This window comes from Cuculus canorus, chromosome 1, assembly GCF_017976375.1.
Source record: "Cuculus canorus isolate bCucCan1 chromosome 1, bCucCan1.pri, whole genome shotgun sequence".
NCBI classification, from domain to species: domain Eukaryota; kingdom Metazoa; phylum Chordata; class Aves; order Cuculiformes; family Cuculidae; genus Cuculus; species Cuculus canorus.
The window spans coordinates 66,494,349-66,622,736 of record NC_071401.1 but is presented as its reverse complement, the minus strand read 5'-3'; the positions used below and the strand labels follow the sequence as shown (position 1 = coordinate 66,622,736).

Genomic DNA, 128,388 nt, shown 5'->3' with positions numbered 1-128,388 from the left:
ATATTTATGTGCGAGGCAGTCAGAGAAAGATCAGTGATATCTGTAGGGGAAATCATCAAACTGCTGTGGATGAAAAACTTGACTTTTTCATAACAGAAGATGAAAATGGTTGTGATATTATTCTTATTTTCTTGCTGGTATATTGGTTTTTTGGAACTGACATTTCAAAATTTTTCCTGCAGCCATTAGTCCTGAAAACTCATGGGGTTTTTTTGTCCTGTATGAATAGAAACTACTCTTTGAAAGCCTGGAAAATATAACAAATATTTCTGAGCTTCCTTTCTTCATTGGTACTTTTTCTAATTTTTCTATCTACATATATGGATAGAACACAAACATTAGGAGTGGAAAACCAGATTACCTTATCTTTATATTTTGTTTGTTTTTTAGGTAGGACAATTACATTCATTGCTTTGCCAAACCATTGTTTAATGGAACTTAAGAACCTTAAAATTAGAGTGTAAGGTAACATGAGTAATATTCTAAACCAGTTAAGAGGACTGGAGATCTATTGAGCTAAATTTCCTAATTTATTTCCTCTTGAGAATCTGTCTCGATGTTAATCACAAGTGAAACTCCTTTTTGTTTTCTGCTTTGGTTTCATAGGTGTGAAATTTCTGAAGTTAGTATCAGTTCTTGTTTACTTCCAGTGCTCCCTTCCTCCTGGAAAAATTCGAGCTTCTACTACCTTTCAAACATAAGACATGAGGCATGGATTGGAGAAAACTATGCCAGCCTCTGGTTTTCATAGTTTTCTCTCTTTGGCAGTGCAGATTGCAGACACACCAGTAGCGAACTTTTGGTCAGGAGCAGATACTGAAACTGTACATCAACCCTGACTTTTTTTGTACCGTTCTTGTGGGAGCAAGTTAGGAAAAAAAGAAGCATCTGTCAAGAATAGCCACGATAAGCTGGGCGGGCACAGGTACTGGTTATCTGAAGCATCACTTTTACACATGCAAACACAAGTCGAAACATTAAACGTCTGTTCAGTGCTTTTCCATCAGTAACTTATTCCTCCAGATACAAAATTATCATAAAAGAAGCTTGAAGCTAAACTGCTTTTTTTGCTGGCATGTATATCAGATATTAATTTAGATTCATTAGTCGTTACTTTGTCCAATACAGTTTGTTCTTTGCTGTACTGTACTATCAGTAGTGATAAAAGGTGAAAATAATGAGTTATGCATAAATGCCATAGTAAAGGGCTCTTATTTTTTAAGCTATCTTCGAGTAAAACCTATAGACCTCTAGCTAGTTTTATTCATGCCTTTCTTTAAGGGTAAATTTCTCATCCTAGAACCTTGCACTGAGAAGGAAAACAATATATAAATGAAAGCCAGTTGCTCAAAAATATTCAGCTTCAATATTACATGATGATGAGTATTGATAATACTTGCAATTGTGCACAGTGTCTTCCAGGTGCTATGTGCACACAAAGCACAAACAGTTCAGAGGTAGGGTATCCTGAGAATTATGTGAGTTTTAAAACCCCATATGAAAGATGGAGAAACTTACACAAAGCAAATGAACTGTGTGTGCATGTGATATGGGAAAAGTGCCAGGAACTGAAAAAGAGACCCTGGTTCCTTGATCCCAAATCTGCCTTTACCTACCACAGGTTTTCAGATGACCAAAGTCTACAGAAAGCTACAAATGAACAGGCTGAAACTCTTCCTCCAGCTCTCACCACAAAAAAAGGAACAATCTAAACCAAAATCACATTGTTTGTGCCTTGCTTCAAGCCAAGTATCAGGATCCACTGTTTACAAACACTCAGTGCCCTGGAAGACTTCATAATTTTTTTTGCCACATTTAACTTAAGTCTATAATATAAAAAAAAGTCATTCCGTCACTCATCTTTCCCTAGTAAATTTACTGTTGTTCCTTTCAAAAATTTACATTTGCTCTGCATATTTTTCTTAGGTACAAAAACTGGGTAGCATTGAAGGAGCTTGTAAGAAGTGAATATGCTACAGTGAACATACTTTTTCCTTGGCATCTGGAATAGAAATTCTTGGAAGTTACTTATCCTCCATTTTGTCCTGGTGAGGAAGGGAGGCTGTGGTTGTTTAGCACAGATGTTAGACCTAGCACGAACTCCTTCAGCTTTCTTTGCCTCTATTTTCTCACTTGTATGGTAGGGATAAAGATACTCAGGGCTAAACTGTACACAGATGCATCACTTCATCCGAGTTGCCAGATTTGGCACAGGAACCACAGGCGTCCTTTGATCCCTGGATCAGCAGGTGGAGGCCAGCGAGCACCCATGGGGCACCTTTCCAGCAGCTGGACTGCATCCTGGGGGCTGGACTTGCTGGGGATCTGCACAAGACATCCAGTGGTGCAAATCAATTGAACTTATGTGGATGACTACCTTGCACTGATCTGATGAACAGCTTAAACTCCACTGACTCCAGCAAGAGCTCAGACACCTACCCCAAATGCAGAGCCCTTCATGGTGAATATCTAGAAGCAGCTTACTGAGTCTAAAGTGAAATTCCACTATACTCATCCTTTAAGCAATCTTTGCATCTGTGAAAAAGCATTTTTTCAAAGCTAGACATTATGACTGCTTTAGATTTGAGATGAATCTTCTTTTCTTCCTCAAAAATTAAGCTATTTCTGCACTCACACTTATAAAGGTAGTATGTGGCTTTTTTAACTGTGTCTCACTGTGTACAAGTCCTACATTCTGTTTATTTCTAAAGCACTCTGTCTCAAGTGAATTTGGCTCAATCTGCTGTAATGGGTTTAGCAATAGAAAATTGCAAGGCTCAGGTTACTGCTGGCTCAAATGGACCCTTTGGCTTGAATTCATCTTAATGATAAATATCGCAAAATATTTCTCCATTATTTTCATAAGTATGCAAATATAGATTCAAATGAAAGTGATGACTGCTGAAAAATTTGTTAATCAAGCCTTAACAATTTGAGGAAGCTCTTTCAGGAGCTTTTTTCTTATTTTTCCCTAATGCAAAAATGCCTGATACTGATTTACCAAGAGCTGCAGAGCAGATATAACAATCAGTGCCAAGACCAGATTTAGATGTCTGGTTCCTAGGTAATGAAAAGAAAGATAGATGTAGTGACAAAGTGCAAAATTTCATTGCAAACAAGCTTGCATTAATTAGATTAAGTTCCAAAGCTCAAAACAACTCTCATTATTATCGTTATTGTTATTATTATTATTGTTTTGTGGTTTTCTTTCCTCAGCCTCTTACTGTGTGTAAGTTTTCTTGTACCAGTCTCTGATGGATAAACTAAAACTCTGCAAGATTAGAGCATTAATTCTTCTGCTTATATACTGGAAAAAGTATGCTTTCACCAAAGAGGAAAAGAGCTGCAGTGACCTCTGTTGATGAAATTAAGCAATGTAATTAAAGAGCCAAAAAGGAAAGGGGATACATTCACATCATCTTTTGGGGTTAAACAGTACCAAAAGCAAACTGTGCAAAGAGGGAGTGGCTTTTAGGTTGCATATGAAAACAAGTATTTCCCAACACCCACTGAAGTCAGAATCCTTGTCAGCATAGTTCCCTTTTAAAAATTATTTGTAGATATTTTGCAATTTGTTCCTTTTTTAGTGTGTGATTAAAAACCATTGGCATGAAGAGAGAGGACTTCACACACTAGGGGAGATGTGGGTTTTTTTCAAGTGCTGTACTGCATTCCAGAACTTTATATTACCAAAGGAAAACATCATGCCTGTATATATTACGTGATCTGAATTTAGTGACCAGTTCCCTGTGCCAGCCTGACACACGGTATTCTTGAAGTTTTGAGGCAAAGAAGCTTTCCAGTTGGCAAGCTGCCTGTGCCGGAGAGAAGTATCTAGGAACTGTCATGCCTTTATGACCAAGAATTTGGAACATGTCTCTATGGGCTAGTTCTGATCCAGGAAAATGATTAAACACATAAATACCCACAAGGATATGGACCTTAATGCTTAACTTCAAGGCTAGGAGTAGTCACAGTAAAGCCAAGCATTTAAGGATTGATCCTGTATGATTAAAGTTATTGAAATCAATAAGAGAACTTCCATTAAGAGCTAAGTAGCTTGTAGATGTTGGGGTATTACGCCCTTATTTTTCTCAGAATTGTGCCTTTGCCAAGGACTGCTCAGTATAACAGAGGTGTAATTGAGAGTCAGGGCTTCATCCTGTTAAGAGTTATTTTACATTTCTGAGCTGTCCAGTAAGCAGTTGGTACCCACACTGGCTTTTCCAGGAGTCCTAGAAACATAGAATGGTTTGGGTTGGAAGGGACCTTAAAGATCATCTGGCTCCAACCCTACTGCAATGGGCAGGAACACTTTCCACTAGTTTAGGTGGCTCAAAGCTTCATCCAGCCTGGTCTTGAACACTTTCAGGGATGGGGCTTCCATGACTTCTCCAGGCAACCTGTTCCAGTGCCTCACCAGCCTCACAGAAAAAAAATTCTTCCTAATATCTATTCTAAATTATCCTCTTTCAGCTTAAAACCATTACCCTCTGTCCTATTACTACACCCCAGCAATACATATTGGTAACTTTTTCCTTCTACATCTTGGGCTGTGGCAGGTCTGACCATGATTACAAAGCTGGGAGTTTTCCTATTTCAGGTATTTTAATTTGTTAAGGCCTTCGCCAGACCCTGAGAAGTTTAATTTTCAGTATACTTTCAGAACCACTGTTCTCCCTCTGTGAAGTGTCCTTCTCACACAAGACAAACGGATATTGGTAATGACACTTTAATAGTTTCTACTATGTTATCTTCATTCAGACTCTATAGAGAATAATTTCTGCAAGTGTAAGGTGGGGAAAAAGTCAAGGTCATTCTAGTTTTAGTAAAAAATATGAAAAGCTTTAGATAAAGCAATATCTTTTTTTATATAGATAAAATCAGAAAATTAAACAATAGAGCAGTGCATTATAATATCATTAACTGGATATTAGAGGTGTGATTGCTCTGCCAGTCTTAGAACATCAAGATACACAACATGTAAAGTATTAAAATCAATTCTAATTTGCATATGTTATAGGTGCCATAAATGTTATAACATCTTGTACAAATTTCACAATAAAGCCAAATATTACAGCTACGTGTTTGAGAACTTCATGCTGTCAAGCATAAAGGAAGTATCGATCTATCCTCCATATATATTTAATGATCCTGGCAAAGTTCTTCACTGACTTCTGGAAAATTAAGTCAGGTTTTTTTCACACTGCATGAGTCTGACAAATTTTTGTAGAAAGTGGTCAGGATGGGAAGTACAGCTGAGTGGTAGATTGGATAAAATATTTCTTTGCCTCGACGTATTTATCATCCTACAAAGACCCCTACATGTTAAAGGACTCCAATTACCCACATACTCACTCTTCCAAATAAACCCCAAGGAAAGGCTCTATTCCTGGGACAGTTTATGCATTCAGTAAATTAATGCTATGGTAGAATAACACATAGAACCATTCTGTGTAAACAATAATTATTTTCTGCCAAACTTATTTTGTGATAGGACAATTATTTTTTATTAGGTTGCCTGATATAATTCTAAAAAGAACATTTGTAGTATTTTATATAGCTACTGCTTTTTACACTGAAGTGTGAAATCACCTGTGCTCTGATATCTGTGCTAAAGCTGAGCCCCAGTACCATGTGTTTCAGCTTTGCTACCTCAAGTGTGGTTTGGGAAGTAGATTGTGACTCAAAAGGAATCAAAATACTTTTTGGCCATTTTTACACTCTGCATTCTTATTCCTGAGCATTCAGGTTTTATAGTTCTTTTTTCAGTTTAATCTTACAGTGCATTTATGAACAAGTTCCTGAGTGGTTATTTATGTATCAGTTTTCAGAGTCAGCTCTCTTGGCTTATCTTATAGAAAAGAAAGGAAAAAGTCAGCAGTCATCTTTTTTTACATCTGGAAAAGTATCTTTTTTCATACAATTATAACTGTTTGACAGGAATTTGCTCAAAGTTAAAGAATATCTTTGGATGGAGATTAAAAATGGAAAATTACATCTTCAGAGATGTACTTTTCTTTAAATTACTAGTATGTGAAAACTGTTTTGGAACTTTAATTGCTGCTACAGAGTTACTACAAAATAAACTTCACAATAAACCCTGGCCGATCCTTATCTATAACCAAAAATCTCCACACTGGTAAGAGTATAATATAGGGTGAAAATCATATTTGGATTTGGATTTTTTTTTCAACTGAGTTCAACGAGGCAGGATTTCTTCTTTCAGACAGCCCCAAACCTCTCTTCTGTGTATGTGGAGATTATCTGGATCCTGCAATAATTGCTGGTTGGGTCAACTGCATGATTTTTTACAGTGAGGGAACTTACATTTTTTCTGGTTTTGGCATCACACAGAAGCAGTTGGGCATGATCTCTCAGGGTAAACTGGACAATCCAAACCCAGAGTTTGAGTGACCTCCTGAGTCAGAAGCCAACTTCTCTGCTCCATGCCAGCTCTGAACCCTAACAATTATGCCTGTTTCCCAAAACCGCATCTGAACTTTCCTTTCTTTTGACTATTGTGATTTTGGCACTTTGCATCTCCCTGCTCATCCTGTTTTAGCATGCTGCAGGTGGGATAAACCTGAAGCTCAGCCCCAGGAGAGAAGGCTTCATCAAAAACTCCCAGAGTAGCAACCACCACGAAGCTGATAGGTAAAATCCTTTCTAATCACAGAATTCTTGAATGACTGAGAAGGGACTTCTGGAGGTCATCCAGTTCATACCCTCATCTATGGCTTATTTCCCCTGTTCTCAGTAGTCACTCAGAACACATGCGTAGCTACGAGCCTCTTAGCAATAGCCAAAACTCATATTCCATCCCAGCACTGTAAGAGAAAGTCATGAAAAGAGGTACATGCAGTGAACAGTGAGGGAGGAGGCACCTTACTCAACTTGGCCCATGATTTTAATAGAAGCAGCAGAGCAAATGAGGGGTTGGGATCCACCACATCTGGCTTCAGATGTGTGCATCAGCCTGTCAAGCCTGGGTTTCTTTCATGCTCAACTGCAGGAGTCAGCATTTACAGGCAGTGATTGATTGCCCTTTTGAAGTGCCTGCTGCTTTCCAGGAGCCCTAAATACAGCGCAGGGTGACAAGCTGGGATATAGATGCCATTGCTAAAGGACAGATTAAAATCTAAAATTAAATTATGACTGAGGAGTTGAAGGAGTTTTACTGAGTTCTGATCTTTATATGAGCAGCATCTATACACGTTTTATGTGATGCTAAGGCTGAACTTGTGAGCAGTTGTTAAAAACATACTCATATTTTTATTGTAATTCTGTAGCAAGATTCTTGCAAGTGCTCTAAGAAAACCTATTTCTGGAACAAGAACACCTGTATCATGAGCCCTGTGCCGATGTTCATTTAAACAGCCCTGCAATTTTGCCCAAAGAACATATCTGCCCACATGTGTCTTGTCCTGAGCTGGTCTAGGGGTCCCTATGCCAGGGCTGGACTACATATGTAGGATCAAAAATTCGTTAATCCCCTGCTGCTGGACTTAATGCAGCTTCAAGTGTCAAGACAGTTGAAGAGGAAAGAAGACCTACAAGAGGAAACACAGGTCAGACTGATTTCTCTTTTCTCTCTGGGGTTTTTCAGATATCTAACTGCTCTGGTTTGCTTCAAACACTGTGGGTTGGTTTTTACTGCCACTACAGGATTGCCACCAGCATGCTGGTCTAGCTGAGATGAGGACCAAACTGCTTATCTGACAAACTTACTTCACCACAAGCCACGCAGAGGTTGATTGCACACGACAGATATGCAGTCTCTGTTCCTCTCCTTAGAAATGTCATTGTTATTTTCCTGGCGTTTTCCAAGGCACCTACAAAAGAAAAGTGGATTTACTTATCTCTGTGTATCAAGAGATGATAACTCCTTTCACCAATTCTTTTAGAAATTTTGCTAATTCTATTTTTTGGCAGTGCATTCCTCCCTCAGGAAATGTAGATGATGTGTCATGCAGGAGGAGGAGTTAAAGAATACCAGTAGTTAATGACTGTGAACATAATTGCTCTACCTTTTTTTTCCGTGATGTAATGTTCCAAGAAAGATTGTTGCACAAGAAAGCAATCAGGAGCAGGTTAAAATACAAGGTAATGGATATAATCTTCTCAATAAAGTAATGCTATCCTGACATGGCTTCTGTGAGTAGATGTTCTTGTTGTACACACTGGAAGGCACTTTAACCATTCCCCCATACTTTCCTGCTATACTTATTAAAATGGTGTTCTTGAGGTCTTTTTGTTTGCTTGTTGTTTTTTTCCCTGTGCAGGCTTTTCTCTGATTAAAAGGTATGCTCACATTTTGATCCCCATATGTAATTGTGGGATCAAATCTTACTGCTTTTTTTTATAACTTGTAAATACTAGGGATTAAGTTGGGGAACTCTGACATTTAGGTCTCCATGACTAGTTGAAAAGATTTAAAAATACAGGAGCAGATTATAGGTGCAATATTTGCAATCATGAAGAAAGGGAGAAAAAAAAAAATGTAGAACTGCTGATCAGAGCTAATTGCATGAAGTATACATAAAATATTAATAAAATTATACGCATACATGTGTACATGCACTTGTGTGCAAATGGATAAAGACATCTATTTTTTATATAAATATATATATAAAGGCAAAGAGGCTGTTTGTTAAACCAGATTTAATGCAGAAGCAGTAAATTTGCTCTTTATCGAACTCTTACCACTCTAGTATAATCAGACCCAGAATATAGGTAGTGGATATGGGAGTCTAAGTGATACTGATGATGAGCAAAGGATTGTGACAACAGATATTAATCAGATCTTTCCAGTAATATGTTACATATGTCTTACATTTCAAAAGTTTATCAAATGCTGTCAAAGTTATCTGAAATCATTTCAGTGATACAAAGATTATTCACCATCTTTCTTACGATGCCAATGTGGCCACTTTCTTTCTATGGTAACCAGGAACTATTAGTTTATTAACAAAAGTTTACACTCCTCTGGGAAGTTTCACTGAAGTGTCTGCTTTCCATTCCTCAAATTTCCTGTACCCATCTTCCCAACTTAAAATACCATTAAAAAACTTTGAGAGGTTTTATAATATTATTAATTAAACCTATTAATTTTAATTTTTTTGTTTTGAAAACTGATGAAAATACTGCACATCTTTCTTTACACTCTTTTGAAGGGTTAAATGAGGCATGAGGTTCAACCATATCATCTCTGAGATGAAGAGAAAGCTCTTTCTATAAAACAAAGGATTTTGATGCTTGGCTGCAACTTGCTGTAACCACTGCAACATTGAATATTTTAGGCTGAGGCTCTGTTAACCCCACGTACTAATGCTATTCAGCTTAGGAAGTGCTAAAAAACAAACTGTAGGTTAAGGACGGTTTCGTGTGCAGCTGAACATCGTACCCTTTATGTCTGGAGCAGAGAGGTAAAGTTTAACAGCTGTAGTCCTTTTGAGTCTCTGTTTATGGCGCCCGCAGGGACCTTCAAACCGAAGGATACTTTTAACTCTCACAGCCTCACTGACTATGCTGTCACAAACACACTTTATCTTCAGGCAGCAATGTGGAGGGTGGACTTTCTTATAATATTTCTTCTTGAATGAATGATTTTCATTAATTTCTTACCTGATTGTTCTGTGCTTACTATCCCAAGGATAGGATTATGTGAAGAGGCAAGGAAGGTTTATTTTTACACGTGACTTTTGAACAATAATGATCTGGAATGATTTTTATGGAAAGCAAGGTATATTGAACATTCTGCATACAATTTAAAGTCAAACTTTTCCACCAAGTCAAGTGGAAAACCAATGTTCACTGACAGCTGTCTATTAGTCATAAAGCCAAGCAGCTGATATCAACAGTTAAAGATTCTGCAGACATTTCTTAACCTTCTGCAATGAAAATGCAGTGACATAGGAGATACAAGCAATGGCTAATTAACTTCAGTGAGTAGGCTAGTAAACAAATAAAGAAAACTGGGGAGAGATAAGCAAAACATCAAATCAAGCCACTTAAAAGAAGTAAGTGTGCATCAACTCCTGAAATGTGCATTTCTGAATTCTAAAAAGTTATACACAGTATATAGAAAATATCACTGCTCTAGGTTTCTTCCTTTTCTAGATAATATATGCTCACTATTTAAACCCTGCATGCACAGTATTAGTATGCAGGCAGTTAATTTTTTTGGCTGACCACTGCAGCAATTCACAAACTACCTTTTAGCACAACTGAAACTGCAAAACATCTTCTTTGTATTGAGGCTGTTTCTGCTTCAGCAGTCAGGAACACTTCCCTGGCTTCAGAGGGATATGTATATTGCATCACTCACGAGACAGAGTCAGCTTTGAGGATTGTGGAGGATATAAGGTGCTTTTTATGCTATTGCTGAAGTATAGTTCTTTTTGGCCCATCAGCTCTGACTGATCAAACACACTGTGCGTGTATTGGTATTTCTCAGGTGGATTCTTGGCATAAAGGGGAGAGACAGGAGGTTGCCAGAAACAAAGGGGCAGGTGAGAAAGGGGCCATGGGTCAACAGCTCCCTATACTGCCCACGTATCATAGCAATTCCAGCTACTGGTTATAAACTGACCTGCCTTACTGACTACAGGATGATGTTCTGAAAGGCATTTGAGTAGAAAGACATTTACAGACACCTCCTGAAGATCTGAATCCTCTTAGAGAATTCCTTATTAAGGACCTAAATCTAACCTGCTATGCTTATACAAACCAGGTTGTATCAGCGAAAGGGGAAGCAGACTTCAGGCTGTGCTTACGAAGAAGCACACAGAAGAAAGATACTGGGCCAGAGGAACTGATCATGGTAGGAGATTCAAGACAGAGCACAGCCTGGACACATTTTTTGCTTGCTTCAGAACTGCTTGAAAAACATTGTAACACTTACATATAAATGAAATTTTCTTCACTAAAAAAACCCAAATCCTCAGCGTTTTTGAAAGCTATATTTGTTCAATGTGCCTGTGTTATTAATCTGCTGACAAAGAGAAAATAGGAAATGTAGCTTAGCAGAAAGCCTCTCAGGACTCTAGTACTGTTTCAGCCTTAGTCTGGGCCTTGGCAAACAGAGGTTACACCTCTATGATTTAAAGCCTGCCAGAGTTGTAAATATAGGTAGTAGCACTAAAGGAATCCTTTCAGTCACCAAATCCAACCCTTGAACCCGTGGGAAAGCGTTTCAAAATATGTTTATAAACCTATCAAATTCTGCTTTCAAAGGAAAATTCTTGTCAGTTATGATGCCATTGTAAGGCTGAAACTGGAGGCATTCTTTTAGTCATTAACTTTTTCCCCTCAAAGTTAAACATTTAAATTAGTATTTCTGTATTCATGGCAGTGACAGGTGCTAGGTTGCAGTACAGTGGCTACTTTTGACAGCCAGTGTCAGGGGACAGCCTCAAAAATCATTCAATGACTAAGTGTCCTGCTGCAGTATAAGCTAAAGAGGGAATTTACAGTTTAAACTTTAAACGTATTGCTTAGCTATTAAACAACAAGTTTGTTTGAATCCTTAAGAGATGGAGACCAGTCTGTCATTTCCGGCTCTGGGCTTCCAGCAAATGTGTCCAATAATGTCATTTTCCAGTGACATTTGGATCACCTAGAACACAAGTAATGAAAGAAAGGAAAAATAGCACAAACCCCTTCCAAGCAGCTCATCTCAATTTTGTCTGTCTTATAAACAGAAGAAGGGCACTTTACTTTTAAGTAATGGCAAAACTTAACTTCATGGGTTATTAGTTTTCTTGGGTTATGTGTCCCTCCCAGGGCTTCCTGGCTGATCCTGCCAGAGATGCTTACTTGCGGTGGGCAGAAGTGCCTGTGCACACACCAGCTGGCCAGGGAAGCCCTTAGGAGAAGTCTTCAGGAGTGTGTTCACAGAGGTGCTATTACTCTGGTACCCAGATTAGCTCTGTCTTTGGGGAAGTGGTTGTCCGTAACCTGCAGAAGCTGCAGCACATTGCTCCCTCAGGGCTTCACGCTGTGGCTCGTGCTGCAGGGTGGCAGCCTCTACATGCAGCCGCAGGGCACTCCAAGAAAAGAGTGTTTATCACTGAATTCAGGGCTGGCCATCTCTGCTCTGCATCACAAATGCACGTGCAGCTTCACTGCTGCTCCATCCATGGGGCTGCTTTTGAAGATTAAAAAAATAGTGATGCTCCTTCCTTCATGTTCTGTGCCCTTAGCCGTGTAGCCCTGTCACTCCACAAATTCTGGAAACTTAGGCGGATGCCAGTACCTGTGCCCTTTCTCAACCCTTTCCAATTTAAAAACCTAGTTACGCAGACACAACAGTTAACATTGTAAGGGCCTTAAAGTGGTTTACCAAAGTTCAGACTGGCACAAATAAATTGCTGCCATTAAAGTGCCCAAATGAGGGAGGTATAATGCCTCTGGTAGATCTGATTTATGGCAATGGTTGCTAAGCAGCCCTGGAAAAGGCCATGGAAAAACACATCCTCAATGGACGACTGATTTCATATAATAAATCACTTGATAGCTGAGATATTCTTTCACTAATTAATGGATTTAGAGACAGAGTTACATGGTCAAGGCCCTGATGACATAGCCCTCAAAAAGAATCCAGCCTCTAATGGGAGAAAGATTTTGAGAAATGTTTTCTTCATGATTCACACAGGTGAGTGATGAACTCCCCTCACTAAGAAAACAGCCCTTTGTCAAGCATTTTTGTATTTTATAATCCTTAAATCTCCACTGAAGCTATTTCTTAATAAGTAAAAGAGATCTATGTCACCTCTTTGGTGTTTGTTCTCCCTTAACTCTTTGAATATCTGTGCTGCCTGTGCCACAGGTACAGGTTTTCCCTGCATTATTGTGATTCCCATGGTGCTGCAGATGTCAAGAACAACCGCCTTTTTACCAGAGTTGACCCCAAAGCTTTGGTTTTTGTTCTGATGGAAATACTAGAAATTTTAACAGATTTATTTGAGTATCACACTAATGTATTTCTGCAAGATAATCTGTATTTATGTCTCCTGCACTATACTTTTCGGGAAAATTGGAGAAAATCTTTCTGTCTTTTTTAGAGAAATGGCTAGAAAGAAAGGTGAAATTCATGCTTTTCTTCTGAACCAGGAACACAAATTTTACAATACTGCTATCTGGTCTGTGTTAGAGAAAATTTAAGAAGGACACAACCTAAAAGCTTCTCTACATAGAGTTAACTTCCATAAAAATAAAATAACAGCAGTAGAATATAATATGTTTTTAATCTGCTAAGATATCCATCAAAGTTAAACAGCAATGAAAATGATAGACAAATATTTATTAATGTATTAATAATTTTTCTCCTGACCATTTTTAATTTTTGATCATATTTACTAGAGAACACTTATAACATAGCTCACAGGAGATCCAACTATTGAAGTAGTCACAATAACATTTTCCAGAATGCTTCCTCGATTTCAAGAGAGGTCAGAAAATTAACTACGAAGATATGATTTCATAATTTTTAGGGAATCCCTAAAAATGGAGCTAAATTTATGATACAGCAGAGATTCTCATTTGTTCAAATCGGCATTTCCTTTTCCATTGCGGAAACAGAGTTTTAACAATAGCAATAATAATAGAACTTTTGCCACTATATAGATAAAGCTGGATTAATATTAACAGATGACGTATGCCCTGTAACTCAAAGCTGTGCCTACAACAAAGTCCCAACGCCTACTAGAGCAAAAGTAAAACTGTCATAACACTCATATGAGCCATTTGAGGTATCGCAAACCTGTGTGGTGAGCCTACCAATGCCTCTCTTCCCAAACAGCTCACTGTGAGTAGCCTGAGCAGTTCCTTGCTCTCGTAGAAATTTCCAGTAATAATCAATGAATGGATAAAAGGGTAAACAGTTATGTGATTTACCATCTTGATGTATAAAACAGCATTCACTTTGTCACGTGATATGCTTTTAGCAACGTCTCTGGTAAAACAGACAATGCTTGTGAGCAGAATCAAAAAGATGAAAGCACACCCGTGTGCAGACGGCATGGCACAGCACAGGCAAGGAGGCATTGGTGGAGCATTGCGAGAAGGTCCTCTAGGGATCAGTTGCAAACAGGCAAGTGTGACACACATGCTTACTGTTTGTGCTATCATTTAAATGGTGCGGAGTGACCCGACAGAAAATTGTTCTGAAGTGGGAGCAGATGCATTGAGCTGTCAGGGGCAGAGCCATGACGAGACACTGTGGCACCGGGGACACACCTTCACATCGCCTCTGCTGCTCTCCCTGGCTCAGGGTACCCTCCCTCCCTTCCTCTCCCCGAGCAGCTTTGAGACTCAGGAATATTTTTCACCATGTGTTGATGTCCCCGGCCATGCTCTTAGGAGGAGCTGCTTATTGTGCAGATACCAGCAGGGCTGGGCATAGTGCAGGCCGTGGTGGAGGAGAGTGAAGTTGTTTCCATGGTCTGATACAGACTGAGTGAAGCAGAGATACTGGGAATATCATAGCCTACTCTGAAATCTCGACAAATCTTTACTAGGATTTAAAGTCATTCCACCACTGGTGAAGCCCTTCAGCATCTGTGGGACCAGGTGCACAGGGATGGTAGCACTGAAAAGCAAATCTGACACAATCTTCAGAAGACCTTCAGCACCTTATACTGTACTGAGCTTCACTTCATGTATTTTAATGGGCTCCAATGTCAAACATGGTCTACTTCCCTGCTGTATCGTGCTATCCCATAAAGACAATTCTAATCCAGATATTTGGTATTCTTGTCTACACAATCCATCCATAAAATAGATTGCTTTGGTGTAACAATAAACAGCATCAACTCTAGTGATTTCTTTTCAATCTTGTTTTCTTTGCTCTGCCAGTTTTGGGAGTCTGTGTCAATGTATTATTTCAGTTTTTACTACTGACATGTAAGTCACCAGTCTCAGGATCAATGAATTCTTTTCCTTGTTTTATTTTTTCCCATCTCTCAGCTTCTCATTTTCATAATATCATAAATAAAAAAAAAAATCAGCCTACTACCCAGACCCACAGCAGTGTCAGAGCCAGAAAGATTTTTGTTGTGTGTGCCCTTTTATATTTGGAGAGGAGGAAAGTAAATTGACAAATAACGGAAAATGTGGATGGTGCCCCGAGTAAGGGTCCATATTCCTGTGTTGGGGAGAAACTTTGTGACTGTAAAGGCATGACCTGAATACCAAAGCATTGCTCTGTCTCTGCCAGTCTGCATCAGACAGGCTCTGTCATCCATCACTGCTCGTAAAGGGCAGCAATGAAGAACATTTTCCATGAGAAGGGACCTTCCTCTACCTTTGAATGGTTCAGCACTTTCCCGTACAAAGGCTTCTTTTCCTATCTTGTGCAAACTGAAAATTCCCAGCCCGTTATTCACGATATCCAAACACCTGCAGGGTTATCACACGGTGGTCCAGTTCCTTGCTCTGCAGTGTATTTCTGCTGGACCATGGACTTGGAGATGAATCCCAGTATAGACAGGGATTATAAGGTGATATTAGAGAAAAGGGTCAGCTGAAGAGTATTTAAACAACTGTATTTTCAACAGCCTTGGCCAGCTTGCTCTTGCCAATGCCTTTCATTGACATTATTGAAGCTCATTCTCAGTGCAGTGCAATATCCTGAAGGCACAGGTCAGATAACTAGAGACAATCTGTAACACTGCTCTTCAGAGAGCAGGTATTGATGCTTTCATAATCATATTTTTAAGAAAGGTTTTCTTCACCTGCAGGAAAGGTCATAAAGTGAGACATGCAATTACAATTACAGATTGCATGATTTTAGATAGAAATAAATTAATGATTTACAGTCTAATTTGCATGCGAGAGAGAATGCTATCTTCTTCACGTGAGGGTTAGAATTCTCTTATTACGGACGGTCTTTGTACAGGGACCATGAGACAAAACAGCACTTTCTTTTTGATTTGTTTTTCTTTTTTGCATACAAAGGAAATGTCCTTAGGATTGGCAATATTTATCTGTTGCTCATATTTCCAAGAAACTAATATAACAAGTACAAGGGCCTATGAAAATATCACATGCAGCTAGAGGGTTAGATGGTGTATATACTATTGAGGAATTCAAGAGTGTTATGGTTGATTTCTAAATAAAATAAAGGAAAATCTTTTACCAGTGTCGTGGTTTGAAATCTGTATTAAAACCATAAGCATAGTGTCCTGTTTTCGGGTTGTGGGTATAAAGGACAGCTACAGATACTCAGCTACTTGGTTCCAACCTTTAACTCTCTACAGAAACAATAGCCGCTGGTTACTTTTTGGCATTTCGGGAAAAAAAGGCCTTTTACTACATGCTTTAGTTTCATCTGAAGCCATGAAAGACATGCTTTGCTACAAAGGCATGCCGGGCTCTGCGCTTTGGAATACTGTCTTACTCTTAAGTGGTAAAGTCATGAGCACATCATGGCTGAGATTCCATTCTTTCAGGAAATGCTAAAGTTAGCGCTCAGCAGTATCTGATGGAATCAGATCCCAGCGTCTGCAGGAACAGGATTTTGCCAATCACATGTTCAATATAGGCAATAAATGAGATCCAACACAAAAAAAAAAGAGACTATGCTTGTAACTCTTTTTGTTTAACAAATTAAGAAAATCAACTACGATCACCTTAAAAATAGTTTCCTTCTGAGCTGACACAGCTGCATACAGTGCTGTCAACATTCAAAGTAATTCCACTGATGATCATTTTCTGAAAGGCTGTTTGAGGATCTCTGACCTTTCAGCTTTCACATATTCTATTGACACAAAAACCTCAAGACTAATCCTACAGCTCAGACCCAAGAGTAGCTTGGGAACCCAGTGACTTACAGGCACAGTCTTGATTCTTTTTTTGTGTCGGATCTTGTACGTATGAACCTAACTACATATGTATACAGAATATGTGCTTTTAGTTCTCTAAATAAACTGAATTTAACTTCTAATCAATGGGAACAGAATGTTGCCATTCATATATTGGGTAGAAGCACCTTTCCTGTATTTGGTCATGGGAACATATCTATATGTACATACACGTATGTATATGCACATATAAAATTACTCTAGATGTATATACACACATATACATACATGCATCTATAACTATATATAGATTCAGACATACACATCTAAATATATGCATGCTTACATATATAAGACATTTTTTGTAGATGTACTTATATCTAAATTACTCTAAATTCTCTAGTATATAGAGAATGTGAGTAAGTCTACGTATGTATAGGCATGTACATATCCATATGTCTACAGAGCATGTTAATTTTCTAAATTAGTTTAAATAGAACCGTAGAATCATAGAATCATAGAATCATCGAATAGTTTGGGTTGGAAGGGACCTTAAAGATCACCCAGTTCCAACCTCCCTGCCATGGGCAGGGACATCCCACTAGACCAGGCTGCCCAAGGCCCCATCCAACCTGGCCTTGAACACCTCCAGGGATGGGGCATCCACAACTTCCCTGGGCAACCTGTGCCAGTGCCTCACCACTGTCATTGTGAGGAATTTCTTCCTTATGTCTAGTCTAAATCTGCCCCTCTCCAGCTTATACCCATTGTCCCTAGTGCTATCACCACAAGCATTTGTAAACCGTCCCTCCCCAGCTTTCTTGTAGCCCCTTCAGGCACTGGAAGGTCGCTATAAGATCTACCCAGAGCCTTCTCCAGGCTGGACAAGCCCAACTCTCTCAGCCTGTCCTAGTATGGGACGCGCTCCAGTCCTCCGATCATCCTTGTAGCCCTCCTCTGGACCTGTTCCAACACCTCCATATCCTTCTTCTGTTGAGGATTCCAGAACTGGACACAGTACTCCAGATGAGGTCTCACAAGAGGGGGACAGGGGGCAGAATCGCCTCCTTTGACCTGCTGGCCACGTTTCTTTTGATACAGCCCAGGACACAGTTGGCCTTCCAACAGATGCCTGTGCATTGCATGACTACATATGATTCTCTTTTAAAGTAATTTTGAGCTAAAAGAACACGCCCGGGCTGTGTCTATAGCTCTGCAGAACCGTTCATTCCGGGATGCCCCCGGGGGTAGGAGCTGATGCTCGGCTGCCTGCGCACCCCATCGTACCTATTACCGTGCACCTGGCTGCGGCGGGGATGCGGTCCCGCCCGGCCTCTCCCGCTGCTCCCGACCCCCCCGGGGGCGGCGTGACTATGTACCATCTTTTCCCCGCGGCGGGTGTCCCCGGGGGCGGTGCGGGGGGCTATAGTCCGTCTTTGCCCCGCGGCGGGTGTCCCCGGGGGCGGTGCGGGGGACTATAACCCATCTTTTCCCCGCGGCGGGTGTCCCCGGGGGCGGTGCGGGGGGCTATAGTCCGTCTTTTCCCCACGGTGGGTGTCCCCGGGGGCAGTGCGGGGGGCTATAGCCCGTCTTTGCCCCGCGGCGGGTGTCCCCGGGGGCGGTACGAGGGGCTATAGCCCGTCTTTGCCCCGCGGCGGGTGTCCCCGGGGGCGGTGCGGGGGCAGCGGGGCGCCGCCGGCCCGGGACTCGCCCAGGAGGCGGAGCCGCGGCAGGTGCCCCGGCGGCGGGATGGTGGCGGCGGCCGGAGCGGGGCCGTAGGGGCAGCGGCGGGACGGGAACGGGGACGGCATGGGCGGCACGCAGCTGCTGCTGCCGGCGGCGCTGGGGCTGGCGGTGCTGGCGGCCGCGGCGGCGGAGGCGAGGGCCACCTCGGAGGCGCAGCTGCCCGGCGCCTCGGCGATGGGCACGGGCGCCCCGCCGAGCCCCAGCGGCACAGCCTTCGAGGAGACGCGGCTGCACGTCTTCACTCTGGACTACCCCCACGTGCAAATCCCCTTCGAGATCACCCTCTGGATCTTGCTGGCCTCCCTCGCCAAGATCGGTGAGCGGGGCGACCCTCCCTCCTTCCCTTCCCTCCCTCCTTCCCTCCCTCCGCAGCCCGGGCGCGGGGGCGGCTGATGCTCCGTAGCGGGATGCCCTTTGCCTGGCAGGAGATGGAGCTTTCTGGGTTAGGGAAGGTGCGGAGGAGGAAAAAAGAGAGAGAGATCACCTCCAGCCCTCTCCAACCCCGGGCTATGAGGACTGTAAAGCCCGGAGTTCACTCAATGCGCGGCTGACTTTTTCCTTGTGCGCCCTCCTGTCATTTGAGCACTACCTTCCTTTCCTTAAAATAACGCCGGGTATGATGACAGATTCAAAACAGAACACCGGATCGATGGAAAGCAAGCATTTATGAAGGCAGAGTAAGCCTGTACTTTCCCACCGTTCACTTATGTCCCTGGAAAGATAAAAAAGACGGCACGGAATGAGCAAGAAAGGCCACCTCTTCCCTCATGTGGAAAATATTTGTACTGCATAGTTCGTAATGTTTTGTGCAGCTTATATATATATATATATATATATATATATATATGATGATTTTAATTAGCTAAGTTCCAAACAGCAGAATGAGTACACTATGATTATAATCTAAAGAATATCAGATAAAGGTGTACTAGAGAGCCATTTAAAAATCACTAAACTTCTGCAAATGAGGAACTTTGTATCTTCTCTACTAGAGGATATTCTTAATGTTAAGGAATACAGCTGTAGGAACAACAATAACAAAAAAGGTTTACTCATACTCCAGTTGTTTGATTCGAAAGTCTGATTTTGCAGCTCAGACTCCCATAAAAACTGTCATTGTACTCGTTCTGATAAAACACTTTGTAAAACTTTGACTACTGCTTGTGACATTTAAATAGACTATGTCACTTTCTGGTTAGTGATCAGGTAATTAGGATCCTGCAAGACCAAAAAATTGTACTCATCTGCTGCTGTGGTTAGCGTTGTATTTGGAGGCCTGATCCTCTACCCAAGCAACTTGGTATGGCTGCATTACTTCCTGCTGAAATATGGTATGTTGCATCCATTAAGAATCCATGCATCTTGATGCGTTGAAGATGAATGGTTAGTCTTGGGTACATGTTTAGGTGTTTGCAGAAACAGGACAGAGTTAAAATATGATACATGCAAGTATTTCATGGACCGTAATAGGCAGAAAATACAGATTTTGGTAAAGAAATTATTTTGGCCGGTTGAATATTGTGTATTTGCTCTGGCTTCTGAGTTTAGATACAGCGAGAACTCTTGAATACACTAAGACCCGTGAGGAAAGTTCTGTTTTATTAAAGATTACAGGGAAGCCATTTGAAAGATGTAAACACACATACATACACAAGAATAAAGAATTTCTGTAGGACTGTGTTTTCTGACTATCATGATGTTTTGCTAGTGCATAGGCATCTACAAAGTAAAAAAAAGGAAAAAAAAGCCTAATTTTCCAACCTAACTGCAGTACAGTAAACAAGGATATAGTGTAGATGAGGAAAAGTGCATATAGTTTTTAAATCCCTTCAGTTATACCAAATGAAAGCTACTGTGGCTAATCTAGGGCATTACCTCTGATGTTATAAGTGTGCATGCGCTATGCAATGAGGGCTGGATCCAGGAGAGGCCCTAGGTGTGGCAGTGCTCAGCTTCACCACACCTATCTGCAGGCGCCCTGACTCTGGGATTGGAATTAGGAACATCCAGTTCTTGCTCCTGGAGCTCCTTCTGTGCTTCTTTATCCAGCTACTGCATCAGGTAAATCTTCCCAGCGCAGACTCTCATCACTCCTAATTCACAACCACACAGCATTGATTTTTCTCTCACTCGTGCCTTATATTATATTGAAGATAGGCCAGATGGGCAATTCTCTAACCACTGCCATAGAGAAATGTTGGCTCTGCCACATCCATGTTAATAAGAGCAGGCCACGTGTCTCAGTTAAAATGGTTGGAGAGAGGTTTTCCAGCCTGTCTCACTGCCTGCAGTCCAGCGAGCAAGAGGAGGTTCTCCATTGCATTCCTCTCCCCAGCGATTCCTGATGAGCAGCACACAGGCATCTCACTCCTGTCATGCCAGGCAGCATGAAATCCGCGTCAAGACTCACGCACTGCCCAGGAAACTTGGGTGCTTAATCTGGCATCACAAATTCCTTTCTGGGGCTAGGCACTGAATGCTTATGCTTGGCACTGCCGAGCAGCAAACCTTTATGAATGGAGCCCTAAGGTCTTTTCAGCTGCAAGAACCTCAGAAGATAGGGTTGCATTTAATAACAGTTCTGATGATGTCTGAAGGATCCCAAAGACAACTCTGTTGCAGCACTTGCTTATCACTTGACAAGTCTATCTGAACAAATTTCAGCTGTTTTTGCAGTGCAGTTTTACTGGAGCTGAAATATTCCAGTATTTGCTAATTTTTACAAGGGTTTTCCCTGAGTGGTTTCTCAGATCCTGACTGTGATAGTGGCATTGTAGGCTAGGTTCAGAGGGAGCAAGAAAGATGGAGTGAGAAAGGAAAATCTGACGTTGTCAGACAGAACGTGAACATTTTGATAAGGTATGTTTTCATGAAGACATTAGAAACACAGTGCTTTTTCTTCCAGCTCAGAACCAGGGTGCATTTTGAAATCTAAGAAAATGCATTGAATGGATTTGTTATTTTCTGGCTACATCTACTTATTTATTATCTTGTGTGGTGATACCATACAGGAGGTATGTTACTAACATGCTGATGGACCCTTAGAGTATGTTAGGTGCACTCATAGTATGCTGCAGTTTTTAGGCAGTGAGAGTAGTCCACTAGTATACTCTCAATTTTGCTTATTTCTTATGCTAATAAACCTACAAAATGTTGACTAACTGACCCAGGTTCCCATTCCTTCTACATTTAGTCACAAATGCACCATTAGAAGTGTTTCTTCTGGGAAAGGAGCTCATATCCTTCCAACACTTCTCTCCTGAAAAAGGCTTAAGCTGTTCAGAGGGCCCTTGGAAAGCTCCTGTATAATCAGAAGTATGCAGTGGCATTTAGAGCATCAGAGTGCATTGCGTTTCACTCAAGAAATAAGAAACCAGGACTATAAGCTCTTTTAGCTTGAAGAATACTGAACTTGCACTTCGAGCAAGTATCCTAATGCCCAATGACCTGAGGGTAAACATCTTCTGTGCTGTTGAAACTGCACAGTCTCGAGCCCAAGAAAAGAGTCAGAGGAGGAGAAAGCAGCTGTGGTTAAGCATAGAAGTCTGAGTACTCATGTACTGCAGGTAATCTACTCCCAGGGTGCTCTTTACTAGGTAGCTGTGGATCCATCAGCGCAGGGGAGATATCCCTTATCCTGGAGGGCACCTGCACCTGACTTGATGTGCACTGTATTATACATCGTAGCTCTCTTCCCTTAAATGGGGAACCATAGCAGGCCCCTGATCACCTTTGAACGTATTTCATCAAGACAGTCAGAATTCTAGAGGCTTTGATGCTGTTCACACGGATAAAAACCACATTTAACTTAATGGGAGCCTTTCCTTTACCTTTAAGGATGAGGCATAATCTCAAAAGTTCTGAGAGATATGAATTTTCCAAAGACAGAATTGTAAAGAAGAAAAGAAAAAGATTTTTATTTTATAGTCACAATAGACATTTCAATGACATTGCATTACAATAGGTTAGGATGTTTTTGTTTTCATTAAAAGCTGCATTTACAAAAATTCCCTCTGCTTCAATTTTTATTGAGTAAATGATTTAAGATACTTTTGAAAGGCTTTTAAAAACTTTTCTTTTAGCAAAACCTACTTACTCAGGGGAAGCTTCAATCACTGTGTTGGAAATTTTGGCATCCTGCCATTGCAGAAACTAAGCTGAACCATAAAATGTTTATGTAGAAATGGCTTAAAAGTGAAGAGCCCAGTCTCCAAGCACAAGTTCTTGTGTTTCCGGGGTCATTACCTGTTCTGCCAATATAGGATATTAGTGATTCCTGTTTCAAATAATGACAGTGAATTTGGCAGTCCTTCTAACAAGCCACATAGGCTGTTTCTAAATATTAAAAAACCACTCTGTATCCATCCAGAAAGAAAAAAAAAATGCAGCTTCAGCTGTTTACTTTTAAAAAGAGCTTTAATGGTTGTAGAATACGTAAGTAAAAAATGGGTAGGTGAAAACAACTCTCCTCTTAGCCCTTCTTAATCAACTGTATTTTCCTAATGATGATCTCAGGCTTTCTTTTAACTGGAAAAAAATCTGTGATGAAAGGACAATTAACAACATAGGTGCCACAAGATACAGAAATAGAGAAACTTGATGTTAACAGTACCACGCTTACACTAGTTTAACTGTTTCGACTACAGGTGTGATTTTTACTGAAATAGTTTTACTGAAATAGACGCCCGTTATTACCACACCCAGTGTTTCCATGCAGTTCTCATTTAAAATAATTTAAATGCTTTTTAGTTAGGCAGGAATTGTAGGATCTTGTGGGTGTGGATAGTTTTCTATATAATTATGTGGTCCAAATATAGATAAGGAGGAGCCTGGAAAAGATTGGCATCACCAAGACCTGGAATGTGACCTTGGTGCATAAGGTTGATTGTTCCATTAGATTGGGCAGAGTAAGTTCCTTCAGTATTTTCCCATTCATTAGCAAAATCAGCCTTAAAACAGTCAACTCCTAAAAGTCACGAGAATTTTTAAATCAAAACTGCATGGCTTGGAGAGTTTCAGTAGGCTAAGGAACATTCAACCATTAAGTTCTCAATGAGAAACCTTTTTTTTACTCATTTTTTCAGTACTTTGCACAGATTTTTACAGGAGACTCCTGACACTGCTACAATTCATATGATACAGAAGAATGAGCATCATAATACAAGCTACAATTTATTGTAACTTTATGGAAAACGTGTTGGTTATTGTGAAATTAATATGGAGGCTCTGCTAAAGTTAGAAAAATAATGTGTTTGTAAACACTTCTTCATGGTCATTGAGGAAGTGACCACAGGTGAATGAGTGCAGGTCTCATGAGATAGTTCACATTCCTGGCTTCGAGACTCTAAAATTCAGACATCTAAACCCCTACATGAATGTACTAATTAATCTCCTTTGTGAAGCTGTGCATGAAGAAAGGGGTGGTTAGTGAGTCTAGGTGTAATTTGCTCTAGAAGAGTGTTTGGATTGCGTTTCTGGGGGATTCCGTGTTACAAAACTTACATACTTTCACAGATGGAATCCTTGTACACAGTTTCCTAGCTGTTATCTGGAAAGCCTAGCTATTAAATTGATTCTCCACCAAATTAACTGAATTAACTACCCTAGCTGACAGTATTGCCTTGACCTTTGTGGTAGTCCAGTTCAGTCTTTGCAATAAAAATGAAAATGCCTTGCAATTGCTCTTTGCTAAGATAATAGAATCCAAAATAATCTTTTGGATTCTGTGCAAATAACCGTTTCATTTTCTTGTGTTTGAATTTCCTTTGAAGGCTTTCATCTTTATCACAAGTTGCCCTCGATAGTACCTGAAAGCTGTCTCCTTATTCTGGTTGGATTGCTTCTTGGTGGCATTATTTTTGGAGCAGATGAGAAGTCCCCACCTGTAATGAACAGTGATGTTTTTTTCTTGTATCTTTTACCACCCATTGTACTCGATGCTGGATATTTTATGCCAACTCGTCTTTTCTTTGAGAACTTTGGTACCATATTCTGGTATGCAGTGGTGGGCACGCTCTGGAATGCCATCGGCATTGGAATTTCACTTTATGGAATTTGCCAGATCAGTGCATTTGGTTTGACTGATATCACATTGCTGCAGAATTTGCTCTTTGGCAGCCTCATTTCAGCTGTGGATCCTGTGGCAGTGCTAGCTGTTTTTGAAAACATTCATGTCAATGAGCAGCTTTACATCCTGGTGTTTGGAGAGTCTTTGCTGAATGATGCTATAACTGTGGTAAGTTACTTGATAAATGATTAGTTGATAAAAATGATAATTGACTGTTTGCATGTCATTGTTATCTCTCGTATCTGGTTATTAGAGTTTGTTAAAAGACGGAAGTCAATGAGTGCTAACATGTTTATGTAATTCTCTAAACTTCAGATTTAGAAACTACAGTAGTCATTACACCAGAGCGATGTGTAATGGTAGCATATTTGTTTTAGGGATTTTACTACCTGTTTTCTTTAGTTTCCATATCTTTTAATAGTTACTTCTGTAATCTGAAACCGGAGGTTTTCCTCGTCTTCAGAAATGTTGTTGGATAGCAGAGAGAAAAGCACCAGTATGGTGTGTCCCAGCATGTGCACAGGGAGAATGGGCAAGTATTGAGCTTCCACAGGCACAGGACCCAGTTGATTCTGGCCTTTTACATGTACCCATCCAGCTGGCACTGCATCGAGACCATCCGTATATTTCTCCCAGGCTATGGATGAGATAGGACAGCCACCTGGAGGCAGTAATTTCTAATCATTAACTAGCTGAACTGGGTTTGTGGTGCAGACCTGAGTACAGCATTCTGCAAATTCCACTAACATCCTCAATGCCCCTTGTTTGTACTTGATGATACTGTGTCTGGGATGTTACTCCCATTTATCCATGCCTTAATTGAAATCCTGCCCATGCCAACAATGTCCTAGCATGCTTCTGTTTTGTGAGACATGGAGGTCCAATTTTTCATGTGCCAGAAAGATCCGTAAGATTAATGAACTGGGTCTGCACCTTCCTTGTCTCTGTCATTGGCTTCTTATTCCTGTCCCTTTCTATGCCAAATTGTCCTTTGGTTTTCCCCTTTTCTAGGACTATGCCTCACCTGCTTAACACATGTGTATCTCATTATTTCATTTGAGCTTTGGTAGTGGTAATTTCTTGTGTGTCCATGGGAGTACTAGGTTTTGGTTGTTTTTTTTACTTATGCTTCATGCTTTACCTGATTCTGTTGCTACACAGTCGGCTGAATCACATCCTCTCTTGCAGGTTTTCCTTAAAGCCTAGTTTTTCTGATTAGCTTACAGCTGAAACTGCCTGCCATCACTCAACTGGTATTTAAGCCAGTCTTGAGAATAATTGAATGTAAATACTGAATTTCAAAAGGCTTAGCAGTTCAGCTATGTCTGTATCTCTCTCTGTGCACTCTTAATGGCTGCTTATCCAGTGGAATTCTTTTCATGCAAATTTTTCTGAAGGGAAAAGATCTTTTTTTATGTTAATGTAAAGCTTTTATTTTTTTTTTTTAGTATTTTTTTTCCAAACAAAACCACTTTTTCCAATCACAAGATCAATCACCTTTCCACTGAAGCAGCAGTTAATCCAGCAAGATTTTCTTAGGAAACACTGCATCCTGATGATCGGCGTATTCGTGCGTGTCATTGCCCAATGGCAAATTACTCCAAAACACCATTTTTATAGACACTGGCATGGCAATTTAATAATCATGTTGCATGGCTTTCCTGTAGGCATGATTATTGCCTTCTTTGGAGGCGTTCCTTTCTCATGGCATACTTGCATACTTGCCCAGATACCCTACTGCAGAGAGGAGATACTCTGAGTAGTCTGCAGGGCCAGCCCAGCATGCACTTAGATCATACATATATTCATGAGAGAGTGAAAGGAATTTAGAGTACCTTCGGCCTTAATTCCCAGCTATCGCTTAAAGGTAGCACTTGGCAGGAGATCAAGTGGTTTCCACATGCTAAGCTTTGGCCTGCTAATGGTTCCTTTTTATGATTTTGCACACCTAAAATCATGTGATTATACTTAAAACACTCCCCCATGGGATGCCCTTAAAGGACCTTGCGTCCCCTGCCCATAGCGGTGCTGCTGGACCGGTCCTCGCTGTGGTGCTGCCAGGGTTACACAGTTAACCAGCCAAAGGAGATGATGTTTGGTAAATAGTATCTCTTCCTCTGCTCTTGGGAAGGGTTCAGCCCCTTCCAGCTTTCATCTGGTGTAGCCCTTGAGTCCTACCTGCTCTAGTAGGTGCCTCCAGTGAAATGCAGGAACAAAATAGGAGGGGAACTGAAGGCAGGGTGGTCATCCACAGAAGCTGTCTAATTCCTATGGTCACTGCAGTATCAAACCCACAAGGGTTACACAGATGGGCAGTTGCAGATCAGCATGGCTTTGGTAAATATGCTTTCTAGATACTTTAAGCCCTTCTTCCTGCTATCCCACTTGCAGTGCCTGGCTGCTCCTAATAAAAGCTTTCCTTAGAATAGCAGTGTCATTATGCTTTCTCTTTTCAGAAAACATGCTGCCACACCTTCCTTTTAGATACATAGCAATACAAGTGCTCAGGAACCTCAGCTCTGCTGTGTTCCCTACACCATCTTTCATGCCTGGTAGTTTTTTTGTGATGTGCCTGTGCATTTGGATGATCCTTTTCCTCCACTGACAGACTTTTAGATCTTGAATTTGTCTGAGGATAGTGTTTGCCAGTTGGCTTCTTGTTCAGAGCTAGCTCTTTAACAAAAGACTCGGTCTGTGATAAGTGGCACGTTGATATTAAATGGCAAGATCACAGTTGTAGTAGAGTATTAGCAGTTCAAACTGCAATTCTTAAAGTCACAAAGAAGGAGCCAGTGTCATTATAATAATATTATTCCAATGTTAGAAAACATTACAGCAGTGTCCTGTATTCTGCCTCTACTGCAAACATTATTTTAAAGTGTTTTGAAATAATTTCAAAATTAAAAACTAATAGAGTGAGAACCGATGAAAATAAGCAATTAGTGTCTAGGAAGAGCACAGATCCTCTTGAGACAAGCTTAAAAAGTGATTGGTGACTAATGTTTCTTGGTGTAGGCTTCAGCTAAAGTTCAGTTAAAGGATATTGAGTAAATGCAAATCTTGAACTTGAAAAAAAAACTTGTTGCCTTATCAAGCACATTACAAAATGTGACCAGAGTTGACGTTGTTTAACTCACCTGAAGGCTTAGAGAGAGCTGTAAAACTGAACTGCTGCAGAGTAAAAGGGAAGTGAACCTGATTTAGATCTCATTTACACAGTGTAAATAAAGAACAACAGGAATAAGATTAAAATCATGTTCATGACATTCCATAGTCTTAGCTGCTGCTTCTACCACAGCGATCTGGTTTTGATCTGAGGTGCTTTTATGCTTCCAAATAACATATGACAACAGACTTGATATTTATGGGAATGTCTGCATGTAGAAACAATTGGCTCCATTCTGTTTGTAGGGTGAATGTTTTGCTGTGAGGATTAGGTGATGTTGTGGAAAGACTTGCTTGAGTAGATCAAAATCATATGCTTCTTTATAAGAAGCTGTCAGTGGCCTTACTTTTGAGACTTGCCATGTATATATTTATATAGTTACTTTTTAAGACATTTAAAAGGCTATTTACAATTCCATTTAAAGGAAATAACCGTCTTCCCTAATACAAAGGAGTATTCTGCTGTGTCAAATTCTGTAAATGTCTTGAAGAAGAACACAACTCTGGGGTAGTCCCAAGTTTCAACAAGTGACACAAGAGAATTCTTCTCCTTGCAGATAACACAAATGAACAGTATTTGTTCTTCAGTCTATGGTTCCAGGAGACTCCTTGGAGTCTGTGGACTGAGAGGTCCTTGTAAAGGGACCAACAGAGGAACGCCTGTTGTCAGTAAGCGTAATTTAGTATACTTCTCTTAATGCAAATCCATAAGGTCCACAAACCAAAACAGGATGAAAAACGGTGGAGTTTACGTAATTAATTTTTGATCCCGCACATAACATAGTAACAAGGAACAGGACAAAAGAGCTGGGAATCTGCCTAAGAGCAACGAGATGAAGGTGTTTGACCAGGTGAAAAAGGACAGTCCTCTCAAGAAATGGACCAATCCTGGTGGCATCATTCTTGTCAAATAAATAGTCCATGCCTCTGCTCTTTGTAATGAAAATTGAAAATTACTGGTGACCAAGCTAGGTTTGATTTAACCTTCTTTTTTTCCATGCTTGCTCTGGAGTATATGTTTTCTTTTTTTTTTTTTTTTTTTTTCCCCCTGTTCTTTCCTTTCACTTACCCTGAAGGACCCAAAATAGATCATGTCTTTGCATTAGTCTAGAGAGATAACTTTGACCTCTCTAAGACCTATCAAACTTTGGCCAAGAAGAGCTGTATAACTTTCTTTCTGTCATGTGAGAGAAAACAAGACTGTGAACATGACAAATGCCTCCCAATTGCAATTAAAACACTTACATTGGTGGCACAATGCAAGTATTTATAAAACATTGTTCTCTCAAATATTTCTGATAGAGAAACCTGTTTGGTTTACTAAGAAGTCCAGAAAGAAATAGAATGATTCCTGCAAACTGTCCAAGGAAACTAGTCAGGTGTTTATTATGACCAAGGTGACTTAGCCAGTGAACCCACTTTCACTTCTGGCTTAGATCCTCTTTGTGACAGGATTAGATGCCTATAACAAAGCTTAGATCTGTACAAGGGGACTGTGTAGCCATCACAGTATCACATGGCTGGAAGCATGCATGTAGCACCATGTAATGCCCAAATCTCCCAAGTAAGTCTGCAAATGGAAAGACCCTTTAAGGTTTCCTTAAGAGTAACTGATTCCATTGTTGTCTGTTTTGTAGTAACTAAAATACTGGATATTAGAGAAATATGAAGGTTACAACGTTCTATTTCCTGTGTAGATCAAAAAGACTCTCTAGTTAAGAAAATGTGGTAATCCCATTGACCCAGTTTATTTAGGAGGATGGTTATAATCTGTTTGAAAATTAAACTGGACAAATAGATGGTAATATGTCTTTTAATGTGAAATAAATCCAAATCTCTAGAAATTATCTAAAGGCTGAGATATCTTTAAACCATTGGATTTGTAATAGTTAATATATCAGAGAAAGAGCACTCCATGCATGCAACATTTCTTGTACTCCTTGGGGTGGTCAGTGTCCATCCCCCTCCCCTTCCCGTACCAGATGGCTTTATGGCCTGACTCAGTACTGCATCTCTTGATGTCTTTTGTAGATCAAACACATTTGAAAATGACCTATTTTTTCACTGATTATGAAACTGTATGTTTTGCCTCCTCCTTTTTTATTTCTTTGATTCTGAGGAAAATCTGAAATGGCCATTGGGGTAAAATTAGAAACTCTGCAAATAAATGCATTTAAAGAAAGATTAGACAGATATATGATCCTGGCCTGCAGAATGACATGCCCTGTTTGCAAAAGTAGGAATAATGATATTTACCTTTCTTTGTATATCTCCCTGATATTTATGGATGACAAGTGGCATGCTGGAGGTAAACAGCAGTGTATCTCAAAAGTGAATTCAAGGGAGATAGAGAAAATCAAAATTCAGCAGTGAAGCAGAGGAACATAGTTACATTGAGGGAAATTAAAAAGAGTTCAGAAACATAATATGCTTTCTTTTTCTCATAGGTCCTGTACAATTTGTTCAAGTCTTTCTGCCAGATGCGCACGATTAAGGTTATTGACATATTCGCTGGGATTGCTAACTTCTTTATAGTGGGGATCGGTGGAGTATTGATTGGAATCCTTTTGGGATTTATAGCAGCCTTTACCACCCGTTTCACCCATAAAATCCGAGTGATTGAGCCACTCTTTGTCTTCCTGTACAGTTACCTGTCATACATAACAGCTGAAATGTTTCATCTCTCGGGCATCATGGCGTAAGTACCACAAACTTCAGTAAAATACCACCCAAATAAGAATGTCAAAGGAAATTGCAGAGAAGACCAGATTTTGAAAACTTTGTGATATGGCATCATTCCATTGTGCATGGCAGCGATGCTGGCCTGAGGATTTCCGGCCTCTCCCCTCTGCTTCCTTCCATCCCATTCTCTTGGCTTGCCACCACACCAGCTGTGTCACTAAAACTGTTCATGGCATCACACCATAAACCATATATTTGAAATGTTCCAAGTTATAAATAATCCCTTTTATTTCCAGTGGGGTTATTTTTAACTCAGATCAGTTTGGTGACCTCTGTCCTCATGTCACCCTACAATTAGTCATAAGGGCATGACTGAGGGTGGCCCAGAGTGATTAGGGGACAGTGGTGGCCGGGAGGGAGTGGTAGATGGGAGCTTCATGAGCTGGCTTCACTTCTGATGCCAATATATTGTGAAACTACATCTTCACTTAGTCATGTGAACAGCCAGTAAGTACCACTCTGTGAAGACAATGCATATATCATTAAGGCAAACTCCTTCTGGATTACAAAGCAGAGTAAGGACTGGGTGAATGTAAAATTTGCAGAATCTAGTCCTATGTTGATATAACCCTTTAGTTTAGTATCTTGATACATGTGCCTGTGTGTTATAATGCTTATATTATGCATGAAATAATATTATTCTTCCCACTTCTAACAGATGAAAATGTTTTCACTCCTGATTTTTCAGTCCTAGGTTTTAGTAAGGAGTGAGTGCAGCCTTTTGCTTGATGCTGTTTATACTGTAACAATCTCAGCTTTAGAAAGAGTCTTTATGACATTTGATATATTTAAACAGTTTGCTTTAGTTCCAAGTAATATTTTTAAAGGCCGACCTTCTTTAATGACTTTGTGCTGTTCTGGTGAATGACAAATGTAAGTCATTCAAGCATTAGGAGCATAGCGTTTTATGAAAGTTCAGACGTTACTTGTGGGTATCATTAATACTTGGTAGTACCTCATCTGATGATTATCTTTTAGGAAAGTGAAGACAGGCTTGATATCATAGCCATGCCAATATAAGGTTTTCTGGGGCTGGAAGCAATTTACGTGGAAACTTACAGCTGATGATTTCAGCAGTATAAAAATAGAAATATGCCATGAAACAGGAGGGGTATGCACTTTAATGTAAGTAAAGAGCTAAAGATTGTATGGGTTTCTTTCTCTGATATGAGCCTAAATAAAGTAACATATGCATCCACTTTGACCGAGTTCATAAATGTCCTATCTCTTTCCCTAGCTTCTATTCATAGCATTTGTGTGGTTTCTAGTTTCCTCCACTTCTGAAGATGAGTGTCCTTGATATCCTATGATCAAATTCTTAAAGGGCTTCTAAATCAAAAACGTGTGGCTAAACTGTACATGGAAAAAAATCCTAGCAGCATGCATGGAAGTACTGATTTTGACATGCTGCGTCCAGGGTACGATACAAAGGGCATGGCACGTCTGCTGGTGCATCAGTGAACCCACTGCATGCCAGTGCCTGTGACTAACACATCAGTGCATTGCATAGCACTCACAACCTGTTCCTTTTAATTTGCCCAGAAGCCGGTGCAAAATGGTAGAGGAAACACAAAGTATTTTTTTCTTTCCCACAGCACAACAGAAAATAAGTTATCTTTAAAATGCCCTATATCTTTTTTTTTTTTTTATGCTAAACCTATTTTGTAACAGCAAAGCGAGCTGGATACATCAGTAACACTCTTGGGTAGCAGGAAGGGCTGCCTCAGTTGTCCTGAGATAATGTGTGTTCCCTCCCTGGAGTGCTGCTGAGGGCCTTACGGCTCCTGTAATCTCCACAAACCTTTGGAGTAAATCTACCCCGCACCTTCCACATTTTATTAGGCTTTGAACTGCAGACAGTATTTTTCTCTGTGCCGCAGTGCAACATGCACCGGTGTTGACTTCCCTGTCGTTTTCTGTGGCAAATGACTCATGGCATGATTGCTGTAGGACGTCAAAGTCTGCCCTCCTTCAGGCATGTAGTTGGACCAAATGACCGTGGGGTGTCCCTTACAACCTGAGTTGTTTATTCATTATGTGATTCTGTGGCCATTTATAGTTTAGCCTATAGGGGATAATTTCCTGATCTCCCTTGTTTCACCTGTATATATATATATAAATCTGTTACACTACTGATTACCGCTTTCTTCATAACAAAATTCCTAAAGATACTCAGCGAGACCTTGTGGTTACACACTGTACCACAATGTAGGTGGAGGGCATCAGCGGGAAAGTACAGTGTTATCAAATAAATACATACACAGAGTGCCTCATTTCTGTGCAACTAGGAATTCACTGGCAGTGGAATAGAGGGAAATGAAAGGTGCTTGTCCTTCTCTTAATAAATCTATGTACTTGTTCAAGGGACAAATGATTCTTGAAGCATCTGTGTGTAACCCTGGCACTGGCTTCCTGGGCTGAAACAGCAAAGGGTGTGAACCATGTTCCTGTGAGCTGTAGTAAGAAAGCTTTTTTTCAGAAGGAGAGGAAAGAGCTTCTACTGTAATTAGAGCTGGGCTTGAATCAGGGTCACAGGTGTAAAACATACACAGGTGTGAATCTGAGCTTTATTTGCTTGGTTCCATTTCTAATTATAATGCTGCATTTTTTTGCTCACTAATTTCACATAAGGGCTGTGAAGCAGCAAAACTCTTAATATATGGTGGGGGTTTTAGTTTGTTGGGGGTTTTTGTTTGGTTTTTTTTTTTTGCAACAGTGAATTAGTAAGCTGAAAGGAACATTGAAACTACTGTAAATTTAGTAGGTCAAGGAAACTTGAGGATTGAACCCAATGGCTTAGTTTATTGCAGTCATGACAGAAACTGTACTGTTTGTACAGGAGGGCTTTTATTCTTCAGAAGCACAGAAGGTTGCAAGTTAATTGCAATTAACTGTTTTTTCCCTCCACTTCTTGACCAAAGCAACTACCTCAGGTCACAGAATTGGAAGGTAGTATTAATGTATGTGGATTAAAAAAAAAAAGTAAAATAAAACACGTCTGAGCTTTTGCTTTATGGTGGCAGTAAAAATTTAGTTTGGAAGAACATACTAATAATATAATTGTGTACATAAAATCTTGCATATTTAAAGAATTTGAATTTATATTAATTTCTAACACTTTACTGCCATTTTGTTTTCAAATTAAAGAGACTTCAATAGGGTTTTTTTCCATTGTAAATAGGTACTCTGAAGAGACACCAGATTTATAAAGCGATCAGTGATTACCTGTGGAATGTTTCTTACCTGAAGAATAACAAATAATGTACAGTACTATTTGTTATATTGATGAACCAATTCATCAATTAGTTGACACAGATTGAATTAATGCAAAATAATACTAAAAATAATATTATAAGACTGTCATCCCTTTAAATTCTAATGGTTAAGCATGGTAGGTGTTTTAAGTTACAGCTTGCAAAGCTCCTGATTAATCTGATGACAGATTCTTATCAGGCATCTATTTGCTGTGTCTCCACTACCTCAGGACCCAAAAACAAGCCATGTCCAGAGCATGCTTCCTTCCTCCCCAAGCTGCAGAGCTTTCCTAAATGACTATAATAATGAAAACTATTTATTTTTAAAAGGTAATAAATAGTACTGAATGTTTTGTTGTGTCTTCGATGCAGACCTGACAGCTCTAATGCTTTGAGTGTTAAGCTGCAGCTTTGAAACTCTGAAATGACCGTGTGTCTTGAAATGGCTGTTTTGCAGCCTGCCCACTGTGTTCTTTCTATATTGCATTAACTGCCCCTGCACTTGCCAGCTCCACGGTGTGTGCAGTCACCTGAAGGTAGCTGAGATGCATCGAACTTATTATATTTGTGCAGATAAGCAGCGTATGCACAGGAGAGCTGTTGTGACTCATGACAAAACGTGGGATATTTGTGGGTCTGTCAGTGCAGCCTGTGGCTTGTGAAGAGCTGAAAGTGAGAAGTGAAAGTGTTAAGCAGATTTGAGACCCTTCTTCACCTACACTTTTGAGGTTGATCACTAGAACTATGTGTCAACTGAAGAACCTGGGAATGTTTGACAGCTTCTGAGCTTGGGTGTATGACCTGGCCAAGTCATCGCTATTTGTCAGGAGAAAATCCATGCATGGTCCAGGTCCTCTCCTGCTTTCTTCCTGAGATATGCAGGCACGTATATTTCTGGGATCTATGGTGTTATCTATGACATCCCTAGTGTGGGCAACTGTAATATCAGAACAAGGAGTAGAGCTGGAATAGCATTGTCAGTCCATCAATATTGTGAAAAATGCAGGACTTCTGTTGTCCCAATCACATACTCAAACTAGAAACGTTAGGTGAACCACTGAGTGTTGTAGGGAGGAAACTTGCATGCTTATGAAATCCACATCATTTTTTCCACAGTGGATCCCACATAACCATGATAAGCTCTGCTTCCCCAACAGTGAGCTACTCAGGCCACAGAGGTTCTTTCTATTCAAGACCATGGTGAAATCAGCTGACAGTGAGGAGACAGCTGACAATTATGTCAGTACTAAATGCAGTTGGAGGTCCGGGATAGTTTTCGTTCAGGTTTCCTTCTTAGTCTTGGAGTTTGCTTAGGATTGGAGGTAGTTTTGCATGGCAATGAACATTTTATTTCGTGCTGACTAGATCTGCTTCTCTATCACTAACTGTATGTGGATAAAAATGCAGGGTGAAGGCTAGGTTGAGTGCATTGTTTGGCTAGCAAACACTCTTCACCTGTGTTGGTAAGCTTCTACCTGCCCCATCGGATTTCATCTGTTCCCACACAAGATACTCTTCCCTGGGTTTTATTCACCCTGATCTGCCTGCAGGGGCTGTGCTGCTTGACTGAGTTCAGTGAAGTGCACTGTGCCCTCTTCCAATGTCCATGTGTCCTTCCAGATTCATCCCTCAGAAGTAATACTGCCCAGTCAGTTTGGGAGTATGGATGTGTTGGTGTAGAGAGATCTACAGCTATGTTTCAGATCTTGGCCGTTGTTCTCTAAAGTAGACCATGCTGGCTTCACTTAAGAGAAGGAAACTTCTGGACAAAAGTAACTTTTATTAATTAGGAGAAACATGTTCAGAGTCTGCCAGTGACTACAGCCTCACCTGTTGCTACGGACAACCTCCTGCCAAATACAAAGAAAGCTTACTATGCAAAGGTCCATTTGAAGTTGCTGCTGCTTCTGAGATTCCTATTTCTGTTTTGCAAAAAAAAATTTGATCCCTTCTTTTAGAGGAAAGAACCTAGATGTGTGTTCATAACGTTAGTGAGCTTTTTCTAAGATTTCCTTCAATCTTCCCTTCCAATTACACTCACGTTCAGGGACGTTTGAGTTGTTCAGAGATGGGGCTTTTGTCTTAGAGGAAAGACATGCTCAGCAGAAGACTTTCTGCAGTGGGATCTCCATGAGACATGGGAGAATCTTCTTCAGCTTTTTTCAAAGAGGTGCTGGCAAACCTACCGTCCTCCTCCATGAAAGCGAACAGTGTGGACATTTCAGTAGGAAGAGACATACCCTATGTTGGCAAATAGTTATAAACTGAAAACCTGTTGGAACTGGGATAAATAACTGTAGGACAAGTCCTCATGGGCTATGTTCAGAAAGGCAACATAAATACACATCTCTTTCTGTTTAAGTTTAGTGTTTGTGGTTTGGCTGAGAACCCATACACAGATGTGTACAATGTTTTCAACTGAGAAAGCAGAGAAAGACCTTTTTTTTGCCCTAAATTACAGAACCAGCAGCAACAGCTATTTCACAATGCATGTTACCTTAGCTGCCCGCCCTGATAATTATTAGGCAATTCAGACTATGCTTCCCTACACTGAAGCACTACTTTGAGGTTATCCTCCAGCCAGGGCTGCTAACTATCCTTAAACCTGCTCACTTTATAGCTGAGTGGATCTCTGCCGTCCCTACACCACGGGCAACTGTACTGAGCAAGTCATGTACAACCAGTAATGTCATTCTTTTCTCTTCCTGCTGATTAAGAAACTCTATTTACTGACACAGGCTGAGAGCATGGACACTTAAGCATACTCACAGTAAGCCCTGTCTTTTCTCTTATCTATCAGCTGAGATGCCCGTTTCAGTCAGGGGCAGAAGTCCCTGGTGACTGGAAGAAGGGTAACAATGTGCCAATTTTTAGAAAGTGTAGAAAAGACAATTCTGGGAACTACCGACCTGCCAGCCTCACCTCTGTGCCTGGGAAGATCGTGGAACAGATCCTCCTAGAAGCTATGCTAAAGCACATGGAGGACAGGGAGGTGATTGATGGCAGCCAGCATGGCTTCACCAGGGGCGAGTCCTGTATGACCAACTTAGTGGCTTTCTATGATAGGGTAACCACAGCAGTGGACACGGGTAAACCAAAGGACGTAATCTATCTGAACTTCTGTAAAGCGTTTGACATGGTCCCTTCCAACATCCTTCTCTCTAAATTGGAGAGATATGGATTTGATGGGTGGACAGTTCAATGGATGAGAAACTGGTTGGATGGTTGTATTCAGAGAGTACTGGTCAATGTCTCGATGTCCAGATGGAGTTCCATGACAAGCGGTGTCCCTCAGGGGTCTGTACAGGGACCAGTGCTGTTTAATATCGTCATCAATTATATAGACAGCAAGATTGAATGCACCTTCAGCAAGTTTGCAGATGACACCAAGTTGAGTGGTGCAGTGGCCACACCAGAAGAACAGGATGTCATCCAGAGGGACCTGGACAGACTGGAGAAGTGGGCCTGTGAGAACCTCATGAGGTTCAACAAGGCTAAGTGCAAGGTCCTACACCTGGGTTGGGGCAATCCCCAATTTCAATACAGGATGGGGGATGATGTGTTTGAGAGCAGCTCTGCAGAGAAGGGACCCCAGGGTGCTGATTGATGAGAAGCTTGACATGAGCCAGCAATGAGTGCTCGCAGCCCACAAGGCCAACCGTGCCCTGGGCTGCATCAAAAGAAGCGTGGCCAGCAGGGCGAGGGAAGTGACTCTGCCCCTCTATTCCTCTCTTGTGAGACCCCACCTGTAGTATTGTGCCCAGTTCTGGAATCCTCAACATAAGAAGGATATGGAGCTGTTGGAACTGGTCCAGAAAAGGGCTACAAAGATGATCAGAGGGCTGGAGCACCTTCCATGTGAGGACAGGCTGAGAGAGTTGGGCTTGTTCAGCCTGGAGAAGAGAAGTCTCTGAGGAGATCTTATAGCGACCTTCCAGCACCTGAAGGGGCCCTACAGGAAGGCTGGGGAGGAACTGTTTACAAATGTTTGTAGTGATAGGACGAGGGGCAATGGGTATCAACTGGAGAGGGGCAGTTCTAGACTAGACAAAAGAAAGAATTTCTTCACTATGGGAGCAAGGAGGCACTGGCACAGGTTGCCCAGGGAAGCTGTGGCTGCCCCGTCCCTGGAGGTGTTCAAGGCCAGGTTGGATGGGGCCTTGGGCAGCCTGATCTAGTGAGATTTCTCTGCCCATGGCAGGGGGGCTGGAACTAGGTGATCTTTAAGGTCCCTTTCAACTCAAACTATTCTATGAGTCTGTGATTCTATGATTCTGTGATTCATTTGTAGATGCTTAAAATGTGCAACAGCATCAGCATTACTTCTGATAGTGTTTTTCTTCTGCTCAGCCATATGCACAGGCAAAGCAAGCAGTGGTCTCGAGTGGTGGAGCATGACAAATTGTCTGTAGCTTTGCTGCTTAGTTTGCCTGGAAAGAGGAGTTGGCTGCTGTTGCTGCCATCAAAGAGGGAAATGATTTGGTGGGAAAACTGGTAGTGAGAAGGGAGGGAAGCCCTACCCCAGGACATGCAGTTGCCATCCTGTCTAATGTCTCTTAGTGGCAATAGAAGCAGCAATCTGTTTTCCAGGGCTGCTTCTGCCTTTGCTCGGCCCTGGCTCTTTCAAAACACATTGTTTCAGTGACCCCTGCACAGATCACAAGGATTTAGCATGTGACAAATCTCTATACATACTGATGTATTCTCAGGAAACTCTCTGCTGTGGAAAAAAAAATATCATGCCCAAAAGTGTAGGTTCACCAAATCTATAAATTTGAGATTGGTTATGGAATAAGTTAGGCTTTGTATTTTAAAGAGTACTGTGGAAAAGTAAGTAGTGTGCTGTAGAAATTAGAGAAACTGAAAAAAAAAATCAAGCCAATGAAATACAGGATAATGTTTGCCTTTCAGGATTACAGCTTGTGCCATGACCATGAATAAATACGTGGAGGAAAATGTTTCCCAAAAATCCTATACAACAATAAAGTATTTCATGAAGATGCTGAGTAGTGTCAGTGAGACCTTAATCTTCATCTTCATGGGAGTGTCTACAGTTGGGAAGAACCATGAGTGGAACTGGGCCTTCGTTAGCTTCACCCTCCTTTTCTGTTTAATCTGGAGGGCACTGGGTAAGTAAGTCTCAGACTATGTGTTGCTATTCTTTGCAAGTGAATCTTTTTACTTTTTCGTAAGTAGAAAATTCCAAAATTTAGACAGAGTACCATCAGCTTGCAGAATGGTCATAATATTTGTAATAGTTGTAATAGTTGTAATAGTTGTAATATTTGTAATTGGATCTGCTTCCACCTTGCCCAAAAATGGAACCTAAAAATCAGTTTGTTCCTGATCCTGCCCATCTAAAGTCAGAGGCAGTCTGATTGTTAATCAGAATACATATATTTAATTAAAAAAAAATTGCAAATAAGCACTTTTTACTTAAAAGAATTAGCAGTTGGACAATAATTGAACAGATTGTGGTTGTTTTTTGTTTTCAATTTTGTTTACTAGTTTTGAGATTTTCCCAGTCATTGACATAAATAACATCAAAACAGGAAATGCTGTAATTGAAATGTTGTTCAGGTATATATTGTGAAGAAAAAAAATTCTATAAGAAACTGCCTGATCGCTCCTGAGTTTGCAGTACTAGCTCTATTCTTTTACTTTGAGACATAAGCATATAGGTCTTACAGTTTCCTGTGTAATGATTTGGAACCTTTGTGCATAGAGGAGGCTCATGCTCTGGTCTGCTTCTGCACCCCTACTTCCAGCTCCCAAGTCTCCCTCCAGTGCAGAATTCTGGACTGTTTTCCCTCCTACACCTGCATCCCCCCCATTAATAACTTATGCTGAAAAACAGTCAAGCAGCCTGACTGCCCCCAGCTCCCAGCTCACATACTTGCCTTTATACCTTTATTCCAGTCCACTGCGTCCCTGGAGCCTTTGCCTTCTGTGCACCAGCATGCATTGGCATCTTCTCACTCACAAGTCTTGCATCCTTCCTGTCCATGCAAACAAAATGAAGTGAATGAATAGGAGTTTGCAGGATTCAAAGCACAGATTGATGGAGGTGACAAGCTGAAGTGCTCAAAAGCACCTCGAATCCTAATAAAAAGAAAATTAGAAGTCTTTGTCTATATTGATACAAAGGATTATTGCCGTTCTGGAGGTGCAGAGTCTAGCAGATAGCTGTCTTGCGGAGATTAATTAGTGGCTTCAGGTCCTGAATCCAGCTGACCGGAGGTGGTTAGCTCACTAAATGTGTTAGCTCACTAAAGGATGACGCTCTTTATGCATTCTACATTTTGTTTTCAAGCTGTTAAATAACATTTCATTTCTTCAATAATTCACAAATAAGAAGCAAATAGAAGTGTTTTAAAACACATATTAGCACTTGTGGGGGATTTCTGTGTAAGTTTAATTTCCCTTGTTTCCCCTCCTCCCTGTATTTCTGGTTTTTGTTTTGTTTTGTTTTTTTTTCCCTCAGGTGTTTTTGTTCTGACTCAGATCATTAACGTGTTCCGGACAATTCCTCTCACTTTTAAGGACCAATTTATTATTTCCTATGGAGGCCTCCGAGGAGCTATTTGTTTTTCACTTGTATTTCTGCTTCCTCCTGCTGTGTTCCCCAGGAAGAAATTGTTCATCACTGCTGTTATCGTGGTGATATTTTTCACTGTTTTCATTCAGGTATTGCCTTTCCTCTCCTGGACTTTTTCTTTCTCAGATAGGTTGTAAATAAGCAGTGGGTAGAAAACCAAATGTCCTAACTTACTGGAAGGAACTGAAGGTACTTTCCATGATCATAGTGTGAAAAAAAAATGCTATGCGGACCGCAGACGGGTAGCAAAAGTATGCCAGATATTAAGTACTTATGCTAACATACAAGTAGCATTGAGTGTTTAAGACCTAGTGAGGCTGGAGTAGAGATAAAAGGTAATCTGAGTGCAGCCCCAATACTAATTCCTTGTCAAAATTTTTAAAGTTGTGCATTTTTTCAGGAGTTTGGTGCTGGATACAGTGCACAGCAAACCTGGGGTGAAAGACAAGGAGGGCACTGAGAGATGGACTGGAGTGTATGAGCCTGAGTGTTAGTCAGTGACGCAGCAAAGGAATTGGACATCCATCCAAAAGCACCAGTTGTACCAAAGAATGTGGAGAATTTGTGGTGTCAACCTGGCCATGGAGGCCTGGTCAGAGTGACCAAGAGAAGGAGGTGACTGAAATCAGTAAAATTTAGAAGAGGTTAAGCAACTCAAATAAACATATGGGGATAGTCATTATCCGGAATGATGAGAGAGATGTGAGAGGCTGGTACATGGAAGTTCAGGTCTGTGGAAAAGAGAGGTTTTTTTTCACCTGCCATGGAGAAAGGTGTCATGGGAAGTAGCAAGTATCTGGAGGTCCATTAGTTGACCTTAGCAGGTAAGCTGCGAAACCTAATTTTGAAAGGTGGAATAATTTAAAAAGTGGACATAAATTAAGTGTGTTATGAAATGCAACATCATTTACCAAAGGGGAACTTAGTATCATTCTTTGATAGGGCAATTTATTTTCTAGAGTAGTCTCACCTAACCGGACTATTGTAAAATCTTGGGGGAGGGCGGGAGTCGTACATGGGAGATTGTTAGCTTAACTACTCATTAAACTGAGGTTTAGATTAACATTAGGATGACTGTAAAGTGAATGAAGAAGGAGATGACAGTTTCCCCTGTAAAGGGAAATAGAAGCATGTGGTTTTTTAGGTCAGAAAGAATCTCTAGGGCTCTCTATTCCAACCCCATGCCCAAAGCAGGGCTACCTTCAAGGCTGCATCATGTTGCTGAGGACCATGTCAGTTTGAGTTCTGAATAACTCTGTGGATCGAGATTCCCTAGCCTCTCTGGGCACCTGCTACAGCATTTGATCACCCTGGTCAGAAATTAGGCTGACAAGATGCTATTAATGGAATTCCTCAGGAATGATTCCTGGGGATGGTTTTATTTAATATTCTTATTAAAGAATATTAAATGACCATGACTCACAAATGTAGGAGTTTTTGTTACTCGTGTTTCTTGATGACAGGTTTTGGAAGGTGTTCTCAGGGTGATGGTAAGGTGGAGTATCCCGTAGAAAGAAGAGAATAACTGAGGGACAATATGATAGAAACAGAATGAAATTTAACAGTGAAAAGTGCAAATATATTCTAGGATTCCCTTACTAGGCATTTCTTTTATGAATTGAGAACTTTTCATTTGGAAAAAAATTGAAAAGGAAGAAGGCATGGGTGCACTAGTTGATAATGGGGTGGAGTTTAAGCCACCAATGCAGTGGGGGACAGAAGAAAGGCAAATCTGATCTTAAGACATACTAAGACATGTATTTTCATCAGAGAATAATGACATGTTCTAGAAGTGATTGATAATCCTGTTGTATGAAAGGACACTAAGATGCCTTGGGCTTAGCAAAATGAAGGAGAAGAGGGAATATAATTACTGTTTATATCAGGGAGTCAACACCAGTGAAGGAGGAACACCATTTAAACTAAAAAGACTAACACTGGCACAAGAACAAAGGGGTACAAAGTGACCATGATGAAATGAAGAACCAGCTTTCTAATTATCAGAACAATGAGGTTCAGGATGAGCGTTCCAGTGTGAGCAATGGGGCAAAGAAACCTAACTACTTTTAAGATAAAACTTTCCTTTATAAATATGTGACCTGGTTGTCTGGAATAGTAGGAACTGATGTCAACACCATGAGAGATTCATTCCTCTCCCCTGTGCCAGTGTGCCTATACAACTAAACAAATTATCTTAATTCTTCCACAAATAATTGTTCAAATCCATTATATAATTCTGGGGTAGCCAGCACTTTTTGTTCTTTCTCTGAGAATAGTCAGGCAAGGACACATATTTACAAAAAGTCTCAGTGTCACAGGTCTCGAATAGCAATCTGAATGCTAGTGTTGATACATCTTTGAGTACCTCTTTTGTAAGTAATCATTGAAAAAGAGGATTTTATATGTTAACTTTGGAATGATGTGGGATCTGTTTATTAATTCCGAAAACATGTGAGGATTTTTCTAGTACATACCAGAACTGAAAAATGAGTACTATGAACGGAGTAAGCGATCTGTTCCTGATGGTCTTTGCCAGATTGTCCCTCTTGGAACTCTTAGCTGTAGAGAGCCCCTTCTTTCCGTCTGTTGCATTAGTGGAATCTGTGTGCTGACAAGGACTTCATAACTAATTGCAACACCTGCTAATCACAAGAATGATTTCACTGTTATAATTATTGTGTTAGACTGGATTTTGGGGTTAGGAAGGTGAAGGGGTATTCAGAGCTAAAAAGATATCCACAGCTATTTTCAATGTTCTGTCAGAGATGGAAAAGACCAAAAGGTTTTGTTTTGTCTTTTTGTTTATGGAAAAAAACCCAGAACTATTTCCCTTTTTTATTTTTTCTTTTTCTTCACAGGGAATAACAATTCGCCCACTGGTGGAGTTTCTTGATGTCAAGAGGTCAAATAAAAAGCAGCCTGCTGTTAGTGAAGAAATTTATAACAGGGTATGTTGTAGCTTCAGTGTTATAGATGAAACCCTCATACAGATGAAATTCCTAGTGGCTTTCTGTAAGACAAAGATTCAGCATACAGTATTACAAGAGAGAGACACACCCTTTTAGATTTCTTTTGGATAGCTCTTATAAGAACAATAACTGTAGAGCTTATATTTAACCTTTGGCAATTATCAAAGTTAATATTGTTACATACCCTTATTTTGTAATCTTGACTTTCTTAATTGTTCACCTCTTGAGGTAAATTAACTTTCTGTATTTTGTTTCATCTATGAGCAACGTGTTATTTTAGGACTTGGATACATGAGGAAAGCAATTTAATTACATTACATTGCATTTGTATTAGTCTAATTAAACAAATGCAAACTCCTCCTAAACACACTCTTAAACTTATTAACTCTGACATCATCACATTTGCATTTGGTATGTGTGTGACTCCAATTATTGCAGTTTATTAGCCATTTGTATTCTTGAATGGACTTCTTGCAGCATTGGATTTGTGGCAGGTGGTTTGAAATTCCAAAAATGAAGAATAGTAAGGGCCATATTCAGCAAAACAGTCTAGGCATCTAAAAGTCCGTCCTTTTAGAGCTTATTGTTTGGACATACCTACCAGGTTTTCCTGATGAATTTGAAAGACCCCTACTACGATACTTGAATTGAGAGCAAATGAGCTGCCTCTGGGGATAAACTGAGATCTTAGTTGAACTGAGTCTTTCCTAAATCATAATAAACTGAGGAACAGTGTGTATCTACTATTAGGGGCTCAGGATTCTTTGTGGGGAGGCTAGAGCACAATTCCCTAAGACAGTAGCTCAGAATTTGGTTCTGGGTATCTCAGCTCTGTCCTGTGTATCCTGAGGGGGCAGTGCTGATGTGGGGAGGTGCTGCCCACTCAGTCTCTCTTCTTTGCAAAGTCATACCTTGTTCACTGTCAGGCCTGGGGAAGCCGCTGAAGAAGGCCCAGGCTTAGCACTAAGTGGTTAGGGAACTTTAAAGAAATGAAAATATGGGAAGAAGAAGTTACCTCTAGATTCAGGCAGGACCTGAGCAAGACCGACACAGTGGAAATTAGCAACTAACTTCTGTTTTGGAGCTGTAAGCTATGGAAGCTTGAGGGGGAGAAAACATAATCCAGCTCTGCATTTGGTTAGACTATATTTAGTTAAACTGAAGAATTGTCCTGAATTCTGACTAGACTTTTCTGTTTTGAAGTGAGTTAGAAACTAATATATCTCAAGGCGAGCCAAGTGGTGTTTCTAAGCTTATGTAATGAACCAACATTTCCCCTTTAGTTCTTTGACCATGTGAAGACTGGAATTGAAGATGTATGTGGACACTGGGGTCACAACTTTTGGAGAGATAAGTAAGAATGGCTTTTAAATTTCTTTGTTATACAGGAGAGGCTGAACTGGCTCAGCAGCAAGAAATAAAAGTTGTTGGGTATTGTACTGCATTCTCAGCATTTTATTCTTGAAAATAGATGTTTGTTTTTAGAACTTGTGGGTTACAAAGGGAAAGCAGCACAATGTCTCTTAACTAAACCACAAGCAAGTAGAGCAAAATTTCCAGCTGGGAAGAAACATAAACCTCTGATCCCAGGGTAAAGAATTGTACCTTCTGAGGGTGCATGTCATCTCCATGTTTCTGGCTGTTTCAGAGCATTTACTGTATGTTTGCTAAACCTTTCATTGCACACAGCTTTCCTCCTGCAAATCATACATCTCAGTGGTGTTAAGTGAGGAGTTAGTTCCCTATTTGATAGGAAATATACAAAAGCTTTTGGGCTTTCTCTAGAAAGATCAAGGCACTAGCCGTCATGAAATACTTCAGAGATCCCAATGGCAGGTAGTTCCACAGTTCTTGATGCTATTGTTTAAGACTTGGTGTCACTTAAGAAGATTACCATTGGCAATACTTGAATAATTCATGTTTTCAGTGTAGCTGCTGAATCTTCATCATCATGGTTTGGATCTAACTCCCTTTTCTCAGAAGCACCCAAATCCTCTAGATCAAAAGCACAGGTATTGCTTGCCCACTTCTAGTCACTGCAATAATTTAGCCCTAGGAGAGAGGGCCAGGAAGAGCCCTCTCCAAATGACTTGAGAGCATGACAGTGAGGATACTGTCCTGACAGATGTATGACATGGGTACAACTTTCCTTTATTCAGCCTGGTTCTCCTCCGGTTTGTGTGAGGCCTTTAATTAACAGATTAAGGAGCAAAGAAGAGTCCCACCTCTTTGTGACCTTCAGAAACATTTTTGACCCAAATTCAAGAATAATTTCAGAATGGCCAAAGGGCAAAATAGTTTCTGATAAACAAAATCACCCCAGCTATAATCAATATTTTTTTACTAAGCATTCAAGAAAGTTGCAGTTGCTTTGGAGGAAGGGAGAACCTCCAAGGTTTTACAAAGGAAGGCTAAAATTTCAAAGAAAAAGCAACCAGTGTGAATGTAGACCTTTTCTTTGTTATTATAGTAAATATTTAATGTTCTTTTTATTGGTATGAAAATGAAGAATTAAAAATAATATTGTTTAATAACATGGAATACCTTAAACTTAAAAGCTGCTGCTAGGGAAACTGTCTTATTAACAAAAACATAGATGAAGTCTGCCTATCTGAAGCAAAGATGAACTTGACCCTTTATTATGTTACTCAGCAGTAGGTTATTAATATGAACAGACACATTCCCAGGGAACAAACTCCTTCACAATTGCATTAGCTACAGTATATTGGCACTTCTTAACGATACATGGTAAAAATTAACTGGTTGGGTTGGTTTGTCTCACACACAGGTTTAAAAAGTTTGACAATAAATACCTGCGAAGACTTCTAATCCGGGAGAACCAGCCCAAATCCAGCATTGTTTCTTTATACAAGAAGCTGGAAATCAAACATGCCATTGAGATGGCAGAGAGCGGAATGATAAGCAAGGTGCCATCAGCGGCATCTCTCAGGTGGGCAAGCGGTGCCAGTGTGGCCAAGCATTTCGTCTGGGTTAATTTATTTCACAGCCCAGTCTGTAGGCGGGATAATCACTTTTACTTGGAACGCTTTGTGTCCAAATGTCACCTGAACAGTAAGTGAACACAAACCAAGAGCATTTTGCCTGCAGCTCACACAGGAAACAGTGAGCTGTGCTTGTCTGGGAGCATGTAATTTTACAAGAGTAGCTGTTCACGGGAATATTGATTTGACATGTAGGATGGTTCTGGATTTGAACCAGTGCCTGCCCATCTGCTGTGAACAGCTATGGGGGAAGGCTGACGGGCATTTTGAAAAGTGCTTTAATCAAATTTACAATTTAATGTAATTTATATCAAATTTTGGAGATTGGGTTTCGAGCCTTACCACTGAGTCAAATGAGATCAAGGTTTCATTCCTCCCCGTTCCTCTGTTGTTTCGAAAATTTGTTTCTAACTCTAACAATCTACTTCCCAATCACAAAAAAAAAACATTCTTCTCTCTCTTTCCTCTATTTTCCTTTTTTATCCTGCTACAGTGAATATCATGAAGGAAAGATAAAGCCGCTTTCTCCTACTGAAATGGAAAACATGCGGGAAATATTGACAAAGAATCTCTACCAAATACGACATCGAGTAAGGATGAAGTTTTGCATACTTAAATATCCCACTAGTCATCTCCGAATATACTGTTTACCTTCCTAATGTCTTTGGGCTAGTACATCTGTTATACTGTAGCATGATAATGAATGCTGCTATTTACTTTTATTGTCTATGAATCCATATCCTGTCATACGTGCAGCAACACATTCATACTCTTTTATGTAAATAGCTTACTTTATCTTACACTATTAATAAAATCTAATTTTTTTGTCATATTACCTGCAATATGCTTACACTATTTAAAAAGTATCATAGGTGCAAGTTCAACCCAACACTGTCCACTTTTATCAGTATTTTGTTCACTTCATTATATGGGATTAGATTTCCCCTTTGCCTCCAGTGATGAAGTTGTTTGCATTAAAAGAAGAGGTGATGAGCTGGAAAAACAGTGAAATAAAAGCAAAAGGACATTTCACATTTACCCTCCTGTGGCAAAGTGGTTTGAATGCCTGAGCCCTTGGAAAACATTCAAAAAGTTGAGCAAGCTTTAGCTTGCTGGAGGTTAAAATTACTTCCCCCTAAGCGACTCATTTTATCACTTTCAAATGTGCATCCTCTATTGACATATTGAATGATCTGGTACAACGTGGTGGTAAACACTCTATTAAGCCAGCTTTTACCAATTTCTCTTTCATTATAAATATCAGAAGGTTAAAAACAAACAAACAAACAAAACAGGTGCTTATGAAGCAGGTGACTGAAAAAATGCTGACGTAATTACTCTTTTTGATCTTAATTATCTGCAATATGATTTTATTTACAAGGATTTACGATGGTTATTAAAATATTAAAGCAAAAAGCCTGTTTTGCTCTATGCGTATACTGGAACGTGTTTGACATTATGCTTTTCAGAATGTGACCACTGCTTTTGTGTTTCAGACGATGTCATATAACCGACATAGCCTGGCTGCAGATGCAAGTGAAAAGCAAGCCAAAGAAATTCTGATCCGTCGCCGGCACAGCCTTAGGGAGAGCCTGAGGAAAACGAACAGCCTGTCAAGAGAAAGACCGGTACTTGCATTTTGTTTGTTTTACAGAAAGCTGTTCTTTGTAGCTAAATGTCATGCAGAAAAAGACCCTTCTGAAATGTGGAAAAAAAAAATGAATCCTGAAGACACTGCACATGCAATGTCACACACCTTGACTTGCACGCATGGGCCCCTTGATTTGTGTTGACCCTTTCAGCAAAGCTTCAGTCTTGCAGAATGTGATTTGGGAGTGTGATTTGCTTCCATAATTTTATCTCAGAGGAGCTGGGCAGGCTCTGTTCACAGTGTACTTCTAAAAGATGGTCAGTATTCTCTATTGGTATTTTGATGAAGCATGAATGACCAAGGTCGAAAATGTCTTTGAGACGAACTATTTACTGTATTCTCCAAAATATGGGAAAAAGGACTTATAATCAAGTCAGAGTGAACTCTTTATTTGAAAAATGTTGTGGACTCTTTGGTATTCATGAAATGCAGTCAGGATTTCAGGTTTTGACACAGAACAGGAAAACCTGCTCTGCCAACAAGAAATGCTGTGACATAATAGTATTTAGCTTTCTGAGGCGATCCCGCAATACCTTCAGTGTAAACTTCAGACCATGTTTGAAAGGAGCATACTGATTCTGCAGTAAAGCTTATTAAAGATTATGCAGATCGTTTTCCCATTTTAGGTATCAGGGAAATTAACCATCCTATAAACGTGTATTTTCATGTTTCAGGAAAACCTAGTGAGTGTTGTCTTCGTTGATACAGTTGTCTGCCAGCAGCTGAGGCTGGAATGTTGACTCCAATAAGTGCTATGTCTCATTTGTGATAATTAACAGGGCTATTGTGGTGTTAATTGTGACAATAAGTCTGTTCCTGAATGTTTTTTTTTTCCCTCTCAACCACAGTTACATATGTTGTCTTTCTCATATAGATAAATTATCTACTAGGTGGAATAATGAAGAGATTCTGTGAGACTGAGACAGTTTGGGCACAGGGAGAGAAACAGGGTGTCTGACAGCTTTTTTAAATGCACAGTCTGCAACTGTAGAAGTAGTAATGCCTCGATAAGTCCACCACAGAGGGAAGCATAGTGGTCCTGAGCAACACAACAATATGTGAAGAGGAAAAATCCCTCATGGATAATAGATTTCCTTTCCATTGATTGTGAAACAACGAATGGTACAAGCAGGGGAGAGCTAGTAGACTATAGAGGTTTTAAAACATTTTTGTAACAAATGTAAGAAAGGATGCCCTTGAGAAATCTTTTAATTTCAAAAAAAAGCAACCTGGAAAGTACCTCTTATGTTCCAGGAAGTATGAGGTGTGCTCTGTACCCAGGACCTTTAGAGCTTAGCCTTGGGAAACAAGGATTTTACATCCTGAACTGGTAAATGATCACGCTGGTGCCTAACTTCTCCATCAATTTCGGTGTGACTAGTCAACTGTATAAAGTCATTTATATGCATAAAGTGCTTGCAGGATCAGAATACAGATTAGTTCTTGTGCCTGAGTTTCAGCTGCAACCTACTTTTTGCAGTTCACTAATAAAAAGTTCCACACTTCAGATGCTTGAAGTGATGCCATGTTTGCAGTGTGTGCCTTCCTTATGAAAACCTGTACAGGTAAGGTTTTTAGAAAGCCTGCATTTATTAACTTTGATCTCAGAGAGCATATCACTAGGCTTGTCTTTGATTAAGCTGCTTGAGACTACTCACTCTTTACCTTAGTTAGCATAGACCTCAAACAGCAAACAGCGTTGAGTATGTAGTAAAAGGTCACGTATTAGCTAATCCTAAACTACTCTCTAGCCCTTTAGCTACTTAAACTCATTGAAGCCTCAGCCGTGTGTCTTAACATACATTATGCAGGTACTTCAGATTACACTAACTTATCTTATATTGCTTTGCGTAGGCTGCTGCAAATACAAAAAGATTTCTTTCACTTCCTAAAAACACTAAACTCCCAGAAAAACTACGAGTGAGAAATAAAACATCTTCCAGAGGTAATAATTTTTTTTCCTGCTCTCTCTTACTGTGCTGTGCTCTTTTTACCTACGTAGAAGGAAATTTTGTCCAGGGATGACGTAGAGAAATCAGCATATTAACTTCCAAGTAAATATTGTTTTATGTTCACATAAAGCTTTTATTCTAGAGTTAATAACTTCACAGCATATTTTGAGGTGTTGAATATTTAGAAGGGGTCTCAAAATATTAAAAGCCATGGGTCCTAAAGCAGGTATTTGAGTGCAGAGAAATGCCCCAGCAAGCAGAGTCTTGTGGGATTTTTTCAGTTTGAATGCTGTAGTGGCGTAGTCCTGACAGCACATCTCCTCATGATCAAGCAGCAGCCTGAAACACTTATTCACCATAAACACTGCCATGCTTATTCTCCTTGTCTTTATTTCATAATGTCCAGATCTCTCTCTTGCATTATGACCCTATATGGTTTCTTTTGTCACTGAGATCAGGGCAGAGGGAACTGCCATGAGAACCAGCCCAGAGAGGAGAATGAGGACATGAGCTCTGGTTTATAGTTCTCATGCAGAACTTCTCAAAATCATATGATTTACAATCAAAATGTCTTTTTTTTTTTCCTTATCCTGCCTAAAATCAAGAACACTTTATACTGGAGTTCTTGAATTCTAACAGAAAAAAAAAATCTGGTGGAAGATAACCATTTGATGTGAAAATATTGCCCAATTCTATACATTACTTTTGATTGTTGCTAGTCGCATTACCATGCTTATACCATGCTCAGGAACATCTCCTGTAATGACAAACAACCATCAATATATCATGCTGGGAGGATTAAATCTCTGCATAGTCACTAAAGTGTCCTGATCCCTGCACTAATTAGTTTCCCACTCTTCCAAAGTAATTTAGCAACAGACCATGTTTTTGTCTGGTAATAATTACATCTTTGCTCTCCTGAATGTAGGATGCCTTTTATTTTGTAGTTGTTTCTGCAGAGGTCACCTACTGTCATCAACAATTAAAGAGGAAATGTGCCTCCAGATTATTCAATTGTCAAAAAATATATTATCTGACATATTTAGGGGAAAGAAAGCCTGCAAACACAGTCTGATGAAGACCTTCCTTGATATATACTTATCTGGGTGAATGGATAATTTTGTGGTGATATATTTTGTTGACCCCTTCCTCAATTTTTTAAAAGAAATAACATACAGGCTACTAAAGGAAGTTGTTCTTATGACATTTGCACAATACGCATTTCTTTGCTTTAATGTATTTAAAACGTCATATCCGAGTTATGTCTAAGAACAAATCCGAGGCATTCATAAATGATTATTATATTTATAAATAATTAATTTATTCAAATGACTGAAGTTTGCAATTTTTTATGAAAATGTTAATCAATTTAAAATAAATTGAAGATATACAAGTTTCCAGCTTGGTTTACTTGGTAGTGAACGTTTAAGGGTATTCCCTGAATGATTATGTCAGCTTTCACTTGACCATTTTTTACCCTGCTGTGAGTGAGTGAGTGAGTGAGTGAGTGAGTGAGTGAGTGAGTGAGTGAAGGAGTCTGCAGCACTTGCAGATTTTCCCTGTGGATTTTCTTTGGTATCATACATTCAGGAGTATTAAGGACAGGATGTTTCCTCCCAGCTGCACGGTGACCTTGAGAGATCCTTTGCTCAGTGAAGTATTCTCGTTCCTTTTTGCAAAGTCAAGTTTTTAGACCCTCTGTACATGTCATGCTTTGGGAATTCCTCCTAGATTGGATTTCATGGGATGTGTGGATGAGAAATCTCATTTTTGTGTCCTGCTTGGACGTAAGTGGATACTGGACTCCAAGTACCCCAGAGAGAGACAGTTTTTTTTCCACGCCCAGAGCCAGAACTGGGAAATTGTCAACTCAAACAAGGGGGTACTTGGTGATCAAGGAATGGCAGAGTGAGCACTTTCTAAAAATAATGGTTTTGAGGGGAGGGATATTTGTAAGTAAAATCCACCATCTGTCCTGTCAGAGTTAACTGTCTATTACTGGGTCAGAAAGCACTGAATTTAGGAAAGATGGGGAAATTTTTCTTCTATGGTTGCTAGTGATCATTGTGCTGCTATTTAAATATTCCTGAAATGGTAATATTCTGCACCTAAAATTTTAATTTTGTTTTCAATTAACAGTGGGTGACAGCAGCGACTCTGAGATGGATGCTGCTACCACAGTGCTCAACCTAAGACCAAGAGCAGGGAAAATCTTGAGAGAGCAGAGACTGAGACAGCAGAGACCACTACCTGAGTTTAGGGTGGAGTGGAAGAATGAAGTTGATGGGAGCCAGGATGGACGAGGAGAGCAGCTGGAGCCGACCATCTTGCCTCAGCCACCCATTGGGTTCAGGCAGCCACTGCTGACGAGACCAAGATTTGGCACTTTGAGCAGGGAAGATTTGACTGCAGACCATGGGTCAGCAAGACCTATGCCACCACCACGGTTAGTTAGGCAGGCCTCGCAAGGGGAAAGGCAGAGGAATAAGCCTGAGAACCAGCCGTACTGAACATAACAATAAGAGAACTATTGCTAATATACCATAGATGCATTGAATTAGGATTCTAAACTATCTGATCAGACTATGGGATCCATTTAAAAAAAAAACAAAAAACAAACAACCAAGCCTCAACATGGGTCTAACCACTTCCATTTGAGTAAAGTCAATGCCATTAACTAAGTGAATGGAATACTGGAGGAAACTGCAAAGTTGAAGACATGAAAAAAAAAAAAGAAGAAGTCTTTTATAAATAACTTATGGCAATGCTTTATTTACATTATTTCCACTCTTAAGATAGGATGGAAATGTGCCTTATCATATCATCTCTTGTGGAACAGTCATGCAGGTTCAATACCAAGTTCTGCATTGAAAATCATTGTTGACAGTCCAATGATGAATGGGTTCTTGGAAAAATTTTGTATCATTTCAGATTTTATTTATAATCAAAGAATATTTGTTTTAACCAGAGCTTTAATATGAATAACACTGAAAATTGCACAATGCACCTATCATATAGACTTTCTAAGAAGAATAAATATAATTCTTGAAGTCCAGTTTATTTGAAGAGCTGTGATGCAGAAAAAGAGGAAGAAGAGAAGGAACAAGCTGGAGGACCAGAATTGCAAATACAGCTTATAGAAAGGAGTTGCAATAGAAACAAGACCTGAATAGCTTGAATTTTTGCTTTCTGAATTTTTTGGCAATACGTTACCTTTGAAAGGTACTGAGGATCACCAAAGGAAATCTGAGTTACCCTGACTTTCACTAATGCCAACAGGATCTGAAAGCACCTAGCAAGACACCAGAAGCCCTAAAAAAGAGAAAACTTCAAGTGGATAAATAAGACTCTTATTCAAAATTGCTTTTTGCACCTTAGTTTCTTGGTGGCCGAGCAAACACAGCAGTAGAATAGTTGCAGATCATTGCACGTAGACAAAGCTAGCAATCTCCTGTTTGAGTCAGGGACCACTGAGACTCAAGCAAGCTCGTACACTCATGCCTGTGACCCTGGTCAACTTGTTTTACTTTGTTTCTTTATCTGTAAAAGGAGAAAGATAATCTTTTCTTTGTCTGAGCTATGCACTCCCAGTAACAAAAATGTTCCATCTGATTTGTTTGTACAGAAAAGCACAGCGGGGCCCTGGAATCAGATGAAATCACTGTGCACCTTAATAACACCCATAAGAAACACGGACTTCTTCATCCAAGCATAAATGTCTGCCATTTGAGTGCATATGGGAAGGGAGGGTGCATTAAAATAAATGATACTTAACTGTAGCTCTCAGGAATTTGCACTTTCTGTCCCACTTAATCTGTTTTAAGTTTTGAGCTTGCTTTAGCACAGAGATACATTTCAGCACAATGCAGAAATCATTTTCATTCTACATGTAACAAGATTGATAACTTTCATTGAAGAATGTACACTGTGAAATCATAACTTTTCATTTTCTTTAGCACATTGCTAAATCTGTGGGCAATAAGATCATTTTTTATTTAAGCTTGTTTTGAAAGAACTATTAAAAATCAGAATTTCCTTTTAAAATCACAGGGTAGCTTTCTTTCAAAGGTTTGTGGATGGGGTTGATAAATTAGTTTTATAAATGCAGATTTAAGACTTGCTTCTGACAGCTTTTCAAAAATATTTATTTCATGCATGTATTTGAAATATCAGACTTCCCTAAACTCTTTTATAGGCACAGGTCTTTTAGTCTTTTTCCTCAGTTCCAGTTATGGAAGTTTCTGCTGTGTGTCAAATGCAAAGTCTAAGCTGCAGAGAGACGGCTATGTGAACCCTAGAAATCTCAGTCAAGTGTTCATGGTTATTCTCAACAAATGATTTTTGTGAAGGCAATACTTAGCTATCCTTTACTGATCATCTCATGTTTGGAAACAAAACTGGGTTCAAACACATCCAGCAGCTTTATAAACAAATTTGAATTTGTCTTTCAACAGGAAAATATGTTTCATCAGTAAAACTGTCAGCAAGTACCCTGTCACTGCCTTATTGGGATAATATTTGAATAAGAAAGAAGCCTTGAGTTTGGATTCCAGTTTTCAGAACAGGTCCTCCTTCCTGATCAGACTGTTTAGATGAGGTGTTTTATATCAGGCCCATCTGAAATCTGACCAAATAAATAAATGTGAAATGTTGCACATCAGTATTTAGTTTACTCCCTGTGGAGCTTTCTCATTCATGTGCTGGTAATGACCAAGACATTGGCTTGTATCTGGGGGAAACTGCCTTTTTTTTTCTTTCAAATGGTTACCATTTTTTATGGCACAATTTTAAATAATGAATGGACGTTTCAGGAACCTTACTGCTTTGTCGGTTGTCCATTAATACAGTGCATGCTCTGATCATTGGCACTTAAACTGGGTGCCCCATAGTATAAACACATCAATTTGTATGTTGTTTTTACAAAATATGGTCTTAAGCTCTTGGTGCTTCAAAACACGCTAGCACATTGTTACCTTTCCAAAGCACTTTGAGATCCACAGAATACAAGCATCAAGGCAGATCTCCAGCATGATTACACTGTGAAGCAGAATCAAAAATCTCCTGGGACTCTGGTGTCCTTGCAATCCCTCTCTCCCTTCTTCACTTCTGCTCCTCCCACCCTTTTGCAGGCTTTTTTAGTCTACTGCTAGGTCAGACCCTCATCTCCTCTGGGAGCTGCTTTCTTGGGTGTTCTTTACAGTAGCAATGCCAGCAGCAGGGGAAAAAGGCTATGTCCCAAGTAGCCCTCCCCATTCAAGTCTTGCTCTGGTTGGGGTCAGAGGTTTACATTTTCCTATTTCCCCCTCCCCCGCAAAGGAAAACCAGGCTCAATAGCACTTTCTGGTCTTTCTGAAAGGTCCATCTAAATTTAGCTTGCAGACGAGATTTTTCCTCATGTTGTATCAAAGAAAGTTTGTCTGCCAGAGAACTAAATGCCCAATAAATCTGTCCTTGAGCACCATCTGATGGGGAAAGTCGTGTATTGACTGGGAAGATTTTTTGTTCGCTTTTTCAGGAAACCACATCTTCAGCAGCGACTGGGAAACTCACCAAACCCACACATCTTTTGTTTCCAGATAGACTCCCCAGTACTCTCGATAGTATTGGCATTTTACTGCTTCAGTGAGGAAGCACAATGCCCAGTTGTCTGGTTTTAGGGACAGTAGGAAAATATACATATTACACTCTGAATTAGGGCTTTCTGAATATTTCGTTCCTCCTTCAGCTGCCAAGAGACTTACAAATTGGAAGTAAATAGGATAAGAGAAGGTAGGCAAAGCAAAGGCTAGAGAGCAGATAGACATACAGTCATCTGTTTTAAGCAGATATTTGAAAGACAAAACAAGAATAATTTGCCATAAGAGGCAAAATTTTAAGGGCTGTCATACTTGGTACTAAAATATGCAAGTACCATTGAAACCACAGGTGTTCAACAAAAGAAAAGCATGCTGCATAACAATTTAGAAACTTAAGAATATACTTCCTGCTGAAGCCACATAGAAAATCATATGGAGAAACAAAGTTTAAAGTCTGGCCAAAACAACATGCATGGTGTTACAAGTAGTAACTTGGCGTCTCTGGGAGCAAACACACAGCACCCTGCCCCATTTTTTCAAGAGATGCCAAGTCCACCTTTCCCAAACACCAGCAACTTCCTAAGGATGACACTGCAAGAAATGTTTCAGCTGGTCACCATTTGTAAAATTGTCTAAGTTCTGCCAACACTCCCGCCAGCTCCTGAGGAAAAGACAAAGGATTTTGAAATTAGCCGAAGGAATGCTTTTTGTACAAGAGGTCTGCTCCTATAAAAATATGCTTGTGAAGATACTTAAAAAATGGCATCTGTAATATATTGGAGGCTCAGGCCAGAAAACACAGTGGAAAGGATGTCAGATACAAGCCTGAGAAACTGTGTCAGGACACAGTTGAGAGAGAAGTCATGGACTATCTGATTCAGGTGCTATTTACATCTGGAAGATATAGGAGAACTAACAGTCTTTTTTTTTATTCTCTCATTTTAGTAGATCATGATATAATACACTTTCTAGATAAACCTGAAGCTGTGCTTGACGCTGTCAGTTATGTGAATGACTGTGCGTAAACTGTCTTACAATTTTGAAGTGAAAGAGTTTCATCTCCCTCTTGGCCTGTTTATTAGATGGTCAGCTAAATGAGAAGCTACCTAAAAAATGCCTGTTAGCTTAATTGTCCTCTGAACAATTGAAGGAACCTTAGCATTTGGGAGTTATACAAAGGTGGGGCTAAAAATTGTCTTTCTTGGATACTGTGCTGAGCCACTTGAGAATCTTCTCCATCCGAAGAATTCTTCTTGCAGATGGTAGGCAGATCTTCTAATAGGATAACACAATGGCAGGTTGCGTTAGCATTGTTTCTTGCCCAAGAAGGCAAACACTGATGCAGTTCCCATAACAGCACTGACATGCTTTGGAAGCCTTTTTATCCTGTCAGATTTGACAGATTATGAGAGACTAAAATTGCAATGGGGAAAATAACACTTATACAGACTTCTCTGGTTAAGTCTCAATGTTTTATGATCTGATGATTTGCAAGTTATAACAGCACCCTAATCAACACAGGTTTTGTTTCAAAACATAATTATTTTCCTTTTTGTGGCAAAGTAATTTTAAATATCCAAGTTTACTTCATTTACTTTTCATATCTAAAACCACCTATTTATTACAAATTTGACAGAATGGAAGAACAGTTCCTATCATCCAGCATAAAAAAAAACCCTCAAAAATATATTTTTGAAGGTAAGAGAGGATTAAAAATAACTAGAAATCTCCTTCTAAGTTAACACAATTGTTTTTCAAGACTCCCCTTTCTCCCCTTTCAGAGAAGATCTACAAACTTTCATTTTTATGAGAAGGAATTCTGAGCTCCGTTCACTATCACGATTCTCAAGGTTCAGGCTCTAATATACTCCCTTAGAAGATTCACAATCAGCTCTTTGTAAATGAGCCTTCAAAATTAGAGCAATAACAGCAGAGTTGAGTCTTGGGTTTTCAAATCCCAAAGTGCCAAGCTATAAAGCATCATTTACCCAGGGGTACTGCACAGCACCCATAACCAAATGGGGGCTGCAGCACCTGAACATACCCACAGAGGTTCCCATCAGCTAGTATGCAATGACACTACAGACTGCTTGAAGTAATGAGCAAGCCAGTTCATAAGCAATGCCTGTCCTATTTTATTGCTGCATTACCTGCTCAATAATCAACCTGTTCTCAGAAAATGAGAATGGTATTGACCTCTGTGATGACACTGCAGTGAATAATTCAAAGAGAATGAAACAGGACGAGAAAATGAAACCTTCAGAACTGATATGTTTTTAAAGGATCTTTTCAAGTAAGTGCAGCAGACAGAATTTTCATGGGCCTCATCATTTAAAAGCAACAAAACCAGTACATATCATATGCTGCCAGCTGCTTTACAGAAATAAATTACTACATTACATAACTTCTTCAACATCAGCTGATCATAAAGGTCAGAAAAGTAGCCACTGCTAAAAAAGTGCAAATTTCAAAACATAAAGAGCAAAAAAACCCACAATGCAAAATTAAAGTAACAGCAAGCAAGAGAAAAATTTTAGTTTGCAGTTATTTGCAGGTACAATTTTTCTTGGTCCATATTCAGATCTCTGTTTTCTTAGTCTTCAGATACCACAATAGGATTCAAGAAACTGCTGAGTAATTCTGTAGACTATAGCCAAAGATAGCTGCAACTGCTCCTCCCTCAAGGTAAAAACAGGGAGTCACATCTCCAGGGATGTCATTTACTCATCCCTCTCTGAAACTGCACAGTTATGGCAACTACGAGACAACACAGGGGATCCACACAGGGTTTCCAGGCAATGTAATAGTAGCTTAAAGTATTCTATCTCAAAACTGGAGGTTCTCTATTTTCTTTTATTTCTTCTTTTTCATTCAGTGTGAAGCCACTTCTTGGCTGAATCCTTGGCTCCTGTGCCTTCTGTTTGAAAAGCAGGCAGATTCAAATGATCATTAGAAGGAACAGCTTGAAGAAAAAAAGAAAACACCTTCACTTCATAGTGACTTAAACACCTCTATTTCATGCCACAGCAGAGGAAGAGACAAAAAACCACAGCAACAAAGTAACAGATGTGGAATGTCACTTCATTTTATTTCTATGCCTTAAAAAAAAAAAAAGTGCAACTTTTCCATAACTGAGGCATTACAAAGAAATGTTTCTGCAGCACTTTAGAAGTTATTTTGGCCTACAAGTAAAAAACTTTTCTTCTGTAATATCAGTTGCAACATGTCCCTGAGACCACAGCCTTCCACAGAATCCTCAATTTAACTATTTAATTTCATTTTTATTTAGCCTTTTATGGAGAACTACTTTTCAAAATAAAAATATTTGCCAATTGTGGAAAGCACTTTCTTCACTTATGTATACACAAAACCAGTGAAGTTTTGAAGTCTTTATAAGCAATATTCAGGCTGCTGTATATGTCAGTACAAACTGAATTCTATGGTGTTTAGACTTCAGCTTTAACCGGTGCAGCAACTTAGAAGGGTAAATCTTGTTAGCTCATAACCAACAAGTATAGGAAAATTTACTAAATCTTTCATACATATTAGTTTTTTATGTTTTTTTCCTACCCTCTTCCTTCACCCCTTGCTATAGCTGCAAAACGTAAGTACCTGACTCACAGAAGGGTAAGTTTAGATTTAAAAAAAAAAAATAATGGAAAGAAAGAAAACAGAAAATTTAGGGCAAGAATGTTTCAGGGCATCAAGCAAGACAAGAGGTGGTAAGGCACTTGAAAATGCATCAAGTACCTAGGGTGAAATGACACCCAGACTATTATAATAAGGAACTCTGAGAATATGCACTGAAATCATAGCAGTAGTAAGACACACACTTATTATGTCAACATACAGAACAACTCAGAGTTCAATACATATTGCCATGGTGCTGCCACTGGAATCGTTGAGGTTTTAACAAGCATTTAAATGATAGCAAGCACTGGAAAAGGTAAAGAAGACAATAAAAATAACAAAATGCAAAACACTATCTATAACTCTTCTGAATAGAGCAACACTATTTGCAAGGATATGTTCAACGAGATAACTAAATTGCTTTTTAATCAAAAAAAGTCCAATTATTTTATGTACTTGACTTTGTACTTTCATCAGATAATACTAGGAAAAGCATATAGGATGTTATCTGTGCAAAATACATTTTTCTTATGTTTCAAATGAAATACAAACAGTGGTCACTGGCAAGTAATATGACCTTGAACAGTAATTAGCACAGTAGAGTGCTACAATTCTCAGTCCAGCTGAGTAACCTCTCCTTATGAGTTAAACAGTGAAGATAAATGTAGACTAAAATACCAACAAACAGGTTTTTTCACTGAAATGTCACTTATGCCTCCAGAGATGAGAGGGAATGCATTAATCCATATCCGTGAACTATTGCTAGTTGCTCCAGGAACACCTTTAACAGTCATTCAAAAGAATTAAGAAACAAATTTATTCTTAAAATGAAGGTAGAAACGTTGCACAGGAAATATTAACAATTTATGACAAAGTTGCTCAGTAGAGGTTATTACTAAAAGGAAACAACCAGTTCAAGTTTCAATAAAGCTTACATTCAGTCTCCGTTTCAGTCTGAATGACCCCGTATTATTTTAAAATTGTCCATTTTAAGCCTTCTTAATACATGAAGTTAGCATATACCAAATTCTGTTACCTGGGTAAGACCAGGAATCAGCAGAGGTCAGACAGCTGCCTCAAGATGTCTAATCATGCCGTGCAGCAAGTTTTGTAGACCAAGTATGCTTAACAAAATCCCATAAGCAAACACTCTGTTAATGAAGCCACTGTCACAGCAGTCAAATGGCAGCAGACCACAGCATAAGAAATTCAGGTTAACAAGCTACATTGCAAATTCTCCTTCTGATTAAATAATACAAAAATCACCTCTGATTAAATAAGAATAATTTTCTGTCTTTTATCAATCTATCAATCTAAATACCATTTCAAATGTGAGATGCAAGAAGGATTTGTGTATTTCATGTGAATTTTTTTTTCCCCTCCAAGAAGGTTAAAAATTCATTAAAAAATCTCAGCCAGTACAATATGGCAACACCTGTCCCTGTCATGGATGTTTTAGCGGTACCAGTTAGAGTAACATTTGTTGAGAGTTAACATCCTTGCAGCAGAAATATTTGTATGTACCAATACTTTCTTCCAAGTGAACATAATTTGCGCTCTTAAAAGATCCTGTTACTGTAGGATCTTGTACACCTGTAAAAGTCTGACAGGTGCAGGCAGGTTGATTCACTTTCCCTCTCCTGTAAGATACACCCATGCAATCCATATTTGCAGCTATTCATTTTTTAACTTAACATTTCCATGGCTACAGTATTTTTGTTTGTTTCCATTCATTATCAGAATAGCTACTAAAGCTAGTCCAACCCCTAGACCTGGAGGGCCACAAGGACTGAACTCCTGAGCAATTCCAGAAAGGAGTGGGGCAATGATACGTCCCACTGATGTCACAGACTGTCCAACACCTAGGAGGGTACCACTGGCCTCATTCCCACCAATGGTCAATTCAAGATCAATGATACAAGTACGACCTATAGTAGTTGAAAAAGCTAAGAACGTAGAAGACAAAATGACCATCCATATGCTCAGCGCCGACGCATACAGGAAAATCAAGGTGCAGGTAAGAGTGCTGGAGTGCAACAAAATTCTGTAAGTATTGTGCTGATAGAGTCTCGTTATTGGTCCGAGCAGACAACCAGCCAGGACTCCAAGTGCACTACTATAGCTCAATAGGTATCCAGCAAACAGGGGTTTCACTCCAAATCTCTCCTCCAAGGCCAGACTAAAATTACTGTAGTACAGCAGTATAGCAACAGACATCAGCAACCGCACTAGAAATATATCCCACAGATTGGAGCATGCAATTTCTTTAATCCTTTTCAGTACTGTTGTAACTTGGATCCACGGAGACCGGAAAAGACTATCACTTGCCATAGCTCCATTAGATCCTGATTTCAACTGCAGGTCATTATCTGCTTTTGCTGAGAAACTGCCTGTTCTTTTGTTGCCTTGTTGATGTTCCCTACTGCCAGCGTTTTCTTCACTCCAGGGTAACATCCAGACAAGACCTATATAGATCAAGAAATTAGTTGATTTTATTCAATTGCGTTAACTTTACATGGAAAACATTAGTCTGACTGTGAGTCTACTTAGTGTAAATCACAGATGTGTAGATCAAAATTCAAAAAAAAGGACTTTAACAATCATTTCACTTTAAAAAACTACAAAGATTAAATCTAGTGTTATTCACAGTATCATTTCAATTCTAAATGAAGTGAATGCAAGGAATGAAAACACTGAGGTGACACATTCACAAATGTAAAAGCTAAAGCCAAAATTCTGATTTTTAGTCTTCGTCTTTGGGCATATTAAAAAATCCCATTCCTGTGTCTGAATGTGATAAATATAAGATTATCTGTTTCAAAATTCTTGACCTTCCACACAGGTTCAAATTCAAAGGATTTTATCAGTATACAGAACATGTATGCCTTAAATGATAAGCACATCATAAACTGAAGGTATTACAAATAGCATAAAAACACAAAAGCGATGAATGAAGGGACTTAAGACACAAAATATGAAGTAAAACTTACCAGCATTCAGAAGGAAGATAGAGGCACAGATGAATGACGTGTGATAAAAGCCATCTTCCAACTCTGCAAGGTAGCCACCAACAACAGGCCCCAGAATGAAACCCACACCTGAGGCTGCATTGAAGCGCCCCATTACTAAAGGGCGGTCTCTCTCAGAAACCAAGTCAGAAAGGAGGGCTTTAGAGATGGAGAGAGTGTGTTTGAAAATACCTACAACATAATATAAACAAAATAATAAACCTGCTCAGTCCAAAAGATTAAGAATGGCAAAAGCTATCTGAAATGTCAACAGTCAAAATCTGTATGATTGATACTTTTAAGATTCCATTAACCACTAATTTTTCAGTGCTCGAGCCATGCAGCATGTTGGGCCATGACCATCATCCTGGCCGCTTAAGGATTTAGACTTTGGAATCAAAATTATTCAGGCATCTGTGTCAAAGGACTGCTCCTGCAGCCCTGCTGAAAAAAGTGGTAACTAAGCTGAGTGCTGAAGCGCACCAAGAATAAAATACCCACTATAATAGGAACTTGTGGGTGGGTAACAGTGGAGTAGGAATGGCTTGTCTTTTTACGAACATAGGTCTGTACCAGCTTTGCTGAGTATGAAAATTTCCAGGATTGTAACACACAACTCATATGGGAAACTGGTGGGTGGCAAAAGAAGAGCACAAAAGGGTAAGGATACTGCAGGAATAATACTAATACATTCTTTTATGTATTACCAGGGTAATGCTGTCACAGTCACATGCTATTAGTATTACCTCTATTGAGTAATCAAGTATCAACCACACAACTCATTGGCAAATTGGCTTTAAATTAAGAAACAATATTAACAGTTCCTAAATCACAGAATCACTAGGTTGGGAAAGACCTTCAGGATCATGGAGTCCAACCATTTCTATCAACCACTAAACCATGTCCCTGAGCATCTCATCCACCTGTCTTTTAAATACCTCCAGGGATGGTGACTCAACCACCTCCCTGGGCAGCCTCTGCCAGTGCCCGATGACCCTTTCTGTGAAAAGTTTTCTTCTGATGTCCAGCATGAACCTCCCCTGGTGGAGCTTGAGACCATTCCCCCTTACCTCGACCCCTGTCACTTCGGAGAAGAGGCCAGTTCCCTCCTCTCCACAACCTCCTTCCAGGTAGTTGTAGAGAGCAATAAGGTCTCCCCTCAGCCTCCTCTTCTCAAGGCTAAACAACCCCAGCTCTCAGCTGCTCCTCATAAGACTTGTTCTCCAAGTCTCTCCCCTCACCAGCTTTGTTGCTCTTCTCTGGACATGCTCCAGAGCCTCAACATCATTCTTGTGGTGAGGGGCCCAGAACTGAACACAGGATTCGAGATGCGGCATCACCAGTTCCGAGTACAGGGGCAGAATAGCCTCCCTGGCCCTGCTGGTCACGCTGTTTCTGATACAAGCCAAGATGCCATTGGCCTTCTTGACCACGTGGGCACACCGCCCAGCTGGGGCAAATCAAAAGTATGGGCCATAAAAATGCCCTTTAGTAGATGTGTTCATAGTAATAGCAACGTTTATTGTATCAGAAAATATGCAAGAAGTGTTCAGCTATTTTGAGAACTCCGATGTGAACCCTGACACAAACTTAGCTTCAGTGCTACAAACATACATGCTTTTGCACAACATAAATATTACTTTGAAGCAGTGACCTAAACTTTCAGCCAAATTTTGTAGTATCGCTTAGAGGCATATTTTCAGCATGAAAACAAACAAAACCATGCATATCATTCCATTTTCCACTGCAAGTGCAGGTGAAGATTTCCAGCAGTGACCTGGCATACTGTTACAACTAATATTACAATAATCTCTTTCAAGGAATCACTGCACTCCTGTTCTCATAAAATTCAGCTACGCAAGATAGTATAAAAGTTGTGACAGCTGTTGAGTGCATATTTAAAATTATTCTCAGAAAAAAAGTCACAAGAATGTTTGATTTGAAGAGATTTTTCCATTGCCAAGGTTCAGCTGGTGATGCTGGGTGATGATGCTATGTAGCAATCCACATAGCATGACTTTTCTAGCAGTAATTCTCAAACTGAGATGACAGGGAATTTAAACTGCAAAATGGCAAGTGTTTACTCACCTACAGGGACTCTAGAAATGGCAAACAGGAACACGGTGGTGGATGTTCCAAGAAGGAAGTAACCCAGCGCGCTGAGGAGAATACAAGCAAGCAGGGAATACCGTCTTCCTACTATATCACTCCAGCAGCCCTTTCAGAAAGTGGAAAATTGAGATTAGCTTTCTGTAACATTTAACTATGTGCAGTGAACAACCAGTATTTCCAAATTAAATTGAGAAGAGAGATCAAAGCACTGACAATGAAAGCTTAATAAGTTTATTACACAACATTCCTAACTACTCAAACTCTGGAAGTCACAAGCTGAGTTCTGCCCTGCTGGCAGTGCACCTGCTGAAACTACGATTCCATTTAATGTTACGCATAGAGGTTTTTTAAAAAATAATTTCTCTCAAAAATAAATTCCTGCAAAAACCACCAAGAAATATTACCACCAGGGGCCCTCCAAAAATGTTATCACAACCACAATATATGTTTGTATCAATGGCCACTACGTACTCGACACTTGCTGAGCATCCTAAAAGGAATGATCTTGGCTACGAGGAGTTTGTCATCTGAGCACAGAGAAGCAGGAAGTAGTTATGAGAGGGGCAAGCAGCAAACTTGTATGCAGCTTGTTTATAAATCAGCCTGATTCCAAACAGGAAGTAGGTTTCTAAGAAGTTAGGCAATAGTCTTGCAGTTCAAAGAAAATGCCACAAGACTATAGAACCAAAATATCCCAAGTGGCCTGCATAACAAACCCTGAAACAATTTTTTCATGTGACACTCAAAATCTACTCTCTTGAAAGCTAGGAGGTACCAGGGTAATTAATTAAAGGTGTTCCTGGCTAATTATAGGGATCTAAGGTATTGACAGGTAAAGCATTCATTCAGGTTTAATCTTTGGACTCTTTCCTAGATTAGGATGTAAAACATCAAAAGCTAACAGAAAATAGAACCAAACAAACTCCAAACATGCAATCTATGAATTCAGGCCACATGACGTATTAGAAAGCACTGCTCACTAAGCAGGGAAAGCAAACTCTAGCTAACAGGCTTATAAAGCACTGACCTTTGAGACTGCTTTTTGGACAGGCTACTACATTGAAGGAACCTGCTTTACTAGCACCAACACTGAAGAGGACCCTGTGTGACTGCAACGTGCTTTGTAATGTACATGACCCCAAATCTGGATTCTAGTTTTTGTCCAAAGACTGTATTCTGTTTAGTTCTTAAAAACTTGGCAATTCCCTATAAACAAAACAATCAATTTCCATGCAAACTAAAAACTGAATTCTCCAACCAAAAATGCTTATACGAACACTATGAACATTTTCTAAATGTCAAGAAACACTATTATTAACCTCATCTTTTTTATTCTTAAAATCCATTGGAATACCAACATAGTCAGGAACACAATGTTAGAACTCACCACAAATGTGCTGGAAAATAGTTGCATTACACCATAAAGAGATCCTAAAACAAACAGGTAAAAAAGCAGTGTTAAATATTAAACCTATTGTTTTTCAAAATGAAAACCGCATGAAGCTTTAAATGAGAGAAATTCTGGGAATAATTTACTAAAAGAATAGGAATAGGGAGCAGGAGAAATCAGGAGTAGGGTTTAGCACACAACCCAGGAAACAGTTTCAGGGATGACGAAAATCAAATTGTGAAAACCTGTAAAACTACGTAATGAAGAAGGATGTTGCGTTGTATCGTGTAATAAAAAACAGGCCTTGGCATTTACAATTGCTTTCCCAGAATCAGGACAGTATTTCATTACTGGGAGGCACTACTTACTTTCCACGTGGCACCTCAACCTACTACAAGGCACCACAGAAGCCCTGAAGAACTCCCAGACCCTACTCTTCCATTTTGGAGGCTAAGAGTTTAGCAGCAGTTAGTGACAGAAAAGAAGCAAAGAGAAACCTCTGCCAGCTTCTTTCATTTATAAGAATACGCCTCAAACTTCAATTTATTTCAAAGTTAAAAATCAAAGCAGTCTGTTGAAATGGAAACATTTTTGATGAATTGCTGCTTGAAATACTACTCGGTCAACTCAGAGCAGAACCAGAATTATTTAATGAAAAGTGCTACATTTCATTCAAAATAAAAAGCAAGGTAATAAAAAACTGAATAGAGCCCATGTCAACCACATGTAGCTCTAAGAAATTATACTTGTACCATCACAAACCATGAACAGGACCATCAAAATATGAGAACTTTAGAACCACAGGACTTATTTTACCACTTCATTTTTTTACAAGTCCAAACCTTCAGAATTTACTTGTAAACACTCTTTAAAGATGATAAATATTTTGACAAAAGACAGCTGCCAGGAATTTAATCAAACTGGGAGCGATCATAGGCATTGGAAAGCTCAGGAGAACCAGCTGCAGAATTACTGTTCGCAAAGTCTGTAAGTAACAACAAAAATAAAAGTAATACCTCTGGCTCCCATAGATGCTGAGCTGTGAATTCTTGGATGCTGGAAAAGCAGCTGTACAAGTACTACTGCAAGATTTCTTTGTTCTTTCCAAGGATGCTCTTTTCCAAGCACCTGCTTCTGGCTACTGTCAGAATGCCAGGCTGGACAGATCTTAGGTCTGACACAGGATGGCTGCCTTTACAGTTTTACTTGGAATTTGGCATTACCTTTTATTACACTACTAGCAAGGAAAAATTACATTACAATGCCAAATTTGCAGTAAGGCTCATTCTAGTTCACATTGTCTTATTCTTTATGGTACATCAGTCGAGTACTGCAACTCACCTATTATTCCGGCAACTGTATGACTTGCTCCTAGAGATTTGATATGAAGGTTCATTAAAGGAACAACCATGCTCACACCAAATAAATCCTGAAAAGAAGATATAAAAAGTTTTAAAAACTGATCACTTCTACAAAGATGGTGGCAATCTGGCTTAGTAATGATCAATATTTTTTAAAATGTTACATTATTTCCATAGCCACATAAGATTAAAAGAATTTTTTTCATGACCAATGTGGTATGTTGTAAACCCTACAATGCATTCTGTATGCATAAAGTTACAAAAATATGTAAACTGAAAGATAAAGGATTACCTCACAGAGAAGTTAAAACTACAAAAACACTGATTTTCTCTCTCCATACAATCATTCCAAAGATATATATTTAAACATTAAATATTCCTTTAATGTATATTAAACTTTATCTGTTTAACAAGACAAGTACTCAGTACTAGCATTTTAAATGCAAACTGGTCTGCAATTTCAATCACCTAAAAATACTTCTTACCTGTGCGAAGAGAGTATATTTGGAAAATCTAGAGTATTTTAACTCTTAAATATAATTAGGAAGAAAACACGGTAAATGTAAACCTACTTACAGGTAAACGTAGGGAAAAGACAAAAACATGAAAAAAAAAAGGAAAAGGCAAAGCATAAGTGAAAAACTTTTTGTAATAGGAGGGCAAAGGACACTTCCTTCTTACTTTTTATCTTTTGTTAAGATAACTGCAGTGACCCAGTAGTTCTTTCAGTGTATGCTCCTGGCACGGCATACAGTGTCCTATATCAAAGCAGACCCTTACAGAAGAGCTCTGTTGGAGCAAGATCACCTTTTATCAGTGACTATATGAACTGAACTGGACTAGCCATAATCGGTATGCCCAAAGCCAGAATAACTGTAACAACGTGGATCACTAAGTAAATTCTCACAGTCTGTCATTAAATATATTTTAATAGCCGAAATTGAGACTTATAAGGTTAGAGCCATTATTAAACACATTAGCAGGAGCAATCAGACCACTTGACTTACGAACACCTTCAGTAACACAGTCCTAGGGCTCAGTAAGGTATTCCAAGCACTCCATGCAAAATCATGGAAAAATAGAATAAACCAGTTGGAAGGGACCTTAGGAAGTCTCTAGCCTCGTTTTCTGCTCACAGTAGGGCTCGCTCTGCAGCCAGATCTAATACCTCAAGGCTTTATGTGGTCCAGTCTCGGAAATGTCTAAAGATGAAAACTGCACAACCTCTCTGGCAACTTGTCCTATTTCTTGGCTGTCCTCACGGTGACTTTCTGTCTCTCTCTTGCCAGGTACCATGTTGAAAAGCCTGTCTCCAGCTTCTTCTTTACCTATTTGCAGGCAGTGGAAAGGCGTATGCCTGGCTCCACTCAGCCTCTTCTCACCCTGCCAGTCGTCCTAGTGGCCCTCCAGGGAACTCACTCTGATCTCAAAACAGTACTTTTAAATGCAGCCTTATAAATGCTTAGTGAAGGATGAACAGTCTTCCTTGTTCATATAGCTCATGACATTGCTGACTACCTCTACTCCCCGGCACACTTCTGGTTAATGTTCAGCTTGCTCCCCACCAGGCCTTACTAGCAGAGCTGCTTCCCAGCCCACATACTTGGAAGGAGTCTTCCTTCTGCAGTGCTTGGAAGTACAACTTGCTGAGTTTCATAAGGCTCTCGTCAGTTCATCCATCCAGCCTGTCCAGGGCCCCCTAAACCACACTCCTTATTTAGGTGTCATCTGCAAACCTGAAGAAAGGTTCAATGACAATTACAATATCTCACAATATTCTACACTCTCTGAAAGGTCTGATTTCTGCATGTACTCCAGCTTGGTGTCAGCAACATGGTACAGAGTTGCAGAAACATGGTGTTGAAAAGTAAAGTAGGAAGAAAAGCTTATTCTAACATATTTTTCCCTAAAATATTAACTCCAGGATGGAAACCTATGAGACTGTTTCTACTGCCTAACGGTTGGTAAGAGAATCCACATCTGTATTTCACAGTGCAAATCTGTACTCATTTTGTATTCATTTTCCAAGATATTCCTTTTAATTTTAAATTAATTGAATGATACTTTCCCTGAGGCTCAGGAATCACTGAAGAATACAATCCTTCAAACCTTCTTTAAAGTCTATGTGCTGTTATTTCAATAAGAGGTGCTTTTTTTTCTGGAAAAAGAATGGGTTTCGTGGTTTCATTTTGGGGGTGGTGGTGCCAGTTCACACTGGTATTTCAAGAAAAGAAGGAACAGCTTGCTGATAAGGCAAGCCTTAGCTTTAAGGGTGCTGCTCGATTCCATTTCATTCACAGAATAAAGCCCAAACGCTTGACTGTTTGCACCGATAAAACAATGCAGCCGCTACAAACCACTATTGCTGCAAACATTTTGACTCCCAGAAAGCAGCTGAAGCGATGTACCACCCCAAAACCCAGCAGTTTTACCTGGAGACACTGCGGGAGCCCAATACGAGCAAGGACACGGGGATATGCACTAGGCAGAGGCGGGGGGTGGGAACAGAGAGGGCTGGGGCCGGGTGCCTACCCGATCATAGAATCATAGAATGGTCTGGGTTGGAAGTGATCATTCAGTTCCAACCACCCCCTTACATGGGCAGGGACATCCCACTAGATCAGGCTGCCCAAGGCCCCATCCAACCTGGCCTTGAACACCTCCAGGGATGGGGCAGCCACAGCTTCCCTGGGCAACCTGTGCCAGTGCCTCACCACTCCCATGGTAAAGAAATTCCTCCTTACGCCTAGCCTAAATCTGCCCCTCTGCAGTTTATACCCGTTCCCCCCTCGGCCTTTATAAAAAGCCCCTCCCCAGCTTTCTTGTAGACCCTTCAGGTACTGGAAGGTCGCTATAAGATCTCCTCAGAGCCTTCTTTTCTCCAGGCTGAACAAGCCCAACTCTCTCAGCCTGTCCTTGTAGGGAAGGTGCTCCAGCCCTCTGATCATCTCTGTAGCCTTCCTCTGGACCCGTTCCAACAGCTCCATATCCTTATCTCCGGCTCCGGACAGCCCCGAGGGGATCTCACGGCTCCAGGGCCGTCCCCTCCCCTTCTGCCCCCAGTGGCAGCCCTGGGGACGGGCAGCAGGCTCCTGTGATGCAGGAGAATTTCCCGACCCGAGCCGCGCCGGGAAGGCATCACGTTCCCCCGCCTCCTCCTCTTACCAGGAAGCCCACGGCGTAAAGGCACCGCACGAAGCGGTCGCAGTTCCCCGCAGCTTTCCGACCTCCATCCTCCTCCTCCTCCTCCTCCATCCGGGCCGCGGCTCCGCGGCGCTGGGCATGCGCGGCGCTGGGGGCGAGCTCTGAGCGCGGTAGCGAGGGCGGGCGGCGCTGTTTCCTGTTCCTCAGGGCAGGAGGAGAAAGGGGGGTAAGGATCCGGTCGTGTTTTCATGAGGGAGTAGTTACTGTTACAAAAAGTGGACTATTTTGATCGAAACTCAAGTAAAGTTTCGTCTAAGCAATTGTGGTTTTTGGAAGTTAAGACAGGATGTCCCTCTGATAGCATTGTGTTCTTTTATAGAATCATAAAATGGTTTGGGTTGGAAGGGACCTTAAAGGTCATCTAGTTCCACCCCCCCTGCCATGGGCAGGGACACCTGCTGCTAGTTCAGGTTGCTCAAAGCCCCATCCAACCTGGCCTTGAACACCTCCAGGGATGGAGCAGCCACAGCTTCCCTGGGAAACCTGTGCCAGTGCCTCACCACTCTCATGGTGAAGAAATTCTTGCTTATGTCTAGTCTCAATCTGCCCCTCTCCAGTTAATACCCATTGCCTGTAGTCCTTTCACTACAAACATTTATAAACAGTCCTTCCCCAGCTTTCCTGTAGGTCCTCTTCAGCTACTAGAAGGCCGCTATGAAGTCTCCTTGGAGCTTTCTCTTCTCCAGGCTGAACAAGCCCAACTCTCTCAGCCTGTCCTCACATGGAAGGTGCTCCAGCCCTCTGATCATCTTTGTAGCCCTCCTCTGGACCTGTTCCAACAGCTCCATATCCTTCTTACATTGAGGATTCCAGAACTGGACACAATACTCCAGATGAGGTCTCACAAGAGAGGAAGAGAGGGGCAGAGCCAGTTCCCTCGCCCTGCTGGCCACTCTTCTTTTGATACAGCCCAGGATACGGTTGGCCTTCTGGACTGCGAGTGCACATTGCTGGCTCATATCAAGCTTCTCATCGACTATCGGCCCCAAGTCCTTCTCTGCAGGGCTGCTCTCAATCACATCGTCCCCCATCCTGTATTGAAATCGAGGATTGCTCTGACCTAAATATGAGATGCACAGATGGATGTGATTGTCACGTACAAAATATCTTTATGTTGCACGCAGACAGGATCTTTTTACATAGTAGCTGCTACACCAGCTTACACAATGAAAGGGCTGCAGTTTTAAATAATCAAACAAACAAACAAAACCCCCCAAAATGCACAAGAGACAACTGATCTAGGGAATGGGAGATGGTTTAAACTTGTTTTTAGTTATTGTCAAGAGGAAGCTTTTGAAAAATGATAATTACTTAAATTTTAAAAGTTAGCACCAGTTGATAAAGTTTGAGAATGGTCAGTCAATAACTGATAACAGGATAATTTCAGTTCTGTCTTCGTGTTTTCAGAAGAAATAAACATCACTGGATTGAGAGTCATTAACAGATTCAGGTCACAAATAAGGAGAAACTAATATGTTTTTCCATGTGGTTATGAAGAATTAAGCTCACCGTCCTAGCTTCCCCTTGTCCCCCAAACTGGAAAGCAAGACGTATTCTTATATACGCAGCTTATTTTTAGGATACCAAGGCAAAGCTTAGTCTAACATATGTATAGGGACAAAGAAGTTATCAAAATCTCCAGAACAACTTAGTTGTTTAATGGCCCATTGACTATGATATTTTATACTTGATTGATTGGTTTAATCAATACGTCCTATTAATTTAGCTCTCTAAGGCCATTTTGAGTAACAAATACTCTTAGTGAGATTTTTTTTAAATTCTGGATATAACTTTAATGGGGGTCACAGTTGCATATATTTCGTCTGAAATGGACAAAATGGTTACAAGGTATTGAACTATTAGAGTATCATGGTAATTGACACTATGTTGTCTGCCCAATATTGCATTAATTTTACTCTTGGTCATTTTGTTTCTGATAGAAAAAATAGAAAAGGCTTGAATATTCGTCAGAGGAAACTATTAAAGAGATGGATGATTCGAAAGTGTTGCAAGGGCTTAGGTACTGTTCCTGGAGTATGAGGCAGATTGACTTTTGTGCAAATACTGAGCCCAAGTGAAATTTTTGAGGTTCTATCTATGTAAAGGTCAGTTTCTGCTGTAAGTTTCAGAAACCAGGGTAAAATAAAGGTACTTAAAAGACAGAAGGAATGTTTCTTACACTGACTGGATTCTGGAGACTGGATTGTTCTCAGCCTTGCTTAGTGAGCTGTTCTTGCCTCAAATGATGAATGTGAGAACTAGTAAGCAAGGGAATGTCTGAAGTTCGGGTTGCTAATGAGGAGAAGAGTTGAGGGATCTGCAACCCTTTGCAAAGAACATCCACTGTGCTAAATGCTTGGTGTCACCTGCCAAGCAAGGGGTTGAGGCAGCCTGCAGCTGCCCTTCCTTAGCCAGCTATGTGGCAGTGTGGGCTCTAAGCCGTGACAAATTGAAAGCACTGATGGAAGTCATCTGAAATCTCACAAAGTTTTGAAAAAATATCCTTTCATTCCTTCAATGGAAGAATTTTAAACCCTATAAATTCTTAATTGAAGTTTATAAAATACTTTTGTAAGACAGATCTAAGACAACTACAGCAATTTATTGCAGTAAATGGAACATTTTCTTGGATTCCCACATTACAAATAGGTAAGGTCAAGATTCCCAAATGTACAATTTGTCATCAAATTTAGCGAATCTAAGAATGACTTATTTCATTCTGGTTTATCGCTTCAGATCAGTAGGGTAACATTCAACAGTCATTTCATCTTTTCATATATAAATTGAGCCCACTAGAAAAAGTTACAGTCCGGTGGTCCAGAACATTTTAAGAGCTACTGTGAATGAACTTGAGTTTGGAAACTGTTGTTAATCTTAAAGACATTTGAAGTGTAATCTTTCTGAAAAGATCTGCAGGTTTAAGGCATGTGGAAAGAAACCTTTTAATTGGTTCCACCCTCAAAGCTTTCAGTGCTGGTGGGCATGACAGAGTGACTTAGAAAGCATTTCTAGGAGTCTTGTTAAAGGAAGCTATTATTTCAGTCATTGAACCTAGTGCTTCCCTTCTGGAATGTTCCGTCACAGCATGAATAAGACCATGTAGCTTTCCATGTTTCTTTTAACTAATGTTTAACAGTTAAAGTAAATATGCCAGGAATGATTTAGATCCTATTGATCGTGCTCTGGGGCAAAGGATGGCCTAGACGACTCCTGTTGGCTCCAATCTATTTCCTGTTTAAAACTAGAGTACCCTTATTTCATGCATGCATCTGCAGCCTATGATCTTTCTTTTTTTTTTTTTTTTTACCCTCAGGAGCTCTGCAAAAGCTGGAAGTGTACAGAAAGGACTGGAGGCTGGTTCCTCAGGGCTCCTGAATAAACTAAAAAAATATGTACCAAAAAATGTCTGTGCAATAGATGGAAAGAGTTACTGCCTCAGCTTTCTCCCATGGTACGACCCATGTAAGACAACAGTAAAAACAGTGAAGAAGGGTGCAGCTCTTAATTTCTGACTAATTCCATGAGAAAATGGCTGGAACACCACTTAAAATCATGCAACTCTTGTCATCTGTGAAAACTGCACGTGGGGTGAGTAATTCCTTTAAAGCCTTCCAGGAAATACTAGTGGTATTGACTTGGCTTTCTTATCATTTTAAAAAGAGTTTAGAGCACTAACCAATGATGTGAGGAACTCAGATGCACCTTCTTCTCTCTCTGGTGGTTCTAATTATTTTGTCCAACTTGCAGAGACATGGATTCATCACACTTTGAATCAGTGTTATGACTCAATTAAAAAGTATTCTGCCTACCCATATTTTTGTCTATTTTATCCAATGTGCATTTAATGTAAGACAAAATACAGAATGGGATATATGAAACTGAGTGACCCACTCGCAGTCACACTGAAGCTTTCTCTTCTTTTCTGTGGCTGAATAAATCTGTGATACTTTGTAGAATGTCAAAGTCCTGAGCACTGAGGAGATATGAGTCAGGGTCCAAATGGAATATACGCTTTGCAGCTTTGTTCATCTGAGAGGCTGCAAGTCTGTTGCCTATTCCTAGAGATGTGTAACAATGGATCCTGGGTACATAAAAATGTGTAGATATGGTGCCTCATAAAAAAGATTGTTCTTGTTGCTTTATTAGAATTCCAGTTGAAGCTGTTGCTGTTTATGGGCTGCTTCTGTCCTTAGGTCAGAAGAACAGCAGTTCTGTCTCTTTGTGAGCTTAGTATAGCTCATGCAGAATGAATGACTCAGTGATACCTGTGTTCAGAATGGCTTGATTTCATCCATGTGGAGAGCACTCGTACTCTCTACGATTTCTGCTCCTGTTTCACACGAGCCAGCGATGGGCCCTTGCTACAAAGAAGGTGTATAGTATGCTGGTCTGCATTAGGCAAAACGTTGCCAGCAAGTTGAGAGAGGTGATCCTTCTGCTCTAGTTAGCACTGGTGAAGCCATACTTGGAGTGCTGGGTCTTATTCTGGGCTCCCCAGTACAAAAGAGAGATGAACTCAGTGAAGAGAGTCCAATGGTAGGCCACTAGGATGATGAGTGGGCTAGAGCATCTATCCTATGAGGAAAAGCTAAGAGAGCTGGAACTGTTCAGCCTGGAAAAGAGAAGGCTCGGGAGGATCTCTTAAATGTATATAAATACCTGAAGGGAAGGTATAAAGAGGACAGAAACATGTTCATTTTAGTGATGCCCAGTAACAGGACCAGAGGCAATGGGTGCAACCTGAAAAACAGGAGGTTACCTCTGGACATGAGGAAACACTTTTTTACTATGAGGGTGACTAAGCACTGGCATGACAACAACATGGTTGCCCAGGGAGGTTTTGGAGTCTCCAGCCTTGGATTCAAAAGCTTCCTAGACATGGTCCCAGGCAACAAGCTCTGGGTGTTCCTACTTGAGCAGGGGGCTTGGACAACGTGACCTCCAAAAGTCCCTTCCAACTTCATTCATTCTGTGATTTGTGGAGATCTGTGTGATCTGTGATTCTCTGATTTAGTGTAGTATTAAGATTAAAGTGGTCATATCTCTTAACTAGTTATTCCAGGACCCATTTCAGTTCAGTAACGGGAAAGAAAACCCCAACAATGTAATTGTGCTTTTAGGGTTGATTCATTGCACATTGAAGTAGTCATCCAAAATTAGGTCAGTTGGACTGTGCTTTAGAAGTGCCAATATGACTTTAAAGGAAACCTGAAGTGACCAGCTTAATTGGAGACAGCTACCCTGCAGCTATCTAGTGTTAGGTAAGATGAATCCAGCCAATGGTTTAATGGACAAAGTGTACTATACTCTGTATGTCTGCCCAGCATGCTGCTGACAATTGATTGCGTAGGTACAATGGATAACATCCTGCCCAGCTGGAGAGGATGGACAGGATGAAGATCTGAATCAGCAGGTGAGACACTCCTTCGCTGTTCAAGCTGTTTTTCTTCAACAGTAAATGGACAGTGAGGTCTCAGAAGGATTCAGCTCTGAGGCAGCTGCTGAAATTGTTTCTTGGTGTGTAGTGAGACATGGAGACTGTTCTAATAGGCTGTTTTTAGATCATGGACCTATCTGCCAGCACAGATAAGGAGCTGCGTGCCAATTCCAAGCATACACACACGACATTTACTCAGTCACACAAAACATGAACAAGCAAATAAACAACCTCTCCCTCCCATAAGCTAATCAAGCTTTTTCTCCTTCAGATGGAAAAGGAAGAAAGAAACAGCCAGCTATTGTTTTGTTGATTTTTTGTCTTCTTTTCTAGTTTTAAAGACAAGGAGGGGCTCAGATACTATATTGAAGCAGAAGCTATTTAGGTACATAAATAAACAAAACACGCAGATTTAGGAGTTAGTTTAGCCCTATCTATCTGGAAAAGAAAAATAAACAAAAAAAATCATAAAACTTTTGCCAGCTTTGTTAAATGAGATTGAGTCCATCCATTTTGTGAAGGCCTTCAATCTTCACACTATGAATCACCAAAACCAATGAATGTTGGGCTTAACTGTCCAAATTGATTCTATGTTAAAACTGATTTAATTATATCATTGTCATTAGAGTAGGAACAAATTAGGCCAAGACACTTTCATTTTAAAATGCCGGTCTTTCTGTAGAAATTTAGGCGTTTCGGAAAGAGCTGGGGAATTACCTTGTTTAAGATTCAGAACAATGATTGTTTTGGCTTGATAAGCCTGTTTTCACTGCTTTGAAAGTTTCTCTCTTCTGTTGGGGAACCATCAGAATTTAATTGAATTGAAGAAAAAGCGCGCTGCGACTTTCTGTGAGTATGTATTCAAGTAGTGGATAACATGAATTTTTAAGCTGACATAACAAGTCTTAACATGGCTTCTGATTTCATTCCTGACATAGCCAGGCATAATACTGGAGATGTTACAGTATTTGGAAGGTAGCACTGCCAGAGAATGTGCCATAAATACAAAAGTGAATAATTAGATTATCTCCTCTCAGGATGAACATGCTGAGACCAGAGTGCATGTACAGTATATTAAAAATAAATACTTGTACTGCACAGGCAGTGATTCAGCTGTCATTTGGATTCAGTGAAACTTTTAATACAAAGTAGGTTCAGTGAAGCTACTCCTGAGAGTAAGTTAATCTCATGCAGAAATGGGTTCATGGGGTCACTGACATATTTCTGACCTGATACCAGGTAGGTGCAATAAGACTGAAACAAGCTATTTTATTTCTTTTAGTATTTGTGGTTCAGTGGCTGAGTCAGGAGAGTAGAGTTCTCTGTCTATATCTAGTGTAACATTGAAAAAGTCATTCACCATTGTGTGGCACAGTTTCCTTAGCTATAGATATGAATAGCAGTGCATAACTGTCTTTGAAAAGAACTTTCAGAATTGTAGAGTAAAACATGAGAGTGAACAGTGTTTGTATTATTTGCACTGTCAAAATTCACCAACTTCAGATTAGTCCCCTCCTGCAGTACACATACATAGCTGTGTGCAGCTGGTACTTTGAAGCTTATAAATACATGTCCTGTAACACTGAAAAATAATATAATTCAAGAAGAGCCAAATACCATTATGTTAAACAGCACATAAGAATTAATTCAATTTTATCTGGTTTGGGTTTTTTTTTAATGGATATAATGAAGAACGTTGTATCATTGATTTTAATCTGTGATTATCTACATCTCTGGATTTCACTGAATAAAATTTCTTGAGCTTTGGGCCAGTCCTTTGTAAAGCCACCCATGCAACAGCAGTATGGCTGGGAACTCCAGCCCACCGAGTGGGATTCAGTTCCCAATTCAGACCTTTGCGTTCAGACAGCTCTGTGTGAGATATGGATCTGTGCTGCTGACAGGAGTCGACGGAGGTCTGATTAAAATTCTCAGTAGTGTCTCCAGAATGACCTGACCAGCTAATGGAGACTGGTTTCAGCCATCTAAACAGAGGTATCTACCATCACGTTTAGGTGATGTAAACCTGACCTGCAGCTGTCATTCAGGAAAGATGTGGGTCTCTTCTAACTCCCTTGTCATACCTGCTTAGCAAATGGAGATGCCTTAGATGTCCTGGATCATCCAATGGTGGGAGATGACTGTGAGGTAACTCTATTGCTCTGTCCAAGTTTGATTCTGTCACCATTGCGTAGGCTTCTAGTACCATTTGAAGTGAAAGAGGGTACCTAAGACCACTATGTAGGGCTGGAAGATATGGTTAAAACTGGGGGAGAAATATGCCTTTCTGGAGTGACAGCTAGCAGCATACTGTGGTAAATAGCTAGAGCTAGGTGTCCACCTGAGTGATTGAAATGATCTCTCTGAGTGTAATCTAGGTTGTTCTGAACCGCTCTCCAAGCTCCAGTGACTGTATTGATTATAAAGGAAAGACATCTAGCTCATGTGAAATTATCTAAATTTGGGCACATTAATCCTGAAGAGAATCCTGTGTTTTGGTGGTTTTTTTTGCTATGTTGGACACATTAGAATAAATAACATAGCAATTAATTAGAATAGAATATTTTAGTTGGTAGGGACCTACAACAATCATCTAATCCACTTGCCTGAGTACTTCAGGACTGACCAGAAGTTAAAGCCTTGTTGTAATCTGCAAGTAATCCTTTCCTAAAATGTGACTCATTTTATTTTATAGCACATCCTGTGTGTTCATCTTTTTCCTGAAGACTTTTTTTTTTCTTTACTAAAGAACAATAAGAAATCACTTTTCAAAGTGGTGTTTCCAAACATCACTTTCTGCTTTATCAAAATGAACTGCATCAGTGGCTGTTAGGGAAAGAAAATATGTCAACAAGAGTCTGTTTGGCTGAAAATTCATTTACATTCATTTACTGTTCTGCATACACTGAAACTGTGCAGTGCAAAAAGGCTACAAAATATTAGATATGCTTGTGTGTGAAGTTAGTATGTGTATGTAACTTCATATACAGGTTTCTACAGATTTTCTCATTCAAGTCTTTATACAGGTTTGAATAAAATACGGCATGTAATAAATGTGAAGATGGTGTTAGATAAAGTAGTGTTATAAAAATGCTCAAGAACACATCTCTGGTTCATCTATCTGGAAACAAGGAAAGGTAGTAGTAACAGTGTTTTCCTTGCTCTCATTCAGCACACTCCGCGCTGTCTGAAAAGATAGTGGGACATATATCTGTTGCAGTAAAATTTTGTGACAAATGATTCTGCAGTAAACTGACTTCATCTTCTCTTGATCCCAGCACTTCCCAGTAGGGAATGTCAGTGAAATGTTTTCTACTCTGGTGATAGTTAATGCCCATGAAATTTTGTTAGGTAAGGACTGAAGGATCTGGTGCATAGTATAAACTCAGTAAATCTCTATGGGAACGTGCATTTTTATCCACTAGAGATGTTCAAGAAGGGCTGCTTGGCATGAAAATAAGTTGTTAGAAGAGCCTTTTTATTGTGTAGTAAGTCCTTGGAGTTTAAATGTGTTATCTCATCCCAATCCAAAATGGCCAAAGTACACTTTTAGGAAAGTTTCTTCACTTTAAAAATGCTGATGTTTCTTTATCAGGTGCTGGGAGGAATTTTTAATTGTGTACATTTGTTATATATTCAAATAGGATGCATCTGAATAAATAAAGCAGTTCAATGCTTAGTTTAGTGTTGTTAAAGCTACTACTTTAATGGTAATATGTAGATTTTTTAAGCTAACTGGATTTGTAATAGAAGTTAGGATATTTCAAAGGCATCTCTGCAATTTGGCTACCATGTTTTTCACGTTCCTTAAAAAAATCTCAGTCTTCATTTACTAACATGAATTATACTAACTTCCAAAGTGGTGTGTGTGTTTCCTTCCTCACTAGCAGCCAAGGAAACTTTCACCACCAAGCCTGAACTTAAGAATTCCTTGCTGCTACTGTGCACCCTGTAATGTGGTTCACGTAGATGGGCATAGCTGTGGCATTGCGTGCAACTCCATTGCCATCTCCACTGATGTTGGTACACCAGCTGCAATAATATTTCAAGTCAATCCCTGATTACTTAGGGGAAGGTCAGCTATTTCTGACTGGCCTCACCCAGACAGAGAAACAGAACGAAGCTCTGCCATCAGTGTCCTAAAATAGAAGGTTCTTTTCATCTGTCAGTCTTGAGTCAGCCGCATGGAACACAAATTAGGAGGCACAAATCGACTCATAGGGCATTGGGAAATACAGGCAGAAAGTCAAAGGAAGAGAAACTTCTTCAGATATGAGCTGCCTTCTCCGAACAGCTTTTTAGTCACTTTCCCATAAACATTATTTATTTTACTGGTTCTTAAGTAATTTAAAAAAGTGGTTCCTTTTTTCTGTTTTTTTTTTCAATTAATTTCAATAATGAAGCTGAATGTGGGGATATTTTTTGGAGGCTTCTTCGCGGCTCTGGGAGTTTTGCTTTTCTTGTTGGCATTTGGAACTGATTATTGGCTTCTAGCTACAGAAATAGGAAGGTGTTCAAAAGCACCTGAAGATGTTGGGGTTAGTATGGACATTTTTATTTATAATGAGAATTATGTATGTAGGTTTCTTGGGTGTGTTTATTTTCTAAGAACTTAATTCTGTATGGACTTTTGAATATGCTCATTTTGACCTTCTGGATGCTTACAGAATTGCTTAAAAATGTCTTGTAACCAGTTGTAATCAACTCTAAAATTAATTTATTTTTCTTTTATGATGCTATTGTTACAAATTTACATTCCTTCAAAGAAAATATAACTGTTTAAATATGCTATAGCTAATGTAATATTCAGACAGGCTGTGTTTCATTATGAAGATGGTGCATTTTACCTCAGCATCTAATTTCAGTTAAATTTTATTCTTTCAACCATTTAAAAATTGTAAGACAACGGCTTCTTCTTTATTTTTTCCTTATAGGGAGAACAAGCCACTTTCCATCATGAGGGTTTCTTTTGGAGGTGCTGGTTTAGTGGAAATGTAGGAGAGAATAATTCCAGCATGTGGAATTTCTGGTATAGTAAGTAACTTCTTCCTTTTAGGCTATCTGTAGTAGTTCTTAAAAATGTTGTGGTTTTATTTTCTGTCTTATTCATCACTAGATTTCATATGACTTCTTCAGTGATCAGGTTCTTCAGCTATCCTGAAATAAATTCTTGACAAACCTTTTTGTAATCTTTACTAGAGGAAAGCCTGGGACAAAGTTGTATGTGTTTATCAGCTTACACTGTGAGTGTTATTGGTGTCCTGTTACCTGAGTCCATTCTTCTTAGGATAGTATCTTGCCACTTATTGTTAAACAAACTTTTTATTTCTGCAACATAGAGAAAAATCACTTAATGGTTAGGATGGTCTGTGCATTTTCGCTTGGAGAGTTTCTCCAACTAGTGCTACGAGTAGGTTAAGGAGGCTGTGGGCAATTCTACTGTAAAAATGCTGTAGCACAGATCATCTCCCGAACAATTCCCCTACTAAATTTACAGATGACTCTTGGTTCTCTTTCACTATATACCAGGATTATGGAAGATCAGGTAGTATTTTACAACCAGGATCTTCCATGAAGAAGAAGTCAAGCAGAATTTCTTCCCCTACCTCTGAGGTACAGACCTCCCTCTCCTTAGTACAATATTTCCATAATTCCTCTGAAAAGCAGGTGCCATCATACAAATCTGACATTCATAACCCGTCTTTTCCTAAAGATATTGTTTGATCTTAGGCAGCAAATGTAATATTCACTATAGTTAATTTCCCCTTGTTATTTGTCTGGAGAATTCTGCTGCCAGGAATCTGAATTTAAATGTAGTTTAAGCTATAGTCAGCCCTTATCTTTTGCAAGGAAGAAGGTGATGGTTTATAAGCATTTAATATAAAAGGTGAATTAACCCTTCTCTGGGGATATTGATTCCATAGACTAAACTCATATTTGTTGAGATTGTAAACTTTCTGACGTTGCTTGATATTTTTCATTGTTTTTTAACAAGGGAAAAAGTAATTTCCTAGGTTTGAGTTTTTTGTGGGACATGCAACAATGAGATGGGCATAATTAATCCTCACAAGAGAAAGATACTTATGCCTATAAAAGCATCTGTATGCTTTGCATATAAATTGCGGTGTGCCTTCAGGAAGGCTGCTTTACTGTTCCCACAGTACAAATCTGTGTTGCCCTTTAAGGAATATCATTGGCTGGATAACAAGACTTGTATCTCTTACCAGACCAAATCCACTGTCAGCTATTGCCTGGGAAAGAACCTGGAATCTTGACCTCAGTTTACCTAGTTAAAGAACAGGCTTAAAATATTTTATTGTTAAGGCAGTATAATATTAATTTGTAACTTTCTTTCACTTTTAGCTAATCAGTCACCTTCTAAGAATTGTACACATGCTTACCTGTCACCATTTCCTCTTATCCGAGATGAACACAACTCAACCTCCTATGACTCTGCGATCAGTAAGTATTTTTTTGTCTGGAAATGGATATATGCTTAGAGTTTTAAGAAAACAAATTGGATGCTTCAGTATAAAACAGGCTTAACCTTCCACACAGAATAATGAATAGAGTTTTGGTGCTTCATACTTCTCATTATTTTATGTGTATTTAAACCACTATTTAGCAAAGCACTTAAATAAATGCTTAGCTTTAAGTATGATGGCAAAATGGAAGTAATTTCTAAAGCAAGAACTATTTTCTTTTTTGTGCTTTTTTAACCAAATGAAAAGCACCTTCCTTGGGCTGAATACATTAAACAAATACTTCTTCTCATGTATTCTAGTAAAACTGGTTTTTTGTTAAATAAATAATCACATGTGGAAATACATTGCATTTTTACTTTATGAGGAAGGAGGAAAAAGGTCTTGATACTGCCTAAGTTTATTCAACTAGCTCAGATAAGCTGCACTGACCGCTGGATGTGCCATCTTCGTTCCATTGTCCCTTTAGGGAGCGAAAGCTCTGCAATTACTCTAAACAGTGTGTGCTATACGTGAACAATGTAGCCTAAGATTGTAGCAATGGGTGCTTTTGTTTTCTGGACTAAGCTTTTTTAAATAGGTATATTTTCTCTATAATAGTTTAAAATACTATGGTAAACTGAGATATTAACACTAAGAAACTCTAGTGCAGTAACAGGGATACATATATGCATATATATATTGAAGATATGCAGTAATTGAAAATATTATGTTTGAATAATGCCCAGAAATCTGTTTCTATAACTCGACTTAAAAACATCGGTCACATTTCATCAGATCAAGGGCTTTATGCAAATTTATTTTAAGTAAATCACTTCTAATACCTATTTCATATGACTGTAAATAGCCACCAATGTGTGGATGCTGCATATCTCTGAGCCTGCTGACTCAGTGATTTAAGTGATCTCTTCCTGTCCTGAAGCTATAATTATGCCTGTATTAACTTTGAGGTGTCTTCAGAATCCAATTTTTCTGCTACAGATGTGAAAACAAAATTAGTTGGACTGATAGCATTTCTGTTAATCTTCGGAAGTATTGAACTGTTTGTCCAGGCAGAATTCAGACCTCACCATTCAGAGCTCTGATCTCTAACTTGACAGCACATCTAGAACAGTTTATCATTCCATTTGAAAGTGGAAGAGTCACCAGCTCTTAATAATCCAGACAGAGTTTATATTCCACTGTTCACTCATACATTCACAAAGGATCTTTGAATTGTATTGCATGATTACACAGAGGTGGACAAACAAAGAATAAAGAAAGGAGAAGGAATATCATCAAAAGTTTAATTAATTTTAGTTAATGTTTGCTGAAAGAACCACTACTCAAATATAATTTTCTTGTCTATATTTCATATTAGGAGATTAAAAATAGACAGAACTGTGTTATAGATGCTGGGCCAGGTATAGTATATTCAGAGCCATTCTTGCTATATAAATAGAAACAGTTGGATTGCTTTTGAGCTCATTAAAACTGAAGAGGGTGTTTTTAAATGTCTCCAGTTCATTTTCAGCATCCAAGCTGAGTTATTTACTAGAGCAGGTGCTTGCTTGTTCAAGCCTTTTTCAAAACTTTTTATGAAAGAGATTATGTCATGATCTCTTCTGTTAGCTGAAAACTTATTTCTCCTTCAGTCTAGTTTGACAGTCCTGCCCATGATATTTGGCAAACAAGTTTTCAAAGTCTTGCTGCAACTGCAGTTGCTAAATTTAGAAATACTAGAAGGTTATCCTCCTTTTCTTGATTTGCAGTGGAGGAAGTACTTCTATGTGAAAAACAGTGGCAATAGCCCAAGGTCTGGTTTTATGAAGAACAAGATTCCATCAACTATTTGAACATCAAGTTGGCTACATCTAATACCTTACACCAACTAAAAGTAGAACAAATGGGCGTTACCAAAAGATTGAAATTATTGTCCCTTTTTTTGGTTCTGCTACTGTTTCTGGATGCCCTTTTACCATTTTCGTGGCTCATTTCAAAATCTTCACTTTTGAGGATTAAAAAAAGAAATCTTCCACACAGGTGTATGACTGTGCTTTTAGCAAGTCTCTCAGGTCCTATTTGAATTAGGAGTGGATAAGAAGAAATATTCTGCCATGTGAAAAATAGTTAGTTTGCTCTTTCATAGAAAAATAAACAGCTGAATAAAAAGCTTTGAACTTCATTAGAAAAATAAAACGTCTGTGCAACACATTTTTTTCTAAAAATCTCTAACATTCTGTTAACAAAACAGTTAGTTTCTGAAAAAGCAAAGGCACAGGGTTTCTTTTACAGACCGATTTAAGAGACCTTGTGAAATTATCAGTGGAATTAGGATTTAACTGCAGCCCCTAGTGGAAACACAAGTGTGGTTTCTTGATGGACTGCCATGTTACCATCCAATTAGAAGGGCTCAGATAAAGATAAGTTTCCTCAAGAACATAAAATTTCTGATGATTTTTGAGTGCAGTGACTAGGCACTAAGTTATATGGTAACATTACTCCTTCAGATATCATTAGGAGTTTGGTTCAGAGCTTTTCCGAGGGAGAACTCAAGAGAGGTTCAATTCATCCCCTCTTACCTTATTTATATCTTTTTGTGAGTTTTATGGTGTTTATGTGATAATTCACAAAAGACTCAAACACTGACCTTCAAATTTAGTGGTTTAGTGCACTTTACAAAGCTTTAGATCAAAGGTTTCATTCATCCTGCTGCGCAAACCTAGACTATGAGCTCTTGATGTCAAGAATTATAGCCTTAGATAGAAATGTAAAGACGGAAAAGCCTGCAGTGATGCTTATCTTTGGGATCTGAATGCATGTTTTAATGTCTCGGGTTTCTTTTCATCATTACTGTCAAATGCATGAACAGCTTCGAAAGGACAGATAGCAATGCTTTGAGATTACAACTTTCTGTACGTTTTAATCACAGTTATATTGGTTTTGTTCGTTCACCAGTTTTTTTAAATATCTAGGCAGTGTGGGGTGGACTTCACCTCCCTCCCTGCAGCATAAGGTATGGTCCACAGCTTGGCTGACCATCATTTATGGTTCATGCACTTAAAGAAATTTGCTGGCCACATTATTTATCTTAACCTGAAGCAGGTATCTGAAGGAACTCAGGGAAAGCCTGTCCCTAGTAACATCCCTTTGTGATGATACAGTAGTTATGGTGACAGCTATTAAGTAGACTTCAACAGCACCTCATTGTGTTGCCAGCATATTCATTTATACGATGATTCACAAACATATGTGCAACAAACTGCAAGCTAGGAATAAAAAAAATGAAATTAGCCAATACAATAGAAGTGCCAGTATAGTGCCCTCTACATTCTAAAATAAACATATATTTGTATAATTATAATCAGATTGGTTATTCCATCAGGCTATTTTGAAAACATAGTAGTATAGTACTTAAATAAAAATTCATTGCTAGCTAGATTAATGTATATTATCATGTCATTAGATCCTTTACACTGACATTCAAGGACTATCACATATTTATAAAACTCTGTTTTACTACAGGACAATACTACGTTTGTTTTTGAAAAATATACGAAGTCCTTACTCGTATAACTAGTCCCCTTGGCTATAGTGAGATTATTCCTAAGGAAAAGAAGTGCAAGATCTACCACTTGCTGAAGTCATTAATTTTATTTTTGAGTTTCTTTTTTATCAACTTGATTTGGAAGTAAGCAGTAGTTCTGTAACTGCTGTAAATTGCCCCAGCACCTTCTGAAGCTAAATTGAAGCCATTTAATGGGACTGCACTGACACATTAGTTTAATACTCTGATTTGTAGTTGCTAGTACTTTTTTTTCCCCCTGACCATTAGTATCTTATTTTGTCCAGTACTGGGCACATTGCCAGCATTTGAAGTAGCTCCTAGTATAATAAAGAGTACAGAATGTTTATGGGATTGGAGCAACATTCTGGTTCAGCAACTATTGCATCTTTAATGGTGTGATCAGATTTATTGGCAAGTTTGTTACTAGGTTGAAATTAACCTAAAGTAATCTAGAAAATATCAGCAATGAAATCTGAAAAAAAAATTAAAAAAATATATTGTACAATGAAATGTTATCAGTAGACTATTTCTAGGGTAAAACAAATGCTTTTATGTAGTACAGTCACATAATTGTCCATGAGAGATTGTAAAACAGTATGTTTACTAAGGGAGAACTCACCAGACACCAAGCAATCACAAAGGAAGTAGTATTTAAAAAGCTATGTATTCATGCTGTGAATATTGTATTTGTTTTACTGTTAAGGTTATTAAAAAAAAATAAATTATTACTACTAAGGAGTAGTAAAGGATGCTGAGTGAAATGGAGAGAAGTTTTGTAAGGCTTGCTGTGTTGCCAGGTGTACCTTCTGCACTGCTGCTGAAATTCTGTGATCTCATTTACAGTTATTTATCTTCAGAGTAGATTTAGAGGAGTTCAGGCACTTCACCTTTCATTGTGGTTTATATTGTGTCTGGCATTTTGATACCTCTTGTCAAACCCATTCTTATATCTCTTACATTAAATAAAGAGGTAAAAACCGACATGTTCAAGAGACAATCCACAATCAAATCACAGGAAGTGTTCACTAAAAGGTGTGACCTTGTGGGTGAAAATTCAAGGCAACTATTCCAAGTCATTTTGCCTATCCTTAGTCATGTTTATGCAGCATTGTATTCACATATGCTTCAAAAAGTTTTTCAGCTTTGTAGCACTTAATAATTAGTATTGATATTGAATTCAATATTGAGTAGCTAGGGGGTGTTTTTGATAGGCCGTAGAAAATGTATGGGCTGAGATTTTAAAACACTTGAAGTCGGCAAGGACAATGAAATATGTGGTTTGGTTCCAGCATCTGCAGTTGTAGATGGTTGTTGTATTGTGTCATTAGCTAACCTCTTCCTCAATAACCTATTATGGAGCTTCTGAGGTGTGCAACACAGCAAGCATACATTGCAGATGACACAGCTGTGTGACTTTGGCAAATATCACGCATCAGTAATATCTTAAAATATGAAGCTGTGGCTTCAGTTTATAATAAATTCTGGGATCTATTATACTAGAAAAAGGAGCTTTTGATAATTTTCATCCATTTCCCCAAAATGTGATCCCTTACTCAAACTCAGACACTTCTAGTTTGCAGATGATGGAGAAGTCTCCAGATTAATCTAAATTAGAATCTTCAGGGAGGAAAACAAGAAGCAAGACAAATTTACAGGTCATTCAATTTTGGAGAAATACACTGCCGCTATAATATTCTCACAATGTACAGGCTGAACAGTGCAGAGCTCCAAGACAAGCATACCATGTGTACTTCTGTTTTCGTCTATGTACTATTTTATTTTTAAACTTGACTCTCACTGCCAAGGCAAATGTCCCCATGAAGGGACAGCTTACCAAGAGAAGTTACAGAACCTTCTGTTTAGCAATCTTGCAACAGGGAGCAACAATATCTAATGCTACTGAGAGGTTTACCTCAGACTTTGTGGTAGCACATGTGTTTTATTTATTCTGGTGTAGGGAATACTGGGAGTGATGCATATAGTTGAGGTAGCTGACTGAAACATATATGTGAAGTACTGTGCAGAGGCAAGGATACTCCTTGTCATCTGGACCAGAAAATGGACTATCTTATGAATAACCTCAATGAGACTTGAAATGGTGCGAACTTGTCTTAGCACTTTGTATAGGTACACTCAACCATTATTTCTTGAATCGGACTGCTTCGAACCCTTTTCATGGGATATAAAGAAGCATAATTCTAAGAAGCATCTCCTGTTAGTTTTTTTCTGTCATGGATCACCTTGTTCCCAGAGCAGCAAAGTCTTCAGCTTGAAGAGTGAGCTTATTCTTAGGAAATTTTAATTTCAACCAGCTCTTTTGTGTTCATCTTTTGATGCCAGATAAAGCTAAATGATAACAGTAGGGCTGCATCGTAATTTTGAATGATTAGCTCTGCAGGAACTGATCTTGCCATTTAAGGCAGAGAAGATGGGAAATGTGGTCTGAGGAAAAAAGGTCTGAATATGAAATAAGTCAAGCCTTCTTTGCAGAAAAATGGCTGCTTTTTAACTCCCTTACTAAAGAAAAAGTCTAAATGCTTTTAGGATGTTTCCTCAGATCTGTGCCACAAATGACCTTAATGACTTCCTGTCTTGCAGATTAGAGAGGATAGTCTTTTACTTGAAAAGGAGAAGATCTGGGGTCATTGCAGACTTTTTATCTGTCAATTCTACTGTATTTTCAAATTGATGTTTAATGACGGACTTAGCTGGCTAAACACTTATTAGGATCATCAGAATTTATCTATGTCTCTCTAGAACAAATAATTATTTCTAGAGAAATAGAATGGAATCTTATTTCAGGTTACAGCTAGCTAAAACCACTATTTCACATAGAGTACATAAAATAGTTATTCTGTTGGAGAAGAGAAATAGCTTTTCTTTTGTATAGTTACAGAGAGGTTTAAAAATTTTTTCATCATTTACATTTGTACTCCTTTTGTGTTCAGTTTCCAGGAATATTTGAAGAAATCAAGCTTTTCTGATAAAATTTCACTAAAAGCAGACTTCAAATCTTCCTGTATAAAAAGTAGATAATGAAACTGTATACTAATTTTGTAATGCTGGAGATGCTTGTTTCCTCAACCATTCGGAAAATAGAAACACTGCTGCATGACTTAGGTGACTGACCATAATGATATGAACAAAGCTTTTTCAAGGTTCATTTTGGCCAGTATGCCCTATTATGTAGCATGACTTTGAAGTACCTTGGGCCATCCATGTAAAAGAGCTGGGTGGTTATAGACTGATTTAGCAGTATTAGGTTTTAAATGAGGAAGTAATGTCCCATGGACTTGGGGACTGCGATGAAGCTTAGCAAAGTAGCCCCATGAGTAAAATTACATGAAATTGCTTTAGAGACCCAAGACTGAAGGACTTAGAGATTTACCTTTCTAGGTCTCCATTCACTGTCCATTTGCATTAAGTGAATCGCTTAACTCTGTGTTTACCTTTAAAAAGGTGCCTAAATCCCTTAAGAAGTACAGTACTTAAAGCAGAGCACACACATAATTGCTTTGCTGAACCACAGCCTGATTTCTGTCCTGCTGTCTCCATGTTTGGGTTTTTTTTTATATGTGACAAGAAGACTTCTATTGGATACCAAGGAAAAAAAAATTAATCCTTCTGCCTGTTACTTTCAAACACATTGATCCTTCCAGTGCCCAAATCTGCTGATCCATGTGATGGAAAATTATGTCTATGAATGTTTGCCTGGATTAAAAAGGATATTGCTTAAAAAGTGTGGTTTATGTCATGTGGTAAACATAATCTGGCTAATACATAATCTAGCTAATGATAGAAGGAAGATAGTGTATACTTTAACATAGATTAAGGTGGCCAAGTTGAAAACTATAGATTTTGGAACACATTAGTGGGAAGTACAAGCTGATAATGTCTAGTGTACCTTCAGATTTCAGATGAGAGCAAACCCAAATTATTCTGGAATAGCTGGCTGCATGAATTTGAAATTTTCGGGATGTGAACGAGTATAATAGTTGCTTAGTTGTGTTATGCCATAACAGTAAGTAGGTGCTGTCAAATGATAAGTGGCAGTTTCTTTTGTGATTCACTTTTCCTGGCTTGCCAGCTGGCTTATATGCTTTCCCTCAATTGGGTGGAAATGTTTTTCACTGACTGAATTGTCAGTGCTTCAAGATTTTCAGATCTGATGATGGAAATCTTTGCAACTCATAATTTTGCTAATGGGTTGTGTTAATGTACCAATTTTTAAATTCATGGGAGAAAATTTATGTCACTTTTGTAGCATTTGTAAAATGATGACTTTGTTAAATGGATGTGCAATTAACTAGCTAAAAAATAATTGTTAGAAAGACTCTTTTGGCCAGAGTATGTCACAAAACTCTCGGCTCATTTATCACCAGCTGCATCCATTAATTCAGCACTGTTTGGCACTAACATAGGCTTCTGAGACATCACATTTTAAGTTTGATAAAATACAAAGAGCTTTAGAGCAGGAACAGTTGATTTAAAATACTTAACTTTTTCAGAAACCTAGTTTACTTTTTTTTGAGTTGCCCTCCCTACTGCTTTCGATGTCCATCTTTTGAATATGGTTATGTGTAAGGAGAATTATCCAGTTGTAATTTGCAGAGAACTTACAGATTGGTGATATGGTCTGAGCACTGAAAATGTAAAGATGTTGCAGATCTCTGCTTCTCCCACACAACTTCTGTAAAACAATTGTATCCTGTCAGTCCAATCATTTATCCTAAAGAATCATTGCTACATGTTTTATGTACCATTTTCTAAAGAGCATAATTTTGGTCAAGTTGCTGTCTTGCAAGTCACTGCTAAATATTAAGCAGACAGAGTTAATTCATGGTAAGCTACAACCTATTTTCCATGATTATCAGATATGGACTGGCATTCAAACCTAATTTGGTCCACATGATGTATGACATATATGCACAATAGAAGGAATGTTTTAAGTTATTAATAAGGCAAGTGAAGAGACAAGAGGAAAAGAAAAATCTTTGTCAGCCAAATACGTCACTTGTTTGAGTTCTAAAAACTGTTGTATTCTTTTTGTCCTTCTTCCCTTTCTCTAGTTTATCGAGGTTTCTGGACAGTTCTTATGCTCCTGGGAGTGCTTACTGTTGTGATGGCTAGTTTCATCATCATCTGTGCAGCTCCTTTTGCGAGCCACATTCTGTACAAAGCAGGAGGAGGCTTTCTCATCATTGCTGGTGGGTATACTGTTTGCTCAGTCAATTAAATAATTGAAAGGATGAGATATATCTTCCATTTTCTTTGACCAAAAATTGTATTAATCATGGTTAAAAGAGAGAAGCAGCATATGCTTCTACCCTTTGGCTTGTGGAGTGCCTGCCTTGGAGACAATTCTTTCCACACTTATTTAGTCATGAAACTATTCTATAAGCTACTTTGGGATAAGATAAAAACAATCCAGGACAAATCATGGAATTACAATTTAATTGCAGTCTACATTTTTAGCAGGAAAAAGCATGCATATTTAGGGATGCTGTCATATAGGATTCTCAATGGCTTTAGCTAAGGAGCGAGTTTTTAAATCAGTGACACAAAAGATGATTATGGTGGGCACAAAAGAAATTGGAAGACAGAGCACATTTGCATGACCGATGTAGAGGAAATGCTTTGGACATGATTGGAGTGCACAGAATTGTTGTCACACAGTAAGTGGGAGCTCTAAACCCCTGTGAATGAAAGATAACTAACTGAATTCCGTCCATCCTCAAAACCCACACGTACTGTGGCTATGGAGGATGCACTCTCCCAGGATTCAGCTGTTATAGATATCTCTCTGGAACACTGTTCTGTTAACTTTGAAGAGTCTGGGAAGACGTCACACTGGTATGTAAGATACAGTCATGTGTGATGTAAGAGATAGTATGTCCTCAATCAGGGTTCTTTGGATAAAGTCTGATGAGAGGCAGCCCTGTGAAAGCGGTGTTTTGTTACAGGGTAGAGCCTCTCGTGTCAGAACCAGAAGGCCCATGCTCTCTTTCTGTTTCTGATACTGACCTTTCGACCTTGCCTACCCACTTTACATCGCAGCTCTTCATGCGCAGCTAGTGATGATCATTGCCTTTTAAAAGACCCTCTGTGAAGTGTGGGAAGTATTTTATAATATTTTTTCTGAAAAAAAACCCCCTCCTGCATACTTGCATTTGATCCCTTGAGAACTGCTCCTCCACACTTTTAAAAGACATAAAAATATATTCATAGTCTAATGGAAATCCTAGGATATTTCAATGCTTTTTGTCACTAATTGGCAGGGTAAGAGCCCATGCAAGTTGTGCTCTTTTTCTGCATTTGTAATCTGTAAGAAAAAACCCCTCAGCTGCCGCTAGAAAGCAGCAGCGGCTGTTAGAGTGGAAAAGGGCACTTGAAAGACACCACGAACTGCTGTGCAGAGGTGCGAACAGACATGTATGTTCACTCTGAGTCAGTTCATCTGCCTTCATTTAAGTGGGAGAAAGTTAGAGGTCCAAGTCTGCATTAGTCTCCCTTGGCTTCCTTAGGAGGCCTGCAAGAGGCAATAACGTTCATCGGCAGTCAAAACAGTAGGTACGTAAGAAGTTCCCCCAGCTGGGGATTCATTTCATCCTGAAAGAGGGGCCTAATTGGATCAGATGAATGTGCTATGGAGCAACCCTACACCTCTCTTTCCTTTACTGAGAGAATCCAGAGAGACTATTTTTTCAGGTGTGTGAAGTTAAACGTGCTTTATTATCCCAGTGTGTAACCTTGGGCATCTCTCTTTGCCCCTTTCACACTTTGTCCCTATAGAGCGGATGTTCTTCAAGGGAAAACCTGATGTTTTACTCTCTATATATGTAGTATGTTTAACTTCAGGATTGTTCTCAATCAGGGCTTCAGAGGACAATTGTGTTATTTTTGCTGTTACCATTATTGGTGTTGAAAAGCATAGATATTTAGCAAAATTCTGCTATGATTTGCCAAAATGTAGTGATGGTAACAGAGTATAGGAACCTGGAGCCATTAAGCTTCTAAAAGACATTTTGGTTCAGTCGGGGGACACGGTTCCTGACCAAGGTCTTCCGTATCATCTCCCAGTCTCACCAGTAGGACAGGGCTGCCTGGTGAAGGTACTTACTATAAATATCGTTATCCTATCCAACACTTCATATTGCCTTCAAAAACATTACAAAAAAAGTTTGTTGCTCAAAGCTATTCTCACAAGTACTCCTGTAGCCAAGGTGAGGTTTTAATTATATTATGAATTAAATTCATGCTGGTGGGGATGACCATACTGACGTAAGGAAGAACTTATAAATACCTGGCACTGTCAGTATTTAAAGCTATATCCTATGGGATGTCTTGGACAATAACCAAGTTTCCTGTGGTGTTACTGACCAACAGCCTGTCATGTTAAACAAAGAGTAGAAGTGGTTCTCAGCCCCAAAGGTATGATAGCATTAAATTGCTCTCTCTCTTTCAATAGAAGTTCCTCACAATAGTTAATATGCTAAATCTAGGAAAACTTAGGGGTAGAGCAAGGTAAGGTACAACCTGATGCAGAAGAGGAGTGTTTTAGCCTACCACTAGAAGGCAAGGTGGTGTGCTCTACTGTGTTACCTGCTGCCTTGACCCCTTCCTCTATTCATCTCCTCCAGGACTAGCAAGCCTGTTAGTTTACTGCTTCCCAAAGATAAATGGGGTATCAAAAGGGAGAGCAATGAGAAGCAGTGCGTATTTACCGCAGCCAGGATGTGCATCTGTTTAAACACAAACCTAATGGGAAAATTAAAAGTTGTTATATGACATAGATTACAGGTGAAGTTAAGAGTTCTTGTAAGATAGAAACCAGCATATTGAAGTTAAAAAAAGGAATTACATAGATTGTTTTGAAAGGGCCTGGATGCTGTCTTACCACAAAGTTCAAGTAGCTGTTATACTGCAAGATATAGTAAGCTTCTGAGAAAGTAGTTAGACAAGGTGGTTGTTTTGTGGAAGTTTGGAAAAAGATAGGAAGATCAGTCATTTTCCTACTTGCATATATCTTTGAAGAAAAATATTAGATGAAGCAATTTTTATATCTGTTATTGTACTGAAGTATCTGTATCTTTTTGCAACCTTAACTCATAAATTACATAGCAGATAAAAGTTTTGGTTACTTCATCTAAAGAAAACAGCTTGTAGAATGGTCTGCTTTGCCATCTTAGGGTTTAGAGAGCAGCTGAAGAAATTCTTGGAAGTAGTATTCATGCCAACCATTTAGCCACCCAAAAACTAAGTGTTTGTGTGAACCAACTACTTAAACTTCTAGTGTCAGTTATAAGAAACACACTCTTGGAGGGACAATTCACCTTACCTGTGCTAAGGCAGATAGACTTGCCTTCTGGAGGACCAATGGAAGGACCCTAAATAGAGATCCTGAGTGACATAGAATAAGATTAGGTTGGAAAAGATCTCTTGTGGCAATCAAGTCTGACCTAGCTTTCCAAGCAGGACTGCCTTCAAAGTTAGATCAGGCAGCTCAGAGGTTTATCCAGTCAAGTTTTAAAAATCTACAATAATTGATATTCTAATCTTATTCTTCCAGTGTGCATGTCTCTGAGGAGTCTGTCCCTATTGTCTCTGTCACTCCATTTAGAAAGATGTTTTCTTCTGCAGACTATAAGCAGCTAACACCATCCGTCATATTCCTGATCAGTTTTTCTTTATTTGTTAGTAGCAGGTCCAGCAAAACACTTCCATCAGTTGGTCCGTTCCACATCTGTTTCAAAAAGTTATCCTTGATGCAGTCAAGTACCTACCTCCGAGATTGCTTGCTCTCTATAATGTTGCCCTATAATTTGAGTGGCTGAGTTGCTTGTGAGAACCAGAAATCCACTTCCTCTTCTTGACTGGGTGGCCTGTGGCAGATGCCCAACATAATCACACCCTTTACATCTGCCTTGTTAATCTCAACCCATAGGCTCCTGTTACCAAGAAGATCTCTGTCCATTCAAGAAATTTCTTTGTGCAGACTTGCAGCCATGTCACCCCATTTTTACGTGTTCTTAAAGACTCTGCATCCATCCAGCAAAACATTCCAATCAAACAAAATGTCTCACAGGTGGCATCATCCATCATCCAGTGACAGCATGAACTTGAATTCTTCCTGTGTTATTCCAGCACTGAATTAATTAATTCATGCATTTTAGATGGGCTTTCAGTTGTGCTGCTTTCTCAGTGTAAGTGAAGGAGCCTTCCTCATTGCTCTGTTCCATGCATATGCTATCCATTCCCTTCCTGCTGCTTATGTGGAAGCTTTGATGTCCATCTGCCAATGGTCCATGCTTGCATCTCTTCTCATGAGGTTACTTAGCTTGTTGCTCTTTCCACATTTTATCTGATGGACCTTGCCTCTCCCTAGAAATCCTCTTACCTCAAAGAGGGTCCCATGGTCATGGAAGCCAAAGCCCTGCTCTCCACACTAACAACAAAGCTGGGAGCTGATGCAAGTTTAAACCAACTTTTGTATAGCTTTTATCCTTTGAGCAGCAGGTTTGAGACCATTATCACCTGGGCCCCCATGCCCTTACCTCTCACCCTCAGAGCCTTGTAATTATCCAATCAAGGACTCAAAGTCTCTCTGCCAGCATCACTGGTTCCCATGTGGATGAACTGAGTCTGCAAGGGCCAAAGGGAACCTCAGAAGCCTCTCCACAGTGTTGTATATCTAGGGCCCAGAACAGCAGCAAACCTACCCACAGACCAATTCTGATGTCTGATCTGTGGCAGAGTCACACACTTTCCTTTTCTTCTTCCTGATCCTTAAGGAAGGCTGCTCATTTCTCTTGAGTCGTGTAGCCGAACTATCACAAATGGAGAGGTGCACACAATTATTAGTATTGGTGGCAGCTTACTGACTAGTAGCTTCCCCTATAACACTATCTAACCACATTAACTACCTGGGGCTGCAGGTAAAACTACAGATGCTACATCTGTGGGGAAGAAGTGCATTATCAGTTCAATGATACCACAGCCAGTGACTTGAGTGCTGTCATTGCAGCCTCACCTCACTGCCGACAGTATTGGGTGATGGACCAAAAGCAACTACAGTAGTGCAGACTGTAAGAAGCCTTATAGTTGCTTCAAAGGTCATAGGAAAAGAAAGGAAAGCTGCCATAAAATAATCACTTAGTGATAAAGTCCATAATTACCTTGGGCTTATTTCTGCCTGAGTGGTGGGAAAAGCTGTTCTCTTGTACTGATATCAAACAAGCAAGCCCCCAGGATCTGCACAGAGCATTACAGAATCACACCCTTGTGAAGAACCAAGATTTGAAGTACAAGTATGTATGACTGCTGCTTCCTGCCAAAAGAGTGAAAAGAGCTGATATGTTATTTCCAGCTCCTAAATGAGGACAAAAGTGTGTCTTCAGAACTATATGACAACTCCCATAACTCTTAAGTGGGATCCTCTGCATGAACTTCAGAGTGGAATGTCAACCACCTTTTTAAGTAAAGGGCATGAGAGGCCAAGGTAGTAGTAGAATCTGTAATAAGGAGTACAGAAAAATGCAATTGAAAAAAGAAAATGCACACACATAACATATTTTCCTCAAGTGAGATAAAGAGTTCTAAACTTCTAGGCACAAGTAAAAAGCTCACATCATTCTTTCCAGCACCTGTTGTCTTTGTGTCTGCATAGTGAAAGATTCATGACACAAACAACCATTCACCATTGACAAGTGAAAGGCATTTCTACGTGGGAAGAATAAGTACTAAAGGCCAGCAAACTGCTTCTTGAATTCGTAGACATTTCTAAAGGTTCTGTATTCTTTCCCTCTGCAATATGCGCAAGTATTTGTTTGAAAGAAATTCAAAAGGATAAATGCAAAAGACAGAAAAGAGTGACCTCAGAGAAGTCCATGTCTTATCACACTGCACAGAGCTGTGTATCAAACATGTGTGTTCTTAAAAAAAATGCAAAATGGAAAAAAAGAAAGAAGAAGGAGGAGGAGGAAAGTATTTATTTGTCTTAATCTCTCTCAGACATATTTCATGTTCTAGGAATAATTTTCCCAGTCATTCCTGATTCATGCAACTGCTGTTTTATCTTATATTCACTAAAAGGCAAGGGCAAATGGACACTCATACACTATGCAAAAGGTCTAAATGCTGGAAATGTAGAAATACATCACAGCACACATTATTCCTAAAAATATTTTCTTCATGAAATTGTGAAGGTTTTTTTCATCTTCAGTAATTTTGTCTTGGAGCTTGGCTATGAAAGATCATGGCATTCAAAACAGTCAGTGCAAGACTGCAGGAACAGATTTCCCAGAATAATTATATACACATTTTAGTATATTTTCCTCCATAACGAACAGACATTCCTATTATACTTGTAATGGATGCTTTCACAATTCTTACTGCCATGACTAATATTCTGAAGGAAAGAGACAAGCTAGTGATGCAAACTTATGGATACAGAAGTAGAACGGAACAGCAGTAGTATAGTTATATGAATAGAGGAATACTCCCCATTGTCCTCCATAGGCAGCTTAACTTTATCTAAGAAAATACTCTCCAGTGGTAAAAGAGTCTTGATTCTGACCTCTCTTCAGTTTTGCATGAGCTCTGCGGATGGTTCTGAGTTACTACTATTCCAGAGACTATACTACATTCTTCAGAATCGAGTCCAAATCTTGTGATTGGGGGTGAGGTAAAGAAATAGGCTAATCTAAAACTTTTTACAGTATATGACTTTTCTTCAAAAACAACATATTCCCTACATATAAATGGAGGAAATTAGATTTTGCAGTGATGGGAGCTAGCTTAAAACGCTTGGGCAAACCAAGATAGATGATTGCTTAGGAAGATTTTGTATTGCCTTCGATTCAATGCCTTCCCCTTTTTTTAAGTACACTCCACTGAATGATACTTCACTGACTGGTATAAATAAGCAAGACAGAATGTTGCAGAAATACTGTAGATTTACACATAAAGTAGGAGGATGAAGAGGCAGAAGACTTATTTATTAGCAACTCTGTTATGGTATGTGTTATGCGCTAAGCAAATCTGCCTTGGCTTTGAGGAGCAAAACTCCTTTGAAACTCAGAGTCAAGAGCAAAGCTTGGACACTTAGAACTTCTGAATATCAAGTTAGTTGTTTTTGTGTCTCATTTTTCTTTCTACAAAATGGAGATAAAGCCATCTTTTGTTCTGTATTTTTGTAAAAACCATATAAAGTGCTATTATTTGACATGTCTATTACAGCTCATAATACACAGACCAAATTGATACCTTGGGGCCAAAATACTTCACATGTTATGGTATCTGAATTTTACATGCTACGCAGTCCACTGAACAAATTGTTTGTGCTCTCTTCTTGATACTGCTTTCTGTTCAAACCTTTCTTGAACCTTTGTGATTCCTCTATTTTGTTAAAATAAGATGCACAGACGTCAAGCCATATAATCTGAAAATAAACAGTATTCTTTTGGAATCTAACAACCAGATAAATATTTAAGCTCTAGTAACCATTCATTAAGCTCATAACTTGCCTTTGAATCAAGTAATTTCATGCAACCAGTGTGGCTGCCAAGAGGAAAAACCTTTCAGTCAGAGACTTGCACATGTGCTTGAATTTAAGCACAACCTGAAGTTCTTAATGGATAGGAAGGTACGAATGCCTTCGGCCCTAAACATCAAACATTTCAAATAGATGCATTAGTGATCATAGGAGTACAAGACCTGCTTCCCTGCTCTCACTGTTTCTAATGTGCTCTAACATCTTAGGAAACAAGACCAAATAGACAAAACAGGGTCTATTAAGAAATGCTTCTGTTTTCCTTTTTTTTGTCTGTAACCATTTGTAACATACAGGATCCTCAGTAAACTCCTGTGAAAGTGCTTAAGTCCCATGAAATCATAAGTATGTGAAAATTAAAGAAAAGGAGCACTAATGAATGAAATGCTGTTGGAGACAAAAGGACATGGTTAGTTTTTACTTAGCCTGATTCTACCGTTCAAGACATTTCTTGAATACACTAAGCAATATACCTACTAATTAGCCTCCATTAGCAGATAGTGAGAACCTTTAAATACTCCTTTAGTGCCTTAATTAAGTAAGAAGGTTTACATATTCTCCCTTTCTTTTTCTGCTCTTTTAAAGAAGGACATTTATCTCTGCTTGACATGCATTTCTTCAGCAAATTTCCATACCCAACAATTTAACACACGCAGGTATTAACAGCTTGTTGAGAAATCACCCAATGGATTTTAGCATCCCTGAAGCTGTTTTACTGCTGACATAACTGGTTTGCAATTTTGCACCCACGTGGAGTTGGCTCTAGTTTAACCAGCTAGAAGGTGTTGCTTCAGACTGCCCAAAGAGCTAGGGGTGCCCATTTCCAGATTAAAGCCTTTCTGACAGTCTTGGTTTAATGGTAGATGCTTCTGACTAACTGGGCTCCATAACTTTGTGTCTGCCCAGGGAGCCAGAGGTCAAAAGCATTCCAGATGTGCAAGGCTTGGTTACGCTTACCTGCCGCTACAGTAAGGGAAGAGCCATCAGGACTTTTTGTGATTATTATTGTTTTGGACTAAGTTTGCCCAGATGTAGAGAATGAACATAAGACTACAGACATATGAAGATGTACAGGCACAGCTCTCTGAAGAGGTAAATTCCAATGCTCATTATAGATTTTGCCATTTTATCAATGTATCTTTCCAAATCTTCGGACTATATTTTTTTTATTGCAGTTTTGAAACCTTGAAAAATCTCCATTTATAAATCTTTAATAACTCCATTTATAAATCTGCTCTTGAATCGTTTTACATCAAAAGTTACTACCTCTCTTTGGTTCTAATTTTGCTGTGTTGCCCACATTACCTGTAATCATTAGATGTTCCGTTATAGGAGTCTTCTGCTTAATTTGACTCATACTTGGGGAGTCTTCAATTTAATTTTTTATTCTTTATGTCTAGCTCTAAAGTGACCCTTCTCTCTGATTGTTTAACCAGTTGTATATTGAATACAATTGCAGCACCAAATTCCATCAAAATTCAGTTTTACTTAAGCAAAATACTTTCAAAATTGAATTTATGCCCTTTAGAGTTTAGTGTTGGGAGTTTTTTAAGCTTTGCTATAAATTTGAGCCCTAGCAAAAAATGTAATCCTGGAAGTATGTTTCGTAGACAGAAAATGTGTCTCTGTCCTTCTTTATTTAGTTCTCCATTCTTTCAGCCTGATAAAAAATTGCAGGTACTTTGGGATTTTCAGTCACATTTTGATGTTAGGTTAACTACTTCAGCTCATTTTTTGTTGGGCTTCAAAAGGTAGTGCTCATAAGCATTGGGTTGTGAGCTCTTATCTCTCAGATGTTCAGGATGCACAGAGTGTAAAGCTATTACATTTTGACAATAAAGTACCAATGAGAATGTCACTAGATCACCAATTTAAACTGCTGCAGCTAACCTTTCTGATTTCTGAAGCAAATAAGGGAGTGATGACAAGAGTTGCTCCTTGCTAAGTGAGTAGGAAGGGCAGGGGAAGAAGGTAGTGAGGCAGAATCTCGAGATGGGGATCGGAAAAGGTAACCATGAAAGATTACCAGGACAGATGGGCCTGGAAGCAAATGCCTGTCCATGGGTGCTTACAAAGCGCGTTTGTGGGTTTGGCCATAAGTGTCATATTTGTTCAGGGCTGCATTGCAAGTATTTAGAAGGATGAGGAAGCCACCACAAATACCTTTGATTCTGTGGCTGTACAACCTCTAGACTCAAGTTTGGTAATAAGTGTTTTCAGGAATATACACTGACTTGTGGTTTTAATGAGACACCTAAATGTCCTGGCATAAAAACATGACAGGGTGGTGTCCCCTAAATATTTTGATGTTGGAATAGATAGTCCTGCTGCTGTAACTGTGCTGTGACAGCTGGAGCTCAGGGAGAAAGTGGGTACAGGCTGGAGCATGCGAAAAATTCAGACTTGTGCCCTCAGTTTTCCAGCATATCTTCTGCTGGAGCATCTGTGCTGCAGGCTTGCATTTCTCAAGTGTTCACATTCCTCTAAAGTGAAATGAAATATTAGGAATGCAACTGATGCTTTGGAAAGTACTTTCTTCTTATATCTCCTTCTGGCGTATAGTAACAAAGAGATTAACAAAGTTGGTAGGGACGTGCACTACTATTACTGTCATGTATAAACATTCCAAAGGCCTTTCAGAGGAGTGGTTGAGGAAAGGTTGTGAAGGGAATGTGGTGGATTAATTCCAGGAAACTGTTGTATCCAGTCCGGGGTTAATACTAATACCCTGCTTCATAGCTATTATTTCATTGTTATTTGGTTTTGTTCCTATACCAGGAACTTCTTTTCTAATGTGGATGATTTTGCATTAAATACATCTGTATTTGTCTGCAAAACATTTAAGTAGAATACTCAAAGGCAGTATGGTCCAAACAAAGCCCTTTTCATAAGAAAAAAGAAGCAAATAGAGAGGTGAGGATGACAGAAAAATTTCCCACCACTCTCCATCTAAACAAACTGCAATAGAAACAATGTCAGAGTCTGGGAAACAAAAGTACATATTTTTTCCCAGGTTGTTCAGTCCTGACCCCCATCCTTCACCCTCCCGTTCCTCTTGAATTCAAAACAATAATCACCTGCCTGAATTTTGTCCCTAAACACACCTTTGTTTCTGTCTACCTACCAAACCCTTTGTCATGGGAGTACACCTTTCAGTGCAAATCAGAATCAAGATGTAGATAGTGCATGCTAGAAGATGCCAAAGGCAAAATATATCCAGTGGTTGCTGACCATGCCTTGCACACGGGACCTCAAGCACTGACGCGTTTCTAGGTATTACAATAAATGCACACAGCATTTGTCTCACTCCTTGATGTTAAAACACAGTGTTTCTTTTCCAGGTGTCTTGTTTTCGCTGGTAGTCGTGATGTATGTCATCTGGGTCCAGGCGATGGCTGATCTGGAAAACTACACAAACATGAAAAGAATGGATTGCCCAGACTTTACTGTTTATGTACGTTATGGCTGGTCTTTTATGGTGGCTCCTATAGGAGTATTTTTTGCTTTATTAGCAGGAATGCTGTTCTTATTGGTAGGGCGTGCCATTTATTTACACTCAGACTAGTCATAAACTGCTGAAAGGAATACAGGAATCCTAGTGAAACTTCATGACAATTGTTAACTGGAACACAATTTTGTACGTTATTACCATTATGTCAATCCTAAGTGTGCAGGCAGACTTCTGGAAGTTCTTCTGTTACTTGTTTAAGGGTAAAGGACAGAAATCAATGCAGGAAGAAACCACCTTTTAGTTCCAACTAGATGTTTTTAATTCTTTAGAAAATACACACACAGTTCTCTGTATTGTACTACTAGCAGCATTTTTGCAGTTTGGCAAACAGAGGAAGGCAAAAATTTTCTGCAGCCAAAAGCCCAGCATCAAATGGGCCAAATCAACATTTTATGCATTTTTCTTTTAGCATTTACTTTGTGCTTCTGCTTGTGGAGAATGGAACAAGGTAGAGGAGAAAACAAATATTCATGCACAGTAATTCAATCTACCCCCTCTCCTGTTTTCCACTATTTGCCTTAGCTTTAATACACACAAACATGTCTACACTTTATAAAAATAGAGTGCAGTTGTTCATGCAGCATCCATGGAGAGAGGACAAGAGAGAAGACAATTACTGTGAACAGTGACCTGGTGCTAGTCCATACATGTAGCAGCTTGTCTGCTTCTGTTACCTGTTTCTCTTTTCTGTATACATTTGAAAGCTGTATACTTCTGTATTCTGAAATCCATGTTTGTTGCATGATTCTGTAAGCCAAAATACTGTAGTTAAATCACTACTGAAGTTATGCTAAAATGGTACTTTGAATTCTACCAATAATATTTTAATCAAGTTTTAACACTTTTATTTTTTAATGGAATAATTGGCTTCTCCAACAAACATTTTCCTGGTTGTGTAAAATGACGTTTTTATTAAAAAAAGGTTTATTATACAGGCAATATCTAGGACATAAAAATGTATGTTTTATATAGCCTTGATTTTCCCAAATATTAAAAATCTGCATTATAGACCAAATCCAACTTGCCTACTAGACCTCCCAGGGAAAGCAATGAGCCTAGCTAAAACAACAGGGGAAATGGATTTGGTTCTGTATTATAGAAGTGGCTGGTTCTCTGTGCGTATGTCTGTGTGCGCACATGTTTGGAAGATGGGGTGAGAATGGGACTGTATGCATGGTATGGAAAAGATGGGACGGAGTTTTAACGGTGGGGAAACTTTGTCTGGCATTGGGCCCAAACTGAAATGAAATCCATCTGAGGGTGCATTGGTTTTCACTTTGTAACTCAATGCAGAATAGTTTGGGACTGCATGTTGGTCTCTTTTTGTTCATAATGCTTAATGCTGCAGCTGTTATGAATACTGAAAGCATCACTAAAAGGCAGGAAAGGAGTGCCCACCTAGGTGTGGTGTGGTGGGCCATTTCAGGAGCTTTTGTGATTGGAAGCTTTCCAGCCTTCCCTGCTACTTATTTATTTTTCCATCATCAAGATTAGCTTTATACATTATAGAATAAGAAGACAACAAGGTTGGGGGGTAAGGGAGATGGGACTATGAGGTCTGGAATAATTACCAAATCACAAAAATATTTTTATTGGCATGGTGGTTTTAATTAATGTGTTAGAGTATAGAATGGATGAATTTTAACCAAATATCCATAAGCATACATATGAACTCCATATAAATTATACCCATACGGAGAGCATTACGGTTACACCATAATGCCCTTGTTAGTCAGGAAATGCTGAAATTAACCCTGCCCCTTGTGCATATGGTATTATATTCCTGCCCTTAATTACACAATCACACACTGTTTCTCAAATAATAAAATCTGTTGGTATTTACCCCCTTTACAGTCTAGGATACCCACTGGTAATTGTGGAGGTAAATTCAATAATCAAGAGTTATTTGACTAGCTACCCCTCCAAAACTCTGTCTGCTCCTCTGCAGGGGGACAGTCTTCCACAAGAGCTTAGATGGGGGAAATGCACTTGAGCCACTTTCTTGCAACTTTTAGAAGCTGGAGGAATTGGGAGGTGCCTCAGAACTGGACTTCTTCCAGCAAACCTAACCATGTGCGCAGCAGCAACTAATATAGTCTGCAAGGAATGAGCCAAGCGCTCCTGTGGAGCCCTTAATACAGCCCATGTGCATCTTCAGAACTCTCTCCATTATGCAGCTAAATTAGTTACACTTCTGTGTGCAAAGCAGCCTCTCTTGAAGGCAACGTTTTGGATGAGATTGTGGATGTATGGCTGTTGAAGATCCGAGTTGTTTCTGAGGGTTCCGTAGGAAATTTTAGGAAGCCTTTCTTGCATCAGTAGAAATTGTGTGAATACTCATAAAATCTTCACTTGAATTCACGTTTTTTGCAGTAGTCTGTAGCTCTATCAGTTTGCTTTAATTGGATGCCACCACCTTCTCCTAATGGCAGAGCTGAGAGTCAGGTTCCTTCTGAAAGGATGGGGACAAGTTGCTTGCTCCCTCCAAAGCATGAATGTAGGTAAGCACACGATGTGTAATGAGTAACTACTGCAGACCAGGGAATGGTGCTGAGGGTGGTGGGGAGGCATTTCTGTGTGGGTGTTTCCTAAAAGCACAGTCTAATTCTTGTTCTTCTGCTTTCATTGAAGAACCACGTGCAGGGGAATGGGTTTGTAAGAACTTGGGGAAGACAAGCCAGCTAAGGAGACTCGCTCCATGGCGTTGTTCCAGACACGCTTTTGTCTAGAAAATCCTTGGCGGCAATACAGGGATTTTTGTGATTAGAGCTGAGCAAAAGATTGTAAAGGGGATTAAATACTATAATCAAAATATTCTGTGAAATTGGTCAAAGAACTGTGTTCCATAGAAATCTGTAGGGTTTGGGGATTTTCTTTTTTTTTTATTACCTGTGGTCAGATTGGAAGAAAAGAGATTATTAATTTTTTTTAAGTAACGTGTTTGGAAAAGTGATGGTAAAAGGAACAGCTAGCTAAGAAGCATTTTCTGTTTACTTTCAATCTGACAATCATCCACTTGGCCAGTGCAAACATAGTGAGGACCGTGACTGCCCACAAAGGAGGTAGTAAGAAAATGAGCGGATGGAGGTGAGAAAGAAGGGAGACAAAAGAGAGTGAGCATCCCCCTGTCATGCCCTCTGCCAGCCCGCTGTGCAGCTGTTGTGGATTCCTAGGGGATGCACTGACACAATGTGGCAAAGGCAGCTGCAGAGAAAAACAGTCAGAAAGAGATTTGCCCGTTTATCCTTGTTACTCATTTGGGTGGCTGCTGGAGGTTTCACTGGAGCTGACCTTCATGAAATATGTGGCTGTTTATTGACATTTACGTTAGTGAGGTAAAGCAATGGTCTCCTTTGAGGAAATGCAAAATAAAGCCTGCTTTATTTCTCTGCAGGGTGCCTAGCTGATGCAGCTGAGACTGTAGTCTATAGTGTGCTAGTAAACCACTAGTAGGACAAAGCTAAGTAGTGCCTGCATTGCTATCCTCATTCTTGCAAAATCCTAACTGTCTGCAAAGTTTGTTGTGCTTATTATCTTTTAAGAAGTCACATTGAACCTCTTAAATGAGCTATTTACTTTCTGATGCAGCAGCTGGGTTTTCCTCTGGCTATCCTGTTCATATCTGTCATTTTGGCAGAGTGATTTCCAGGCAGTGAAGACTAGATGAAGTATGTTCACATGAAATTCTGCCGTGTTAACTTTGAGTAAGTCTGGATTAATACTGCTGAAGTTGGTGGAGACACTGAAATTGAAAACAGAAGTCAGTCATCTATAATGAAAAGTGACAGAAGAGATGAAGAATCACAAGTATTTACAGTACCACTTTTCCCCCATGTCTCTTACTCATGTTACCAATTTAAACTGGTCTGTCTTTCCAGTGCACAATGTGGCCATCCACCCAGGAGATAGGTTGACAATAGGGATCAGGGGAGACATTTGACATGCAGGTAAGAGGGAATGTTGGGCTAGGCTGGCAGCATCTCCTGTATCAGACACCTCCAGACTCTGCACTTGATTTGTCTTTACATCCTGATGAGCCCAGAGGAGCCTCATAGAGTGCTGCAAGTCTCCAAATTTTGATGTGAGCATAAGAAGGCCTGGAGCAGTCACCCCAGGTTATTCGCCATATATTTGTTCCTCATCTGTTCCCAAAAACTGCCAAGGATGCACTTACTACAAACTAGGGTCATCCTTTACAAAGTGAAGATGCCTTTCACTCTGGGAGATAGCCACTCTGAACTGGGTTGCAGCAAGGGGATGGTCTCAGCAGTCGTACTTCACATTTGGCACACCTTTCTCCCCTGTCCCTGTTCCCCAAGTGACCAAGGAGATGTTTTCCAAAGTGACTTGCACGTGATTCAGGTTTTAAACAGATTAAGAAAAAGACCTTAAATTAATGCATCTTTAAGATGGAAACGTATCTGAAACAGAAAGAAACTGAGAAAGATAATGAAAAATGTTCCCCTCTACTTTTCCATACCACATCAGATTGACTTATCCTCTGTTATGTGGCTTTGCTTTGAAACAGATCACTCTCGTTGCAACACGTTTAATGCTGCCAGCCACCACATGGTTATTTGGCAGCTATTTAAAGCTCAGATCATATTACTCTGTCACAGTGCTAGGCACCCAAGTTCCAACTGGTATACAACTGATCTAAAGAGAAATCAGCTTCAGGTTTTGTTCTCTGAAATTAAATGTGACGGCATGATCTCTATGATCCTTTTTTTTGCCCCCTTTTCTCTTTTTTTGGTATGCATTATTACTTTTGGAACGGCGTTTTACTAGCACCACAGGGGAAATTCAGTTAGGTTGTCAGCCTGATACAGTGTATTATCAGACGCGTTAGCTTTTCTTCCCTCTTACATTTGCTTAAGAGCTTATAAACCACAGAGAATAAAAAGTGCTCAATAGAATGAAATGACCTGTCAAGGGTAGATACAGTATTTGTGAATGACTTTAAAAAAATTCCACCAGCTTCGTGCACTCCAGTCTCACTCACTATCTGTGCTGTGTTAAAATTTGGCCTTTTTCTTTTATCCCCGAAGTAAAGCGCTTTGATGGTCATTGATCTTTGATGATTGCTTCTTGAAAAGGACTAATTTTGTCTTCCCATATTCGGTCCAGGATGAGATTTTGTAGCAGGAGAGAATGCCATTATGATATTTGAAATAGGTTTGAATCCTGCTCCTAATATAATGAGCCTAATCTTATATTTTACAAAACATTGAACAAAGTCAAGACAAGTGACTCCCAAGAAGAATTAACCAATAAATACTTTACACTGTGGGGAATTTTATTATTTTATTAATGGAGAATAGGAGAATTTTCCATAGGAAATAAAGTAACTGCTCTCATACCCAGGTCACTGTTAACCCTGATAGATGTATTAAATTGTAGAGCTGGGGAGATTAGCTTCCCTTTAACCTCTCTCAGGAAATATGGGATAGTGCTATAACCAGAAGCTCCAGTGAGTGTTGATTAGGAAACAGGAGTTCCATATGTAATCCTTCTTTCACTTCTTTTCTTTGAAAATCCTGTCCATGTCTTGTTCCACCGCTTTCCATCAAATATATTGAAAACCTTTTCAGGGTTTAAAGCTTTGCCCTGAACTTTAAATAGCAACTTACTAGCAAAGCAATATGAAGAGAATATTCCTATATTCTCCAGGACTAGTGCTAAGGTTATAATGTAACTTGTTTCTTTGGCATGTACATCACATAATCTGGCACAAGAGCACCACTTTCAGTGTTCCCTGAGAACAGGCTTTAGGGAGGGAAGTGTTAAAGCTCCCTCAGAGCACCGCATGCTTTGCAATGCTTGCATGCTGCCACCAGGCAAGCAACAGTCCTGGACATGCTTAGTGCTGAGACAAGCCTGCACAGCTGCATGAGCTCTTCAAGGCCCTCAGCAGGGTCCAGGCATGAGAGGTTACAGCCTAAAATGTACTCTCCAGAGATGTTTAAGAAGCAATGTAGTGTAAACATACCAACTAGCTCCAAAAAGTTAGAGTACTGGACTCTGCCAGCTGATCGTGACCACACTGTTTGTGCAAGACAGAGTTCGTTAGAGATGAGAACTGATAACCTGGACTGTTCTTTCTGCCTTGCCTACAGAAACAAGACCCAGTGTGCCAACACTGTGGCCTCGTCATTGTGGCTCCTAATGCTTGGTTTGTTCTTGGAGCTACACAATACACTATTAATTTGTGCATTTCGCAGATGTTAGCTATGTCTGAGGAAACCAGCCTGGTAGGATTCAGAACAGACATGGTATGTGTAGGTTGTGGCTCTTCAGCTGGATTGATAGAGCACTGTACAGAAGCAGTGCAGAGCTTCACATTTCCTTGGAAGATTTTTCTGATAGACTACTAACTCTGTTTCTTTCTACAAAGAATGCAGTTCACAGGAGGTACTTGCTTCTAGCTGCAGTCAGAAAAAAAAAATGCAGCCTGATCAAAAAAAATCCAACTCCTGTCAGCTTTGTTTTTCCAGCCCTAATGAAAAACTAGTAGTAGTACCTTATTGTACCAACAGTCCCATAGAAATCAGTGTCACAAGGCAATGACGTACATGCTCAAAGACAGGATGGTGACAGGTGGTTCTAGTACGTAAGATCCTCTCATAAGTCTGACCTGTGATTCACCCGGTAGGAAAATATTTGGATAACCTTTCTGCAGTAAGTAGCATTGCTTTATAATTCAGATGTATGGGAATATTGAGTAATTATATTCCAATTATTAATCACTATAAAAAGGCATGTGTGACACTTTTTCTCTTCAGAAAAGAATCCCAACAAATTCTATGCATATTTCAATGTCAGTGAAATACCCTTCAGATTGTCCTTGGTAATCTGTGCCCATATCTCTGCTGCTCCAGTGAGACAAGCAAATCCCTGGAAGACTCTGCATGAATCAGCAGTGGGTTCTTTAATTTAATAAGGAGCTTCTGCACTCAGAGAGAGAGGAAATTAATGAACTAAGGAGACCAAAGTAGAAGCCCCAGTTAGAAGCTAATGCCCTACATGTTGGTATCTGAAACTCTTTGATCGGTCATATGCTTGGGTTATTTGGTCAGATCCTTATTCCGGCACAGATACACTACCTGTTCAGTTATTGCCTGTATGCCTAGACATAGGGATACCTTTAGATGCAAAAATATCTAAAATCTGCTCAATAGTAGAAAGAAGATAGGGCTCTGAGAGAGGGATTTAGCAAAAAGCATTTGGCCCATATGAGCTTTTCAGTGTACTGGATGAACTTCTGCTGATGAAGAATGCCAAAGGCATGGCTTTAAGTGGGAAAATGACACTTAGACTACATAAGCTTCTGAACTACCTGTTCTTCCAGTGTAAGACAAACAGTTGGCAATAAAAAACTCTGACCTAATGAGACAGGGATGCCCTTCAATTTCTTTCCTGTGAAAGAACTACAACTTGCATCATGTTTATAGAGACTTACATTGGCTGTTCAGCTTAAGAGGGAACATAGGTAATATCCACGTCACCCCTATGCAAGTCATAATCCATATGTCATCCACAGAATGGAAATCCTGTCAGCTGATCCCTACATCTGTCAAACTGCCACTGATTACTTTCACCTGGTGAGTCACAGAATCATAGAATCATGGAATAGTTAGGGTTGGAAGGGACCTTGAAGATCATCCAGTTCCAACCACCCTGCCATAGGCAGGGACAACCCACTAGATCAGGCTGCCCAAGGCCCCATCCAACCTGGCCTTGAACACCTCCAGGGATGGGGCATTCCCAGCTTCCCTGGGCAACCTGTGCCAGAGCCTCACCACTCTCATGGTGAAGAAATTCTTCCTTATATCAAGCCTAAATCTGCCCCTCTCCAGTTTATACCCATTTCCCTTTGTCCTAACACCACAAGCCTTTATGAACAGTTCCTCTCCAGCTTTCTTGTAGGCCCCCTTTCAGGTACTGGAAAGTTGCTATAAGATCTCCTCGGAGTCTTCTCTTCTCCAGGCTGAACAAGCCCAACTCTCTCAGCCTGTCCTCGTATGATCATCTTTGTAGCCCTCCTTAGGACCCACTCCAACAGTTCCATATTCTTCTTATGTTGAGGATTTCAGAACTGGACACAATACTCCAGATGAGGTCTCACAAGAGAGGAAAAGAGGGGCAGAATCACTTCCCTGGTCCTGCTGGCCACGCTTCTTTTGATGCAGCCCAGGATACGTTTGGCCTTCTGGGCTGCGAGTGCACACTGCCGGCTCATGTCGAGCTTCTCATCAATCAGCACCCCGAGTCCTTCTCTGCAGTGCTGCTCTCAATCCCATCATCCCCCATCGTGTACTGAAATCGGGGATTGCCCCGACCCAGGTGCAGGACCTTGCACTTGGCCTTGTTAAACCTCATGGAGCAAAACGACCATGAGATTTTAGAGAGGCGATGCGCGGGCCAGGGGCGCTGTTGCTGTGGCGCGGTCTGCCCTGCTCCGAGGGACAACCCGGACCAAGACAAACCAGCGGTGTTTGCAGCTGAGAGCGAAGGTGGCCGAAGCCGAGGAGCCTCGGAGAGGCGTGGATGCCGGGATGCAGCGGGACGGGCTGCAGAGCAGCCGGCGGCCACCGGGGGGCTTCATCTCCCCTCGAAAGGAGCTCGTCCGGCAGCTGCTTCCAGAGAAAGCGGCTTGTTAGAGCTAATGAGAGCCTGGCTTTTCTCCTCCCGTCGAGGAACATTTGCTGTTAGCTCGGGTTTATCCATTTAAAGATATCTCAGCCTCTCTGATTATGTTGGGGGTTTCAAGCCTGTCGGCTTTCACAGAATTGAGGGCAATACACTTCAGGCAAGTTTTACCCATCATGAGTCTTGTGTTACCTCAATAGCAGCAAAGGCTGTTTCTGGGGTCGGAGAGCCCCAAATGTTGTGCTAAAAGCTCCTTACAGCCTACCAGACTCACGTTCCCGCAGTTCTGTTCTCCTTTTTTTTTTCTATAAATGGCTGTTTCAACAATTTCTTGCTTAAATAATTAGCAGTGAGAGCAATACATATTAATAACTAGAATACATTTTTTTAAAAACACTTATATTCATTCATAAGATCTCAAAGTGCTTTTTAAGTGAGGTCAGCACAATTAACCCTATCGAACCACTGCTGTGAAGAATTTCCAGGCATTCTCATAGCTGATGCTGTCACTGCGCATCAGCCGGGCAAATGGTCCTGTTTCTAAAACCTTTAATCCAAGGCTGAAACCAAAACCAAAGCAGCAGGAAGCCTCCATATTAGATAAGGGTTCTGGTCACAGAAGCTGCTGCTGCCTTGCAGGGAGGAAGAAAACAGCCTGGAAGCATTTGGAAACTGCCCCGCTGTGGTTAAAATTGTTGGGGATCACTGAAGAGCTGAAAAAAGGAGAAGCAGCAGTTGGCAAAAACTGGAAGAGGTAGCAGTGAGAAGGAGAGCAAAGTTTCTTGAGTAACATGTAGCTTAGAGAGCTGTCACAGTTTTTGAGATAGGTTCCTGCCCTTCCTTGGAGAAAAACGTTCCCAGTGATCTGGAAGAGTGAGGGGGCTAAAGCCATAAAAGGAGGCCTCCAATTTTAGAAATGTCTCTCCTCTCCATAATCCCTCCACTTTTATAACATATTCTAGGTATGACATTATACAAACTGTGTAACTGACAAATCCTCCGTTTGCATTAGATTTAAGTGGCTTCCCTCCCATCACTCCTCACTGTTAAAAATACATTACAGAAATTACTATCCTGCCTAGGAAAATGTGTGATGACTCTGGTGTCTGTCATTTATTTCTAAAACATTTTGGCACTTTTCCTGCCGGGTTGTCTTTTCCCTTCAGCTTTGAGTGGAGGAAGAGAAAGTACAGGGTTAGGGTAAATTTTTCAATTTCCCTGGTTATTGCACACATGCATTGCAGCCCACATGCCAGGCATGATGGGACTTAGATGCTGAGCAGGAGCAGTGAAATCCTCAGAAGGAAAGGCGAATAGAAGGCACAGAGAAGCCACAGTTGGGTTGCTATTGGAATGGCTGTATCGTACCAGATCAAAGGCCCAGGACCCTGTTTTTCAGCAGTGACCAGTATTTACAGAAGACTGTCAGCAAACAGCAAGTGTGACATGACCTTTCCTACCATATGACCTTCAGCTTCTCGCAAAGGGGACAAATTCCACCCCGCTTTCATTGTCTTGCCTGCTACATCCAAACAACCCTCCGATCTCCTTCATGCCTCTCCTGCAGTCCTCTGTCAGGTGCTCCAGCACCACTTCCCAGGGGGTGCTCACGCGGGGCGCTTCTAAGCATTAATCATGCCACAGAAATCCATTTTCCCTCTGATAAGAGCCCAGCTCAATCTGCAAGGAAAGGAAGAGGATCAATCTGCCTGATTGCTGCAGACCCTTCATTTTGCACTCTGCAGCCCCTTGCCATGCAGAGCAGCGGGGGAGTCTCCGCTCAGTTGCTCCCAGCAGGTGTCACTGTGGAATGGGAAAATGCAATTCCAGGGCCGGAAAAGGAGCCTGGCTGCAGACAGAGCATCCTTTGACACTGCCGCCGAGGTAGCGTGTGGTTACGTCCGGGAAACTTTCATAATTAGATCTGAAACAGATGTCCTGCCGCCCTCTGCTTCCCCCCCCCCCCCCCCCTTTTTTTTTCTCCTTCATTGCGGAGAAATAGCGGCTTGGAGAAGTTTTCTGATATTTTTTGTTCTTAAACATCGCTTAACAATGAATGAAGAGACACTTGTCTTTATGGATCACTACCCTGTATAGTAACACAGCACAAATAACGTGTAAAGTTTCCAGAATTGTTAGTAATTACTGATAAGCCCAGTTCAGCTCTCAGTTACATACAAAGCTGGGTAAACAATGGGAGGAAAAAATTAATTAGAGCCCGTGTTTGCTAAAGCTGGCTAGCGATTCCATCTGATCACGTTCCTGCTCCTTTTATTGCCTTTGCACAAACATTTGGGTGGTCAGGTTTTGCTGGCACCTAGGTGTGCAGGAGGAGCTTTTGTCTGTGCAAATAGTATATTTCTCCCAGGGCATGGGCCCTTCTGGTGAGTGCTTGCCCGTGCTTTGCCCTTGTGTTTGCAGCTGAGAAGGTGTTTAGAGGCTTGGGGAGGTGGAGGTTAAATAGTCGCTTCTCCCAGGCAGTGCTGGGAGTCCATACATCAGTAAGAGCTACAGCGGAAGATAGAAGAGAGGAAAACCAGGAATGAGAGACTGTGAAGGACACTTCACTGGAGATATTTTACATGTGTTTTGACCTCTGAGTACTCCTGTGCAGTATTTCTTCTGTGACGGTAAGCATAGTCTATATGAATGGGCAGAGGGGATTTCAGCATCTCACAGAAAGCTTCTCTGAGGAATGCTCTGGACGTACTAGTGAAATGAGCATTGGGCTTGGCTTGGGTTGCCTTGCTTTCTGGGAAAACTAGGGTGAATCATAGAATTATAGAATCACCAGGTTGGAAAGGATCCACCGGATCATGAAGTCCAACCATTCCTAGCACTCCCTTAAACCATGTCCCAAAGCACTTCATCCACCCGTTCCTTAAACACCTACAGGGAAGGTGACTCGACCACATCCCTGGGCAGCCTGTTCCAGTGCGCGATGACTCTTTCCGTGATTTTTTTTTTTCTGATATCCAGCCTGAACCTCCTCTGGCGGAGCTTCAGGTCATTCCCCCTTGTCCTGTCCTCCGTCACTTGGGAGAAGAGGCCAGCTCCCTCCTCTTCGCAACCTCCTTTCAGGTTGTTGTAGAGAGTAATAAGGTCTCCCCTCAGTATCCTCTTCTCCACACTAAAAGAAGAGGAGGTAGTCCCAGTTCTTAGAGTTTTGTCCCAGCCACATGTTAAGGCTTGACGAGTGCTACATATCAGCTTGAACACTGCATGGGCTGCTTGTCCCTCCCTGGTTCTTCATCAGGGGCTCAGGCAACTTCTTTCTGTTGCAGGGAATTGAAGGTGTCAGAGGTTGTTGTCAGGGCTCTAAAGAGCATTTTCTCCTTCATGACTGATTGAACTCCCTCACTATACTAGGTCTCATTTACTTATATCAAAACCAGCTCAGTCTTGAAAAGGCGGTCAGACCAGATGACCTCCAAATATTCCTCAAAACAAAAATAACTCCATCATTCTATGAATACAGGGTCACATTTACTTAACACGTCCTTGAGCAGTGCCCTTATGTTTTCTGCGTACTATTTACCAATTTTATGCAGTAGTAATGCCTGTTCTTCCACTCTGCCATTCTCAGAGATTAGAAAGGCAGAATATGATGTATCCTCAACTGAATATATATATATATGTCCTGTAAATTCTTTCCCTTACCTTTGTCCAGGGAGAAAATAGGATAACTCTGCAAGTGAGGACCGTTACTGGTCAAGGGTGAACAGGGAAAGGATTTCAGTACCCTCAGCATTTAGTACCCTCTCGCCAGGCTCCATTCCCTGAAGGCCTCCCTCAGGGTCTCAGTGATCTCTTCAGATTCGGCTCCAAAGTGTAGAAATCAGGTCAGGTGATCATGGAGATGCCTTGATCTTTTGCTGGCAAGGAACAGTTTAGTGAGACCTGGCATACACTTAGACTCACGATGTGTTTCCTCTCTTGTGAAGAAATGCTTGGCAGATGGATCCATAAAATCCTGCCTGTAAGTGTACCCCTTTTATTGATGTTATTCTTACTCTGGTGCACAAAGCTGTGTTTTATGGGGTGGTGGGAAAAGCCCAGATCAAAGCTAATATGATTTACCCATTTGCCTTCAGCAAGGAGTTAAAAAAGATAGGAAATCTTCTATGAAGACATCCAGGCTTCACGTATCCTTTCCTGTACTTTATGTGGAGTTGGAACCACAAAAAGAAGTGTTCTGGGCAGAGGGCAGTATTGATCCATCGCTTTTGCTACCAGAACGTTGGACAACTTGCACCCTATCTAACATAGCCTGTGGGGTCTCCCCTTGGCCTCCAACCACAAGCATCTGCCCTGGCAGTGTGTTTTTAAAATAAACTTGGACAACTGTGTGGGTACAATTAAATTCTCCCCTTTTCCTCTTTGAACTACCATTAGGGAAAAAAAAGAAAAGATCCCTATGCTCTAATTTTTGTTTATTCTGAACACAGTTGCTGGATGTAAGCCATTCTAATTAAACGGCAAACTTGTTTTGTAGGGAGCTCAGATGCTACTGAAATCGATGTCAAGTGACACACAAGTCTGTATCATGTGTGCTGATCTTTCTAAGCTCTGCTGGCATAGCGAAGGAGTAGCATCCCCCCCCCACACACACACTTCATAAACAAAAACCATGGCCCTAGATCTATTTACTGTTGCATTTTGGCTGTCCCTGGGGTCTTCATGGAATATGCAAAACTAGGAGCAGAACTTGACGCAGGAAGTCAGCTGGCAAATGTGGGTGGTACTTGGGTGTCAGATAAAAATTAATTTAGAAATGCAGCTGAGGAGAAGAAAGCCTCCTTCTGTACCCAGCACTGCCCTTGCAAAACAGGGCTCAAATTTGGTGAGCACATGCTCTGCAAGTTGTTTCCCACGCTTAGGTTACAGAGGGGATGCTACTTTAACCTGCGTATTTGTACCAGGTGTCCCACAGAAGACCCTGAGACACTTCACTATCAGTGCGGGAGGGTTTGGGACATCAGCCAGCCAAGCTGCATACACTTGCTCATACTCAATTAGCAGGTTCAGGCTGCGTATGTAATCCACACTGCCTACAGTGCCAAGCTGCCAGTTGCCCTCAGCTAATAATATAGAACTGCAAAGTACAGTTAATTAAGTAGGTACAGTTTATTCCATAGTATGTTCCCTATGTACAAAATTGTGTGTAGTTTTCTATTAGCGATGTAGGATGTTGCTCCCAGAGTTGTCCCTCATGGTGCTGGTTTCAGGTGCTCATTCCTTCTCGCATGCTCTGTGCAGGATTGTGGCCTGAATCGGGGTCGTAGAGGCCATGGCTGCCACCAAAAATATTGTTTTCTTTTGAACGAATGTCTTGCCTTGTCTTTTGATCTGGACTTGTGATGATTTTTCTTTGGCTGTATTTGCCATCTCTTACCTTCTAAACTAGGATTCCAGAGAAGATCTATGATTGTAGTTCTTTGCTGTTGGAAAATAACAACGTGGAGGGCAGGGGACAGTATTAGAAAGGTCACTTTTCTAGGCTAGCATCAGGATTTCTGTGGAAGCTTCATGCCAGTTGCTCATGCTTGTCTCCACAAGTATTCCTTCAATGCAATGAAACAGTACACAGTAGTCTAATGCGGGGATTCTGGGTCAGCTTCAGTTGTGCACAGAGGCAGAGTGCTATGACTTATATGTAAGAGAGTGTATGGGAAATGCTTTGCAAACAGAAAAGGTCTTGCTTTACAAGCTGCCAGTGAGTCCTGTTTCAGAGACAAACACTTCAGTCTGCATGTCATGTTATTTGGGGGTGGATTTGTGACAAGTGTGTTGTTAGTTATGGGGTGTAGAAGGATGCACTGTAACTTTATAGGGACGCTTAAAGTCATTAAGGAAAAATCAAAACCAAACCAACACAGGAGTTATTTATGAATGTTTGAGAGTAATCTGGCGGCTATCATATGAGTGAAACCTTAGTTTCTCCTCTGCCCCTGCTTGCTATAGTGAGATTTTGGCAGAATCTGCCATTTGTCTGAGTCAAGGTGAAATAGCAATTTGGTTTTGAGGAAGAATCAAACAGCTTTATGGCACATATCTTATTTAATGTGCTATTCTTGGAATACAAAGAAAGCTTTGCTACAACAATGTAAATGAGGCATAAGTCCACTGAAATAAACTCAGACCAACCTAAGCAGAGACCAGAAAACAGTACCACATGTTTCTTTTTTTTTTAAAAAAAAAAAAGGAAAGAAAGAAAAAAAACAAACAAACCAAACAACAAAAAAAGCTGGAAGAGACAGTGAAAGATAAAGATGTATTTGAATGATCTGGTAATTATATGTACACCAAGACCCATTCATTCGTTTATCTATTCTTCTTCTGCCAGCACTGGCGAGCAGGCAGAAATGAGACTCTTCCAACCTTGTCTTTTATTTGCTGCTTCTTTCATCTGCTTTCCAGTTTTGAAATCAAACACATAACTTTCCCTCTGCTATGGAGATTTGCAACGTTTTGGTTGTGTTTCCTTCCTTGAGTTGGCTTCTAGTTCACACGGCAGTGGGCAGGCCCAATATGAAAGGTTAAATTATTAGTTCATAAAACTGGATTATTACTTTCAGGAGAAAATAGACAGCCATGGATTCTGAATGCTGCAAATGTCTTTCGCAGTGATGAGGAAAACATTTAGGTATTAGGGAGGGTTGATGGACACGTAATGGACACAGCAGTGTGCCATTTCTCTGCTACTGATATAGAGATAACTACCCTACATGTATATTTCAGATATAAGGGAAGGTAAAGTGTCTGCCCATAGCAGTCTAACTTAGAAGAAAATGCAACAACAGTTAGGAGAGGTGAGAGCAAGAATTAGGAGAGTAGTAATAAGATCACACAGGATGACACCATCAGTAACTGCCTACATGCACAACTAGACAGTTCTAAGCCATTTTAAAGTGGAGTTGTGTGAATAATTGATTTTTCAGTTCACTGGTCAATCTGAAGAAAAAATACATTCATTTTGGATTGATCTGAAACATAAAATTTTATGGGCTATTGTAGCAAAATAAAAAAAAAATTTTAAAAAGTGATTTGGAGTTGAAGTCGAAGTTAATGGTTCATTTAGTTGGGATATTGAAATGCTCGTTAAGAGTATTTTTAATTTAGAGAATTTTAAAAATAAAAGCTTTTGAATAAAAGGTTGAAATATTGTGAAAATAGAGGAATAGTTTCCCTTTTTATAAATAATCTTATTTTTAGGCAAAATTGGTAGCCAAGTCAGGCCAAAGTCAGGAACAATTTTGACCTGATCTGTTTGCCTAGTACTTAATGACACTGTTTCCCTCTGTCCTTCCACCTTGCTTTCACAGAATAGTGCATTTCTTGGAAGAGCAGATGAAAACATTCTGAAATTTCTGAGGAAATTATTTCATTTTTAAAAGAAGGATTTGGACTCAGTTCTCTTGGAGATGAAAGACGTAATTCTAAACCCATTCCTCTGTTATAAAGCTAAGATTACAGAGAAAAATATTCAAGCAAAGTGATTCTGCAGGGTTTATCTTAAAGTAATATGTAAATAAGTAAATAATATTTGACAGATGAAGAAAGTAGTTATTCTTAAGCAGTCTATCCAAAACGCTACTGTTAAATTTTCTAATTACCAGTCATGAGATATAAACCAGAATAAAATAAAGTGTGTTGTCAGAGTAATCAGGTTAAGTGTCACAGATTTGCACTGGAGTTACAGTTATCATTCCTGCAGCAAACTGATGGTGACCAAAGGTGCAGAGTGCCACTCACAGGTCTTGTGGGGAGACAAGGATGAACAATATCACTGTCTGGTCATTCTGGCTGCCTGGGTGTCAGCTCCTAAGGCTGGATCTCTTGTTTTCACTTGAGAAAAGCTGTTGCGTCTCCTCTGTGCTGTACTTCCAAGCTTGGTCTCCTTCCTGCAACAGTTCAAAGATCAAAGAAGGTTCAGAGACTATTTCCCAGGATCCCAAACGATAACCATTGCAAGGGCCCTGCAGGAAGTGCCTGGCGGAGGAACAGGATTTAGTGATCATTTTTGACAGTAGCTGGTTCTTTCCTCCCAGTCTCTTAATTTTCCTCACAGTGAAAACATTTTGTGTCTAATAAATGCTCTAATAAATACCTACTCTTTTTTAGTCCTCTCTTTCAAGAAATGTGCTTTATTTCCGCTCGTCATTCTTTATATACACTTAAAAAATCCTGAATGGGTTGCTTCTTCTTGCATTAGTTGAGTAACTTTGAGCAAGAAAAGAAAAGAGATCATCTAATACGACCACCCTTCCCAAATCCATCTCTCAGCATCCCCAGCCTGGTGTATGTGGTGCACAGGGTCTCTGCCTGGGTTGAGGGGGGAGAGATCTTTGCTGGCAAGGGTCTGTATCAACCTCTCCTCGTGTGGTCTCAACACAAGAGTACAGTTATTTATGGCTCTGAAGCCTATGCAGTTATTCAAAATGAAGACACTGATCCAGTTAGGCTATAGAAAATAATAGGCACTATACATGCACTTTGATACATTTGCTTTTCTTTTGATTTGGCTGAAAGCCTCTCATTCTCTGTCTTTCCTCTTTCCTCTGCCATTTCCCTTTTTTCCCTTTCCATCCCCAGTTCAAACCTGACTTAAAGAGTTTATCAAAGAGAACCAGGTCCCGGCACAGTCACTGACCTTAAGGGAAGAGTGTTCCTGCCCATATCAGTCTGTCCTTTGGGTGCTGCTGAAGCAATCAGACAATTAATTTATTTTATATTAAAACTTCATTAGGGGCAACCAATCTTGTTTTTCTTTATGTGTTTCTCTGTTTGCTTCTCCAGAAAAATAAAAAGAAACAGTCATACCAAGATGTACTCATAGAGCAATTAATAGTGACAAAAATAATATCATCACTGTCATTAATGACCACAGTCTGATACTGCTTTTCAGTCAATAGATCACCTTATCATGACTTCTGTGGGTCTCTGTGCAAAAGGAAAAAAAATAAAGCAACCTTCTCATGGTGCATAAAGAAATTGAAACCTGTTTATTTATGACTGGATAAGAATGAGCTGCCTCATTAATGTGGTATAAAATGGGTATAATTCAGCATTCCATACAATCCTCCATGACGTGTTGACAGGTGCTGTCATGCACTATCACTTTTAGGTTATTGCACTCTAATAGACTACAATTATAGCTCATTTAATATGATATGACAGTGGGGAAGCACATGTGAGGTTACAAGCAGTTACACTTGCAGAACAAGCCGATGGCAATGAGTGCAGCTACAGGTAAATATTGCAGGGGGCAAATCCCCTTTCTACCACCACGAGGCCCACATCTCTGGCTACGGGCCATATACATACAGTTCCTGCAATGAAACAGTAGTGTCTAGCCACTTCCTCACATTTTCTTTTATTTTCCCCACAAATGCCAATATTACTGCTTTCCGTTGTGCCTCCTAAAGTTGCTCCAACAGTCGAAACCACAGCAGGGGGTGGAGTAGGCTTGAAGACAAGCCGAAGCTGTAAGTAGCACAAGATTTATAACAGTTGGCAGGCCAACATCTCATCTCATACAAACAACTCAGTTTCTTTTTGGTGGCCTGCTGTGCCACTAACAAGGCAGGCTACAAAATTCACCCACTGGATGATGGGGAAAGGCAATGCAAAGCACACACTGGCATTGTTTTCATATGGTAGGAGAGTGGCAGAAAAGTTGGGCCCTGTGCTTTGGTTTCAGTCATTAAAGGGATAAAACGCAGAACTGGTGCTGGATAGAAATATTTTTAACTGGTTGAAAAAAGAAGTCCCCTCAGGGAGGTTAAAGATTTCTTAACAACATTTGCAACCCAAGTGTTGTAGGGTTTTGTCAGGGCAAGGCTTACGCTGTGGCTGTAGGTGGTATTATAAACCAAGAAGATGCCAGCTAGTCTGTACTTTTATTTAAGGCATATATTGAAGTGAGTGGATTTGTTAGTTTCTAGCCTAAAATATATTTAATATATTTTTCTAAATGCCGAAGTTGTAGCTGTTCTTACACACAGAGCAACTGTAAGATATACTCTTTCTGGGAGTTGCCACGCATTTAAATTCAAAAGTTTAAATATAAAAGCTTAGAAGTTGACCCTGTGTGATGTTTTCAGAAAACCATCTTTCTGGCCCATGCAGTCGTGGTGCATTGACAGCTGGGTCACCCCACATGGGTCAGGATGCCACCTCTCCGTTTCATGCATCCACAGAGCTGGAGTAATGCTCCTCAACTGATTAGTAATGAAACATCTCCTTTGCATTACAAAGAATGCACTTGCTCACTGAAACTATTTCCCCATCAGCAGCAATCATACGCTTGGCGTACTTACTGGAAGAGTACACACGCAGACTCCTCTGCTTCTCTTCAGCAGCACAGAAGGCTCAGCCTGGTGAGCCATTGCCTTCCTCCCTCCCTTCCTAAGCAGCTGCCTCTCTCCTTCATAATTCAGTTTTCACTGCTACTCCTCACACCTTTTCAAACCTCCAGCCCCCACCACATCCCCTATGTGTCTGCTCTATAAGCCCAGTGAAAGGGAAGGGAAGTAACTCTCAGGTCAGGTCTATGAGCAGGCTACTGCTCCTCTGACAGTGGGTAATGATTTTGAGCCAGCTCTGTGTGCCTGACAAAGTGGGGGTATTCTGACCTCAGCTACTTTGCAGGAAAGATGCCTATGCACACTTCAGCTTGGTAATCGCAGGTCATTGCTGAGTCCTGCGGACTTGCCCAAAGAGTGCATACTACAGTAATTGTCATATACAAACCCTGTTAAATTAGCTGTACTCTCTGGTTCTTAAGGAGATAGCAGTGCTCTAGAAGACAGCACAAATAATGCCTCCTGCTAACCATAAGCGCATGGTATTTGCTTCTTTCCGTGCTCTTTTATGCCTCCATCCCAAGGGAAGAATTGAATACCAGGGTGCTGCAGAGAAAGCAAGAGAAGTACTAGTCTTTAATATTATTGCTGATTTGAGGCAGGACTCTGAGAAGCTCCTGCTGCTTTTTAGGGAAAAACTTTCTCTGCAGAGCAGTGGCACCTGGGATGCCAGTCCCTTGATTCCTTCTGACAATCTCCCATTTAATGTCACTCTTGTTTTTAAATTTTCCAGCAATAAATAGAAAGTTGTGACTATTAAGATAAACAAGAATACTTTGTTTAGTAGCTTTTTGGATTTTTAAGATAATCTAACCAAATAATAACTAAATATTTACACTACATTTATTAGTAATTAATGCTTTTTTAAAAGATTGATCTTATGTCACAGCTCTCAGCCCTTTCTGCATTGTTGTGACCAATCTCAAACCTGGCAGCCTTTTTTTATTTGTAAAACTACTAAAATGTAAAAGCTTTCTTTAGTCTACCAGTAATGTCACATGGTTAAAGTCCACTAAGAAAGTGTGAGGGTTAACAATGTCACCACAAAGTAAACTGCTATCCTGCATACTGAATACTACAAAAAGTAGCATCTGTAGGCACCAAGCAATGCCTACCACTACCAAAAAAAAAAAAAAAAAAAAAAAAAAACCCCAAGGAAAAAGGAAACAAAATTGAAGCTGGAGAAGCAGAAACCTTCACTTCCAAATTTTCTATTTTTTTTCTGTCTGAAACAAAAAGCTGTCTCTGTAAACTGAAGGACAGTTGGAACGAAAGCTTCTGCCCCTGATCAGTTTTTGGTGGGCAGGAACTGTGTTCTCTTTGGGTTTTGTTGGGAATTTTGTCCATAACTAAGTAAAGGCTTTATTGCTGGGTTGAGAAGTTAGGAAAAGAAATAAGAGCTAATGCTGCTTGAAATAAAAATCCTAGTGAATTTCTATGATGACCTTCCTGGGATCTCCCAAGGGATGCTGCAGATAGCATGTAGCCCTCCTGCCTTGGACTGCACCCGGCAGGCACCTGTGGATGGGGCAGGGGGGCAAAAGGAATGGTGCCAGGGGAGGCATTAGACACAAGGGTTTTCTTTTCCTGAAAACTGATTGTAAGACAGTACCAGCAACAGAATAAAATCTTTCCTGTTGCAAGCTTTTTTAATCACATCTTTGAATGCTTCATGCTTTTAATAAGCTCCCTTCTTCCCACTTCTCATCCTCACTTTCGTAGTCCTGGGAAAGCTATTTATTTATCCCTCTTTGCTATGTACAGAAACTTCAGTTATAACTGTATGATTTTAGTCAAGTTTTCAGGAGTGAAACAGTATTTCACCCTGCTACTCTACAGTGATTTCTAACACAGTTCATAGGTTTCATTCTGAAAAATAATGTTAAGTATAGAATTAAAAATCCTCTTTTTACTGCCTGCCATCATGAACTGCTCACGGTGATAATGCCATAACCTCTAGCAGTAACATGGAGTATTATCAAAGCCAGGCATTCACAAATCAGCAGGGAGGTAGAGACCTGAAAGGCTTTTTGTTTTGTTTATTTAGTTTAATATAAAGATGGTCAGATCTTTGCAGGTACCTCTTTTAGCTTTTAGGCTCTGGTTTTTGCTTGACTAAAACAATGCACGAGCATTATCTTTTCCTTCTTAGTTCAGAAGAATTGTGACCCATTGTTTTTATATGAATAAAATATTCAGAACCAGGTATGTGGTAAAAAAAATAAAGACAGTCTGGCACAATAGTGGATTTTTTAGACTATATGCAGAATTCCTTTATTTTGTCCTTACATAAGGAATACTATTGTAGTAACAAAGTAACTTCCTTCCTTCCTTTTTTCCTCCCTACTTCCTTTCCTTCCCTCTTATGTTTTTGTCCTCCTTTTCTCTCTTCCTCTCCTTCTCCCTCTCCCTTCTTTCCTTTTCCCTTTCCCATTCCTTTCCCTCCCTCTTCCCCTTTCTCTTTTTCCCTCTCCCTCCCTTTTCCCTTTTCTCTCTTGCTCTCCTTCAGCTATTTTCAAGATAAATCCTATCTTTGCAAATTCATAACTGACAGGGCTGACAACTAGAATATTTACTGGAAAAACAAGGATGCACAGCAAGACTTCATGATTCTCTCTCTCATATGTATTTCTTTATAGGGTGCATTCTGCAGTATTTGGTGCATGTGTCAGTGGAGATGAAAAGATACTTTACAGGGAAACTGAAATCTATTTCCAATAACATTACTATAGCACAAAATGGAATACTATGAATGACAGTCACTTGAGATTTCCATAAATGCAGCTCTTCTATAAGCGATATTCTGAAATGATTTTTATTTCTAATGTCACCCTTGGAGACTGCAATGTCATCCTCATTTTTGTCAGAATAATTATATTTAATTTTGGGGTTTGGTCTATCAGAGGTCCACAAATTTGTTTCATCAGTTAATACTGCTCATTTGTCACAAACAGGCAAAAAGCAATGATTTCTCTGTTTCATCTCTATACTGCATGGGCATTCTTTAATGATTAAAATGTTATCAGTAGGAGAGGAAACATCTTTCATAAGTGAACACAACAGCCTTTTGTCTGTCTAGTGTAGCAGACCAGTTGAACCCTGCGTCGCATGAAGACCTGAATAGCTCCCAGTCAAAAAGGATCAGTTTCCCTGGTAAGAATACAGTAGTCTTGTAAATCTGAAGTGTGTGTGTGTATAAAGCTAGATTTAGGGAGCTTTCTTTAGCTGCAGTTTATATAGAGTTTCAAAATAGAATCTGTGAAGTCAAATCAACCTTCTAAGTCCATTTCAGGCTTTCTTTTTATTATTTTTTTTTCTCTTTGGACATAAAACACTTCAAATAAAAGTTCTATTAATAAAGCTCTAACCACAGATTAAATATTTCTGCTGACATTATTTGACTGATAAGATCAATTTCAAAGTTCAAATTTTAATAAGGTATTACAAAGCATAGGAAGAAACAAGCTAATCAAGCCAAGTTTCATATTTCTCCTCTTTGTATAAAATGATAAGTGAATTTAAAGCTATGCTTTGTCTCTTTAATATCTGCTAAATATGGATGAATTACTGAATATATATTTATTCTTAGCCTCATTTGAAGGCAAATATTTACAAGGCTTTTCTCTTGTAATCTGATTTTAATATCTCAACTGAAAATGATTCATAACATGTGGCTTCAAATACCCTGTAGTTAAAGAGGCCAAAAATTAATTAGCTAATTCTAGGAAGGGTTTCTTGGAACTGACCTTGAAATTAAAAAAAAAAAAAAAGCCGTACTGTTTATCAGATCATTGTACATTGTTGTTGCTTTTGCAAAGAATGTCAGGAGTAAGTAGCAGAGACTGGCAATAACTTGTGTCTGATCCTTGGTGCTGATGTACGTGTACATCCTTCGGTTTTCTGTGGCTCTTCTAGTAGGGCTTCAGGGCCAAGTTTCTTCTGTTCTTTTGGTGTAGAAATTGTTCAGACAGGCATTAGAATGTGAAGCTGGTTAGCAACTGTTATGCAAGGAATGGGAAGCACCTCCCTTTAATCCCTTGTCCAGATTAAAATGCAGTGAGTGCGGAAATACTCGCAGGTCCTTTTTTTGCATCTTATAAATATACTCAGGAAGCCATCTGGGAACAGAAATACTCCCTGAGTACCGCTGACCTGAAATGCAAGTGTCTTTGTAAAGTCAGTTTCTCTCCTTCCTTTGAAAGACAATCTTGCTGATGCTGACTGCTAAAAATAAGGACACAAAATCTTTTCCAGCATCTGGAGTTTTCTGTGATTTAATCCGTTCATTTCCTTATGTATTGTTATATAGGTATTTCTGGGCACACTCTGATTAATGTACAAATATATATTTTACTCAGTAGGATTAGAGTCAAGTGGGCCTGATTCTCCACTTCCTTGCATCTTGCATTGTTAGCTATAAGTGTAGGTACAGCCCTCTTAAGAACTGTCATTTTATAAGGAGCTTTAGGGAATTAGATTAACTCTTGCTTTGCCACTTTACAAATAGTTTCCATCTATTGTGAGCTGAAAACAAATTTTTCCTCTGCCTTTTTTTAAATTTTGACTGCATGCTTTTTTTTAGAAACCTGAGATGGGGGTTATATTCTGTCCCATTAAACACCTGTTTCCAAAGGTTACCATATGGTCCAAAACTTCCTTAGGGCAAGACTATTCCTGTAAGTTTGTAGAGGTATGCATTCAAGTATTAGATAGGTATTTACACTGTCTAATTGCCAGCCATAAATGTGCAAATAAGCAGCTTAACAGTCCTTCCACAAAACACCTCAGAAGCCTCCTCTTCAGTCCCTGTTGTGAGTGGTTTGCCCTGTGTTTTGGGAGGTCTCCAAATTAGGAGCGTGTGTTGACCAACTTTGTATTTTTTGTGTGTGTTTGTTCTGGACAATGGCTCATTCAGCTTTTCAGTAAATCATAAATTTGCTTTTCTTATGTCTGTTCTTCTTCCCTCTTACTGGGTATCATGGTAGGTGTGGTGCCCTTGGTTGCTGCAACCACCTTATCGCAATAACATTGTGTCAGTGGCAAATGCTGTGATAATAGGTACTCTCATGTAATTCTGTGTTAGAACTTAAATCTGTATCATCTGCATGTTTCTGATGGATAGATATTAGGTTGGCACTAATCATCCTTAGAAGAGTCAAACTGTAAAAAGTATTTGACATAATTTCTCCAACAGTGATGAGCCTTGGTTTGCCATAAAAAAAAAGGATTTTCTGGTCATTCTGAGTATGGCACAAAGCTGGTACCAGAATAATGATGCAGTTGTAATTTCATGAATGCGAACCAGGTCAGTAAGCCTTCCAGGACTTCAGTTTTTCACAGAAAGGAAAATTGAACAAGATTTGTACACTTAACCAAACAGGAGTGTAGCCTCAGCTCCAGGGTTTGGTTTTCTCAGTAACTTAGCATCTGCTTTTGTTTTGGCAATATTAATTCATTTTTTAAAAAAAAGGCACTGGATTTTACTCAATATTAAGACTAAAGCATGAGAATTACATACATATTATGCGGGATTTTGTCTTTCTCCATAGGTTTGTATGTGCATGTGTGTGTTATGTCTCAAATAGCCCTGAATGTCCATCTCCAAGCTGGTAAGAAGTTGTGCCAAGCATGCAGTGATACTGATGAAGCTGAGGTGATACGCACATTCCTGGTATCTATCCCCATGTTTCATGCTTCCTTTGTTTCAGTGCTGCACGGTTATTCCCGGAATGAATACATTTAACAGACCTTCTTCTGGAAATGATGGAAAAAGTCAACTACTTGCTGGCGCCCCTGACGAGGTTTTGTATTTCAAAAAGCATGAGTGATTTTAAACCCATGCTTAGCATTTTGGATCAAGTTCCATCTAACAGGAGTAATTGCATTTTTATCAATGAATGGGTTTACTTTAAATAGTTTTTCCTCCTTCCATGAGGTTAGGGTTTTTTTGGTACAATTAGTAACTTTTCATTTTCTCTTAATCAAAACAATTTCTGGAAATGCAAGATATGTTTTGCTTGAGAGTAGAGTTGAGGCATGGTTTTAGGCAATCTCATATAGTTAGCTAAAGGTGGTACAATTTGCTGTTTAAAAGCTTCTAGTGTATACAGCTCCATAGCTTGCATTTTATCAGTGTGGTGTGATCTAACAGCCACAGGAAAGATAGAATACCCTAAGTAACCAGCAACTGCTACAGGGCATTATCATTTGGCAGAATTCTACTTGTAATTGCCAATCTTAAGCTAATGAAATATGGATAGAATAAAATAAATACAAATTTTTTTCTGCATTGCTTTTTTTTTATAAAAATCTCAGGCATTGAGTGAGAAGCCAGGATTCTTAATTTTTCACTTTTATTTTTACGAAAACAAAGGAAGCAATGTTTTGAGTGATCCTTTCTGTGTAAATACTATCTGTGGTTTTGATATAGTCTCCTCATTATCGTAGCCACATCCTTCCTTCTCATAATAGCTCTTTTGCTCTCATCCGTAGTGCCACTACTTATTTCCTCCCTCTCCATTATCCTGTGTAGTGGACTTGTAAAGATGCCTTCTTTCCTGTACAGCTAGATGACCTAGGGCTTGCAATAAAAAACATGTGCTACGGGAATGCCAGAGAGCTTACTGTGATCTTTGACCAATGTTTTGCAGGTGTTTGCTACTGTATAGTTCCTTTTTCCATAACACCTTCCTGCCTACTGCCTTTACCACAATCATAAAAAATAAAATAAGAAGAAACTATTTAATTCTGATGCTTTGAAAATCAAGTTTAGAATCTAATGATGTAGACATCGGATGGTTAAGATATTTTGACAAATATAGGTCCTGGGAGCTTGTTAAATACACTACTGAACTACAAAATTAATCCAAAGAACTTGCATAAAGACTGCTGGTTTATGGTTTCTTGAATACTTCTAGTCATCAGGTATTAGCAAGTTATGCTACAGAGTTTACAGCATATCATATACACTCCATGGCCTGCTATAGCCATAATCCATATTTTAATGCTTTATGTCAGGCATCCCTGCTGCCCTCTAACCATTCTTTAATAATCAGACAAAAGTGATATTTTAGGGTAACAGTTAATAAATAACGTGACTTATCCAATCACACCTTTCACTAAAATATTATTATCTTTTGACAGGTTCATTACTGTAGAGACATCGGGGACTGATGAAACATTGTCTAATTCAACCACTAGTACATTTTCCGTAGTTGTCTTTCTTTTAATTTAATTCTCCTACTCTGAAAGCATACTGTCCATTGCAATTATTGAATGAGCATTTAATCTAGCATAACTAAGGCATTTTAATCTTTTCTTATGGAAAAACGATTAAATGGTCATAACATTGCTATGATGTGCACTCATCTACTCCTGACTTAGAGAATCAAAGTTTTCTCTTTTCTGATGGCCAAACCTCAAGTAAGATTTTAGCTTTAGTGCAGCGCGTTGGCTGCCTGAGCAAAAAGAAGACTTTATTTCATGGTATTGCAGAGTCAGAAAAATAAATTGTGGTATTCACTCACTTCTGGTAGGATTGTTTCTGGGAAAATTGTGCGTATACCAGTGACTTTTGCTGGGTAACCTTATTTAAAAATTATTATTTCTTGAGT

General features: G+C 39.8%; 3 protein-coding genes across 4 annotated transcripts; 2 read left to right on the top strand and 1 right to left on the bottom strand.

The window, feature by feature from the left end:
• Positions 1–18,529: 18,529 nt before the first annotated feature.
• Positions 18,530–59,820, top strand: SLC9A2 (solute carrier family 9 member A2). The gene is made up of 12 exons (XM_009557966.2): positions 18,530–18,867; positions 24,323–24,786; positions 30,231–30,481; positions 38,691–38,908; positions 40,264–40,466; positions 43,236–43,325; positions 44,630–44,700; positions 46,135–46,296; positions 46,842–46,938; positions 47,845–47,976; positions 49,854–49,944; positions 52,091–59,820. The coding sequence occupies exons 1-12, from the start codon at positions 18,615–18,617 to the stop codon at positions 52,459–52,461; spliced, it is 2,403 nt and encodes an 800-aa protein (XP_009556261.2). The 5' UTR covers positions 18,530–18,614; the 3' UTR covers positions 52,462–59,820.
• A 135-nt stretch (positions 59,821–59,955) lies between these two features.
• Positions 59,956–70,337, bottom strand: MFSD9 (major facilitator superfamily domain containing 9). Its single transcript, XM_009557904.2, has 6 exons — positions 70,194–70,337; positions 67,009–67,096; positions 65,665–65,708; positions 64,254–64,383; positions 62,148–62,357; positions 59,956–61,622 (listed from the first exon to the last, which is right to left on the bottom strand). Exons 1-6 carry the CDS (start codon positions 70,281–70,283, stop codon positions 60,832–60,834), a joined length of 1,353 nt encoding a protein of 450 aa, XP_009556199.2. The 5' UTR covers positions 70,284–70,337; the 3' UTR covers positions 59,956–60,831.
• TMEM182 (transmembrane protein 182) lies at positions 70,285–109,155 on the top strand. 2 transcript variants are annotated; one of them, XM_054056294.1, is made up of 6 exons: positions 70,285–70,398; positions 73,546–73,820; positions 80,604–80,703; positions 82,033–82,131; positions 90,768–90,905; positions 101,590–109,155. In XM_054056294.1, the coding sequence occupies exons 2-6, from the start codon at positions 73,761–73,763 to the stop codon at positions 101,811–101,813; spliced, it is 621 nt and encodes a 206-aa protein (XP_053912269.1). In that variant the 5' UTR covers positions 70,285–70,398; positions 73,546–73,760; the 3' UTR covers positions 101,814–109,155. The 2 variants fall into 2 exon arrangements, with proteins under 2 accessions (XP_053912269.1, XP_053912264.1); XM_054056289.1 differs by lacking the exons at positions 70,285–70,398; positions 73,546–73,820 and adding an exon at positions 79,871–80,207 and having other exon boundaries at positions 101,590–109,154.
• The last annotated feature ends 19,233 nt before the right edge of the window (positions 109,156–128,388 follow it).

Excerpts from the sequence above, each read along its gene's own strand:
- SLC9A2 (XM_009557966.2), top strand. The coding sequence starts at position 18,615 with ATGGGCGGCACGCAGCTGCTGCTGCCGGCGGCGCTGGGGCTGGCGGTG. Across the intron at positions 44,701-46,134 it reads CACAACTTTTGGAGAGATAA|GTTTAAAAAGTTTGACAATA; the intron begins GTAAGAATGGCT and ends TCTCACACACAG. Across the intron at positions 46,939-47,844 it reads TCTACCAAATACGACATCGA|ACGATGTCATATAACCGACA; the intron begins GTAAGGATGAAG and ends TTTGTGTTTCAG.
- MFSD9 (XM_009557904.2), bottom strand. The coding sequence starts at position 70,283 with ATGGAGGAGGAGGAGGAGGAGGATGGAGGTCGGAAAGCTGCGGGGAAC. Across the intron at positions 67,097-70,193 it reads TTTACGCCGTGGGCTTCCTG|GATTTATTTGGTGTGAGCAT; the intron begins GTAAGAGGAGGA and ends TCTTCTTTTCAG. Across the intron at positions 61,623-62,147 it reads TATCTTCCTTCTGAATGCTG|GTCTTGTCTGGATGTTACCC; the intron begins GTAAGTTTTACT and ends TGATCTATATAG.
- TMEM182 (XM_054056289.1), top strand. The coding sequence starts at position 80,067 with ATGAAGCTGAATGTGGGGATATTTTTTGGAGGCTTCTTCGCGGCTCTG. Across the intron at positions 80,704-82,032 it reads CATGTGGAATTTCTGGTATA|CTAATCAGTCACCTTCTAAG; the intron begins GTAAGTAACTTC and ends TTTCACTTTTAG. Across the intron at positions 90,906-101,589 it reads AGGCTTTCTCATCATTGCTG|GTGTCTTGTTTTCGCTGGTA; the intron begins GTGGGTATACTG and ends TTTCTTTTCCAG.